General features: G+C 42.1%; 2 protein-coding genes, 2 long non-coding RNA genes and 1 pseudogene across 21 annotated transcripts; 2 read left to right on the top strand and 3 right to left on the bottom strand.

Moving 5' to 3' along the window:
- Window positions 1–27,300: 27,300 nt before the first annotated feature.
- Window positions 27,301–88,357, bottom strand: LOC103243248 (leucine-rich repeat-containing protein 37A3-like). Of its 18 annotated transcripts, none has more exons than XM_073005192.1 (18): window positions 87,595–88,192; window positions 86,903–87,333; window positions 86,702–86,800; window positions 85,868–85,985; window positions 63,878–63,987; window positions 61,690–61,994; window positions 61,087–61,252; window positions 57,379–60,584; window positions 55,267–55,338; window positions 52,398–52,469; window positions 49,841–49,912; window positions 49,127–49,207; window positions 45,566–45,637; window positions 44,899–44,973; window positions 36,012–36,148; window positions 32,291–34,089; window positions 31,600–31,704; window positions 27,301–28,443 (listed from the first exon to the last, which is right to left on the bottom strand). In XM_073005192.1, the coding sequence occupies exons 6-18, from the start codon at window positions 61,740–61,742 to the stop codon at window positions 28,330–28,332; spliced, it is 6,024 nt and encodes a 2,007-aa protein (XP_072861293.1). In that variant the 5' UTR covers window positions 61,743–61,994; window positions 63,878–63,987; window positions 85,868–85,985; window positions 86,702–86,800; window positions 86,903–87,333; window positions 87,595–88,192; the 3' UTR covers window positions 27,301–28,329. The 18 variants fall into 18 exon arrangements, with proteins under 18 accessions (XP_072861293.1, XP_072861296.1, XP_072861295.1 ...); XM_073005195.1 differs by having other exon boundaries at window positions 85,868–85,965; XM_073005194.1 differs by adding an exon at window positions 88,249–88,357 and having other exon boundaries at window positions 85,868–87,333; window positions 87,595–88,056.
- LOC103243247 (endophilin-A2 pseudogene) lies at window positions 38,996–42,999 on the bottom strand (annotated as a pseudogene).
- Window positions 72,054–72,702, top strand: LOC140708685 (uncharacterized). Its single transcript, XR_012088888.1, has 2 exons — window positions 72,054–72,162; window positions 72,556–72,702. It is a non-coding gene; the product is annotated as an uncharacterized lncRNA (long non-coding RNA).
- Window positions 88,358–94,612: 6,255 nt separating the features above from the next.
- On the top strand, window positions 94,613–98,000 carry LOC140708684 (uncharacterized). The gene is made up of 2 exons (XR_012088887.1): window positions 94,613–95,087; window positions 97,759–98,000. It is a non-coding gene; the product is annotated as an uncharacterized lncRNA (long non-coding RNA).
- Window positions 98,001–117,192: 19,192 nt separating this feature from the next.
- Window positions 117,193–129,858, bottom strand: LOC119622070 (nucleosome-remodeling factor subunit BPTF). Its single transcript, XM_073005187.1, has 4 exons — window positions 129,691–129,858; window positions 128,215–128,260; window positions 124,762–124,979; window positions 117,193–119,482 (listed from the first exon to the last, which is right to left on the bottom strand). Coding segments are annotated over exons 1-4 (486 nt in total). The 5' UTR covers window positions 129,692–129,858; the 3' UTR covers window positions 117,193–119,261.
- Window positions 129,859–144,179: the final 14,321 nt, after the last annotated feature.

The raw sequence follows: 144,179 nt of genomic DNA, 5'->3' as shown, positions 1-144,179 counted from the left end.
GGCTGGAGTGTAGTGGCACAATCTTGGCTCCCAGGTTCAAGCAATTCTCATGCCTCAGTCTCCCCAGCAGCTGAGACTACAAGTGTGCTCCACCACGCCTGGCTAATTTTTGTATTTTTTAGTAGAGATGGGTTTTCGCCATGTGAACCAGGTTGGTCTCAAACTCTCAGCCTCAAGCGATCCGCCCACCACAGCCTCCCAAAGTGCTGGAATTACAAGTGTGAGCCACTGCGCTCAGCTGACAGTTAGACATCTTTGAAAGAAAGACTCTATAGCAGTTGATGATAACGCAGAAGTTCTTAGTTTTAGTTTACTGAAGTGACCCTTCTCCTGACTATGTAACCACTTATCTTCCTCTTCCCATTCATCTAAAATGGGGTGATATAATATGTGATTTTACCAATATAATTCTAATATATGCTTTTTGTGGAAAATTCAGAAAATATCGAAGCTAAACATGAAAATTTGCCGGGCAAGGTGGCAGCACTCTGGGTGGCCAAGGCAGGCAGATCACTTGAGACCAGGAGTTTCAGACAAGCCTGGCCAACATGGTGAAATCCTGTCTCTACTAAAAATACAAAACTTAGCCTGGCAGGGTGGTGCAAACCTGTAGTCCAAGCTACTTGGGAGGCGGAGGCAGGAGAATCACTTGAACCCAAGAGGCAGAGGTTGCAGTGAGCTGAGATTGTGCCATTGCACTCCTAAAGCCTGGGTGACAGAATGAGACTGTCTCAAAAGAAAAAAAAGTTGAAAATGAAAATTTCATATGATGCCATCATCTAGTGGCAACCACTGTTGATATTGGGTATATTTCTTTTATTTCTTTTCTATTTGCATATTTTATCTTGCTAAAACTCAATATCTTACCTGTTTTAACAATAGATGTTCTTTATAGAAAAAAGTAGAAAATACAAATATGCCAAAGAAGAAATAGAAATCCCCATGGTCCCATTACCTAGAAACAACCTCTAGTTACATTTTGATGTGTTTCCTTGAAGATGTTTAAATCAGACAGGCACGGTGGCTCACTCCTGTAATCCCAGCATTTTGGGAGGCCAAGGCAGTTGGATCACCTGAGGTCAGGAGTTCAAGACCAGCCTGACCAATATGGTGAAACCCCATCTCTACTAAAAATACAAAAATTAGCTGGGCATGGTGGTGGGTGCCTGTAATCCCAGGTACTTGGAAGAAGCTGAGGCAGGAGAATCGCTTTAACTCAAGAGGCAGAGGTTGCAGTGAGCCGAGATTGTGCCACTACACTCCAGCCTGGGTGACAGAGTAAGACTGTCTCAACAACAACAACAAAAAATAATAATAATAATTAACACCACTTCTACCCAAACTCTTTCAGAAAATAGAAGAGAACATTGCTTCATCATTTTAAGAAGTTAGTATTCACTCTGACACCAAAACCAAAGGAAGCACACACAAAAAAGGAGAAAACTGCCAACCAATACCCATTGTAAGTAAAGATGCAAAATCCTTAACAAAATATTAGCAAATAGAATTAATCAATATATGAGAATTACACAACATGACAAAGTGGGGTTTACTACAAGGATACATAGCTGATTTTGTATTTGAAAATTAATCAATGTAGTCTACTGTACTAAAAGGCTAATAGAAAAAAAAATCATGTCAATTAATTTCAGAAAAAAAGTATTTGACAAAAATTCAACACCAACTCATAATAAAATTCAGATAAAATAGGTATATGGGGGCCAGGCGCGGTGGCTCACACCTGTAATCCTAGCAGTTTAGTGTAATTTCTAATATTTTAGATTCTTAGGTAGGAGAAGTAGAGTAAGAGTACTCCTCCAGAACATTTATTTCAGACCTTTTTATAAATTTAATGTTTTTGTATGCTGCTTCTCATATTATTAATTTCAAAGCCCTTGGCAATAAAGAGGTTAACCTTGTCTATAATGTAAGGAAATTTAACTTTAAAAATTTCCCTTTAGATATGCTAGCGTCTTAATCTTGTTTCATTACATATTTTATTAATTCAAGGCCTTAAAAATTACAGCTTTATTCTGTTACACAGGTTTTTAAGTATGCCTGTACACCATAATGACGTTATTTATTTATTTATATATTTATTTATTTATTTATTTATTTATTTGAGATGGAGTTTCGCTCTTGGCTGAAGTGCAATGGCACGATCTCAGCTCACTGCAACCTGTGCCTTTCGGGTTCAAGCGATTCTCCTGCCTCAGCCTCCCGAGTCGCTGGGACTACCGGCGCATGGCGGCACGCCCGACTAATTTTTAGTATTTTTGGTAGAGATGGGTTTTCACCGTGTTAGCCAGGATAGTCTCTATCTCCTGACCTCGTGATTCGCCCGCCCCTGCCTCCCAAAATGCTGGGATTACAGGCGTGAGCCACCTTGCCCAGCCGAGAAAATTTTTTAAATGCGGAAAGTTATCTAGCCACTTTGTATTTACCACTAGATGTCTCACTAACTTCAGAAAACCTGATAGCTTTTGACCACATGAGAGTAACTTGGCTCTCAAGTTAAATTTTTGTAGAATAATATAATCAGGTTAAGTTGAAACCTATTTTTAAAATTAAGATATTGAACTTGTATTTTTCTTTATTGTGTTATTTAACAGAAAGGAAACATAAAAGGCTGTGACTTTCCTACTTAATTAAGGATCTGGAAGCCACATTTTGTATGGAAAAAGTTATTTTTCTTTTCTTTTAATTTTTGATTTCAGTAGGTTTTGAGGGAACACATGGCATTTGATTACATGAATAAGTACTTTAGTGGGGATTTCTAAAGTCACCCAAGCAGTGTCCACTGTACCCAGTGTGTATTCTTTCATCCCTCATTACTCTCTCACCCTTTCCCCCAGTCCCTATAGTCCAGTGTATCATTCTTATGCCTTTGCATCCTCATAGCTTAGCTCCCACATGTGACTGAGAACATACGATGTTAGGTTTTTCATTCTTGAGTTACTTCACTTAGAATAATAGTCTCCGATTTCATCCAGGTTGCTGTGAATGCCATTATTTCTTTTTAAGGCTGAGTAGTATTCCATGGCGTATATATATGTATGTGTGTGTGTGTGTGTGTGTGTGTGTGTCTGTATACACATACCACATTTTCTTTATCCACTCATTGACTGATAGGTATTTGGACTGGTTCTATATTTTTGCAATTGCAAATTGTGCTGCTATAAACATGCATGTGCAAGTATCTTTTTTGTATAATGACTTCTTTTCCTCTGGGTAGATATCCAGTAGTAGGACTGCTGGATAAAATGGTAGATCTACTTTTAGTTCTTTTTTCTTTTTTTTTTTTTTTTTGAGACAGAGTCTCGCTCTGTCACCCAGGCCCCAGGCTGGAGTGCAGTGATGCAATCTCGGCTCACTGCAAGCTCCGCCTCCCGGGTTCGCGCCATTCTCCTGCCTCAGCCTCCTGACTAGGTTGGACTAGAGGCGCCCACCATCATGCCCAGCTAATTTTTTTGTATTTTTAGTAGAGACAGGGTTTCACCGTGTTAGCCAGGATGATCTCGATCTCCTGACCTCGTGATCTGCCCGCCTGGGCCTCCCAAAGTGCTACTTTTAGTTCTTTAAGGAATCTCCACTCTGTTTTCCGTAGTGGTTGTACTAGTTTACATTACCACCAGCAGTGTGAAAGTGTTCCCTTTTCACTGCATCCATGCCAACACCTGTTTTTTTTAAATTTTTTGATTATGGTCATTCTTGCAGGAGTGAGGTGGCATTGCATTGTAGTTCTGATTTGCATTTCCCTGATACTTGGTGATGTTGAGCATTTTTCCATATGCTTGTTGGCCTATCTTGGTTGGTACATCTTCTTCTGAGAATTGTCTATTCATGTCCTTAACCCACTTTTTGATGGAATTTTTTTTTTTTCTTGCTGATTTGTTTGCATACTTTGTAGATTCTGGATATTAGTCCTTTGTCAGATGTTTTTCTTAATCCGTAATTTTTTTTTCCCCTGAGATAGGGTCTTGCCTTGTCAACCAGGGTGGAGTGCAGTGGCATGATCATGGCTCACTGCAGCCTCAGCCTCCCAGGCTCAAGTGATCCTCCCACCTCAGCCTCCTGAGTAGCTGAGACTACAGACGTATGCCACCACCCTTGGCTAACTTTTAACTTTTCTTGTAGAGGTGGTTACTATGTTGCCCAGGCTGGTCTCAAACTCCTGGGCTCAAGTGATCCTTTTGCCTCAGCCTCCCAAAGTACTGGGATGACAGGCGTGAGCCACTGTGCCTGGCCAATTTTTAATTCTTTTTATTTTAATTTTTTTAAAAAAGCCAGAAGCCAGCAGAGAGACTTAATTCTTCAACTAGTTTAATAACACCCAAAGAGAAAGTGTAGAAATGTGATTTTTTGTTTTTCCTTATAAACATAAATTTATATGTTTAAATAGTAGAGTGAAAATAACAAGATAGAGTGAATTCTTCCCAGGAGGAAATACTTCATGAATTGAGGGTGGAGGTAAAAAATTCTTCTACTGAACACGTTTATAAATGGTTAGGTGTTATTGAAATGCTATGCATAGCATTCGGCTTCAAGAACAATATAGTCAAATAGATTTAATACCCTAACTTACCAAGTTTCTTTGAAACATAGCCCTTAAGTTTTGGTCTTCCTTTATTATTTGAAGGTGATAGATCACAGAATCATAGAATTGGGGAACTGATAGGTGAGTTGTCTGTCCTCGAAACTTGGCAAATTAGTATCTTAAAAAAACTAGCATTGATACCAACATGCAAAATTTCTCCAGTCACAAACATTTAATGCTGTTTTGTTCTAGTATTTTTAGCTGTCCACAGGAAATCTACTCTATCCCCATATGTCTTACATGTGAAGTGTCATTTTTGTCTAACATTTTTAGTTCCACCTTTTACATTTTTGTCAAAACAATCATTTTCATTATTGCTTTGGGCCGAAAACTGTATTGTCATCTTTGACACAAGTGTCTTACTGATTTGTATTAGATCTTTCAGAATAGCTCTCTTAATTTTCATTTCCTTTCCCTTTCCATATGACTTCCCTCATTCAGGGTCTTTTCATCCTACTGTTGGATGATTACAACAGCTTCATATATGGTCTGCCTCTAATCTTTCTTTCTCCTAGTGGGCCCTGAATACCACTGATAGAAAAAATGACTGTAGTTCCAGCCATGCTCAAGAACCTGAAATGGCTCCCTGTTAATCTACCTCAATCAGTCCAAGCCCTATCGTCTGACTTTTAAACTTCTCTTACTGAATCATTCATATTTCCAACAGTGTTTACTTTTACAGCTTAGCACAAACTCTTTGGTTAGACTCTTCAAAGTCTTTTAAATACTGTATTGTCATACCCTCCTTGGCACTCTTCCTGTTGCTAGGAAAGTCCTCCTTCTCCTGTATGTCCTTTAAAGCAACAGTCCCCAACCTTTTTGGCACAGGGACCAGTTTTGTGCAAGACAGTTTTTCCAAGGACATGGGGAGCAGGGGATGTGTTGGGATGAAGCTGTTGCGGCTCAGTACATCAGGCATTAGATTCTTGTAAGGAACGCACAACCTAGATTCCTTGCATGTGCAGTTCACAATAGGGTTCCAGCTCTTATGAGCCTCTAATGCTGCCGCTGATCTGACAGAAGGCGGAGCTCAGGCCATAATGCTTGCTCTCCTGCTGCTCACCTCCTGCTGTGTGGCCCGGTTGTAACAGGCCACAAACCTGTACCCGCCCATGGTCTAGGGGTTGAAGACCCCTGCTTTAAAGCCCAGATGAGTTCCCCTCTCCCCCAAAGCCCTTTCTATACTGTCCAGATTCACACTGTTCTCCTGTTTATCTGAGCTCTTGTACTCACTGTTGAACTACATAGTAAATGAGAGGTGAAGTACAGCATAGTGGTTAAGAGCATGAAGTCGAGAGTCAGACGGGTTTAGCATCTATACTTCAGACCCTGGCTCTGCCACTTACTCCTGTGTGACCTTGGGCTACTTAATTGACCCCCTTGTGCCTTAGTTTCCTCGTCAGTAAAATAGGGAAAATAATAGTATCTACCTCATAGGGTTATTGTAAGGATTAAGGATGAATGTAAAGTATTTAGAATAGTACCTAACATAGTGATACAAGTGTTTGCATTATAATCAATATCACTAAGCACTTGTTTATTCTCAGGTTTGGTTTTTTTTTTTTTCCCCGTGTATAGTATTTTTTATCTTTCCACTTAGATAGTAAACTCTTTCAAGGCAGAGTGTTACGTCTTTTGTTTTGGTCTCATTTTTCCTGGTAGTTATTCAGCAAAACCCATTTGCTAATTTGATTTCTCTGTAGCCTGCGTTCCTGTATAAAAACCTTTAATAATCTCTCCTTTAAATGAGCTACTGAGGGAGACATTTGGAAAGAAAAAGCCATGCATGGTTCCAAGAATTCACCTTCCTGGGGCCACAGGGCTGGTAACAACCTACAAAAACTTCCACATTATGAAGTAATCTCTAGATTTTGGTAGTTTAAACTGGGACTATTTTGAGACAGAAACAAGAAAAAATGTAGTTTTGGTATTTTATTTAGAAGTAACTTTTAGTCTTTTTTAAAAAAATGAACTATTCATTTATAGCTGTTAAACTTTTTAAAAATAATGGAATAATCTTTTGTAGCAAATGGAACGTTTGTATAATTAATCTTCTATCTCACATGTCAAATTATTAATTTTAAAAAATCTTTTTTCCACAGGACTTCCTGATCCATTTGCTAAGGTGGTGGTTGATGGATCTGGGCAATGCCATTCTACAGATACTGTGGAGAATACACTCAATCCAAAGTGGCATCAGCATTATGACCTGTAGGTTTAAACGATTAGTTTGAAATGAAACACATAATTATTACTTGATATGGTCTTTGAAAAGAATCATGGGAAATGATCTGAGCTTCAACTATGGTATAATTTGGTCTTCACAAAAGGGGTAAAGAAAAGCCCAGTGGGAATGTGCTTTGGTTTATAGACAGGTTCCGAAAGATGAGGTATCCCTAAAATTCTGTAAAGAACACAATGAAACTGGCCCACAGTAGAGCAGTCCCCCCAACTTTTTCCAAACAAATAAAGGCATTAATTCACCACTTTAGACCAATTATAAAACCAGAAATCAGAATTTGGTTTGCACTGAATAGGCATTCTTTTTGCCTTTGTATGGATGGTTTCTTTCTTTTAAATTTTATTTTAATCATAGGAGTTTATGCACCTTTTTAAAAAGGCAAATGATACTATAAAGTTTTTACTGGAAAACAGCAAGTTCCCTGCTCCGTTCTTATTCCTGATTCCCATCCTCAAGGCAACTGCTTTAATAACTTTGGCTGTTTATTCTGGTATTTTCATGCTTCTAGATATGTTCCTTATTTTATACCATCAGTTTTCTTTTTTTAGTTTCAGGTAGTTTTGTTTTGTTTTGTTTTTGAGACAGAATCTTGCTCTGTCACCCAGGCTGGAGTGTAGTGACACCATCTTGGCTCACTGCAATCTCTGCCTCCTGGGTTCAAGCAGTTCTTCTGCCTCAGCCTCCCAAGTAGCTTGGAATGCAGGTGCCCACCATCATGCCCAGCTAATTTTTGTATTTTTAGTAGAGAAGGAGTTTCACCATGTTGGCCAGGCTCGTCTCCAACTCCTGACCTCAGGTGATCTGCCTGCCTCAGCCTCCGAAAGTGCTGGGATTACAGACGTGAGCCACCGCGCCCAGCCTAGTTTTAGGTATTTTCGAATTTCCTACCTAGAAGATGATTCAGCTTTATTTTTTATTAAAAATTCTTTTAAAATTAGAGACAGTCTCACTCTGTTGCTCAGGCTGGAGTGCAGTGGCGTAATCGTAGCTCACCACAGCCTCAAACTCCTGGACTCAACTGATCCTCCCACCTCACCCTCCTGAGTAGCTGGAACTGTAGGTGCGTGCCACCATGCCCAGCTGATTTTCTTTCTTTTTTTTTTTTTTTTGGTAATTTTCTGTAGAGATGGGGTCTTGCTCTGTTGCCCAGTCTGGTCTTGAATTCCTGGGCTCAAGCGATTCTCCCTCCTTCGCCTCCCAAAATATTTGGATTACAGTCATGGACTGCGATACCCAGCCCAGTGATTTGGCTTTTAAAATTGGTATTCATCATCCCCATTCCCATGACACAAGCCCCTCCTTTCTTTAGTCTTCCAGTATATTATATGAACCTTTTTGGTTAAACCATTGTTCCATGATTACATTATAATGATTATGTAAATATCCATAGTTGGGTCACATGGTTACAAGAATTATATTTTCTTTCTTGACAGCTTTTGTTTTTTTCTGAAGTTAGCAGCTACTTTCCCCTTTTGTTTAGTTTTCTATTTATCTCATAGCTAGAAATGAGAAATTATATGTCATAATCCCCAAACTCCCCTACAGAACTAAAGATCTTTTCTCCATATATTCAGTTCTGTCAGTATTCCGTTGGCTTTGTTTCTTCTTGGAGATACCCCTCCTGGGAGTCTCTGTTCTCTTTCTTCAGTCTGGTGTGATGGTTCTGTAAGACCAGCTGTGCAGTTGTCCTGGGACTTGCCTTTATTGTTATGTTGGCAATTTCCTTTGTCTCCTCTAGGTTTAATGACTTCCTATTTTTTTGTTTACTCTCTTGATTTGGTGAACTATATCTTCTGTTGTCATTTTGAGAAATAATATAAGGGTGGGAAGAAAGTTGAGATCCTATCAGAAAATATATTTTGACTTCTTATCTGTTGGTATGATTTAAGTATAAGCTTCTAGGTGAAATATCATTTTATCTCCAAATGTTGAATACATTGCTCCATTATCTTCTAGGTTTAGATCTGTACCGTTGAGTAGAAATATAATGTAAGCCACGAACAGAAGCTCCTCTGTAATTTTACATTTCCTAGTATCCACATTAAGATAAGTAAAAAGAAACAGATGACATTAAGCACAATAAACTGGACATGGTGGCTTGCACCTGTAATCCAGCTACTCTGGAGGCTGAGGTGGAAGGATAGCTTGAGGCCAGGAGTTTGAGATCACACTGGGCAGCACAGCAAGACCCATAATATAATATAGTTATGTTATGCATAATAAGCATAATTTATGATGCTTAAAATTAAGCATAATGTATTTTATTTAATTCAATATATCAAATATATTTTCAACACAGCAGTATAAAAATATTGAGCTACTTACATATTTATGTATATATACATATTTACTATGTCTTTGAAAAATCAGCGGTTTTCTCATTTTATGTTAAGAAAAACTCAGTGGTTTCTTTGGCAGCTTGCCTCAATGTGGACTGGCCACATTTGAAGTACTCAAGGGTCCCATGTGGTTGGTGGGTACCATTTTGGACAGTGTCGGTTCAGAGTATTGCTGATGGCATCCTGATTTTGATCTGTCATGACTATCGTTTCCCACTGGAAGTTTCTTTATTCCTCTGTCACTTATTTTCCTTTAAAAAAAAATTGTAGCCCCTCAGTGGGTATGAAGTTGTACCTCGTCATGGTTTTGAAGCGCATTTCCCTCATGACTAATGATGTTGAACATCTTTCCATGTGCTTATTAGGTTTTATGTTACAGTTAATATTAATTGGCTATCAGAGGCTTCTCTCTTGCTTGTGTCTGAGGTCATTTTGCAAAATCCTTGCCTTTAATTGGCTAAGTGTACAAAGAAAAGTCTAATAATTAAATTTTAGCCCAAAATCCTGAGTATATATATTATGCTTTGGTCTATATGGTAACATTATATTCACCTACAGAGGTTGCCATCTATGTGTCTCAACAAAACATCCTGAAACTTGTTTATAAATCATATATTTGTTAGTGAAGTCAAAGTTTTAATAGAAGCTAATAGAGCCCTCTATTTAACTTTCAATTATAAAAGGCTTTACTTTTTCTTTTATGTGGCCATGTATGTTACATTACATGAGGATTCATTAAAGTGAGAGCATATACTTCTCTGTGTATAAGAAAAGGTAACATTTCTGATTAATTTCTGGCCCAGGAATATTTAGACAGAATGTTTGTGACATATACACTTAAGTAATACAGTATATGTCATAATTTTGAGTAATTCAGAGTTAGGCTGTCTTCCAGAAGGTCCATAATTAGCAATTTCTTATTATGGTTTAATGTAGAGCTTCCCAACCTTTTCATATCATGGTACACATAAAAAATATTATGGCTTACTGGACTAAACAGGTGAAGTTGCTTAAGCCAGTGGTGCGTTGCCCTGAGGACTGAGGTAATCAATATATGTATTTCAGTATACCTGTAAACCAGGCTTACTAGTTGGACAACTGGTTTAATGTGACTTTTAAAAAAAAAATGTGGCCGGGCGCGGTGGCTCACGCCTGTAATCCCAGCACTTTGGGAGGCCGAGACGGGCGGATCATGAGGTCAGGAGATCAAGACCATCCTGGCTAACACAGTGAAACCCCGTCTCTATTAAAAATTACAAAAAAAAATTAGCTGGGCGTGGTGGCGGGCGCCTGTAGTCCCAGCTACTCGGGAGGCTGAGGCAGGAGAATGGCGTAAAAACCCGGGAGGCGGAGCTTGCAGTGAGCTGAGATCCGGCCACTGCACTCCAGCCTGGGTGACAGAGCAAGACTCCGTCTCAAAAAAAAAAAAAAAAATGTTTGGTTTGGGTAATTCAGCTACTTAATACTGGATTCTGGCTCTGGAATTACATGCCAGTAGATACATGCCAAGACAGATCGGGTAGGTGTACTTGAAAATTGGTACATGCATACTGAACAATATTTTAGTTCAGATCTTTTCATTTGCAAGCAACAGAGACCAAGTTCAAATCGGCTTTATTTTTTTAAAAGGGAATGTACTGATTTGCATAATGAAAAGCCCAGGGGTGGGCATTTTTTAGGCACAGCTGGATCCCGGGGCTCAAGTGTACCTTCCATGTTCCTTATTTGAAAATTTTAGTCCTTACTTAAGTGGTTTAGGCTTTTCTCTATAGTGGGTGAATTTTTCTGATATTGCTAATTTATTGAGTTAGCAATACTTTAGACAAAAACTTTTACCTCTTAATGTCATTGAAATAGAGCTAGGATTCTACTGACATAATTATGTTATTATCTTTTTGCACAGATTGATGCCATGTTAACAATTGGCTGTGGTAGAGCTTTTACATACTTGCAGGTATATGCACAGACAAGTACAGTAACGCTTTTCCCTGCTCTGCTTTTCTGCAGACAGTGAAGTGAAATCTGCAAGAGTCCTGCTCGCTCAAGGCCTGCATATAGGAAAGAAGCAGGGGAAAAGCGTTACAAACAGCTTTTGTTCTACAGCATTTTAAAATATAACAGGTAGGTCAGATTTTTGGTCTGTCAGCCTTGACACTATCCCTTGAAAAGTAGGTCATGTCATTGAAATGTATTTAAAATGTGACCGTGATAAAAGTTTTTAAGATTCTTTTTCTTGGAAAGAAGTTATTTAATAAACTTCCTTAGTGTTATTAGACACTAGCTACTAAAATAGCCTTTTTAATAACCAGAATTATAGCCCAGCTTGAGAGTGGCAGATGTGATAAAAATATACTAAAATTGTTTTTAAAAATTTTACTTTCAAGATTTTTAAAAATTTAAATTCAATCCTGTGGATTAACTCACGTATTTTGCATAATCTAGCCAGGCTCTGAAGCATATTTGTAACTTTAGGGTATAAAAAGAACAAGAGAAAAATTTTACGATAACTGCCTATAACTACCAACATACTCATGCAGCTGTTTTGATTTTTCGGTATATTGAAAAGTCTGATTCAGTTATGATCAGTGTATGGAATCACAAGAAGATCCATAAGAAACAAGGTGCTGGATTTCTCGGTTGTGTTTGTCTTCTTTCCAATGCCATCAGCCACCTCAAAGACACCGATTGTTAGTAGATACTAGTGCTTTTCAAATTTATATATATATGTGTGTGTGTGTGCGCGTGCATATATGTGTATATGTATGTGTGCATATACATATACACATGTACTATATATGTATTCTCGTATATATAAAAATATATATATTTGAGTATGTTGGTAAGCGTTCAAACATAACTTCTTGTGTATGTCTGAAACATTGGTAAAAATTCCTATTCTAAATTTATTTTGTAGACTTAAAAAAAAATGAAAATTTTTTTTTTTTTTTTTTTTTTTGAGACAGAGTCTCGCTTTGTCTCCCAGGCTGGAGTGCAGTGGCGCGATCTCGGCTCACTGCAAGCTCCGCCTCCCGGGTTCACGCCATTCTCCTGCCTCAGCCTCCGAGTAGCTGGGACTACAGGCGCCCGCCACCTCGCCCGGCTAATTTTTTGTATTTTTAGTAGAGACGGGGTTTCACCGTGTTAGCCAGGATGGTCTCGATCTTCTGACCTCGTGATCCGCCCGTCTCGGCCTCCCAAAGTGCTGGGATTACAGGCTTGAGCCACCGCGCCCAGCCAGAAATGTTTTAAACATGTGAAATTTACAGCTAAGTGAGAGCTGATGCTTCATTTCAGGTTAATTTAAAAGTATTAAGAAATGATTGATATCCAGAACGGGAAAAAAAAAAAAAAAAAAAAGGTATCAGGATGTATATACCTTTTAACATTTCTTAGTACCCTTTTCTGGTTTTGGTGGATTTGTGGACGAAATGTTTTTATTGAGGTGATTGGAGTGTTTAAGGTGGCAGTTAAAGGGCAATTACGAAGGGTAAGAATGGTATGATATATAAAACAGCTGAGACAAAATTAAAAGTTAAAGAAAGATTAAACATTATTTTGAGAGTATGACAGCTCCATTAACTACTTAACTGTAGCTCAGTTTATCACCAACCTGGGCATTTAGAAGATTAGACCAAGATCAAGACATTAGAAGTGGTTTTCATAATGGATTTATAAGGTGACTTAGCATAATCAGGTGACAGTCTTTTGGGTGGGTCTTTCCATTGGAGCATAAATGGGAATTCCTTTTTCAACAGGTTCTTATTGTGTGTTTGTTTCTATAGAATTCTTTTTTATATAATGTAAAAAATACCATTAGTCATTTTAATGGGATTTTAGCCCAGATGCATATGCTAAACAAACTCACATAAGAGCTAAAGAAATTAATAAACAAAAAAAGAGTAAATTTAGCATTGAATGTTAAATATATTAAGAGATTGTCTCTTTTAATGTAGTGTGATACCACAGCATAGGTATGTATTGACCTTGTAAAAAAGAAAAAGGTAGAAAACTGAGCTAGAAGTTCTTAGTCCAAGGTATTTAAAGGCATCTGAGAAGTTCTTGTAATTCTGGACTGACAGGGTAACCAACAGGATAGAAAGGACAATGGAATTGGAAAAAACGAGTTGCATATAAAAATGCACTGTTTTCTTACTCAACAAATTGAAAAATTATAGGTCAAATGTCTGACATTATCCCAAGTTCAATTTACCCAACATTTATTGAAGACTTAATGTGCCACTGTTCTAAACCCTGGCTGTATAAAGGAGAAAAAGGCATGAATCCTGTCCTCTGAGAAGGAAGGGCAAAGGCCTGCTGGAGCATGCTGCATTGGAAGGACTGAATAGGAGAGGAGGAGGTGCTCTGCAGAATCCACTGTATAGCCAACTTAGTAGCACCCATTTATTTTACAAAGAGAAAAGTGTCTAAATTTTTGGTTGGATAACTAGGGACTGTAGTTTAAGGGCATGGATTTTTCTTTGTGTTTCTTGTGACTGTTTCATTGTATTAATTTATTTGACCTTTTTGACGTGCAGTGATATTGAATTTATCAAATATTTATTGAGCACCTACCTGATGCAATGTTCTACCAGGTTGGAGTGGAAAATGCAAAGACTAAGATATGGTCTCCTCCTTTTATCAATTCACAAATAAGTAGACAGTGGCATACAGTTGTAAAAGCATTCAGCTATAAGTGCTATAATCAAGGTAAAACCAGCGTGCTTCGGATGACATTGTTCCTTACTGTAACTCTCAGGGTCAGACCAGTGTTACATCTCTTACAGATGTGGCATCTGAGAGAACAAGTGAGTTGCTCCTGAATGAATTAGTGGCAGAACTGATGGAAACTCAGATTCTACAGTTTATTCTTGGGTTCTTATTAATACTTTTTTGTGTGCATGTCATTTGAAATGGTTAGTTAAAAAATAATAATGACAACAAACATTTGTTGACCATTTATGTGCCAGGCACTATGCTAAGAGTTTTGCATAATTATCTGATTTAATCCTTTAAAAATATGAGGATTCACGTATTGCCATATGTGAGAAAACCAAGGCTCACGGATAAATTCCGTAAGAACAACAACTATTAAGACTCAGACTAAAGTGGTCTAAAAGTTTTGGAGAGAAAGTGACTGCATATTGGCAATGTAATACACCAGTGTTTCATGGTTTTTGAAATCTGAATTCTTTAAATGATAGGTTTGATTTCTAACAGATTGTGGAAAATTATTGTCACTCTATAGATGTTAGAATCCCTGATGTCAGGTAATGTTTTCATTGCTTTCTTTGTTGATTTCAAATAGATCAGAGGTTGGATTTATGCAAACTTGGGCCAAATGACAGTGATACAGTTAGAAGACAGTAGGTAAGTGTGGAATTTAAAGTTACATGAATTTTGGTTTCATTGAAACTGACCTAAAGTCTAAATACCTTTTAAATCAAAGTATAATAACTGTGACTTCATAGTGTTGGCCTGAATTAAATGAATTAGGTAAAATGTTACAGTGAATCCAGGATCCAGGTTAACTTAATTTTAAAAACTTTAATGTAAAAAAAAAGTGTTGTGAAGAACTGTTGATCCTTTAGGAAGTAATCCTTTCAAAGTATCCTAACATAGTAGAGCACTGAGTTCAGACTTTATAGATGTTATTAAAGTTTACTGAAAATAATTCTCAAACTAGTTTTATTAGTAAGAAGAGAACATTCTATTGAACTTGTTTTAATGTTTAATGCTTTACAGCTTTCAAATCTATGCTAATAAAAACACAGAATGAGCAATGGTAGTGTAACACTGGAAAAAGAGAGAAATTATTGCTACTCATGAGGTACTTAATAGCCTTACGTGGTATTTAGGTGTCTTGAATTGACCTGGAGAGAAAGGCTTCATATAAGATTTGCTGAGACCTTTCTTAAGAATTGATAGAGATTTGATCAAGACGCATAGTATGGAAGGACAGTGTTCATCTTGGAGGTTTCTTAAATTAAAGAAGAAAAATGTGGCCAGGCGCAGTGGCTCACGCCTGTAATCCCAGCACTTTGGGAGGCTAAGGTGGGTGGATCACCTGAGGTTAGGAGTTCGAGACCAGCCTGGCAAACATGGTGAAACCCCTACTAAAAATACAAAAAATTTGCCAGGCATAGTGATGAGTACCTGTAACCCCAGCTACTCTGGAGGCTGAGGCAGGAGAATTGCTTGAACCAGGGAGGCGGAGGTTGCAGTGAGCTGAGATTACACCATTGCACTCCAGCCGGGTGACAAGAGCAAGTCCCTGTCTAAAAAAAAAAAAAAAAAAGAAAAGAAAAAGAAAGAAGAAGAAGAAAAATCCAATAGGACTCTCACACTTCATGATAAAGCAGAACTTAGAATAAGATTATTTTGTTATGAACCCATCAGAGGTTTTAGTTACTGAAGGTACTTGAAGGACTTCATTTCACAAGGCAGTGAATTGGGTTCATAGAGAGCTACCAGAGTAGCCACAGAGCAAAGCCCTACTCTGGTTATCTTAGGGAAGTCTCTACACCAGCACTCCCCGACCATTTTGGCACAGGGACCGGTTGCATGGAAGACAGTTTTTCCATAGACCAGGCTGGGTTGGGGGTGATTTCAGGATGATTCAAATGCATTACATTTATTGTGCACTTTATTATTACATTGTAATATATAATGAACTAATTATACAACTCACCATAATGTAGAATCAGTGGGAGCCCTGAGCTTGTTTTTCATCTGTGGGTGATGGAGACAGTGACAGATCATCAGGCATTAGATTCTCATAAGGATCAGGCAACCTAGATCCCTTGTGTGTGCGGTTCACAATAGAGTTTGTGCTCCTATGAGAATCTAATGTCGCCACTGATCTGACAGGAGGTGGAGCCCAGGTGGTAATGCTCACTCACCCGCTACTCACTCCTGCTGTGCGGCCTGGTTCCTAACAGACCCTGGACCAATACCCCATCCATCCATGGCCTGGGGGTTGGGGATCCCTGATCTACACTACAACATTACTGATAATTCCTGTCATTCTTAGATTGAGAAGGGAGCAAAAAAAAAAATATATCAAAAATAAGTTCAGTCACGACAGTACTTTCACATATAAGTATTCCTTCTGTTTTTGATTTGTTATGTTATATAATGCTTGCCAACTACTGTCTAGTAGTAACAAAATAGTTTTACTAGATGTGAATTTACATTTATATAAATAGCAGCCTTTGTTAGACATTAGAAATATACATACTGGAGGCCAGGTACGGTGGCTCACACCTGTAATACCAGCACTTCGGGAGGCCAAGGCGGGTGGGTCACCTGAGGTCGGGAGTTTGAGACCAGCTTGACCAACATGGAGAAACCCATCTCTACTGAATATACAAAATTAGTCAGGTGTGGTGGCACATGCCTGTAATCCCAGTTACTCAGGAGGCTGAGGCAGGAGAACCACTTGAACCTGGGAGGCGGAGGTTGCAGTGAGCTGAGTTCATGCCATTGCACTGCAGCCTGGGCAACAAGAGTGAAACTCCGTCTCAAAAAAAGAAAAAGAAAAAGAAAAGAAATAAAAGAAATATACCTACTGGAGTACACTACATAGATAAGAAATGTTTTACTCTTAAATATGTATATATATATGTATTTATTTAAAGATCTTCTGCGAATCTGCTGTTCATAATGGGACCATTAATAAGAGAGAGAAAGGCTGGACTCAAACATTATGATTCTTTAGTTCTGTGTCATTCAAAAACAGAATGAGTTCCAGTTCTTTCAGAATTAGCCCTCTAACAAATAATTGTAAGTAGGTATATATACTTTTTGGAAAATGGAGAAAAGAACACTAGAGGACTAACTTTAAAAACTATTCCCCTCTAGTATTTTTATATACATAAATATGTATATAAAATGTATATATTTATGTCTTTAATTCCAGTGAACATTAAATTTCTACTTTCTTTCACTTATCATAATCATTTTTAGTATTTATAGTCTTTGCAATTAATGTTTTTTTTTTTTTTTTTTGAGACGGAGTTTCACTCTTATTGCCCAGGCTGGAGTACAATGGCACGATCTTGGCTCACTGCAACCTCCACCTCCCAGGTTCAAGTGATTCTCCTGCCTCAGCCTCCTGAGTAGCTGGGATTAGAGGCATGCACCACCACGCCCGGCTGATTTTTTTTTTTTTTTTTGTATTTTTAGTAGAGGCAAGGTTTCTCCATGTTGGTCAGGCTGGTCTTGAACTCCCGACCTCAGGTGACGGCCTCCCAAAGTGCTGGGATTACAGGCGTGAGCCACCGTGCCCCGCCATAAATAATGATTTTTAAAGAATGAAGTATATAGATATATCACAACTGAACAATTAAAATATATGTTTGCTATTATAACATTGAAACTTGCAAACATTTTTGTACACTTTGCTTTATTCTTTTTTAGAAGCTTACTGTATGAAAAAAAATCTCCCAAATTGAGATAACTGATTCAAGGAGTACAAACTTTTTCCTTGTTTAAAACTGTTATGTCCCAGCTACATTGGGAGGCTGAGGTGGGAGGATCGTTTGAGCATGGGAAGTCTAATGTATCATTATTGTTATCACTTGGATGTATACCTTTTCTATGTATTTTTTTAAAAAATGAGATTATACAGAATTTTTAAAAACTGATTAAAATTTGTCATAAATATCTTTTTTTTTTTTTTTTTTGGCCCATAAATACATTTCTATAGCATTGTTACTGTTTTTTTTTTCTTCTACTTTGCATTAAGGCTTGCAAAATCTATAGCATTTTTAATGTAGGAAGATAGTCCATGGTCGGTATGTAATTCATTTAACCAGTTAATAGCTGTGCTATTAACATAGCATTCTGGAGATGTAAATTTAAGCCCATGAAACCCTTTAGCTTTGAATCTTACTATTATTCTAAACAAAGCTAACAAGAAAATACATTGTTTCTACTTTGAATGTATTTTGGTAAGCATTTCACTTATTTTATCTATTTAAAAACTGATTGATATAGTTGTCTAGTACAGTTTTCATAATGATGTTTTGTTTACATTTGCCGAGTAGGTGTTCATAGTGTTCTGTCCTCTGAATGGGACTTTTAGAGCTCTGAAGGAGCTCTGTGTTGAACTGATCTTTCAAAATGTTCACAGAACTGGAAGATTTCAGAATTTTGATACCCTTCTTTGAATGAAGGATCTTTAGATATAATAATACTTTTTGTGCTAACCTATTATTTAAGAAGTTGGATTATAGTCAAGTTTGTACCTTTTTCTGTCTTTTGGGAGAGTTACCAGAATTAGAATTAAACAATATTGGAGCAGCAAAGAAGGACTTCAGCGATATCAATTAAGCTAACTTTCTCATTATTCAGATGGGGATTATCTAAACCTTGTTTATTAAGTGTTTTGTTCCAGGTTACAGTGCTAAACTGGTTACTAGAGCCTGCTCTAGAATTCACATCTCTTGTTTCTTCATTTTTTGTGGTGGTTTTATACTACACTGGATAATGGTGTCCTGTTAAAACTCATAGAATCCAAGGATTGCTTTCTTGCTGGAATAGCAGGATGGCCCTCTTGCTAGAATACAGGGGGTTTTTTTGTTTTGTTTTTTTCTTTTTTTGAGATGGAGTCTCGCTGTTTCGCCAGGCTGGAGTGTAGTGGTGCAATTGCAGCTCACTGCAAACTCTGCCTCCCAGGTTTAAGTGATTCCCCTGCCTCAGCCTCCCCAATAGCTGGGAATACAGGCACACGCCTTCACGCCCGGCTACTGTTTTGTATTTTAGTAGAGATGGGGTTTCACCACGTTGGCCAGGAGGGTCTCGATCTCCTGACCTTGTTATCCACCTGCCTCGGCCTCCCAAAGTGCTGGGATTACAGGCGTGAGCACCACGCCCAGCCGAGTGTATTTTTTAGATGGTCAGATTATCAAGTATTAAACTTAATGTGGACTTTTCAAACTCCTTTGTATATGAATATACTCTTAATATGTTATGCCTCTTCTTAAGTACAGTAGTGACTCTTCTATGCACCATTACTATGGTAAAAAAGGAATTAGGCTTCTTCAATGAACATGGTAAAGGGTACAAAACTTTAGAATTCTAATATTACTCCTAAAGGGAAAAATCTATGGGAAAAGAAATTATAAATTTTAGTAGAAACCGAAGAGGTCATTCTAAAGTATTAAAATAAGCTAAGCCAGATGTCTTCTAAAGATAGAAATTTTTGATTATAATAATTCTTTCTAGTTGTATGAATCTTAGTAATATTTCTATCATTTAATAGTAAATCTTCAGAGACCGAATTGGCACATGAGGACAAGTTGTGGACTGCAGTCATTTATTCAGTAATGATTTACCAGACGAGTAAGCTAACATCACTGAAATTGTTAGAGAAATATATAGATAATATCCTTAAAAGAATAGAAATAAGTTGGTGTTTATTGTATATTGAATGTAGATTTTCCTTGTAATGGTAAAATTAATGGAGGATCTTGTCACAACAAATTTATAAAGTAAGTCACAAATTAGATGTGTTAAATTTGGTTATTAAGAGTTTCGACTAAGAGACAAATGAAATTACCTGACAAATATAACTCTCTTGTAAATATTATCTAGTTAAAAAAAAGTTGCTGGATTAAGTTATTCAAAACAGGCCATGTAAATTAGAAACATTGCTGTATTTAAGAGGGATGGGATAAGTTGTGTAATAGTAAGTAAAATAACATAGTAACATTAAATTGAGCATTTATATGTCAAACTGTTACAAACACTTTATGTACAAATCATTTAATTCTCATAGCATCTTGGAAGGCTGTATATAGCCATGCTTCTGAAATCAGACCAGCTGAATTCTAATCCTTAGTCTTCTGTGTACTGGCTTTATGATCTTAATTTAACTTCCATGGGCTTTGGTTTATATTTATTTACAAAACAGTATGAGTGATAATAGTACATACTCCATAAACGGTTGAGAGGATAAATGAAATAATTCAGGTAAAGCACTTTAGCACAGTGTCTTTCATAAAATAAGTGCTTCATAAATAATTAGCTACTATTATTTCTATTGCTACTACAGTTAGCCTCAAAAACTAAAAGTTAGAGAAGTAATTTGCCTAAGGCCACAACAGTAAGTGGCAGAGCTAAAACACACAAACCTGTCTTAATTCTAAAGTCATGATTTTTATCATTGGTCTCTTTGATACTAGTTCTGACTCTTTTCCAATTTTATTTTAAACATTCAAAGTATTTTTAATTAACGTCAATGAGATATAACTTACACGTAATAAATTGCATCCATTTAAGTGTATAAATGGTTAAATTTTAACTCCAATTATTTTTTATACAAAATTTTATACCCAGGTTATGGTATTTACTCATTTTGTTTAAACTGTTAAAAATCACTACAATTGTTATAGATCACTTTAGCTTCCAGATATGTCTGTTAGCTCTTTTACAGATGTGAGGTAGATTATGGTATTTTTGAAAAGGATATTTAGGGCCGGGTACAGTGGCTCATGTCTGTAATTCCAGCACTTTGGGAGCCCAAGGTGGGCGGATCACAAGGTCAGGAGTTTGAGACCAGCCTGCCTGGTGAAACTCCATCTCTACTAAACAAAATACAAAAAGTTAGCCGGGCATCGTGGCACACACTTGCAGTCCCAGCTACTCCGGAGGCTGAGGCAGGAGAATTGTTTGAACCCGGCAGGCTGAGGTTGCAGTGAGCCGAGATTGCGCCACTGCACCCCAGCCTGGGCGACAGAGCAAACCTCTGTCTCAGGGGGGAGAAAAAAAAAAAAAAAAAAAAGGAAATTTAGGATGAAATAACTAATCAATATTGAGAGTACCAGCAGTAATAAGGCTTATTCTAAACTTGCCTTACATTACTGTACTGTAATTGTAATCATGGGGAAAAAACCCTAGCATCTCTTCATTTTCTGTTTTTTAGAGCCCTTCAACATCTGCCAGTATCTCTGTAAAAATATTAACATTCTGTAAAAATATAGTCATTTGTCTCTTTTTCATTAAATGAATTATGATAAAGAGTTGATAGAAAGTAGTGGCCTTGGCTAGGCGTGGTGGCTCACGCCTGTAATCCCAACACTTTGGGAGGCTGAGGCGGGAGGATCATGAGGTCAAGAGATCAAGACCATCCTGGCCAACATGGTGAAACCCAGTCTCTACTTAAAATACAAAAAGTAGCTGGGTGTGGTGGCACGCGCCTGTAGTCCCAGCTACACAGGAGGCTGAGGTAGGAGAATCACTTGAACCTGGGAGGCAGAAGTTGCAGTCAGCTGAGATGGTGCCACTGCACTCCAGCCTGGCAAAAGTGGGAGACTTCATCTCAAAAAACAAAAAGAAAAAAGAAAAAAAGAAAGTAGCCATCTTGATTTTTTGTTTGTTTGTTTTGTTTTTTTGTTGTTTTTTTTGTTTTTTTTTTTTTGTTTTTTTTTTTTTTTGAGACGGAGTCTCGCTCTGCCGCCCAGGCTGGAGAGCAGTGGCGCGATCTCGGCTCACTGCAAGCTCCGCCTCCCGGGTTCACGCCATTCTCCTGCCTCAGCCTCCCGTGTAGCTGGGACTACAGGCGCCCGCCACCACGCCCGGCTAATTTTTTTGTATTTTTAGTAGAGACGGGGTTTCACCGTGTTAAGTCAGGATGGTCTCGATCTCCTGACCTTGTGATCCGCCCGCCTCAGCCTCCCAAAGTGCTGGGATTACAGGCGTGAGCCACCGCGCCCGGCCTATTTGTTTGTTTTGAGACGGAGTTTCGCTCTTGTTGCCCAGGCTGGAGTGCAGTGGCGTGATCTCGTCTCACTGCAACCTCCACCTCCCTGGTTTAAGCGATTCTCCAGCCTCAGCCTCCTGAGTAGCTGGGATTACAGGTGGGTGCCTCCACGCCCAGATAATTTTTGTATTTTTAGTAGAGATGGGGTTTCATCATGTTGGCCAGGCCAGTCTCGAACGCCTGACCTCAGGGGATCCGCCTACAGTAGCACTGCAGGTACCCACCCAGCCCAATTGCTGCAGATTCCTTCCCTACCTCCCCTGCCCTCCCCCCTTCCCCTTGCTCACTCCTGTGCTGTGCATCCTGCTCTGATCGCCCAACCCCACTGACCACCGAAATGGGGGAAATGCAAGGACACATCAAGTGGCAAAAATACTAGATTTACAAGAGGAAAGAGGTGCACTGTTCAAAATGGAGATTGCATTGTTGCAGTTTGCAGGCCACACTCGCTCGATCTCTTCCCCCCACCAACCAACCCCTTCTTCTTCCTCTTCAAAACCTGTGTGCAATACAGTGTCTCCACTGGACAGGATAGAAACTTTGGCAAACACATATCCATTGCATTCATTTTTCTCTCCTTGTTTTGCTGTGATTTTCTGGAATGAAAGAAGCCTCTTGTTTTGCAAACCTCTTTGCATTTCTAATGAGGTTTCTTTCAGATTTTTATTGTATATCTATTCCTTAAAAGGGAATTAAGGATTTGGACAGATTGTGGCGCTCACACACACACAAAAACATGCCTTTTTTCCCTAGCTGTGGTTTTTAAATTGTGTTAAGGAAACGGATCATTAGGGTTAGTAGGGGAACCTTATCTGGTCTTGTGTGTTCGTTTTTATTCTTCGAGTGCTAATGGGCCCGTGCAACAGCTGCTGGTAAATGGCTGATTAAAAAGCAAAGCAAAAAGCCAAACAAGACCCAACCAAATTTGGTAATTTATCCGATTCAAAATTGTTTTGGTTAAATCAAAAATAAAAGTATAAGACCGCAGGAACAGGCGTCTTAACTCATTTGATCGCTTTGCCTTGCTTGGGAAATGCGGTTTCGTGTCACCTGTTGCAGAAGATGTGTAGTTGATCATCTAGACATAATTGCCGAAGATGAACTTTTGGACCAACTTCTGTCACACAGCGTCAGTATCAGATTTCTTACACAGCGACTTTTACTTTTCACTCTATTTCTGAGGAAAAAGCCTTCCCAAAATCCGTAACGAATTTCTCCATGGTAACCCCTCTTCTGTTTTCACACAGAAGTTTCTCTAGGCTGGTGCTGAGATGCATTTTGTTAAACAACCCCCGCCCCGCACCAAGGCTGCTTTGTATTAAATACGTAGTTGCGATGTACTAAATTGTGAAATTAGCATAACCGAAGCAACAACTGGCAAGATTTTTTCTTTATAATTTTGCAAATCTAGATTAGTTAAATTAGAATCTGGTTTTAAAAGCATTTAAAAAATAAAGTTTATGAGGAAACGTTTGTGAGGAAAAAGGACCCCTTTTTCCTTGAAGTAAGGCATGTCTTTCTCAGAGAGACTAGGGTAGTACAAGTGGTTAAATTGAATTTTTTTTTTTTTTTTTTTTTTTTTTTTTTTTTGAGGCGGAGTCTCGCTCTGTCGCCCAGGCTGGAGTGCAGTGGCCGGATCTCAGCTCACTGCAAGCTCCGCCTCCCGGGTTTACGCCATTCTCCTGCCTCAGCCTCCCGAGCAGCTGGGACTCCAGGCGCCCACCACCTCGCCAGGCTAGTTTTTTGTATTTTTTAGTAGAGGCGGGGTTTCACTGTGTTAGCCAGGGTGGTCTCGATCTCCTGACTTTGTGATCCACCCGCCTCAGACTCCCAAAGTGCTGGGATTACAGGCTTGAGCCACCGCGCCCAGAAAATTTGTTTTTTTAAATAAATGCTTAAATACTTATTGGAGAAGTAGGGTAGTATTATATTAAGCCAAATGTAAACCCATGTAGATTGTCCTAACATAAACTGAAAAAGGTAATTACTTTTGCCCGATGGTCAGCATCGTTGCCAGACTTGTCCTGGGAGGCTGGCTGAAGAATGAAGGGAATTAATCAAGTGTCAGGTATTTATGTCTTATATGTAGAAAGGACTACATGTAAATTCTTGGCAACTTAATTTTAGTACTTTTTTTTTTTTTTGAGACGGAGCCTTGCTGTCGCCTAGGTTGGAGTGCAATGGCGGGATCTTGCCTCACTGCAACCTCTATCTCCTGGGCTCAAGCGATTCTCCTGCCTTAGCCTCTTGAGCAGCTTGGATTACAGGTACCACCAGCACGCCTCGCTAATTTTTGTATTTTTAGTAGAGATGGGGTTTTACTATGTTGGCCACACTGGTCTGGAACTCCTGACCTCAAGTGATCTGCCCACCTTGGCCTCCCAAAGTGCTGGGATTACAGGCGTGAGCCACCACACCCGGTCCTTAGATGTGTCTTGTGCTTTGCATGCAAGTGTGTGTTAGTAATGGACTTCTTTTGTAAAATAATTTTATTATACTAGAAAAGTGTGTGTGTATATATATATACACACACTTTTATGTGTGTGTGTGTGTATATATATATATATTTTTGGACAGCATCTCTCAGGCTGGAGTGTATATATATATACACACTTTTATGTGTGTGTGTGTGTGTGTGTATATATATATATATATATTTTTGGACAGCATCTCTCAGGCTGGAGTGCAGTGGCGCGATTCCAACTCATGGCAACCTCCACCTCCTGGGTCAAGTGATTCTCCTGCTTCAGCCTCCTGAGTAGCTGGGATTACAGGCAGCTGCCACCACACCCAGCTAATTTTTGTATTTTTAGTAGAGGCGGGGTTTCACCATGTTGGCCAGGCTGGTCTTAAACTCCTTAACACAGGTGATCCACCCACCTTGGCCCCCTAAAATGCTGGGATTACAGGTGTGAGCCACCACCTAAGGCCAAGTATATTTTTTTGATTTAAAAAATTAAAATAAAATCCAAACCACAATGAGATGCCACTTCACATTCACTAGCATGGGTGTAATTGTTTAAAAAAAATAAAAATAAAAAGTGTTGGAGAAGATTTGGGAAACTGGAGAAAGTAAAACCATGTAGCACTATGGAAAATACTTTGGCGGTTAGTCAAAAAGTTAAACTTAGAGCTACTATATGACCTAGTAATTTTATTCATACATACATAGTCAAAAGAATTGCAAACATATAATCATGCAGAAACGTATACACATATGTATGCAGCAGCATTATTCTCAATGACCAAAAGGTGGAAACAACCTCCATGTGCATTAACTGATGAATGGATAACACAAATGTGATTGATCCATATAACGGATGTATTCTTCAGCCTTGAAAGGAAGAAAATTCTGACATGGAGAATGCTTGAGGGCGTTATGCTAAGTGAAATAAGCCAGTTACCGAAGGAGAAATATTGTGTGATTCCACTCACATGAGGTACTTAAGAGTGGTCAGATTCATAGAAACAAAGTAGAAAGGTGGTTACCGTGGGCTGGGAGGAGAGAATAGGGAGTTAGTGTTTAATAGGTACAGAGTTTCAATTTGGGAGGATGAAAAAGTTCTGGAGATTTGTTGTACAACAATGTGAATGTACTTAACACTACTGAATTATACACTTAAAAATAGTTAAAGATAACCAGGTGTGGTAGCTGATGCCTGCAATCCCAGTACTTTGGGAGGCCGAGGTAGGAGGATCACTTGAGTCCATGAGTTTAAGATCAGCCTGGGCAACATAGCAAAATCCTATCTCTACAAACAATGCAAAAATTAGCTAGGTGTGGTGGTGTGTGCCTGTGGTCCCAGTTACTTCTGAGACTGAGGTAGGAGGATCACCTGAGCCTGGGGAGGTTAAGGCTGCAGTGAGCTGTGATCAGACCACTGCACTCTAGCTAGGAAGACAGAGTGAGACCCTGTCTCAAAAAAAAGGTAGGGGGAGGGGGCAGTGATTAGCGTTTAAATGTTATGTTATGCCTACTTAACTGTTTGAAGTCAGGCCGGGCGCGGTGGCTCAAGCCTGTAATCCCAGCACTTTGGGAGGCCGAGACGGGCGGATCACGAGGTCAGGAGATCGAGACCATCCTGGCTAACACGGTGAAACCCCGTCTCTACTAAAAATACAAAAAACTAGCCGGGCGAGGTGGCGGGCGCCTGTAGTCCCAGCTACTCCGGAGGCTGAGGCAGGAGAATGGCGTAAACCCGGGAGGCGGAGCTTGCAGTGAGCGGAGATCCGGCCACTGCACTCCAGTCCGGGCTACAGAGCAAGACTCCGTCTCAAAAAAAAAAAAAAAAAAAAACTGTTTGAAGTCACACACAAAAGTCTTATTTAGTGAAATCATGTATTTTATGATTTCATTTATATGAAATGTCCCAAATGGGAAAATTCATAGGAAGTAAATACTTGCCAGGAAATGGGAGAGGAAATGGGGAGTAGGGTCAGTGATTCTGAGGCTTCTTTCTGGGATGATGAAAATGTTCTGGAATTAAATAGTGGTGATGGCTGTACAGCCTTGTGAATACTATACTAAAACCCACTAAATTCTGCATTTATCTAAATAGGTGAATTTATGGTGTATAAATTACATCTCAATAAAAATTAATAAAAAGGAGTGGTGTGAGGAATTGGGAAAACATAAACACACACATATATATACATATATATACACACACACATATATACACATACATATATGCGCCTTAACCCTAATCAGTTCCCTTTGTCCTTTCTGCAACAAAGTTATACCTTATACTATAAGGTATATAGTCCAAATCTATCTGTCTCTCTCTCTACATGTATACATATATACACACACACACACACACACACATATATATCTCTCTGTATCTTTCCAGAAAAATATGCAAAATGGCTTGGTGAGTTTTCTTTTTAACACTTCAACTTTTTTTTGGCCAGTCATGGTGACTCACACCTGTAATCCCAGCACTTTGGGAGGCCGAGGTGGGTGGATCACTGTAACCCAGGAATTCAAGACCAGCTTGGGCAACATATTGAGACCCCTTCTTTACAAAAAACACAGGTTTGGTGGCACGTGCCTGTAGTTCCAGCTACTTGAGAAGCTGAGGCAGGAGGATGGCTTGAGCCTGGGAGGCAGAGGTTGCAGTGAGCTGAGATTGCACCACTGCACTCCAGTCTGGGTGAGAGTCAAACCTTGTTTCAAAAAAAATATATATATATACACATTTTTTTCTTTGCTTTCTTCCTTTTTTTTTTTTTTAAGACAGGGTCTCACTCTTTCACTCTGTCACCCCCCAGGTTGGGGAGTAATGGCTTGTAGGAACCTAGTTTTTAGATTCCTTCCTGGGCAGGGGTCGTCGCGAGAGACCACTCGACACGGAAGTCACAGTGGAGAGATTTATTGCTAGCGCGCTAGGGTCCTATGTCCGAAGTTGGCCACAGGACCCCGAATGCTTGTTACAGACAGTTTATAAAGGCAAAAAACCACAAAATTTTACAAAGCTTGAGGCGCAAGATGATTGGATCAGGTTATGGCCTGAGCGAGATGTCTTACTTTAATTGGTTGGTTTGAACCTGGTTTGAACCCGCGCGGGGTATTTCCCGGACTTGTTCTTCTGTTTGAGTTCCAGGAATATGGGTGGGTGTTTTAGATAGCCACACGGACATCAGGCGGGTGCTTTAGATGGCCACCTGGTCGTTGGGTGGGTGCTTTTAGATAGCCACCTGGTGTGGCTTTTCTAAACTTCTAAGTTTCTAAGTCTCTAAGTCTCTGAGCTTCTAAGTCTATAAATTTCTAAGTCTCTAAGTTTCTAAGCTTCTAAGTTTCTAAGTCTATAGGTTTAAAGGTTTCTAAGTTTCTAAACCTATTTTCAGGCTCAACCTCAGCTCACTGCAACCTCCCAGGTTCAAGTGATACTCCCAACTCAGCCTACCAAGTAGATAGGACTACAGGTGCACACCACCACGCCTGGCTAATTTTTGTATATTTTTTGTAGAGATGGGGGTTTTGTCAGGTTGCCTGAACTCCTGGGCTCAAGCGATCCACCCAGCTCAGCCTCCCAAAGTGCTGGGATTATAGGTGTGAGTCACTGCACCTGCCCAGTTTTTTCCTTTTACTGTGTCTGTGGTTCAACAATTTCCTTTTTTCCTCGTTCTCTATGGACTTTCTACTTCATTTGGACTCTGCTTAGATTGGCCTAGTTTTCTCTTTAGTCAAATCTTTAGGAACCAATTTATTAAAATTAAAAATGATCTAACAAGCTTTATTTTTATTATTGTTAAAAATCCTCATTTTGAGGAACACAACCACAAAGTAAAGAATGTTATCATTGATTTAACCAGTAAAAAAACAATACTTAATAATAAAATTTAAAAAACATGGCTCCAGGCCATCTGGATGCCTTAACTTGGCTCAGGGGCCTGACACTGATGAGTCTTCTTTATCTTCCTCTGATGCCCTTTTGTAGGAATGAATCCGTGATGAGTCTCCTTTATCCTCCTGTGATGCCCTTTTGTGGGAATGAATCTGTTTTGGAAGAAAACACAATTAAGATTATCCATCACAACAACCACTATCTCCAAATCTGTATTCATTCCTTTTATTCATTTTAAGTCTCATCTACCTGATAAGATTTTTGAAGACAGGAATTGTATGCTGTTCAACAGAGCTTTGATTCTTCCACAGTTTAGTCATCCTTGCTATCTTGCGGGGGACTGGTTCTAGGATACCACCCCCACACCATACCAGAATCTGTGGATGCTCAATCCCTTACATATAATGGTGTAGTATTTGCATATAACCAACACACATCCCCCCATATACTTTATTTACTTACTTGGAGACAGGATCGTCCTCTGTCACTTAGGCTGGAGTGCAGTGTCACAATCACAGCTCACTGCAGCCTCAACCTCCTGGGCTCCAGTGATCCGCCCACCTCAGTCTCTTGGGTAGCTGGCACTACGGGTGCATACCACCACGCCTGGCTATTTTTTTTATTTTTATTAAAGACAAGGTCTCACTATGCTGCCCAGGTTGGCCTCCCAAAGTGTTGGGACTACAAGTGTCAGTCAACATGCCTGGTCCCACGTACTTTAGGTCATCACTAATAAAATGTATAGCTATTGTACAATGGCAACAGTTGTTATACTGTACTTTCTATTTGTATTTTTATTGTTTCTTTTTTCAAATATTCACCTTATCCAGTTGAATCTGAAGATGTGGACCTGCTGATGAAGAGGGCTGACTGTATCTAACTTAGGGTCTTGCATGCAGCTGACACTTAATGCATTTTATTGACTGTTTTAGCTAACATTCAATGGACAATTCCTAATAAAAAACTCTTAAAAGTATGAAAAAAAGGAAACCTGCTCTAAAGTGGCAGGAAAACCAGCCTGGGCAACATAGCGAGACCTTGTGTCTACAAAAAAAGTTTTAAAATTTCACTGCCTGCCTGTAGTCCCAGCCACTCTGGAAGCTGAGGCAGGAGGATCCCCTAAGCCCAGGAGTTTGAGGTTACAGTAAGCTAGATCACACCATTGCCCTCCAGCCTGGGTGACAACAAGGCCCTGAGAAAGAAAAAAAGAGAAAGGAAAGGAAGGAAAGAGTGTAAGTATTTAAAAGGAAGAGGCAAAACTATCATTATTTGCATATAAAACAATAAATGTTAGCCAAAGAAGCCTAAGAGAATCAACTAAGATTTTACTGGAAGTAATATGAGAATTCAGTACAGTGACTGGAAACAAATTCAAGAGAGCAGCACACAAAAGTCAAATACTTGTCAGATGTACCACCAATAACTAATTAGAAAATGGAAATAAGTCCCATTTACAATGGCAATACAAATGTATGAAGTATTTAGGAAGAAAAATACAAAGATCTGTTATGTAACAAAAGACGTGTAAGATCTGTATGATGGAAACCCTAAAACTCTTCTGAAAGACATTAACAAGAAATGAATAAATGACATGAAATACCATGTTCCCAGAATGTTGTACAGATGTCATTCTCAAATTAATCTACAAATTTAAGGTAATCCTATTCAAATTCCAAGATAGTTTTTGGTGGTAGCTGTTTTTAAGACAGGGTCTTGCTCTGTTGTCCAGGCTAGAGTGCAGTGGTATGACCACAGCACACTTCATCCTCAACCTCCCAGGCTCAAGCAGTCCTCCCACTTCGCCCTCTGAAGTCTCTCATATGGTGTCCAAGAAGTGGGGACAAATCTCACAAAGGGACTAGGCTCAGGAGGGCTGGAATATTCAGGGAAGGTGGTTTTTTTGTTTTGTTTTGTTTTTGTTTTTTGAGGCAGAGTCTCGCTTTGTCACCAAAGCTTGAGTGCGGTGGCCCAATCTTGGCTCGCTGCATGCTCTGCCTCCCAGGTTCATGCCATTCTCCTGCCTCAGCCTCACGAGTAGCTGGGACTACATGCGCCTGCCACCACGCACAGCTAATTTTTTATATTTTTAGTAGAGACAGGGTTTCACTGTGTTAGCCAGGATGGTCTCGATCTCCTGACCTCATGATCTGCCGCCTCAGCCTCATGAAAGTGCTGGGATTACAAGCGTGAGCCACCGCGCCAGGCCTATTCAGGGAAGGTTTCAAGCAGAAAGATGAACTTGAGTTGGCTTTGGAGAGATTCATGGGACTCCCACAGGCAGAGTGAAATAAGGGCATTTTAGATGGACAAACACACAGACAAGAGCAGAAATGTGGATAGTGTGACTGGGGTATGGTTAAGTTGAAGCTCTGGCTGGAATGGAGGGCTGCCACAATAATAGAAATGGTAAATGAGGCAAATAAGTTTGGATTGGGAGCATGGCGTCAAGGTTACCAGCTTATTAAATCACTCTTCCAATATGCTAGCACTGGCCTGTTGGGAAAAGTAATACATGATTGTAATCGAACAAAAGGCCAACAGAGGCAAGCTCCAGGAATGGGCACTGTGAACAAGACTCGCCCCAGAGTAGCCAGATGTAGGCTTTAGATATGTTGATGCAGGTTGAGCATCTCTGATCCGAGGGGGAATGTCTCACATGGTGTCCAAGAAATGGTGACACATCTCACAGAGGGCCTAGGCTCAGGAGGGCTGGAGTATGAGACATTCCCCCTCCCCTGTGAACTTAAACATGTGGCCAACAATTTTTTTTAAAAAATGGCTACCCTGTAGTGCTTTAACTGGACCTATTTAGACAATGCCTTACACACTGGAGAAGGATGATACTGTGTGAACCTAGTAAGTCTACAAGACAATACTTCTCTCTATTGGCTGTCTCCTTCCTTTCCAGGGTGATGACAACTCCGTGAGGATGGAGATTATACGTCTCTCATCATTTCAGCAACAAGGAAATAAATGAGTGGCAGAGTAAGGGGTGACTTGGTGAGTACATCTAATTGTTGACATTGTTTTACGTGGGAGAAATTTTGCTGTTATATCAACTTCTTAAAATAGTCTAGTGGGATTAACTTGGTTTCATTTCACAGAGATCTCCTGAAAGTGAGGATCCTTTAAAATCCTGGAATATACACTGCAGTAAAAGAACAAAGTATACCTCAGCCTTAAAGGACTGAAAAAGAATGTCAAGTAGCAGCAGGTGGGAAAGCGGCTTTGGTTTTGAGTTTGTGGGCTCTGAATCCACAGAAAGACAGGACTGCATTCTGAAAACCTGAATTAATTATTATTCTTACCTCAATGAGACAAAAAATTATGATCAAAATTGTTAGTATTACAGTCACAGATATTGCCAAGATGAGTTTGTTGTTATAGCCATATCCTGGAACGTCTTTAATGAGCTAAAAAAAAAAAAAAAAAAAAAAGGAAAGAACAATTAAAAAAAAAGAGAGAGAATGGAAGCTAACTTCTCAAAACCCCAGTATTCCAGGTAAGTAGCTTACAGGTTCTTTTTTATTTTTTTTTGAGACTCTGTCACCCAGGCTGGAGTGCAGTGGTGTGATCACAGTTCACTACAGACTCGACCTCCCTGGGCTCAGGTGATCCTCCCACCTCAGCCTCTCGAGTAGCTGGGACTGCAGGCATGTGTCATCACCCCTGCTAATTTTTTTTATTTTTGTGGAGACAGGGTTTCACTGTGTTGGCCAAGCTGGTCTCAAACTCCTGACCTCAAGTGATCCACCCACCTTCGCCTCCCAAAGTGCTGGGATTACAGGCGTGAGCCACCCCACCTCACCTACAGTTCACCTTGTGCACTGATCTATTTCACCCTCTACATGAGCAAAGTGGGAGATCACCATCATGGCCAAAGTTACATGACCAGGACAAGCTATGGCCTGGGAGTCCCGGGTTCTCCTGTGTGGGCACTTTCCTGGCATACACTAAATGCTGGGAAATCTGGGTCTCATGTTTCTGTGTGGTCCTCACCTCACTCAACCTCTGCTCTTTCTGTTCACTCTGGGCTTCCGTGCTCTCATTAATATAGTTCTCAGTTTTCCACTGTTCCGTATCCCATTCTGCCTTGGACGCCTTTACTTCCTTCTGCTCACTGAGAAGCTTCATCAGGAGGCCTGTCCTGGAGATGAGCTTGGCACAGGTCAGTTGCACACGAGTTTCAGAGCAGTCCATCTTTAAGGTCCGGATAACATGAGAAATAAACTTTCTCACATCCTCGCTGGGGATGAGGGACCGTAGCTGCTCGGTTAGCTGAATTTCAAACTGATCACCTGGGGATGAGAGCAACGGGTAATTGAAGCTTTTGGGCTCGGGGGACAGGTCAGTGCCCACGTTGTTGTATTCCCATTGTGTCTGATTAGTTCGTTTAACTAAGTTGAATGCAGTCCCAGGGGAATCTGCCTCAGGAGGAGGATTGTAGGTTGTGTTTTCAGAGATGGTGCCTTCCGGCATAGTAGTGTTTTCCATAAAAATATTTTCTTTGAAGGCATTTCTTGCAGTTGTGTTCTTTACATTAGTGTTCTCTATAACATGTTCTGAAGTATCAAATAGTTTAGGAAAAGGATTTTCCTTAGGACTCAGGTCTACTAAAGGCAAAAAAGCCCCTTGTGAAGGGGAATTTATGAGGCTGTTCACTGCAGAGAACGGCGGCCTGTTTGCAAGCATCAGTCTATCGAGATAACTTTTCTTTCTCAACTTTTGACTCTTTTTGGCCTTGGGTGTGCTGTGGGCCACACAGGAGTGAATTTTATGAAAGCGGTAGTTTTTTCTGGAATGTACGATTGGTTTAGCAGCCTTCATATTCTTAACTCTAGCCTTTGCATTTTCTAAAATGAAAACAGCGTGGGTTAAGTCTTTTGATCTGTCTCTGACCTCAGGTAGGGCTTTTGCAGGGGTGGAGGCAGAAGGCTCGCCCATGGAGAAGGGTTTCAGCACAGAGGAGACTGCCACCTTACGCTCTTGGGTGAATGAAGGCTTCGCATAGATGGCATTTCCCGGTAACTTCTCGGGCCCCTGCTCTATGTGAGGCTGTCCCAGCTCCCTTGAGACCGGGCTCCCAAGCCTTTTTTCTTGGGCAGCGCTCTCCACAAATGCCTGCGCACCCTCTTCCCTCCTGGTACTCTGCTTTCCCACCTCTTTGAAGTGCCTTTTCTGGATGCTCCTTGGGCCCGTGAGGACTCTGTTCACTCTCTGCAGGTTTTTGCCTACACTTTGAATCTTTACCAGGCTGTTTTCCTGTGGTTGGACAGTTTCTAATTTCTTTTCAAATATTTGGTGTTTAAATTTGTTACCTAGAAGGCTGGTCTGCATAAGCATGGCAGTTTTTTCTTCCCTTTTAACTTTATCGATTTTTTCTTGTATTTCTGTATCTAACATATTTTCCAGGAAGTACAGCTTTCTCAATTTACTTTCATAAGTTGAGTTGTTGGATGCAGGTTGAAGAGAGGGGCCCTTTGTATTGTTTTGCAAAATACTCAGGGGCCTGTCTCCATCTTGTGCATTAGAAAAGAGCAGTTTCATGAACGGTAACAACATTGATTCCGCATCTAGATTTCCTGCTGAGAAATACGGCAAGATGTAACTCAGTGCACTGATAACCTCACTCTCGTCATTGGTGTCTAGCTGCTCACTCCCAAAGCCTGACAAGTTGATGCCACTGCTGTCTGAGGGCGCCTCCGGCTCAATAGTCAGCTCAGTGCTCGTGTGCTTCTTCCGGGCCTGTAACACCTTCATGAACGCTCCTTCTGGATTCCCTACAGATGCTTCTTCAGCTGTGAAAAAAGAAGAGACTGCTTTGATCCTGAAAGATGACGGGACGGCATGCATCAGTCCATAGCTGTACACCCCAGTCACACAGAGTAGGAGTCAGCAAACATTCGAGTGCCATTCAGAGAGGAGAAACACACACCCAATCCTAAACCTACGAAATGGCAACAACAAAAGGAGAAAAGACATCTTTTGAAAACATGGCCACCTACTTGGAACATTCCATAGTGTGACACAGAGTAAGTCTGCTTAGGATTATTCTATTGATCCCCAGGGACCAGTTGCCCAGTGCTCAAAGCTCAAGGTGGAAGACAAGTGCTACCATGATGACCTGATGAGCTGGCCTCTCTGCAGACTGCTCCGTACCCTGTGCTGTCCTGCCTCAGATGCAAAGAGAGAGCACAAGGCTCCCTCTCTCCTTGTCCTCAGTGTACCCGTGTTCTTGCTACCATCACAGCTGAATGCAATGGAAGGCGGTCCTCTGAGAGGAGCAGGGTGGAGATGCTAATGTGGAGAGCCCCTCCCATTGCTGATAGGTCCTCATCTGGCACACGCTCCACCCACCCACCCCATTCTCTGTTCCCACATACTGTAGCTCCATCACAGAAGACGCGACATGGAAAAAACACCGTGTCCACCCTAATTCTTTTCTTAAATTTGGGCAGGGATTCAGGGTGTAGGTTAAGAGGTTTTTAATTTGCCAGTCTGTATGCCTATGTTGTTAAATATACAATGAATCTATGGTATGACAGCAGTTTCTGGATAAACATTACTTGAGGTCCTAAAATGCAGAAGGGAAAAAGCAACTTTTGTCAGATGCCTACTTTGCTTTCATTTCATCTCTAATATTTTGGATGCAGAATCATCCAAAGCTTCTGAATGCATGAAGGTCAAGTGTGCCAGTGTGCAGCTGATTTTATTTTCCAGAATTAAAAGTATTTTGGGTGGTGCTGAGGGTCAGAGGAAGAAGTAAAGATTGTGAGAAAGGAGAAACATGGGCTTGGGGAGAACCCAGAATTGGGACAGAAGACCTGGCACAAGGTACAGCACTTAGCACCTCTGATCTTGTTTTTCTTCATCTGTAAAAGGAGATTACCAGTGCTTTTCTGCCCACCTCTTGGGGAGAAGGGAAGAATATAATTGGTAAAAAGAAGTTTTGAAAAATAAGCAACATTTTCTTTAAATAAGTAGTCAAGCATTATTCATCATCCACCCCATATTACTGGTAGATACCAGTTTTCAAGCTATCTGGACATGAAAGCAGTCACATTTTAGAAGTTATGAAGTTGGTGCTAATAAACCTAATCTACAGAAAAACTTCTGAAAGCACTTGAGCATTTGTTCTGTGAATAGAAAGGTTTGAGATTCAGAGCACGTTCAGAGTTGGATGGTCTAAGCTTGGAAAATCCCTCATTCCATTAGAAGAGCCAGGTAGCAATTTCTGGTTATGGAACCAGAAGCTCTCAGGCTTCAAATAAAATAGCATCACGTGTACTCTTATAAAATTGTAAAAACAAAAACAAAAACAAAACCGGATCTACATCTGTCCTATAAGGCCAAGAGTACTTGAGATCTCATGGATATAAAACCAGCTTACAAACTACATTGCACTGTATGAAGAAATTATCACTGGGGGCAAAGCATCAAGCACAGAGCACAGTACACAGTGTGTGGATGTTAATGTTATTCCCTAGTCTTCCCATTCCTTTGTCTTGGTCCTTTATGAATATGGAACAATTCTATTATTACATTTTCTAATAATAACTGAGAACCTGACTCTCAGCAAGGGAATAGTTCAGAAATTGAGGGAGTTTAACTCTGAATGAGTAAATAAAAATAAAGCAATTATATCATCACTTTACAAATTTATCAATTAAAAATAAAAAATTTAAAAACAAATACTTAAAATAATGTAACAATTGATCACCAGGCAATTTGGACTCACGACAATGTATGGTGTTTGTCAGACATGCACTGTTGCAATGCAGCTTGACTGTCTTGCAGACAGCCTCAATGCTGTTTTTAAATTGGCAGAGGCAGCAGGCCATACGGCTAGGTAAGATCCTATAGATGAAAACAGAGAACAATAAATTAGTGGTAAAGCGGTTGAGAAGGTAAAGGAGGCAGGCCAACACTACCAGAGGGCTGGGCGAAAAGGTGTTATTGAGGCCTGTGGACTGAACAGTTGGGTAGGAACTAGAAGGCCAATAGGAAGGAGGACAAAGGTGCCCAACCGAAGGATAAGCATTGCAGTGAGTATGGTATGCCTAGAATAAAGGTGGTTGGGATTAGAATTGGGTGACACTGATCAGTAGTTTAATTCAGAAGTATCTCTTCCCAACTCAAAAGTCTCACTTTGGGCTGAAAGTACACAGGAAGAAGGTAGACTTCTAAGAAGAGTCTGAATAAGTCCCCAACTTCTGGAGGCCCTTTCTCAATTCCTTTTGGGAGTGGGAAATACTAGAAATTACTCTGGGCATTAAAAATAGTTTAGTTCAACCTGGATTGTGGGGTTAAAAAGTAACAGAGATTGCATTGGTCAAATCTGGACAATTTGAGCATTCAAAAGAATAACAACAATAATAAGCTATAACATAATTAATATATTAAAAAGAATCAATGAAGAATGATATTAAAAAAGAAAGAAGGGGAGTTCTTTAATGAAATAAAGCCAGATAATAAATGTGGAAGGAATGACAGAATTTTAAAAAGTGTCACTTTGCAACCACCAGTAATAAAAATTGATTCAGACAAGGATTATCACTGATGGACAGCTGGGTGAAAAGACATCTGAGAACAGGATCTTCAGTGATCTCAAAGTACCACCTCACAGATTATTTATTAACTATGGGAAAAATTACTTTTCTTAAAAAACGAGACAAGGTCTCACTCTATCACCCAGGCTGAATGAAATACAGTGGCAAAATCATAGCTCACTGCAGCCTTGACCCCTCTGGGCTCAAGTGACCCTCCAAATTCAGTCCCTGGGACTATAGGCTTGCACCACCATGCCCAGCTAATTTTTTTTTTTTTTTGTATATTTAGCAGACACAGGGTTTCACCTTTTGCTCAGGCTGGTCTAAAACTCCTAGACTCCAGCAATCTGCTCGTCTCAGCCTTCCAAAGTGCTGGGATTATAAGCATGAGCCACCACACCCAGCAAAATAACTACAGTGGAGAGACCTGGAAGATCACCTTCAACAAGTGATCAAACCTCATGTTACAGGTCACCTGCGATGCCGAGGCAGGAAGGATACATCGCCTATACAGTATTCTTCCCAAAAATGCTTCACTTGAATCTCATCATGAGGAAACAGAGAAATCCAGATTGTAGGACAATTTACAAGACAACTATCTTTGACTCTTAAAAAATGCCAATGTCATGAAAGATCAAAGAAAGTAGAGGAATGTTTTAGATTAAAGGAAATGAAGACATGACATGCAGTGCCTGATCTTTGATTGGATTCTGTACTATTCTTTCATCTTTCTGGCATGGTTGAATTTTTTTCAAAGTATAAATTTGGGCAAAAGAGATAACCAAGACAATTGATTAATTTATTGTTATGGCTTATTGGGGGCAGTTTCAGAGAGAAAAAAACAATCTCTGTAACTGGAGTAAAAGGTTAATCTTAGGCAGTATAGCATGGACATTAAGAACACAGATTCCACAGCCAGACTAAGCTTAAATCCCAGCTCCACTAATAACGTGAATTTGGGAAAACTGCTTAATCTCTGTTCCTTGGCCTTGTTATAATAGTACCTACCTTTAATGAGTTTTGAGGATTAAATGAATCAATACCTGAAAAATGCCTGGCACACAGTGAGTGCTCAATAAATGTTAACTACTATAATTATTACGTTACAGAGGTTGTGGGCGAGGGGGGAGGGGGCGCGCTTTTCTGAGTCCTCCAAAAGGATGGCTTTATTAGGGCCACATTAAGACTGTGGAGACAGAAGAGTGTTTCATGGATACCTGAAGTCTGTGAGTTGGGGGTACAATGTATAGAGTTTTAGATTAAAACTGAATCCAATAAGTTGGCCTGACACATATTTCACACCTACAGAGGAATAATCACAAGGGACTGGTATTATTCCTTTGGGTCCAGTGGAAGCCTCTGATCTTCATGTGGAATGGACCCAGAACCGTACCCCAGCATTTTATTATACAGCAACCTTAACTCTGACACAAAGGTGTTTCTTTTGTTTGTTTTGAAGCCGGGTCTCGCTCTGTTACACAGGCTGAGTGCAGTGGTACAATCTTGGCTCACTGAAGCCTCTGTCTCCTGAGCTCAAGTGATCCTCCCACCTCAGCCTCCTGAGTAGCTAGAACTACAGGTGTGTGCCACCACGCCTGGCTCATTTTTGTATATTTTGTAGAGATGAGGTTTCATCATGTTGCCCAGGCTGGTCTCAAACTCCCGAGCTCAAGCAACCCTTTCTCCTTGGTCTCCCAAAGTGCTGGGATTATAGGCATGAGCCCAGAGGTTTTGTAACTCTTTTCCTGCCCCCAACTTTTGATTTTAAACATTTTCTTTTTTTTTCTTTAAGCCTTAGGATGGCTGGGAAGCATTTTCAAATGGTCTAATGAACACCTGTATAACTTTCATCTGGAATCCACAGTAGCTAATACTTTGTCACATTTGCTTTCCATGTGTGTTTGTCTATACATTTTCTGGACAAACCATCTGAGTCAGCTGCAGACATAATGACCCTTCACCATTAAATACTTCAGTGTGCAGCCCCCAAGAACCAAGGCATTCTCCTACATAACCAGAATACTATCATCACCCAATGGAACTTAATATTATTATTGTCTACTATGTAGTCCATATACACATTTTCACAATTGTCCTAATCATATCATGGCTTAAAAAATTGAGAATCCAATCAAACATCACCAAACATCAGACATTACATTTAGTGTTCATGATTTTTTTTTCTTTTTGTAGAAAGACATTTAATACTTCTGTTTACAAAATTCAGGCACACATTTCACTTTGCCCTGGACCGTGTTCAAGGCTGTGTGCTCATCTCTGCCAGGGTGTCTGTGCCCTTCATGTACTGCTGACAAGGTGGGTGCAGAGCAGAGCCTGGGGTCCAGAGGCTTCAGGCTGGGCCACAGTGGGAGAGGAATGTGAATGTGGCCCAGTCCAGAGGACCCCCCATTTCATCGATTTTGGATCGGGTGACAGAGGAAGCAGATGTTGGGGCTGCGGACCTGCTGGTCTGGGCAGGGGCCTGGAGACCCCGGGGCTGCCTGCTGTGGCCTAGAGGAGATGGTCAGGGCCACTTCCCACAGGGTGGGGTGGTAGCGGCTGGGAAAGTGGAGGCCTGGCCACCAGGAGCTTTAACATTTGCTCACTGGAGCCTTTGTGCTTGGCCCTCAACAGCATGGCTGGGGCTGTGGTCCCGTGCGAAGTGTGCTGGGGTGTATGTGGGTGGTTGGTGGTGGCAGCTTGTGCTAGAGTGACACAGGCCTCCATGGTCCTGGCTGGGGGCAGTTGAAAAGCTGAAAAGGTACTTGGCTTTGTGAGGGAGGGGCTTTGGAGGCGGGGCCCTGAAGGAGGCTATGTTCTCTGTCCTGGGGCAGATCCCAGCTGGCCTCTGTCCCCGGGCTGCAAGCTGACAGCAGGCAGGGGAAGCAGTGAGGCCCCCTGCCCTGACCTTGGGGAGAAGGAGTGCATGTGTGAGGTAGGGGTGCAGTGGCCCTGGAGTGGGGCCAGGGCCCATCTCCAGCACCAGGCTGGGACAGGATTTAAAACCAAGGTCCTGTCTCTGAGTCACCCCAGGGGGACGCTCGATCTCATCCTATTAAGGCCACAGGACTCGAGGGCAGGCAGTGGGCCGGGTCCCTGTGGGGTCAGGACGGAGGTGGGTGCTGCTGCGGTGGAACATTAGTGTTTGTGAGAGCACCTTAGGGTTAGCCCCGCCTCGGCCAGCTGGGCAAGGAGTTGGGCAGCAGGGAGGAGGCTGGCGCAATGGAGTAGAGAAGGGAGCTGTCACCGTTGGGGGTCAGTGCCAGAGTAAACAGGCGTCCCCACCCACCCAGATAAGCCCCCCACCCAAGTGTGGCTCCCTGCTCAGGGAGTACCTCGAGGACCTGGGACTGGGTGGCACCGGCAGGCTCGGACACCATCCTAGCAGTAGGAGCCCGGTGGAAGGCAGAAGACCTGGCAGGGGGTGCCGCCCAGTGTGGACAGAGGGGCGGGGCACTGGCGAGTCACTGCGGCAGGGGCACGAGCGTGTCCACGTAGCTGAGCAGGAAGAAGCCCGACTGGCCATCCAGCATGCCCTATACCAGTTGTAGTTGATCTGGTTGGTCAAGGTGATGACGTCATCCTCATGGAAGCCCAGCTCCCCATGGTTCTAGGGTTCGAAGTTGTACAGCACCTTGCAGCTCCGCTCTTCTAGGGGCGGCATGCTCCTGCTAGGAGTCCAGATGGGCTTGTCGGAAGATCGGAAAGACGAAGCTGCGATCTTGGGGACTGTGGTGCTGGGGAAGCCCCCGTTGGACTGCTCAGGCTCTCCGAGGTCAAAGGGCTCCCGGGACTTGGGCTTATACTCCTGCTTGCAGCCTGAGGAAGCTTCCTGCATTCTGCGCTTGGGCTTCTCTGCCAGCTTGTCCGGGATCTGCACGGCCTGCTGGTAGCAGTCCAGCTGCGCCTCCACCAGGGTTGAGAGCTGACTCACCTGCTTGATGTTGGTCTCCAGGAGGTTGTGCATGCTGGTTTCTGCCACCTCCTTGGACTCCTCAAACTTCTCCAGCACCTGGCGCAGCTCCTCACTGGGGATCTTGCCCTGCCACTTCTTCCTTTAGTCAATGTCCAGGCGGCAGCCCTCCAACTGGTGGTGCTGGATCTCCTTCAGGTTGTTCTCGCACAGGTTCTGGAGGGGGTCAATGAAGTTCTGTTTGACCTCTACGTCCAGGGAGTCCTTCACCTCCACCAGGTGCTTCATGGACTCCCCGACATCCAGCAGTGTGTCACCGAAGTTGGACTCACCGCCCAGCTCCTTCAGGTGGCAGATCAGGCACTCGCTCAGGAGCCCCTCCAACTGCAGGTAGCTGGGGTTCTTCACCTGGTCCCGGATCTCGGACACCATGTTGAGCATGGTCAGCTTACCTGCGAGGTTTGGGTTGGGCTGCAGGTACTTGATGGTCCTGGCCAGCACTTCCGTCACTGCCTTGCTGGTGACATCCACTTTCTTCTCCATCTCTTTGAAGTCATCATCCAGCTTGGTCCCCTCAGCCCCTCCCACCTTCTCACTGACCAGCTGGCTTGCCTTGTAGAAATGGTTCTTCAGCCCCACGAGCGACATGCCCGCTGCCGAGCACCCCACTGGGACCGTGCCAGTGACAGGCTTCCAGGCACCACCAACCCTCTGCCCGCCTCAGCAGCCCGCGTCGGCACCGCCTCCGCCACGTGCTTGCCAGCCCCAGCGCCGCCTAGCGTTCATGATTCTTCAGTCTCCTTCAATATAGAACTGTTCCCAGGATTGTTTTAAAGTATACTGACAAATCTTTGAGACTATAAATGACCTGACGTATACATTATCCTTACTTGAGAATGGTAATTTTTCAATACGCCATTAAAGATCATTACACATGAGCCAAGACTCAAATGCACTGGCCTACTTACTTTGTATATCAATGTGTAAACTCCTGAAGACTTCCAGTAATGAACTCCCATAAGGCAGTTAGTTCAATGTCTTTATGGCCTCAGTGACAAATGGTTACAGAGAATGAGAGCTTTTTTCCTATCCACTAATGGTCAAGAAAAAAGCAGACAGATCCTCACTGTCTTAGAGAACCAAGTGAGAAAGCTGGTTGATGAAGAGGACTTCATCCAGAGAGGAAGGGATCTAGCTGACAGGGAAGATGCTGCAGGAGGCTGAGGGAAGTGAGGCTAGAGCAGTAAAACAGATCTGACAATGTGGTCAAGATAAGAAAGTGACCTGACAAAAATTAACAGAGTGTGAAATGAAGGGCCCTTTCCATGCTAATCTTGCATACTGCCCTCAACCAGCCTTAGCAAAACAGAGTTTCTATTTAGTTTGCCATATTGTGGGGTGGTGGCACTATTTAAGTTGCAGTCAGTTGTGTAACAAACTCACAGTAGGGCCCTGCAGAAATATATACATATATATACACACACACATATATATACACACATATACACACATATATACACATATATATATAATTTTTTTTTAAGACAACGTCTTGCTCTGTCACCCAGGCTGGAGTGCAGTGGTGCCATCTTGGCTCACTGCAACCTCCACCTCCTGAGTTCAAGTGACCCTCCCACCTCAGCCTCCCTAGTAGCTGGGACTACAGGCATGTGCCACCACACCTGGCTGAGATATATATATACACACACACATATATACACATACACACATACACATATATACACACACATATATATATATACACACACATATATATATACACACACACACCGTACACACATATCTGTATATATATATAACTGCAAAGAAGGCCAGGCACGGTGCCTCATGCCTGTAATCCCAGTACTCTGGGAGGGTGAGGCAGGAGGATCACTGAGGCCAGGAGTTTGAAACCAGCCTGGGCAACATAGTGAGACCTCGTTTCTCCAAAAAATAAATATACAATTGCCAAAAAAAAAAAAAAAATACATACCTCACACCATATATTCAAATTAACTAAAAACGGATCATAGACCTAAATTATAGTATTTCTGGGAGAAGACATAGGAGTAAATCTTTTCCACTTTGGATTAGACAACAGGTTCTTAAAGATTTCTTAGGTAAAAAACAAAAAAGCACAAACCATATAAGAAAAAATTGCTAACTTAAAGCTGATCAAAATTAAAAACTTCTGTTTTTCAGAAAACACTTTTAGTTTAATTATTATTATTAATTTTTTTTTTTTTTTTTTTGAGACAGAGTCTCACTCTGTTGCTCAGGCTGGAGTACAGTGGTGCAATCTTGGCTCATTGCAACCTCCACCTCCCAGGTTCAAGCACTTCTTGTGCCTCAGCCTCCTGAGTAGCTGGGATTACAGGCGTGTGCCACCACACCTGGCTGTAGAGATGGGGGTAGAGATGGGGGTTTTGCCACGTTGGCCAGGATGGTCTCGAACTCCTGACCTCAAGTGATCCACCTGCCTTGTCCTCCCAAAGTGCTGGGATTACAGGTGTGAGTCACTGTGCCCAGCTAGAAAATATTTAGAATGAAAAGACAAACCACAACCTGAGAGAAGATATTTACCAAACACATATCTAAAAGGCCTTGTTTTTTGTTTTATTTACTTGTTTAACTTTTGAGATAGTATCTCATTCTGTGACCCAGGCTGGAGTGCAGTGGTGATCACAGCTCACTGCAGCCTTGACCTCCTGGCTCAAGCAATCCTCCCACCTCAGCTTCCTGAGTAGCTGGGACCACAGGTGAGCACCACCACACCTGACTGATTTTTATATTTTTGGTAGAGACGAGGTTTCACCATATTGCCCAGGTGGTCTCAAACTCCTGACCTCAAGCAGTCCTCCTGCCTCAGCCTCCCAATGTGCAGGGACCACTGTACCTGGTCCCTGAAAGGACCTGTTATCTAGACTCTATAAAGCACTCTTAAAATTCAATAATAATGAATCTCTCATGGGGTTACAGGAAAAAAAACCTCAATAAAAAGACTAATATCCAATTAAAATATGGGAACAGATTTGAACAATTTAGTAAAGAAGATATTTGCACATGAATATTCAACATCACTAGCTATTAAATAAATGCAAATTAAAACCACAATGAGATTCCACTACACATCAAGCAGTAGAAAGGCAAACATTTCTTTAAAAACTGAAATATAAGAATCTGCTGGACCGGGCCAGGCGTGGTGGCTTACGCCTGTAATCCCAGCTCTTTGGGAGACCAAGGCAGGTGGATCAAGTGAGGCCAGGAGTTTGAGACCAGCCTGGCCAACAAGAAGAAACCCCATCTCTACTAAAAATACAAAAATTAGCTGGGTGTGGTGGTGCGAGGCTATAATCCCAGTTACTCAGGAGGCTGATCGTTTGAACCTGGGAGGCAGAGGTTGCGGTGAGCTGAGATCTTGCTGCTGCACTCCAGCAACGAGGCTCTGTCTCAAAAAAAAAAAAAAAAAAAAAAAAAGAATCTGCTGGGCCGAGTGTGGTGGCTCACACCTGTAACCCAAGCACTTTGGGAGGCCGAGGTGGGTGGATCAATTGAGGTCAGGAGTTCGAAACCAGCCTGGCCAACATAGTGAAACCCTGTCTCTACTAAAAATACAAAAATTTGCTGGGCGTGGTGGCATGCACCTGTAACCTAAGCTACTCGGGAGGCTGAGGCAGGAGAATCGCTTGAACCTGGGAGGCGGAGGTTGCAGTGAGCCTAGGTCATGCCGCTGCTCTGTAGCCTGGGTGACAGCGAGACTCCATCTCAAAAAAAAAAAAAAAAAAAGCAAAGTGAAAGAAGCCAAACACAAGAGGCGACACGCTATATGATTTCATTTATAAGACATTCTGGAAAAGGCAAAAGTATAGGAACAGAAATCAGATTGGTAGCTAACAGGGGCTGATGGTGGGGGGAGGGGATCGACTACAAAGGGATACAAGGGGCCTTTTTGAGGCAACAGAAATGCTTTATATTGGGAATGTGGTGGAGGTTATGTAACTATACATTTGTCAAAACTCATCAAACTGTACCCTTAAAAAGGGTGAATTAAATGAAAATTATATATCAATAAACCTGACTTTAAAAAATAATAAAACAAACCTAAAGAACCAATTAAGTAAAAATATAAGAAAAAAATAACTTACAGTTTTTCCAGTTCAACAGTCATCGTGAGAATGTTCTTAAGTGTTGCAAGTGGGACTTGAGTTGTTCCCATGTCTCTGAAGAAGAAAGCCGAAACATTCATGATATGAACCCCAATAAAAAATTCTGTACTTAAAAAGATAATTCAAAGACATGTGATTACTTCAATATTGGCTTCTCTATAAACAAGCCAGCTCAACAGTTTATTTGCCGCAGAATTCCAGAGACCTCTTATTAAAGAAATTTGATTTGCATCATCAAATTAATGATATTCAAGAATAGAACTCACACTTTTTTTTTTTTTTTTTTACCATTTATCTTACTTCTCATTTCATATTGCATTCACCCATCTTGATTATTTACGCTTTTCTTCCTTTTTAGACTAATGAACACCTATTCTTCTTTGCTTTCTTGGTTAAGTAATATTCCTCCATGTGTCTACATGTTCTAAATCTATACAGGTTCTTCAACACTGTTCTCTTCCCCTACTGGCTGTCTTGACCATTACACATCCTTTCTTAATCCTTTTCTTTGCCAATAACTTTTTTCAATAACTCAGTTAAAATTTAAATTATGACTTTTTAGCCTAAATGCAAAATATTTAATCTTTGATGAAAAATTTAAAAAGAGCATAAATCATCTCATGACTCATGAAAGTACTATACTTACAAATATTTTAATGCCGGCAATTTAAAGAGATACGGATCTTCAACAGTTGTCAGAGGATTGCGATTGAGAATTCTGAAAAATGCAATAGAATTAAAATTATCTGCATTTTCAAAGTGTGAAATTGCATAAAAAGTTTATATTCATTTTTTGGTATGGAACTTGTAGGTAAAAAAAAAATCATTTTCTGTTTTTACCTAATAAATCACCATTAAACTTCATAAAGCACTATTCCTTTGGGAACTACCTAGATCTCTAGAAGATAAAGTAGAGGAGAGAAACAGGGAAAGAAACAGAAAAAATTAAAAAAAGTGGATAGCAAAGAAAAAATATGCCACAGAATTTTTCAGGTCAAAAACCCTAGAAGTGACTATGTTGGTAGGAAGCCCCGACTCTGTAGGAAACACTATTTCTAGTGTCCGCCATAATTCAGGTTGCTTGTCCATAATTCAAGTTGTTCATTTTTTTTGTTGTTGTTGTTGTTTTGTTTTGTTTTTTTGAGATGGAGTCTTGCTCTGTCACCCAGGCTGGACAGCAATGGCTCTATCTTGGCTCATTGCAACCTCCACCTCCTGGGTTCAAGCGATTCTCCTGTCTCAGCCTCCTGAGTAGCTGGGATTACAGGTGCCCGCCACCACTCCCAGCTAATTTTTGTATTTTTAGTAGAGACTGGGTTTCATCATGTTGGCCAGGCTGGTCTTGAACTCCTGACCTCAGGTGATCCACTCCCTTCAGCCTAGCAAAGTGTTAGGATTACAGGTGTGAACCACTGTGCCTGACCTTGCCTTTTATCTTTGCAAAGTTTTTTAAATTCATGGTTTAATCTGCACAGTTAAGGAAAAAAATAGGACCAATTCTTTTGCTTTATAGCCAAAGACAAAGGGATAAATCTAAGAGAAGGAACGGGTCAAAACCATACTCCCATCATATACTCCCACTTGTCTTCTTGTATGACATCACAGCCTTTGTTACATTGCATGTAATCACCTGTCTTACTTGTCAGTCTCCTGGACTATCAGCTCCTTGAGGGCAGAGACCACATCTGATTCTCATTGTCATCCCTGTGCCTGGCATGATGTCTGAAATTTACTAGGCATTTAATAAATGTTTATTGGGCCGGGCATGGTGGCTTATGCCTGTAATCCCAGCACTTTGGGAGGCTGAGGTGGGCAGATCACCTGAGGTCGGGAGTTTGAGACCAGCCTGACCCACATGGAGAAACCCCACCTCTACTAAAAATATAAAATTAGCTGGGTTTGGTGGTGCATGCCTGTAATCCTAGCTACTTGGGAAGGCTGAGGCAGGAGAATCGCTTGAACCTGGGAGGTGGAGGTTGTCGTGATCCAAGATCGCACCACTGCACTCCAGCCTGGGCAACAAGAGCAAAACTGTCTCAAAAAAAAAAAAAAAAAAAAAAGTTTATTGAATAAACAAATGACATTTTGTTTATATGTCAATAAAATGAATACATTCATTTCGATGGGATTTTTTATTCCAAAATGCTGCAATCTGTTTTCTTTTTTTTTTCTTTTTTTTTTTTTGAGACGGAGTCTCGCTCTGTCGCCCAGGCTGGAGTGCAGTGGCCGGATCTCAGCTCACTGCAAGCTCCGCCTCCTGGGTTCACGCCATTCTCCGGCCTCAGCCTCCCGAGTAGCTGGGACTACAGGCGCCCGCCACCTCGCCTGGCTAGTTTTTTTTGTATTTCTTAATAGAGACGGGGTTTCACCGTGTTAGCCAGGATAGTCTCGATCTCCTGACCTCGTGATCCGCCCGTCTCGGCCTCCCAAAGTGCTGGGATTACAGGCTTGAGCCACCGCGCCCGGCCCTATTTTCTTTTTAATTCTTTTAAGTGAACAAGAAAAAGAAAAGAAACAGGAAGAAACAAAAGAAAATCAGCCTTTACATTAACCCAAGAATCATCACTATTGCAGAAATTATAAAAATAATAATTATTACAGTGAGTATCTATTGGGCTGCTAGGTGTTTGTGATCGGTATTTCACATTTAATCCTCACAACAACCTTATGTGCTAGATATTATTGCCCTATTTTATAAATGAGGAAACTGAGGTTACACAACTTGTCCTAGGTCACCAAGCTATTAAGAAGCTAAACTGCCGGGTGCGGTGGCTCACGCCTGTAATCCTAGCACTGTAGGAGGCTGAGGCAGGCAGATCACTTGAGGTCGGGAGTTCAAGACCAGCCTGACCAACATAGAGAAACCCCATCTCTACTAAAAATACAAAATTAGCCGGGTGTGGTGGCACATGCCTGTAATCCCAGCTACTAGGAGGCTGAGGCAGGGGAATCGCTTGAACCTGGGAGGAGGAGGTTGCGGTGAGCCAAGATCGTGCCACTGCACTCCAGCCTGGGCAATAAGAACAAAACTCGATCCCCCACCACCAAATAAAAGAAAAGAAAGAAAGAAAGAAAGAAAAAAGAAGCAAAGCTGTAATCTGAACTCATGTGCTTAATCTGTAGGAAGAAAAAGGGTTTACTTTACAGGTTTTTACATTTTTCTTTTCTTTCTTTATCTTTCTTTCTTCATTTCCCTCCCTCCCTTCCTTCTTTTGAGTCAACATTTCCATTTATTGGCCAGGCATGGTGGCTCATGCCTGTAATCCCAGCACTTTGGGAGGCCAAGGCGGGTGGATCATCTGAGGCCAGGAGTTCCAGACCAGCCTGACCAACGTGGTAAAACTCCATCTCTGTCAGAGTCTCGCTCTATCACCAGGCTTGAGTGCAATGGCATGACCTCAGCTCACTGCAACCTCCGTCTCCCGGGTTCAAGCGATTCTCCTGCCTCAGCCCCCTGAGCAGCTGGGATTACAGGCACCTGCCACCATGCCCGGCTAATTTTTGTATTTTTAGTAGAGACGGGGTTTCACCACGTTGGTCAGGCTGGTCTCGAACTCCTGACCTCTGGTGATCCACCAACCTTGGTCTCCCAAAGTGCTGGAATTACAGGCATGAGCCACTACCATGCCCAGCCTTCATTTATTTTTTATAACTTTTATTTTAGGTTTAGGGGTACATGTGCAGGTTTCTAATACAGGTAAATTGTATGTCACAGGGGTCTGGTGTACAGATTATTTTGTCACCCAGGTAATAAGCATAGTACACAATAGGTAGCTTTTTGATTCTCACCCTCCTCCCACCTGCCACGGGAACAACAGCTCCCCGGTACTTGTTGTTCTTTTCTTTGTCCATATGTACTCAATGTATAGCTCCCACTTATAAGTGAGAACATGTGGCTCCCAAAGTGCTGGGATTACAGGCCTGAGCCACCCTACCCAGCAACAAGGCTAATTTGAGGGTCACTTGTTTGATGCCTTTTCTTGCCCATGCCAAAGGTCAGAACTAGCACAAGCAGAGCAAGTCATATATAAGCTATGTAAGTCTCTTGGCCTCTTTGTACCTTTGTTTCCCCATTTGAGAAAAATGAATGGATCTTAAGACGTCCTTTTCAGAGTTCATAATGGAATTGTACCCAGCTAACCAATAATTGTATGTATTTTTATACATAAATAGTTGTTTACATGTATTCATCTTCTATTTCACTTACAACTTGTATAAAAACTGCATTCCGTGCCAGGCCTGAAATGTTCCAAAGCTCAGTTCTGTGAGTAAATTGCAACCAAGATTTCTACAAAAAAAGACACAAGCCAAAAGAAAAAAAAAATTTCAGAACATTTATCATTTGCTGTGATTCTAATTTATATAGGATGGAACATAACCCTAATCTTTTCTCTATGCACTAAGGAAATCTCACTGTGGAAGATACTGGCTTATGATTTATACTTTAGCATTGCACATGTGGTGCATTAGCTACAAAACAGTGAATGCTCAGTAAATACCTGTGATAAGTGATCTTTATTTCTCTAGAACAGGATTTCACAACTTCATTACCATCGACATTTTGGACTCTGTAACTGTTTGCTGTGGGCATTTGTCTTGTACCTTGGAGGATGTTTAGCAGCATCCCTGGCCTCTACCCACTAGATGCCAGGAGCACACCCACAGTTTTGTCAACCAAAACTGTATCCAGACATTACCAAATGTCACCTGAGTACAAAATCACACCAGTTGAGAACCACTGCTTTCTCATGATTCACTATGATCTTTGTAATTTTCACACTAATCTTTGCTAGAGACAAAAAGGATTTGCTATATAATTTTAGTAGCTTCCTACTGGTAAAATTTTAATCGTATTTCAAAGAGGTTTATAATTAAGTTCTATAAAAATTCCAAATGTAATCAAGTTATATTTGTAACTTACATATATTGCAAAAATGGTAGTGGTTCAAATGTATGTCTTTCAATAGACTGTATTTTATTGCAGGATAAATCTCTAGGAAAAAGTAAAAGAAAAATATTGCCTTGATTAGTTATTAGAGGTTGATTAGTATGAGTAATAGTAAGAGTTTAGAATAATATTGAATACACATTTTTCATCTCAACTCTAAATGTCTCGACTTGTGTTTGAACTTTCCAGAGCCCCTAACCCTGCCCATATCTCTCCTAGAGTCTCACCTTCATGGTTTTCATAAATAGAATATACATCTTAATAGACTTTGGAATGAATTTTTCCTGAGAGCAGCAGACTTGATTAGATGCCCTTTTGTAGTCTCATCAAATCCTAGATTATGAGCTCAAAGTTTTTACATATAGTTTCTAATACTAAAAAAAATAGTCTCACATTTATACACCTTCCTAGTTTAGGTCTGTTTTCCTAAGCCAGTTCAGTATCAGAAGAAATAAAAGACATCTTTCACATCATTTGAAAGGAAGTTACCCCTTTAACTAACACATAACTTTGAACTAATTCAAATCATATTCATAGATCAATTTCTATCATATTAATAGAAACTCATTTTTGGTTTTATATTGCTTTAATATTTCATGAAAGCAATTTCTTCAGTTATACAGTGATGGGACTGGTCCCTCCCTCTTTACCTGGATGGTGTAACACTGTCTGGTTGATGTCTCCATCTCTAGTCTCTCCCTTCCTAAACTATCCTGCACACAATCATCAGATAAACTCTCCACAAGTGGTTTGCAAAGACCAGCATTTCCTGGGAAATTATTGTAGATGCAAATTCTTGGTCCCACTCTAGACCAACTGAATCAGTAACCACGAGGGTGGAGTCCGGAACTGAGTTCTAACGCGCCCTCTCAGTGATTGTGATGCAGATCTATCTACAGCACTGCTGCGGTAACACAGTTCCCCATGATGGTTCCTCAGCTGGGCATTCAAAGCCCTAGAAGATCTGGTTCCAATTTCCTACTCTCCCTCCTTGTACTCTACAGGTACTCATGGCATTCCTCGAACACTTTCCTATGATTTGCCCTTCTCCCATTTTCCTTTTGCAAGTTTAGAATACTTTCCCTAAGATGTCTGTCCGATGTTACACAATGGCCCTTCAAAGTCCTATTCAAATGGCATTGTTCTAGTAACATCTTCCTGGGTCCAGACTGAAGGCATTTTCCCCTTTTCTATGCTCCAGAAACAATGTATCCCTCCTCATGCCCACATCCATTTCTTCTTTTTAATGTAGTTATTTTTTATACCATTTCTTCTGAGCATAAACTCCTTGCAAGCATGGACTAGGTTTTGCTCATCTGCATCACCCACCATGTTTAAAACTGACACATGGAAATAAAGCAAATTCAAATATTTGTTAAATAAATGAATAACTGGGGGAGTAGAAGGAAAATGACTATTTTAAAGGAAATGTAGTTTTATTACTTCATGGCCACTGTAGCACTTTGGCATCCACTTGAGGGTCTTTATATCCACTTGCCTTAATTCCTCTACATTTGAAAGAATCTGTTTGCAAAACAGCATCACTAATGAGCTTAATAAGGATTAATGACATACACACCTCTATGGACAAAGGATAAGAATCAAGCTTCCATAGCAATGAACATAGTATCTTCTTGTCTCTAAACAGACAGAAATACTATGCAGGTATCCCTTTCTTGGTAACAGGGCTGGGGAGACAGTTATTTTGTAATTGGTGAAGAGTTAGGGGCATTTCTGGTATGCTTCTTAGTGTAAACATTTCTAGCTCTACCACTTAACCATCATTTTAAACATCTGTTTTCATATAACAATTCCTGAAATGAAACCCTTAATACCAGTCTATTCTATTGGTAGCTTAATATTCTTGATCTATTATTTATACAATTCAGCTGATTTTTAATATTTACTGTTATTTTAATTCATATTAAATTACCAAAAATTTCTGGATTAATGATGTTCAAATGAATGTAGGTGGTCTATATTTTCTTCTCCTTTAGGTAACAATCTGAAGTTAACTTTAATTCCTTTCATCCTACTAAACCAACTTTTTCAAATCTTTTTTTGTGAAAGACAGTAAATATTTTAGGCTTTGTGGGCCACATGTGATCTCTCTTGCATATTTCTCTTTCTTTTCTTTTACTTTCATAGTCCTTTAAAAATGCAGAAACCATTCTTAACTTAATGGGCTATTTAAAAATAGACCATAGATTAGATTTGATCTATTGGTTGTAGACTGAATAGAAGATGGTGTGTGAACCCTTATAAAACAAGGTTCATACGGGTGTCAGTCACTGCTCAGATCTTATTACCATGTGAAACTTTTTTCTGTCTGCATTTTGTCTATATAATTTAAAAACTGAAAATGCACAGGACATAGCTAATGCTAGAGATGGGCTGAGACCCTATAGAAACCTACAGAATTGCAGAATTTTATTGCTGGAAGAAATCTTAGAGATTATCTAATTTGAACCCCTTATTCATTTTACAGATAATACGACTAAAAACTGATAAATGTGATTAACTAACTTACAAATACTGGAGGGATAGCAGGCCTTCAAATGAATCCTTATGTAATTCAGTCAAATAATTTTCATTGAGAATTCTGGAAAATGAACAAGTTATTTCTAGATTAAAATGCAAAGTACAACTATTTGCCGCACAGGACTATGTCCTGCATGTGGGGGAAAGCTGGGTCATGGTCATCTCAAGACGGTGGTATCTGCTCTGCTTTCATTCAAATCTTTCCTTACATTTTTCTTGTTGTGTCCATCTCTGTCCACCACTACACACACACACACACACAAACACAGGCACACACAGGAAAGCGCACACACACACAAGCACACCCCTACCCACTCTTCCCACCAAACTGCCTCCTCTCTAGATCCCAAAGTCCCTCTTAGAATCCACCTCTGGGTGGCACCAAGATCAGCAGCACTTCCATTTTCTCCTCTTTTCCCAAACCTAATGAAAGCCCCACATGGAACCATGTCAGGGCTGCAAGTGAAGCCATTCAACCTTTTACCCCCATCAAAAAAAAATGTGAGAACTACAATGTGCATACCGTGTACAGGACATCAATGTTCTTTGTATTTTATTTAATTTAATTTCTGAGACAGGGTCTCACTCTGTACCCAGACTGGTGTCAAACTCCTGGCTCAAGTGATCCTCCTGTCTCTGCCTCCCAAAGTGTTGCGATTGCAGACATGACCCACCTCACCTGGCCAAATATTCAGTTTAATAATTAAAAAGGAGATACCCATATTGTTACAAAAGAACATTGCTAGCATCCCAGAAGCCCCAGTGTGCCCCTTTCCAATCAAATCCCTCTCTCTAACCCAAATTAGGTAACAACTATCCTGACTTTTGTAATAATTGCCTTGCTTTTAAAATGTAGCTCTGGCCTGGCGTGGTGGCTCATACCTGTAATCCCAGCACTTTGGGGAGCCAAGGCAGGTGAATCACCTGAGGTCATGAGTTCAAGACCAGCCTGGTCAACATGGTGAAACGCTGTCTCTACTAAAAATATAAAAATTAGCTGGGCATGGTGGCGGGCACCTGTAATTCCAGCTACCCGGGAGGCTGAGGCAGGAGAATCGCTTGAACCCAGGAGGTGGAGGTGGTGGAGGCTGCAGTGAGCCAAGATCGTACCATTGCACTCCAGCCTGGGCGACAAGAACAAAATTAGGTCTCAAAAAATAAATAAAGCAATTCTCCTGCCTCAGCTTCCCAAGTAGCTGGGATTACAGGCACCCACCACCACACCTGCCTAATTTTTGCATTTTTAGTAGAGATGGGGTTTCACCATATTGGCCAGGCTGGTCTCAAACTCCTGACCTCAGGTGATCCACCTGCCTAGACCTCCCAAGGTGCTGGGATTACAGGCATGAGCCACCACACCTAGCATGTGTTTTATTTTTAATTTAGAACTCATGTATGGCTTGTCTATATAAGTTGAACTGGTAATGTGACACACAAACTGTTGTGAAAAATGCCAGTTACTTCGAATGTAAGCATTTTTTCCAAAATCATTTGTGTCTAAATCAATTCCTTCTACAAATCAGTAAGAAAAGGATAAAACAATTCAACAGGAAAAAGAACAAAGGATAGAAAACTCAGAGAAGAAACAGAAATGTTCCATAAACATATAATGATATTTAATTAAATTCATGAGTAATCAGAAAAATTCAAATTTAGGTGGAATCCCTTTTATTCATCCATAACAGCAACAAAAAGTTGGAGAATACCCAGTGGTGAAAAGGTGTGGGGAAATGAATGATGTCATCTCCCCACACCTTTTCACCGCTGGGTATTCTCCAGCTTAGAGTAAGTTGGCACAACATTTTTGAGGGCAATTAAAATTTTATATCTACATAGTCTTCACTTCAACAATTCCATTTCTAGATATCTATGCTACAGGAATACTTGCCCATGTTCACAAAGAAGCATGTACAGGGATTTCACTGCAGCAATGCATGTAACAAGAAAACTAAGCATAATCTAAACATTCATCAATGGGGGAATTATTAAATAAACTATGATGCATCCAGACTATGGATGATTCAGGAGTTTAAATGAATGGGGTGACCATCTGAGTACTGGGAAGGAAACAAATCTAAGGCATATCATGAAGTGAAAGAATCAAATTACAAGATGTTACCATTTATGTAAAGGAAAAAGATTTTTAAAATCACACAGCAAATCTATTTTGCTTTATGTAAATATGTATGTAGGCAAATGGGAAAAAGTCTGGAAGGATATACACTAAATACAGAGTAGCACTACCTCAGGGATGAGGGAGTAGGGCACAAGGAGGGTTTTTGTTATACCTGTTATTGCATTTTTATACATTAAAAATAGAATCAGGCTGGGGGTAGTGGCTCATGCCTGTAATATGAGGATGTTAGGAGGCCAAGGTGAGAGGAGGACTTGAGCTCAGGAGTTCAAGACCAGCCTAAGCAGCATGGGAAGACCCTGTCTCTACAAAAAATACAAAATTGGGTGGGCGTGGTGGCATGCACCTGTGGTCCCAGCTACTTGGGAGGCTGAGGTGGGAGGATCGCTTGAGGCTGGGAGGCGAAGGCTGCAATGAGATGTAATTGTGCCACTGCACTCCAGCCTGGGGGACAAAGTAATATCCTGACTCTGAAAAAAAAAAGAGGAAAAAAGAGAATATAACCATGTATTATTTGTATGATACATAAATTTAAGTTGCCTCTTAAAGAGAGCCTACCAAATTTAATTTTAAAATAACCATAGGATTGCAATCAACAGAGGCTGATTTGGGGAATGGAGGGGAAATATCTTTTTTCAGAGGTATTGACCTCAAAATTCTGGACCAAGAAGGATCTTACAATGCAGTTAGTTTTTTGTCATATTCAGAGAGAATATATACTCACAGTTTCTCGGTCCAACTGTATGCTTTCCATACATTTCCATCAATGTGAGGAATATAGTTTCCTTGGAAATTTCTGTGAAGAAACACAGTTTATATCCTTGAATAGGTAGGAAAAGAATGAACAGGATAAGTAAAAGAATCCTGGCAACCTTGTCAGGGATATTCAGTTACAGAAAATAACACCTGCTTTCTCATTTCCAGAGCTATCAGCTTCCCAGTTTGCACAATTCATCAAGAAACAATGCGGGGCCACTGGCACAAATGATGAGGCATCTCCCGGAAGCTTAACTTCATATCCGTCCCATCTCTTGGACAGACGATGCCAGTTAATTACTTTGAATGTAAGTATTTTATCAAAAAGCACTTACGTGTCTAAACAAACTCCTACAAATCAACACAAAAATAGTAAATAATTCAACAGAAAAATGGGCAAAAGTTTATCACTATCAATAAATAAGCAGAAAGAAACTCTGTGCCAGGTAGCACCAAAGCTTTGCCCTCTGCTGAAACATCCTAGGCTTTTTCTTTCCACTCTTATTACAACCGATCTGATTTGGCCCCTTCACACTTTACTCCTACGTTTTGCGAGACCTTTCTATGTTGTCTCCCTGAAATAAGCTATTCCTTTTGGGCGCTCTACATATGGATTCTAAAATAATCCTTTGCATGTCTACACTTGAACATAAAGCAAAAAACAAAATAAAATAATTCTCCTGTTTTAGTAATTTAATCTCTCTTGCTTGGAAACTTTCAATGGCTTTCCATACCTCACTGTGTAACTTTCAAACTCCTATAGCTGATAGTCAAGGTTTTACATAATCATATCTGCATTGCTCCCTCACCTAATTCTTTGCAGCCAGATCGGTCTACTAAATTCCAACCATACCTGTAGGCATGCCTTTGCCTAGACTGTACTCCCATTTTTTTTCTATTTAACAAATTACAGCTAGTCTTTAAGACCCAAGTAAAGTTTTAGCTTATCCATATAGCTTTCCTTGATCTCCGCACCTCAAGGATCACAGATTCTGGTAAATTCTAGTACCGACAGTATGCATTTTCTTTTAGTGATTAATTATATATACCTCCCTTTTTATGCCTATTCTATTTCTTCCCTCCTATCATTTTCATGTTCTGGAGACAGTAGCATACTTGGCCCTGGGTTTGACACAAAACGAGTGCCATATATAGAAAGCCAGGGACAACGATGAGTTGTGGACATAACTAAAGGACTGAGTAATCATGTTAACAGCCAACACTCCTACATGTGCTAGGCACTGATGAAGTGTTTCATATATTCACTCACCTACATTTCACAACAATCCTATGAAATGGGAACTAGCATAATCCCCAGTTGAAAGGTGAGGAAATTGAGTCACAGAGTGGAATAACTTGCTCTGGGTCACCAACCTAATAAACAGACCTGGGTTCAACCCCAGGCAGCCTGGCTCCGGAATCAACTCTTTTTTTTTTTTTTGAGAGGGAGTCTTGCTCTGTCACCCAGGCTGGAGTGCAGTGGCCGGATCTCAGCTCACTGCAAGCTCCACCTTCTGGGTTTACGCCATTCTCCTGCCTCAGCCTCCCGAGTAGCTGGGACTACAGGCGCCCGCCACCTCGCCCAGCTAGTTTTTTGTATTTTTTAGTAGAGATGGGGTTTCACCGTGTTAGCCACGATGGTCTCGATCTCCTGACCTCGTGATCCACCGATCTCGGCCTCCCAAAGTGCTGGGATTACAGGCTTGAGCCACCGCGCCCGGCCCGGAATCAACTCTTAACCACTTAGAGCCTCATCACTGAGATCGGGAGAGGGACAGGTTGCTGTAAAGAGGGTGAAGCAAAAATGGGAGGAGAGCAGCGGTTAAGCAATGATGTGATGGGGCTAAATAAAAATGGATGAGAAAACAAGTAAGAGTAAAAGCTGGAGTAAAAGTAAAAGACTGGAGAATGGGCCTAACATTAAAGGAGAATGAGAAGGGAGAATTGACAAGCAAAGGTGAAAGCAGAAAGTCAGTTGTCAGTATGGCATGGGGAGATAAAGAAAGCCAGGAAGGCCTCCAGGAAAAGGCTGCCACATCAGGCAGGACACAGAGGACAATTGGGGAAAGGTGATCCTTACAAGATGGTGAAGGTGCCATTGTAGGTGTTGGGCTCTGGCACAGGCACTTGGCGGAACCTCTGCTTTGGGCTGAGATTAACACATGACAGTGTCTCATCTCCGCAGGTACAGAGTTCACATATGTTGGTGCTTATGGAGGCCTTCTGTTCCTCTGATGCAGTTAAAGTCTTATTTTGGGCGTGACTTTCAGACTGTACCAATGAATCCCGAGTGGGTTCTAGTTCAGTATGTGGACCTGTGACTTCAGTCAGGCTTTGATGCAGAGTCTGAACCTGGTCTGGACGAGGAGCTGTAGTCGTCTCCAGGGCTGTAGAATGTCCAGTCTCTGTAGTGGGCTCTGGAGTTAAGGCAAGTCCCGGGTCTGGAGGCTGAGTTGAGGTCTCCTCTGTGGTTGGAGATGGTTTAACCTCTGTAGTAGGTTCTGTAGTTATGGTAAGCTCCAGGGCCAGAGGTTGAACTGTGCCTTGAGTCAGGTGTGAATGCTGAGCCTGACCCTTGTCTGAAGGTGGAAGTGTCACCTCAGGGTGTTCTGGAGGAGGAGCTGTAGTCGTCAGGGCTGTAGAAAGTTCAACCTCCATAGTGGGTTCTGGAGTGCTGGTAAGTCCCAGGTCCAAAGGTTGAACTGTGACGCTGGGTGACATTGGATGCTGAGCTTCATCCTGACTTGGTGTTGGAATTGTTACCTCTTGATGTACTAGAAGTTGGGGTACAACTTTCTTAGGAGGCTGAGTTGGGGTCTCCTGCATGGTTGGAGAAAGTTCAACCTCTGTCGTGGATTCTGGAGTGATGGTAAACCCTAGGTCCAAAGGTTGAACTGTGGCTTGAGTCAGGTGTGAATGCTGAGTCTGAACCTGGTCTGAAGGTGGAAGTGTCACCTCAGGGTGTTCTGGAGGAGGAGCTGTAGTCATCAGGACAGTAGAAAGTTCAACCTCTGTTGTGGATTCTGGAGTGATGATAAACCCCAGATCCAAAGGTTGAACTGTGGCTTGAGTCAGGTGTAAATACTGAGTCTGAACCTGGTCTGGATGTGGAAGTGTCACCTTAGGATGTTTTGGAGGAGCTATAGTCTTCTTCACGGGTGTAGAATGTTCAGCCTCCGTAGTGGGTTCTGGAGCGATGGTAAGTCCCAGGTCCAAAGGTTGAACTGTAATGCTGGGTGACATTGGATGCTGAGCTTCATCCTGACCTGGTGTTGGAATTGTTATCTCTTGATGTACTGGAAGTTGGGATACAACTTTCTTGGGAGGCTGAGTTGGGGTCTCCTGCATGGTTGGAGAAAGTTCAACCTCTGTCACGGATTCTGGAGTGATGGTAAGTCCCAGGTCCAAAGGTTGAACTGTGGCTTGAGTCAGGTGTAAATACTGAGTCTGAACCTGGTCTGGATGTGGAAGTGTCACCTTAGGATGTTTTGGTGGAGCTATAGTCTTCTTCAGGGGTGTAGAATGTTCAGCCTCCGTAGTGGGTTCTGGAGCGATGGTAAGTCCCAGGTCCAAAGGTTGAACTGTAATGCTGGGTGACATTGGATGCTGAGCTTCATCCTGACCTGGTGTTGGAATTGTTATCTCTTGATGTACTGGAAGTTGGGATACAACTTTCTTGGGAGGCTGAGTTGGGGTCTCCTGCATGGTTGGAGAAAGTTCAACCTCTGTCACGGATTCTGGAGTGATGGTAAGTCCCAGGTCCAAAGGTTGAACTGTGGCTTGAGTCAGGTTTGAATGCTCTGGAGGTTGAGCTACAACTACATTAGGGAGCTCTGGAGTCTGAGCTGGGGCCTCCTGCTGGGTTAGAGAAGACTCACCCTCCTCAGCGGTCTGTGGATGCTCAGCTGCAGCCTCCTGCTGGGTTGGAGAGGGGTTCTCATTATTAATAGATTCCGGAGATTGAACTGAAGTCTCCTGTTGAATTGCTAAAGGTCCAGCCTCTTCCAGTGACTCTGGAGGCAGAGGTGGGCCCCCGTGCTGGATGGTGGGAGGTTCTACATCATTACCTGGCCCTGAAAGCTGAGCTGTAGCCTCCTGGAGGACTGGAGAAGTTCCCACCTCTGCACTAGGCTCTGTTGCTATGGTGAGCTGCACATCTGGAGGCTTAACAGAGACACTGGGCATATCTGAATGCTGAGTCTGATGGTGACCAGGAGGTGAAACTGTGACTTCATGATGTTCTGGAGGCTGAGCTGGGGTCTCCTGCAGGGCTGGAGAAGATTCAACCTCCCCAGAAGACTCAGAAGGCTGAGCTGGCTGCTCCTGCTCACTGGGGGAAAGTTCAGGCTCCACAGGAGGACCTGGAGGCTCAGTTGGGGGCTCCTGTTGGGTTGCAGAAGGTTCCACCTCCTCTGGAGGCTGACCTGGGGACTCCTGCTGGACTTCAGAAGATTCTGTCTCGTTTTCAGCCTCTGGAGTCATGGGAACCTCCACATCTGCAGGTTTAATTGTAATGCTAGGCAAGTTATAATGAGCTTGATCCTCACCTGGAGGCTGAACTGTCACCTCACGATTCGGTAGAGTTAGACTTTCCATAGAGGATGCTGGAGGCAGAGCTGGGGCCACCTGCTGGGTGGAAGAAGGTTCTTCCTCCTCAGGGAGCTGTGGAAGCTGCCCTGGGGCTTCTTGCTGGAGTAAAGAGGATTGGATGTGTTCAAGGGTCTCTGGATTTTGAGTTTCCGGCTCTAGATGGAATTGAGAAAGTCCAACTCGCTCAGGGGGCCCTGGAGGCTCATCTGAGTTCACCCGGAGTTCTGGAGGCAGGCCGCCGGGATACAGTGTGTCCATACTCGAATATTCATCCTGCAAAGTCTGTTTCTCACGCTGAGGTTTGGATAATCGGTGTGGAATTCCAACAATCTCAGCAAGGCTCCAACGCTCAGCTAGATCTTTCTTCAGGTTCTTGGGCGAAACAATAAATGTGGTTGGTTTTGAAATCTTACTGTCTAGCGGAACAAGTATTTCATCTGCCTGATGACCTGCAGCCCGATCTAGATCTACAGTTGGAACCTTACTTTTGAGGCGAGGAAGCTGAACTAGGGTCTGATTCTGATCCCCGTCCAGCAGTGGGACCACCTCTGGGAGCCTTTCTTCCGGAGTCAGCTTGTCATTTAAATCCTGGTGTGCAGCGGAGAACTGCTCTGGCCCCAGGGGCAGCTCTTCAGCTGAATCCGTGTCCAGGAATGGAACCAAATTTTCAGTCGATTCCTGGGGCAGGGCTGACATCTGCGAGGAAGCAGAGGGCCCCAGGTAATCAAAGTCCCCCGGGTCTGCCGGGGGAGTGGGCGCATGGGGAGATTCCCATGGGAGATGGGAGGAGCGGGAAGACCGGGGCTTAGGCGGTCCCAGGGGGTTAGAGGTCAGCTGGAGTGGGTCCTTGACCCACTCCAGAGGCTGAGTCTCCTTGACTAGTAGACACAATAGTTGCCATGTGAGGAGGGGCCATGGGCCCCAGAAACGCAGCCAGAACATGACACACATGAGTGCTGCGCACTGAGCGGGAGTCATTCTGGCAACCCTAAGATGCTCGTGCCTCTTATAAGCATGTGCCCCGCCCTGTCTTTATGACACCTTTATTTATGCCACCTTTATTAGGCTTGGGTCCAGATCTGCTCCATGTCACCAGGGCAATCTTATGTCACAATCCCGCCCTAACACCCCTTCCCACCCCGCCCGGCTGGAACACCCCTTTCCCTCCCCTTAGGGAGGAAGGATTTGGGCCACAGACCCAGGTGGTCCCAGGACTCCAGCAGCCTGCTGTGGTGTGGTGGGGTGGGGTCATGGGACCTCGCCTTGGGATCTTCAGAAGTGCTAGTCCAGTTGTGGCAGCCTGAACTCTTCCTCCTCCAAGGTGAAATCCAAGCATACTCTTCCTTTCAGGGACAGCAACTGAGCTGCAAAATGGGCGCCAGTTAGGGTGGCAGGCACGACGCACATTACAGTCATTTATTCCAAAATGTTGCCGTTTTCGCTAAACTGTTGCATGTTTGATAATGAATTCACCACCCTACTAGGTAGGGGCTGCCAGGGAATAAGCGAGGACTCCACATTTTCTGTAGGAGGGGTGTGGGGGGTGGACAATTCAGTCTGGGAAAGAAGGCTTTAATCCGAGTGAAGAGCCCTTTGCACTAGCAGGGAGGAGGCTGAACTGTCATCCTGCCTTGACTCAACACAGCCATTACCCTAGAAGTTACAGCACCACCCTTCAGAGATCTACCCTGTGTGCACACATGGAGAAGAGGCTTAGGCTGTTAAAGTCAACATGTTAAATAATTTCCTGAAATGCGACTGTAATTAGAACACAGCTGACTTCCCCCACAGCCATTCTTACCTATTACTGTCTGGCACAATTATCAGCATGTAAACTCCAAGAAGGTGCTTCATCTTATTCCAGTACCTAGCAGAGGCACAGGGTGCACAGTGATGGTTTTAAACTTGAAGGGGGGCTGTGCACAGTGGCTCACATCCATAATGCCAGAACTTTGGGAGGCCGAGGTGGGCAGATCACTGAGGTCAGAAGTTCCAGACCAGCCTGATCAACATGCTGAAATCCCGTCTCTACTAATAGCTGGGCGTGGTGGTGCATGCCTGTAATCCCAGCTACTCGGGAGGTTGAAGCAGGAGAATCACTTGAACCTGGGAGGCAGAGGTTGCAGTGAGCCTAGATTGCAACATTGCACTTCAGCCTGGGCAATGAGAAACCTCCGTCTCAATAAAATAAAATAAAATAAAACTGAAGGGATTCCAAGATTCACCTCATTTAGGAATGGATCTATTGTTATAATCAGATTTCTGAAATCAGTGCTGACTTCCTCTCACAATTCACAGGAACCTAGACTTCTTAAAGCTTGAAGTTTACTGGATGCGTTTTATTTAAATTGAGTTAAAATAATTATTTTACAGGGAAGAACTTCAAAACACGTTGCAACTTTGGGGTGAAAGTTAAATAAAATACTCTAGCCCCAAAATAAGTTCCCACTGAAATGAAACTTTTGCTCCTTTTTTAAAAAAAATTCCATAAATAGTAAATAATGACTGTTTTCTTTTGAGATTAATTTAGAAACTTAATCCCTATTTAAGAGCTTTCATATGCAGTCATGCGTTGCTTGCCATGTGAGGAGCTTGAGAAAGGTGTCATTAGGTGATTTCACCATTGTGCTAACATCATGGCGTATACTTCTACAAACCTAGGTGGTGTAACCCACAGCACACCTAGGCTATGTGGTACGGCCTACGACTCCTAGGCTACAAACCTGTACTGTATGTTACTGTACTGAATATTAAAGGCAACTGTCACAGAATGGCAGGTATTTGTGTATGTAAACATGGAAAAGGTATAGTTAAAATACTGTATAAAAGATAAAAATGGGGCCCAGGCACAGTGGCTCATGCCTGTAATCCCAGCACTTTGGGATGCGGAGGTGGGTGGATCACCTGAGGTCAGGAGTTCGAGACCAGCCTGGCCAACATGGCAAAAACCAGTCTCTACTAAAAATATAAAAATTAGCTGAGTATGGTGGCGCATGCCTATAATGCATCCCGCTACTCGGGAGGCTGAGGTAGGAGAATCACTTGAACCCAGGAGGTAGAAGTTACAGTGAGCTGAGATCACACCATCGCACTCCAGCCTGGGCAACAGAGTGAGACTCCATCTCAACAACAACAACAACAAAAAGATAAAAATGGTATGCCTGTATAGGGATAGCTCCATTATACTCCTATGCAACCACCATCATATATGTGGTCTACTGTTGACCAAAACTTCATTTTGCAGCACATGATTGTAAATGATTGACAGAAAGATCTTCAGCAAAATAGTCTACCCAAGGTATATGGAAGATATTGAGATCCAAGTAATAAGTCATATTTGAAAGGCATTACAGTTTTCGAAAGCTGTAGCACAATCAGTCTTAAGGCCACTTACATTCTCCCCACATCTCTGGGATCCTGTTTGAAGGGAGTTCTAAAAAGGCCTGTGTTCAAGCAGCCCAGCTTCCCTTACTCCTGGGGCCGGGGGAGACTAACCCCTCTCCTGTGTCCACAGCTGTAGTAACACAGTCCTCAGTTCTGTCTCCAAACTCCAAATAAGGGGAAAGAGCCAAAGGTCAAGACTTTAGGAAAAGCCCCAGAAATACCCTGCACTCAAAAAGCAGTTTCGGAGTTTCACATTTTCCTGAGAATGAAGCAAATTATCCTCCAAATTCTGCTGCTTATTTTGAATTATGGTTATACTGCATATGTTATCTGACCCTTGAGGTTTTTTTTGTTTTTCTGAGATGGGAGTTTCGCTCTTGTTTCCCAGGCTGGAGTGCAATGGAGCGATCTTGGCTCACCACAACCTCCACCTCCCAGGTTCAACCGATTCTCCTGCCTCAGCCTCCCAAGTAGCGGGATGCATGCACCACCGTTTCCCCATGTTGGTCAGGCTGGTCTTGAGCTCCCAACCTCAGGTGATCCGCCCGCCTTGGCCTCCCAAAGCACTGGCATTACGTTTGAGCCGCTGCGCCCGGCCCTGTTACCTTTGAGTTTTTATCTCCACATACTTGAATTAAACCGTGTAGTTCTTCTTCCCATCCGACATCTACAATCTCTTCACTGGGTCTATACTCCACAGCTATTTTACCACTTTCTGAAATAAAGTTAGCAAGGATCAATTCAGAATGTTTTTCATTCTAAAACTTCCTGCATATAATGGTAGCAGCCCACAATGAAACATTATTTTGGTTTCTAAAAGCAGAAAATAAGAGCACTTTCCTGGAAGTTCCCTCATTATACCCTTGGATTTTTTCTTTTTTTCTTTTTTTTTTTTTTTTTTGGAGACAGGGTCTCACTCTGCACCCAGGCTGGAATGCAGTGACACTATCAGAGCTCACTGCAGCCTGGAATTCCCGCGCTCAAGTGATCTTCCTGCCTCAGCCTCCAGAGTAACAGGGACTACTCCCCTGTGCCCAGCTAATTCTCTTTTTTAGAGACATGGTCCCACTTTGTTGCCCAGGCTGATCTCAAACTCCTGGCTTGAACTGATCCTTCTGTCTTGGTCTCCCAAAGTGCTGAGATTTCAGGTGTCAGTCACCACGTCTGGTCTCACAGCTCAGTTTTTAACATATGTATGAAATATCAACTGTGTTTGGGTCAAAGGACTTTATGATCTTACAGATGGGAACTAAGGAATAATAACATAGGAAATAAAAAATGTGGAAACAAAAATGTTGAATCACAATATGACTAAATGGAAAGGCATCAGGTGTGGGGTCGAAGTAAGTTCAAATCCAAAATAGAGACCATGGGGCTAGTAGACACTTCACATTAGAAGCACAGCTAGGTGTCTACTCACTGAGAACCGGAATTCCACCAGATACAATGAACAAAGCTTCAGAGTGAAGACATTTGAATATTTTTTTTGGCAGAAAATGACCCACATGCTCTATAGACAATAAACTTCCTTTAAGGCAAACTAGAGCTATAATGCTTTTGGTCTAAGAAGTTTTGAGTGTGTGCAAGGGATACCTCTGCACACCAGGGAGAGGGAGACAACCTACACATTTGGCTTCGTTATTAAAGGTCCTCCCTCCCTATAACTGGATGGGTTATGTCCCCTAAGATCCAGATGAGTAAAAATTCATACACATTCGATGAAATTCCAGAAGTTACCTTCAAACTCTGCTACTCATTGAATGCCATGAAGATATTGGGGGGGGAAAAAAAAAACAAAAAAACCTTTCTGCTCAACAAGGGATTGATATTATCACGTTTGAGAGAACTTCAGAATCTCAGGCCTGAACCCAGGGCTGCTAAATTAGGATCTGCAGTTTCTCACAATCTTCAGGTGATTTATACAGTCATTAAAGTTTGAAAAGCTGCCTTGAAACAGTCCTTCCTAAAACTGAAGTGGAGGAGAAGCAAAAATCATCGGTAAATTGTTCAAAGTAATCTCAAATGCAACCCAAATTTACAGAATCCCAGGTGAAGCTCAGTAATCTGTATTTTTATCCTTCTCCCCAAATAATTCTGATATGCAGGCAAGTTTGAAAACCACTCCTTTAAAGAAAATGGATACTCTCCTTACAAAGTAGAAAGTAGGGTTTTGGAAACTCATGCAAGGGAAGCAAAAAGATGCCTCAGGAGGCAATAATTACAACAGGATTGATGCAAATGGAAGCCGAAGCTTAACCAAAGACATTAATATATGCCTACAAAAGAAAATGCTAACGAAGTCAAGTGGTCTGCATGAATTCTGAAGACAAATGGAGAAGCAAAGAACAAAATTTGTCAATGAATTTCCAGCACAGTCTAGGTTAAGGGAGTGACTTTCTTGACTGAATGACACAGACTCTGGACCACCTGATCGGTTATTACCTTAATGGAGGAATTATATTACAATGTACAGGTACTTTAATTAGAATGACCTGGCAGTTACTGAGGCAAAATTCTCTGCTCCTTTGTATTCTGCAACACAAGAAGGATCTATATGGATGTTCTCTTCTCTGCTGTTTGGATGAACTGGTCAACGGCACTCATTATGCCTTGGGTTTTAAATCTGCATCGTGGTCATACTCTGTTAATTAATTTCTCATATTTTTAATAAAAAGTTTGCCTGTATATTTTAGACAGAAATTACCTTACTTTGCTGAAATTCTAAGAAATCCTAGACAGTTTTCAAGGCCGGGCTCAAATGTCACCTCTACTACCCTTTGCTGTGCCTCCTGGCACTGTGCTTCTGATACTCTGTATGGTCCTCCACGACAGCGCGAGCACGATTATATTACCGGCAATTACTGATGCCCCCCTGGCTCATTTGTTGACTCCTTTAGAGCACAGATCATGTTTTATTTATTGTAGCAACTAAAACAATATTTGTTCAACCAATGACACCCATAAACAAAACTACCTGCCGAGGACAGAGATGCAGAGGTAAAGTCATGCCAAGATTAAATCTCAGAAACCACCGTAGATTTTTCAGAGTTGACCAATACATTTATTGTATTAATTATAAAAAAAAAAAAATCATAGTGTTTTCAGACTTCTAGACTTCAAAAGACAACTCTCTATACAATGTGTGTTTCTAGAAGGAAAAAGTGTAACATTGTCCCCTTATTTCTAATTGGTATCTGAGAAAAAGAGGCCTCACTCAGTATTGGTATAGGGAAGGGGGAAGTTCATTTCCAGCAGAATTTAATACTCCAGAACTAATAAAATCTAATTATTTAATCTGCTATTACATATCTATAAACCATGAATGGCATATCAAGAATAAATAATCTGTGATGCATTTAAAGCTTTTAAAAATGATGAAACTTATTTGTCAAATGTAACAAGGATTCACCTTCTGATGTAGAATAGTGTCCCAGTCTAGTATTAACGTTATTAATGAACAAGGCTATGTTCTTTGAGTACATTCCCTTTGCCCCCAATCCCTATCTTCTGTGTCAGTAATAATATAAAAATCACCAGCTGGCTTTTATAGGTGCTTTCTTTTTTTTGAGACCAAGTCTCACTCTGTCGCCCAGGCTGGAGTGCAGTGGCGCAATCTTGGCTCACTGCAACCTCCACCTCCCAGGTTCAAGCCACTCGCCTGCCTCACTCCCAAGTAGCTGGGATTACAGGAGCCCACCACCACCACAGCTGGCTAATTTTTATATTTTTAGTAGAGATGTAGTCTCACCATGTTAGCCAGGCTGGTCTCAAATTCCTGACCTCAAGTGATCCATCCGCCTAGGCCTCCCAAAGTGCTGGGATTACAGGCGTGAGCCACCATGCCTGGCCTATACAGTGCTTTCTATTTGCCAGACATTGTGCTAAGCACTTTAAAGCGCATTATCTCATTTTATCCTCAGATCGGCTCCATAAAATAACTACCATTATTACCTCTACATGTATATAGATATACGTGTGTGTGTGTATATATATACACATATATATATCTACATACATTGAAAGTCTCACCAGTGTTTTCACTTTTGCTTTCAACCACTATACATATTTTAAAGAGTAAGAAGAGAAACAACCATTTGTGTTTTAAAATTTTCCCAGATACCATTTCTGCTGCTCTTTCTTTATCTCTGAAGTTCTAGTATTACCACTGGTATAATTTTCCTTTGGCCTAAAGACCTTCTTATACATTTATTTTAGAGTAGAACTTCTGACAACACATTCTCTTAGATTTTCTTCATCTGAAATGTCTTTTTTCTTTTTCTTTTTGCCTTAATTGTTGAAGGGTATTTTTGCTGGATATAGAATTCTGGATGGACATTTCTCTTAGTACTTTAAAGATGTTCTGCAATTACTTGAATCGCTGAAAGGCTTAAAGTTGGGGACCGGTTCTATCACATACATGTTTTACAGAAAGGTTCATTACTTTTATATCTTCATTGTGGTCCATAGCCTTTATCATCACTAAATCTTTGTCTCATTTATGAGTTTTTAAATTTTGCTTTGAACCTAAACTTTTGTAACTCCTTTTTATTTCCTACAATGTGGAGTTTATCGGGGACAACAAAGGCAGTTGGAAATACATAACTGGAGTTTCGAAGAGAGGTCTAGGTAGGAAAATGGATCTAGAAGTCATTGATATTTTGGTGGTAACTGAGTCAACTGATAATTAGGGGAAAGTTGGGGAAACTAAATGCTGAGGACTATCACATGTAAGAGGGATGTTTGAAGGAGGAATAACTGGTCAAGGAAATTGGGTCATGAGTGGCAACAGGAAATTTAAGAAGGATGTAGTGGCCAGAGGTATCATACATGCATTGTATATGTATGTAGATATATCTTTCAATGTATGTAGATATATGTCTACATACATATACAATGTATGCATGTAGATATACATTGAAAGTATAGATACATATCTATATGTCATTGAAAGTGTATATGGATATATACACACACACATATATATACAATTATAAGGGAGGGGGTTACAATAAACAAACCTAAATGGTTGTAATACTTTTACGTTGTATTTAGAGGTAAAATGCTAACTCTAAGTAGGTAGGTTAGGTATATATTTTGTAATTCCTACAGCAAAAACATAGCACGGATATGACCAAAAGCCATTTAATAAAACATAACACTAAAAAATATTCATTTAATCCAAAAGTAGGCAGAAAAAAGAAACAGAAGAAACCCCCCAAAAAAGAGATAATCAGAAAACAAATAATAAAATAGGAAACCTAAATCCAGTCATTATCAATCATATTAAATGTAAATGGTCCAAAACACATTAATTAAAAGACGCTGTCAGATTACATTTAAAAGAAAAATTAAAAAAACAAGAAACCATTTGAAAATATAATGATATGGCCAGGTATGGTGGCTCATGCTTATAATCCCAGCATTTTGGGAGGCTGAGGTAGACAGGTGGCTTGAGCCCAGGAACTGAAGACCAACCTGGGCAACATGGCAAATCCCCATCTCTATTTTTACAAATTAAAAAGTAAATGAATATCATGATATATAGATTAAAAGCAAAAGGGTAGAGAAAAATATGTCATTCTAACACTAGTCAAAAACAGTATTATATTACTAATATAAAACGCTAATTTTATATTAGTATTAAATGATGGTTTTTTGTTTGTTTGTTTTTTGTTTTTCTAAGATGGAGTCTTGCTCTGTTACCCAGGCTAGAGTGCAGTGGCACAAACTCGGCTCACTGCAACCTCTGCCTCCCGGCTTCAAGCAATTCTCCTGCCTCAGCCTCCCAAGTAGTTGGCATTACAGGTGCTCACCACCATGCCTGGCTAATTTTTGTATTTTTAGTAGGGACAGTGTTTCACCATCTTAGCCAGGATAGTCTCGAACTCCTGACCTCAGGTGATTCACCCGCCTCGGCCTCCCAAAGTGCTGGGATTACAGGCGTGAGGCACAGCACCCGGCCTGTATTTATGTATGTATGTATGTATTTAGAGATGGAGTCTTGCTCTGCTTCCCAGGCTGGGGTACAGTGGTATGATCTCGGCTCACTGCAATATCCACCTCCTGGATTCAAGTGATTCTCTTGCCTCAACCTTCTGAGTAGCTGGGACTACAGACATATGCCACCGTGCCAGGCTGTTTTTCTATTTTTAGAAGAGATAGGGTTTCACCATGTTGGCCAGTCTGGTCTCAAACTCCTGACCTCAGGTGATCCACCCGCCTTGGCCTCCCAAAGTGCTGGGATTACAGGCGTGAGTCACCATGCCTGGCCAAATAATGGTTTTTAATATAATGATTACTGCCAGAAATAAAGGTTATTTCAGAGTGATAAAGGTGTCAAATAATCAAGAGGACAAACCTGTAAATGTTTCTGCATCTAGTAACAGGGCCTCAAAATACAGGATATGTAAACAGACAGAATTTCAAGGAGAAAGAGAACAAACCCATAACAATCGTTGTAGACTTCAACATTCCTTTATCAGTCATCACTAGAACACGCAGACAGGAAATCAGCAAGGATACAGAAGACTTTAACACAATCAACCAACTTGACCTAATTATTATTTATGAAACACTTTACCTAACAGCAGCGTCTTTCCTATTACAAACTGAACATTTACCTAAACAAACCATGTTTCAGGCCATATACAAACCTCTAATTTTTTTTTTAAATTCATCATACCAAGTATGTTCTCTAACCATAATGGAATTAAATTAGAAACCAACAACGAAGACGTCTGGGAAATCCCTAAATGTTTGAAAATTAAACAGTATGTTTTAAAACAAATCATGGATCAAAGAGTAAGTCATAATAGAAATTTTATAATATTGTGACCCAAATGAAAATGAAAATAAAACACATATCACAAATTCTAAGATATGTTTTTAAAAGTGCACAAAGGGGCTGGGAGCTGTGGCTCATGCCTGTAATCCCAGCACTTTGGGAGGCCAAGGCAGGTGAATCATCTGAGGTCAGGAGTTCCAGACCAGCCTGGACAACATGGTGAAACCCCACCTCTACTAAAAACCCAAAATTAGCTAGGTGTGGTGGTGGGCACCTGTAATCCCAGCTACTCGGGAGGCTGAGGCAGAAGAATCATTTCAACCCAGTAGGTGGAGGTTGCAGTGAGCCAAGATCGTGCCACCGCACTCCAGCCTGGGCAACAGAGCAAGATTTTGTCTCAAAAAAAAAAAAAAAAAAGCATAAAGGAGCACAACGGTTTAGCCTGGAATCCCAGCAGTTTGGGAGGCCACGGCAGGAGGATTGCTTGAGCCCAAAAGTTCAAGCCCACCCTGGGCAATACAGTGAGACCTCGTCTCTATTTAAAAATAAAGAAAGAAAAATCAAAGAAAATGAGGTATATATGCACAATAGGATATTATTCAGCCATTAAAAAAGGGAATCCAGGCCGGGCGTGGTGGCTCACATCTGTAATCCCAGCACTTTGGGAGGCTAGGCAGGTGGATCACGAGGTCAGGGGTTCAAGAACTGACTGGCTAACACGATGAAACCCCGTCTCTACTAAAAATACAAAAACTAGCCAGGCATGATGGTAGGCGCCTGTAGTCCCAGCTACTTGGGAGGCTGAGGCAGGAGAATCGCTTGAACCCGGGAGGCGGAGGCTGCACCGAGCCGAGATTGTGCCACTGCACTACAGCCTAGGTGACAGAGCAAGACTTCGTCTCAAAAAAAAAAAAAAAAAAAAAAAAAGTGAAAACCTTCATCTATAAAGCTTGAGGTTTGGAAAATAAAACCTGGAGGACATTATGTTAAGTGAAGTAGGCCAAGGACAGATAGACAAGTATCACATATTCTCATTCATGTATGAGAGATTAAGAAGTTGATGTCATGGAGATAGGCAGTAGAATGATGGTTACCAGGGGCTGGGAAGCAGTTAGGGATGAAGACAAGTTGATTCATGGGCATAAAAACTCAGTCAGATGGAATAAGTTTTAGCTTTTGTTTGCACAGTAGGGTGACTACAGTCAACAATAACTTAGTGCATATTTTAAAATAGCTAGAACACTTGTTATGCTTCCAATACAAAAAAAAGGATAAACATCTGAGATGATGGATAGCCTAATTAACCTGATTTGATCATTACACATTGTATGAATCTATCAAAATATTACATGTACCCTTATAAATATGTACACTCTACCTTAAGGAAACAGTGAAAAAAGAAGGTGTGGAACAACAGCGACCACAACAAAATCAAAGAGGAAAATCTTTGTGAACTTGGGTTAGTTAGGCCTGGAATCAGCAAACCATGGCCAATCCACTACCTGTTTTTGTAATAATCAAAAGAATAACAATATAACTGATAATTTGAAAATTATGTGAAATTCAAACTGCAGTGTTCAAAAAGTTTTATTGGAACAGCTGACTGCTTTCATTGCTACAATGGCAGAGTTGCAACAGGGACAGCAAGCCTGAAATATTTACTATCTGACCTTTTACAGAAAAAGTCTGGCAAGGTCTGGGTCAGGCAGAGTTGTCAGATGAACACGAAATGTGTAAGAAAAAAATGTGGTAAATCAGACTTCACTAAAATTTAAAACTTATGCTCTGGGAAAAAGACACTGCTAAGACAATGAAACACAAGGCACAGATGGGGAGAAAATATATGAACATCACACAGCCTAACAAAACACTTATATCCAAAATATATAAAGAACTCTTACTAGCCAATAATAAGAAAATGGCCAGGCATGGTGGTTAATGCCTGTGATCCCAGCACTTTGGGAGGCCAAGGCAGGCAGATTGCTTGAGCTCAGGAGTTCAAGACCAGCCTGGGCAACATAGCAAAACCCCATCTCCGTTAAAAATACAAAAATTAACCAGACATGGTGGCATGCACCTGTGGTCCCGACTACTTGGGAGGCTGAGGTGGGAGGATTACCTTGAGCCCAGGGGTCGGGGGGAATGATAGGCTGCAGCAAGCCAAGATCATGCCACTGCACTCCAGCGTGGGTGAAAGAGCGAGACTCTGTCTAAAAATATATATACACATATATATATATAAAAGTAGAATAACAATAAAGAAAGCAACCCAATTAAACATCTTAAAGATTCTGGTATCTTGGCCAGGCAGGGCAGCTCATGCCTGTAATCTCAGCACTTTTGGAGGCCGAGGCAGGCGGCTCGCTTAAGCCCAGGAGTTCGAAATCAGTCTGGGCAACATATCAAAACCCCATCTCTATTAAAAAAAAAACAAAAAAAACAAAAACTAGCCAGGTGTGGATGTGCGCACTTGCAATCCCGGCTACTTGGGAGGCTGAGAGGTGGGAGGATGGCTTGAGCCCAGAAGGTGGAGGCTGCAGTGAGTGGTGACTGTGCCACTGTTCTCCAGCCTGGGCAACAGAGCAAGACTCTATCTCAGAAAAAGAAAAAAAAAAAAAGATTTCAGTATTTTTCCATAAACAATAATATACAGAAGGCAAATAAAAAGATGCACATAAAAAGAGACTCAGAACCATCAGTCATTAGGGACAAGCAAATTAAAAGCAGAAGGAGCTACCACCATATACTTATTAAGGTGGCTAAAAATAAAACAACAAAAACTGACGATGTCAAGTGCCAGGGAGGACACAGGGCAACTAGAACTCTTCACACATTTGCAGGTAAGAATGCAAAATGGTACAGCTACTTTGGAAGACAGTTTTGGCAGTTTCTTATAAACATACGACCCAGAAATCATACTCCTAGGTATTTACTCAAAAGAAACGAGTATTGTGTTCATACAAAAAACATTATGGAAATGTTTAGGGCAGCTTTATTCATAGCTCCCAAAAACTAGAAATAACTGAAATATTCAACTATGGAGCAGATAAATGCACTGTGATACACTCATGTAAGGGACTGCTACTCAGCAATAAAGAAACTACTGACACAACAACACAGATGAATCACAAATACATTATGCACTGTACATGCATAAACTATTTTATTAAAAAATTAAGATACCTTTTTAATAGTCAAACAGGCCGGGCGTGGTGGCTCACGCCTGTAATCCCAGCACTTTGGGAGGCCGAGGCCGGCGGATTACCTGAGGTCAGGAGTTCAAGATCAGCCTGGCCAACATGGTGAAACCCTGTCTCTACCAAAAACATTAAAAGTGAGCCAGGCGCAGTGGCAGGCGCCTGTAATCCCAGCCACTCAGGAGACTGAGACAGAAGAATCACTTGAACCCGGGAGGCAGAGGTTGTGGTGAGCTGAGATCGCGCCATTGCGCTCCACCATGGGCAACAAGAGCGAAACTCCATCTCAAAAATAAATAAATGAATAAATAAATAAAAGTCCAACAGTACATGAAAAAATAATGTGATCAAGAGAGGTTCGCTGCAAGAATGTAAGGGTGAATCAATATAAGATCTACTAATATGATTCTATGAATATCCACTACTGTAATTAATATGTAGCAAGCAGGAGAAAAACTATATGATCATCTTAAAAGATGCTAAGGTGGCATTTGACAAAATATAATAGCCATATCTGATTAAAAAAAAAAAAAACTTACAAAAGCAATTGAAACAGGCGAATACACTCAAATATTAAAGGCCTCAAACCAACAGCTAACCATTACATATCTGCATCAGCTCCGCTGAACCGGGATGGCACTAGATGCCTATCATTATAACTAACACGTGATACTGTGGTGGAGGTGGTGGTAGGGAAAGCAATGTTTTTCCCTCTTTTTTTTTTTTTATTACCCAGGTTCCCATCAACGGTAGAGGCAATGTAATTTGAAGAGAAGAAGGAGATATAATAAGAATATCAGATGTGTATATGATTCATGTTTGCAGATGATACAACTTTATTCCTAGATAAAGTTATTCCAATCAAAGCAAAAGCTACAAGAAACAAATAGAAAAAAAATAGGTGGCTGAATTCAAAATTAAGTTTAAATTAATGAGTTTTCAACTAGAAGCCCCCTAGGAGAACAGGTATTTTTATAGACAAATTAAAGATAAAATGAGATTTCATGGCACAGGTGAAAATATTTAGCAAATAAATCATACTTCGCCCAATTTTGTAAAAAGTATGTACATACACATGTGCCGGGTGCAGTGGCTCACGCCTGTAATCCCAACACTTTGGGAGGCTGAGGCTGGCGGACTGCCTGAGCTCAGGAGTTTGACATCGCCTGAGCAACATGGTGAAACCCCATCTCTTCTAAAAAATACAAAAAATTAGCTGGGCGTGGCAGCGAGCACCTGTAGTCCCAGCTACTCGGGAGGCTGAGGCAGGAGAATCGCTTGAACCTGCGAGGTGGAGGTTGCAGTGAGCCGAGATCACGCCACTGGGTGGCCTGGGTAACAGAGTGAGACTCCTGCTCAAAAGAAAGAAAGAAAAAAAAAAGGATGCATGTACACATGTTCACCTAAAGATGGTTACCTAATGAGAGGAACCAAAATATTAATGTTCTGGGTTTTCTGAATTTTCTACATTACTTTCCTGATAAAGAGAAAAAGCAAAAATAAAATTTAAAGATTTTACTAGATTTCCAGAAGCATTATTTATGAAAGTCAAAGCTTTTTTCCTAAACTAATTATCAAAATCACAGACTAATGAATAAATGAATGTCAAGAGCTCAAAAATGGGGTGAAAAATCTAAGGCCAGCCACAGCCTGTTTTTGTAAATAAAGTTTTATTAGAACACAGCCACACTCATTTGTCTACTTATTGTCTATGGCTGCTTTCATCCTACAAGGGCAGAGCTGAGCAGCTGTGACAGAGCCAGGTGGCCTGCAAAACCTAAAACATTTACTAATTGGTACCCTAAGAACAAGTCTGCCAATCCCCTGACCATTAGATAATCTAGTCCATCCTACACTGTACAGGTGAGTAAACTGAGGTCCACAGAAGAATGGCTTCTCTATGGTCCAAACTCAAGTTAAGTAAGAAGCAATGAAGACTCCATTTCCATGGTACTTTCTACCACTTGGCCAGGAAATTCTCAGAACAGACATCCTGCTGTTTGGGAGGTAAACCTCAGAGTCTCCTATCACATCGCATGTGAGTGTATTTGCCAATAAATTCATGAGAAGAGGACTTTGGGCCTAGTAACTATCCAACACCTGCTAAAGGTCTGAGTAAACCTTAGTAGATTCTAGAAAAAGTAACTTTAAAAACCACATAGGCCAGGCGCAGTGGCTCACGCCTGTAATCCCAGCACTTTGGGAGGCCCAGGCGGGCGGACTGCCTGAGGTTAGGAGTTTGAGACCAGTCTGGCCAACATGATGAAACCCTGTCTCTACCAAAAATACAAAAAAATAAGCCGGGCATGGTGGCATGCGCCTGTAATCTAAGCTACTCGGGAGGCTGAGGCAGGAGAACTGCTTGAACCAGGGAGGTGGAGGTTGCAGGAGCCCAGATCACACCACTGTATTCCAGCCTGGGTGACAGAGTGAGATTCCATCTCAAAAAAACAAAAACAAAAACAAAAAAACACGTAAGCACAGACTAGGGAAGGTTTAAAAACAAACAGATGCTGAGAGTATAATCTGGTTCAGTCTTCTAAATGGCACAGACTGTAACCCAACAATCCAGTCCCACTCCTAGGAACCTACCCTACAGAAACACCAGCTTAAGTGACTAAAGATACTTCTCTAGCACATTTAGGACAGCGCTGTCTGTAAAAGCAAAAAGGGCCTGAATTCTAGGCAAATAAATATTATCAGCAAATGCAGTTATGTGTTAATAAAGAAGGGGGCACTTCATGTCTTTACCTTACAGAGGGTCCTAACCTTCTGAGCATGTAAATTTGTGACCCTTGCCATAAACAATCTCCACTGTTAGGTTTCTTCTGAGACAGAGAAGATTCACAACTCATGCCATTAAGGCAGTTAAGGACAACCAGCATACCTGGAAGAAGGTAATCTTCCCAGTTTACAGAGGATCAGAGATCCAATGCATTTCACCTGGATAATTCAGACTCAAAAGTTCAAATATGTATCTGAAATTACAGTAAAGTCACTTTAAAACTTTTTATTCTTTGCACAGCACTTTGAAAGCACAGTACAGTCAAAAGGTGGAGACATGAGTAATTTACTGAATGAGACTTTCAGAAGTGTGTGAAATAATTTTGATGTCTACAGAAACAGGGAAAAGTGCACTTTCTTTCTATCTACTTGTTCTCTTGATTACTGTAAGAAGAGTGTTGAAGTCTACAATATTGTTAAGGATGTGTCTGGTTCTCCTTGGAGTTCTACGAGTCCTCATGTATTTTGAGGCTTTGTTATTAAGTTCATAAACCTTTAGGAAGGATTGTTTTAGGATGGGCTAAGGTGTTATTCACTGTTTTAAGTGTTGGACCACTTCTTGGTCCAAGGACAAGAGAAATTCCACACAGATTAATATATGCATTTCTGAAATACTTTTTAACTTCCATAAATAAAATATACACACAGACCTCAAAAGAGGCACTATGAACATTCTGAAATCGAGCAAGAAGCCGTATTTCTAGTAAAGCATATAAACTGCACCTACTGAATGTTGCCATTTGGTATGAATCACATGGCCATGCCGTTTCCCAAGTGTGTGAATTACAGAACATATCCATGAGTAGAGAGGAGTCCAAGCATAACTTTCTTAGCAAATCTCAGGGGGTTCCATAGATAAATAATTTGACCAGTGACTCCTGAGAAAGAGATTTTATATAGGAGAATCCAGACACACTAGGACATACTAACATCTCACAATTCAGTTTGCATATCAACATTTACATTTTTATAACACTGAAATTCTCTGAGTTATCAAATTTAATTTCTCAACCAAAAGTCTCTGAATCCTAATCCTTCCTTCCCTTCTGGCCTATATATATGACTCTTAGCTTAATTTTACCAGGACTGTGGCAGATTTTCTAATCATGTGTTAACTGACTGCCTCTTCACCCTACCACAAAGAACAACAAATAATGGAAAGTCATCTCACACATGACCCCAAATCTTATTGCAGAAATGCGATACCATCACATACACAAATAACGCGGGGCCCAGAGTCTCCACAAAGGAGGACCTCACTCAGCCAGATCGCTGGGGCTACCCAAGCTGTGCAGGATTTAGGGCAAATACAAGGCTAGGAAAAAAAGAGATGTTAGGTAAATTCTCACTGGTCTAACAGAGGCAGACTGCCTACAATGAGTCCAGGGGAACTTTCTGCAATGATAGGAAATGCCCCAAATGCTCTACATTTGTGTGGTGCAATACACGTGAATACAGAGCACTTGAAATGAACATATAATAGCTGGTGCCACTGGAGAAACTGAAGTTTTCATTTTACTTAATTTTTTTTTTTTAAGAGATGGGTTCTCATTCTGTCACCCAGGTTAGTGTGTGGTGGCATAGTCCATAGATGACTACAGCCTCAAACTCCTGGCCTCAAGCAATCCTCCCACCTCAGCCTCCCAAATAGGTAGGACTACAGGCACGCCATCCTATGCCCAACTATTTTAATTCTTTTGTGAAGACAGGGTTTTTACAAAACCCTGTTGCTCAGGCTGGTCTTGAACTGCTGCCTCAAGTGACTTCCCACCTCAGCCTCCCAAAGTATTGAGACTTACAGGTGTGAGCCACCACGCCTGGCCTACTTAGTTTCAATTAATTTAACTCTCCACATTTGTCTAGTAGCTACCATACTGGACAGTACAGAGGGTGAAAACAATCCACAGGCTTTGACTCAACATTCAGTTCCACAATTACCTGTGCTGCCTACTGCATTCAAGAGATTTAACCAGGCACTACAGAGACTGACTGGGACATTCCCTGCCCAAAGTAGGGTGTAATGAAGGAAGGGCCAGATCATTAACAGGCCATTTCAGTTCCACGTCTTAACAGACAAAGATATAGATAAAGGGGTTAAGTAATCAAGAGGATAAAACAATCCTTCCTAAAGGTGTATGGACTTTAGGAAGAAGCCTCAAAATACATGAATACAGAGCCTCAAAATACATGAAGATTGCGAGAACTTCAAGGAGAAACAGACAAATCCTTCACAATAGCTGTCGACTTCAACACTTCTCTCAGTGATCAACAGAACAAGTAGAAAGACAGATCTTAATAACACTATCAACAAACTTGACCTAATTGATATTCATGCAATACTCCACCTAACAAAAGCAGAATACAAAATTCTTTTCAAGTACATATGGAACATTCACTTAGAGTGACAAAATTTTGGGGTGCAAAACAAACTTCTAAAAATGTTTTACAAAATTAAAGTCATACAAAGTATGCTCTCTGAACAAAATGAAATGAAATTAGAAATCAGTAACAGGAAGATACCTAAAAAATCCCCAAATATTTGGAAACTAAAATAATTAATGCACATGGTCCTGGAGGTTAAGGGGGTGGGAACCAAAGGAACTCAGCCCCACCTAGGGGTACAGGGAATGGTGATCAGAGATGGCACGCTGGAGAAAGTGATGGATGGGTGACTAGGAGTTAGGTGTGTGGGAACTACAAAGAAATCAATATTACTACATCAAGTTGAGATGAAAAGAAGAAATAAGGAGTGAATAAGGAAAAAAGAAATAAGGGAGATGTAAAAAGTAAAGTAGAGGTTCCTCTTCAAAGATTTTCCTCCCTGTCTAATTAGGAATAAATAGTAACTTCTCTTACAAGCAAAATTTATTCGAAGACCTGTGCTAACATTCTTAAATATCTGCTAGCCGTAATAAAAAAATCAATGTGCTTTATGTTCTTAGCTCCCACAATGTAGCCTAAGTATTTGCCCTGGCATGCTTATAGTGGTCCAAGCAAGCATTAGGTCATAGCCTGTTCCATTTTATTTTATTTATCTTATCTTATTTTATTTATTTTTTTGAGATGGAATTTCGCTCTTGTTGCTCAGGCTGGAGTGCAATGGCATGATCTTGGCTCACCACAACCTCCGCCGCCCAGGTTCAAGTGATTCTCCTGCCTCAGTCCCCTGAGGAGCTGGGATTACAGGCACGTACCACTATGCCCAGCTAATTTTGTATTTTTAGTAGAGATGAGGTTTCTCCATGCTAGTCAGGCTGGTCTCAAACTCCCAACCTCAGGTGATCTGCTCAACTCGGCCTCCCAAAGTGGGGGGATTACAAGCATGAGCTACCACACCTCGCCTCCTCTTCCTTATTTAAAAGTGTTTTTACCTTTCTCAACATTCCATAAGTTACTTCTTCCTTTGTTCCCCTCTACCTTTGCCTCTTTTAAAAGTTCTAAGTTACTAGCCAATAGGGACAAATACAGAATGTGAGGTCCCGTTCCAGTCAAAGGAAACCAGACAGAGCAGTAGGGTAGACGCTTCAGTTTATAAATGACCCTGTCTTCTTTGTTCGGTGTACTCTCATGGCAAAACTGCTGGCGAGTGTACCCTTTCTGCAGGAAGTAATAATGGCCTTACTAAATAAATTACATTTATGTTCAAGTGCTATTTCTTTACAGCACTGGGGAGCAAGCATTTCTAACAGGAGATTTAGAAGTCAGTTCATCCATGACTCCTTTTCTCCACTCACCACATCCCAGCCTAACCAATCTATCATTAAGGATTCATTCTAACTCCTGAATTATTTTCTGCCAGGCGCGGTAGCTCACACCTGTAATCCCAGCACTTTGGGAGGCCAAAGTGGGTGGATCACTTGAGGTCAGAAGTTCAAGACCAGCCTGGCCAACACGGTGAAATCCCCTTCTACTAAAATTACAAAAATTAGCCAGGCGTGGTGGCACACACCTGTAGTCCCAGCTACTCAGGAGGCTGAGGCAGGAGAATCGCTTGAACCCAGGAGGCAGAGGTTGCAGTGAGCCATGGTCATGCCACTGTACTCCAGTCTGGGTGACAGAGTGAGACTTTGTGTCAAAAAAAAAAAAAAAAGAAATTAAAATTTAATTTGCAATAATTCAGCAAATAATCGTAGTTATCTACCTAAGAGAAATGAAAACATACGTATAGATAAATGTACACGAATGTGCTCAGCAGCATTATTCATAATAGCCAAAAAGTGGAAACAGTTAAAGTGTCCATGAACTTACGAAATGGATAAGCAAACCATGGTCTCTGGGCACAGAGGTGTGTGCCTGTAACCCTAGCTACTCTGGAGGCTGGAAGGCTGAGGCAGGAAGCCTGGGCCCAGGAGTTTCAGGTTAGCCTGGGCAACATTGCAAGACCCTGCCTCCATTTAAAAAAAAAAGAGTGGTATAGCCATACAATGAAGTGTTATTCAAATATAGTACTGATACATGCTAAGATATGCATAAACCTTGAATACATTAGGCTAAATGACAGAAGCCATACATTGTATTATTCCACTTAATAAGTAATGTCCGTAAGAGACAAATCAACAGAGAATGAAAGTAGATTAGTGGTTGCCAGGGGGTGAGCAGGAGGGAGGTGAAGAACAGGGAGTGACTGCTATAGGTATGGACTTCTTTTGCAGGGGCATAAAAACATGCTGGATTAGGTAGTGTTAATGGTTGCACAACTCTGTCAATATACTAAAAAAAACCTAAATTATATACTTTACAAGGGTTACATTTTACAGTATGTAAATTATATCTCCATAAAGCTGTTACCTTTTAAAAACTGAATTTTCATAAATATTGCTTGAAAATCATTCTGCAATTTAAAAGATGTTCAGTAAATGTTAACTATTATTCTCACTGTTTTTAAAATGTGACAATCACAAAATAATATTTGAAAATAACTATCTAGAAAAACATAAAAATTTTAGATATATGCCAGCAGACAAAACAATTAAAACATTATATTTAATTACATGCATTTTAATTCTTTCCATATGGTCACTTTCGATCTTTTAAAGTGCATTTCAATGTATAAATTTTTTTTTTTAAGTTAAGAAACATGCTGCCTCCTGATGCTTACGTTAAAGAACCAAAAGCAGAAAAAAATTAGAGGCCGGGCGCGGTGGCTCCTGCCTATAATCCCAGCACTTCGGGAAGCCGAGGCAGGTGGATCACGAGGTCAGGAGTTCAAGACCAGCCTGGCCAATACGGTAAAACCCTGTCTCTATTAAAAAGTACAAAAATTAGCTGGGTTTAGTGGTAGACACTTGTAGTTCCAGCCACTCAGAGGGCTGAGGCAGGGGAATCGCTTGAACCTGGGAGGCGGAGGTTGCAGTGAGCCGAGATTGTGTCACTGCACTCCAGCCTGGGTGACAGAGTGAGACTCCGTCTCAAAAGAAAAAAAAAAATTAGAATAATTAGTGTCAGTGTTAAGCTAGTGCTGAGATCATAGCCACTGTCAACAGGCACTCAAAGAGAAGGAAGAACAAGGTGCGCAACAGGACTCAGGGAAGATCTCCCAGGAAGCGGGATTCGAGCCTGGCTAAGGAGCAGGAAGGGAAAAGGGCATCAGCTAGGATTTGCTCCTGCCTTACCCAGATTACCACCTGCCCACCATGACTACCACTCTCTCACCCCCATGTCTCCACCATTACGGGTCTTTAGTCAAAGGGAAGACACGGGGTCTTGAGGACTGAGGAAAGGAGGACCTAACAGAAGAGACCAGAGCTCCTGGTCTTAACATGCCCAGTCCTTTTATATGCATGTTTCAATACAAACTTCCAAACACGCCCATGCGTGAGCAGAATAGAAAAGCGTGAACCGTATGCAAGACTATTTATTACTGCATAACTAGGACACGCCTCTCTACTACTCACAAATCATGTTGCCTAACTTTTTCAAAACGCTTTTGGCTCTCATTTTAATTCCCATGTTTAACCTCTTGAGGTACTGATACCTGAAAACAGATGTCATTAATTTCCCTTATAATCTTGACCTCCCTATTGTTCCTGAAAGTACTATCATTCTTAGGGAGGCATAGGTGATGCATTCCTCTCTCTACACTCTATGTGTCAAGGCCTGAAGAACTCTAAAGTACCTCCTGGACTGATCTTCCATTCAGGACTACAAAACCCACCAGCTATCTCGTCCTTGTCAATCCATCCTGCAGAACAGAAGCTATGCTAAACTTCGTGGCATCCCTCTGAAACCACACCTCACTCTTTCAAGATCTTCCGATCATCCCATACCCAAAGTTAAAGATTTGAAATAGATTTGAAAGACAGAGAGAGTTTCAGGCCACTTCCCTAGTAATTCTCTCAGTTTGGGAGAAAGGCCACACCAGTGGTTCAACAGCATCTCTGTGATTTGATGTGGTTCCGTTTCATGTTTGTGCATGGTGCTGCTGGGAATACAGCATATCTCCTCGGGGGGTTCAGGAGGGAAAAGGTCTGAGGATCACAATCTAGCCCAATCCTTATTCTACAGATGAGAGGGAAAGCACAGTTGCTATAGCCTGATCCTCTAGGTACTGCCCAACACAGCATACAAGGGAGCTTTGGTTTATTTCCTATTCACACTCTCAGGCTCTTGTTAAACCGAGTTACTTGAGACTGCCCACACTTTACAACAAGTGCCTGCTACTCCTCCTGCTCCCTCCCCCTCCCTCCTTCAATCTGCCTGTCCTTACCCTCCACATGCCCATCCAGGAAGCCTATGCCCACACCAATCCCCTTAAACAGGGTACATAATCTCTCCCTCCTTTAAATGCCCACTGCACTTTGTACCACACCTGTAGCAATCAGAAATTATACTGAAAAGATATTAAGTTGACACTGGTGGGAATAATATTGTCAAACCAGTGATAAATTCTGTTTGAGGTAAATCTATGGTTCCCTCATGGCATCTCTGCCACTGATCTCCACTGTCACAATCCTTAGAGGACATAAATCACTAACTCTCTCAGGATAACACCAGGACTTTTGTTTTATGAAGTCATCAGAGGTTCCAAGTTTTAAAATTCCAGGTAAGTATTCTCAGAAGTCTCACACAAGACTTGAGACTGAAACACAACATTCTGTTTTAAATACAATTTCTTAAAATTAGCAAATGCTTAATTTCAAAGTGCTGTCAGAACTTCACCAAATGCCTATTGAAAACACTTCCTACACAATCCTTCTCATTATATTGGCAATGTCATAAAACCTATAGGCTGAAATAATTCTAAATTTAAAAAGTCAAAACAAATTAATCAAAGCATTATTCAGCCACATGCCTTCAGCTTAAGCAACCCTAGGTGATTTCAATTTTACACTAAACAGTTGTCATCCTTACATTCTTCCCATAAAAGGAAAACAATCTTCAATAAATAAACTTTGTATGACTTTAGTAATATCAACTAAAGTCACTGCATTAAGTTATATTAGCCACAAAATACTGAGTTATTTCTTATACTAGGAGTGGGTGATTTCTTAGGAATGTCAAATGTCAGTAACTAAGCCAACGCTGTAAACTATAAAAATTAATCAAATTACTCTAAATTACCAATAAAGTAAATTCCTCTTTCAGCCTTTGCAGTACAACAGGATTCAAATTCATCATACTTCTTTATGTGTTATTCATATATCTTAAACCATTCTTCCATCTACACATTTACCTGACAGCCCTCCACCCAGGAAGTACAGACTATAAAACCATTGAAACTAGTACTGAGCCTAAACAACTCACTGTCACGCGTTGTTACTCATTCGAGGCAAGTGGGCATGTTCTAAAAGTTTAGAACTCAAAACATCACTCACATCTGGTGGGGTAGGGGGCAAGAGAAGGGAACTTAGAGGGCAGGTCAATAGGTGTATCAGTCCACCATGGCACACGTATACCTATGCAACAAACCTGAACGCTCTGCACATGTACCCCATTTTGTTTTTAGAAGAAATAAGGAAAAAAAAGTCACATCCATTTTACCATAATCTTAAGAAACAATGTGCTGCAAAAGGTAAAACATCCAAATTAACATCACAGAAAATAAAGGAAAATGCCTGGCAAGCAATATGAAACAGCAACTCAAAAACAAAGTAACTCTTGCAATGAAAAACATTCACTGGGCTGGGCGAGGTGGCTCACGCCTGTAATCCTAGCACGAGGAGGGCGGATTGCCTGAGTTCAGGAGTTCGAGAACAGCCTGGGCAACACGGTGAAACCCCATCCCTACTAAAACACAAAAAATTAGCTGGGCGTGGCCACGGTGTGCGCCTGTAGTCCCAGCAACTCGGGAGGCTGAGGCAGGAGAATTGCTTGAACTTGGGAGGCGAAGATTGCAGACAGCCAAGATCGTGCGTGCCACTGTACTCCAACCTGGACAACAGAGCGAGACTCCGTCTCAAATAAATAAATAAATAAATAATAAAAATAAAAACATTCACTGATCAAATTGTCCATTAAAACCCAATTAGAAAAGAACAACAACAAAAAAAAACAAAAACCAATTAGAACAATTTTTAGTTTCCTAAATCCAAAATATTTAGGGGTTATGACACCCGCTGTAGAATTATCAAAACTTCATCTATTACAAGTTCTCATCTACTAACAATAATTTATCCAACCAACCTTTGATGAGCAGCGGCTATGCGCGAAACACTGTTACAGGAGCTGCAGGGGAATAGGCTCAATGCTGTCTCTACAGAGTTAATCATTTCATATACGGATAGGACAAGTAGACACACAGTAGGCTACAAGTGTCATTGAAAAAAACAAAATAGGGCCGGGCGCGGTGGCTCAAGCCTGTAATCCCAGCACTTTGGGAGGCCGAGACGGGCGGATCACGAGGTCAGGAGATCGAGACCATCCTGGCTAACACGGTGAAACCCCGTCTCTACTACAAAATACAAAAAACTAGCCGGGTGAGGTGGCGGGCGCCTGTAGTCCCAGCTGCTCGGGAGGCTGAGGCAGGAGAATGGCATAAACCCGGGAGGCGGAGCTTGCAGTGAGCTGAGATCTGGCCACTGCACTCCAGCCTGGGCGACAGAGCGAGACTCGTCTCAAAAAAAAAAAAAAAAAAAAAAAAAAAAAAAAAAAAAAGTCAGGCCGGGCATGGTGGCTGACGCCTGCAATCCCAGCACTTTGCGAGGCTGAGGCGGACGGATCACCTGATGCCAGGAGTTCGAGACCTCGCAGCGTGACTAACATGCAGAAACCCCGTCTCTACTAAAAATACAAAATTAGGTGTGATGGTGCATGCCTGTAATCCCAGCTACTTGGGAGGCTGAGGCAGGAGAACTGCTTGAATTTGGGAGGCGGAGGCTGCAGTGAGCCGAGATTGTACCATTGCACTCCAGCCAGGGCACTAAGAGCAAAACTCCTTCTCCAAAAAAGAAAAACAAAATGTCACAAAAGTATCAAAAGTAAACACATTTTTTTAAAGGACACCTAGCTACAAATTGTAATTTAAGTCAGCTTATGCACAATCATCAATCCTAAATATTATTTGCTAGGCCTTCAAATAGGACTTACTGCCCTGCCAAAATGTCTCAGCTCTAACCAGAAAAAACTTCTCCAACGGGTGTATGCAATCCAGTCTCCATGTTTCAATTACCGGCTCTGGGTACAAAGACCAACATGTGATTTCTTAAGGTAAAAGTTATTACTATAAAAGATGTACTAGGCCGGGCGCGGTGGCTCACGCCTGTAGTCCCAGCACTTTGGGAGGCCAAGGTGGGTGGATCACGAGGTCAGGAGTTCAAGACCAGCCTGGCCAACATGGTGAAACACCATCTCTACTAAAAATACAAACATTAGCCAGGCGCGCTGGTGGGTACCTGTAATCCCAGCTGCTATGGAGGCTGAGGCAGGAGAATCTCTTGAGCCCGGGAGGTGGAGCTTGCAGTCAGCCAAGATTGCGCCATTGCACTCCAGCCTAGGCGACAGAGCAAGACTCTGTCTCAAACAAACAAACAAAAAAAAGATGCATTAAAAATTAGGTTGGGAAGAATTTACATGTATTCCCTTCTACATATAAGACATAAATATCGGACACTTGATTCATTCCCTTCATTCTCTAGCCAGCCTCCCAGGGCAAGTCTGGCAATGATTCTGACTATTGGGCAAAAGAAATTACTTTTTCAGTTTATGTTAGGACAATCTACATGGGTTTACATTTGGCTTAATATAATACTACCCTACTTCTCCAATAAGTATTTAAGCATTTATTTAAAAAAACAGAAACTTTGCAATTTAACCACTTCTACTACCCTAGTTTCTCTGAGAAAGACATGACACAACTCACTTCAAGGAAAAAAGCGTACTTTTTCATCACAAGTATTTCCTCATAAACTTTATTTTTTAAATGTTTTTAAAAACAGATTCTAATTAATCTAGATTTGCAAAATTATAAAGGAAAGTCTTGCCGGTTGTTGTTTCGGTTAATTTCACAATTTAGTAAACTGCAACCACGTATTTAATACAAAGTAGACTTTGCGGTGGGGGCAGGGGGCGGGGGTGTTTAACAAAATGCACCAGCCTAGAGAAATGTTTCTGTGTGAAAACATAAGAGGGGTTACCATGGAGAAATTCACTACGGATTTCAGGAGGGCTTTTTCCTCAGAAATAAGAGTGAAAAGAAAAAGTCGCTGTGTAAGAAATCTGATACTGACGCTGTGTGACAGAAGTTGGTCCAAAAGTTCATCTTCGGCAATTATGTCTAGATGATCAACTACACATCATCTGCAACAGGTGACACGAAACTGCACTCCCTAAGCAAGGCAAAGCGATCAAATGAGTTAAGACGCGCGTTCCTGCGGTCTTATACTTTTATTTTTGATTTAACCAAAACAATTTTGAATCGGATGAATTACCAAATTTGGTTGGGTCTTGTTTGGCTTTCTGCTTTGCTTTTTAATCAGCCATTTACCAGCAGCTGTTGCACGGGCCCATTAGCACTCGAATAATAAAAACACACAGTACCAGATAAGGTTCCCCTACTAACCCAAATGATCCGTTTCCTTAACACAATTTAAAAACCACAGCTAGGGGTGTGAAAACAGGCGTGTTTTTGTGTGTTTGTATGCCACAATCTGTCCAAATCCTTAACTCCCTTTTAAGGAACAGATATATAATAAAAATCCGAAAGGAACCACATTAGAAATGCAAAGAGGTTTGCAAAACCAGAGGCTTCTTTCATTCCGGAAAACCACACCAAAACAAGGGGAGAAAAATGAATGCAAAGGATATGTGTTTGCCAAAGTTTCAATCCTGCCCGGTGGAGACACTGCACACGGCACAAATTCTGAGGAGGAAAAAGAGGGGGTTGGCAGGGGGGCGGGGGGGGGGGGGCAGCGAGAGAGTGCGGCCTGCAAACTGCAACAATGCAATCTCCGCTTTGAACAATGCGCCTCTTTCCCCTCGCATTTCCCCCTCTGCTTAGGGGTCGGCGGGGTTGGCGGGAGATCGGAGCAGGATGCACACCACATAAGTGAGCAAGCGGGGAGGGCGGAGAAGGGCAGAGGAGGTGAGGAAGGAGTCTGCAGCAACTGAGCTGCGTGGGTACCTGGAGTGCTGCTGTAGGTACTACAGCTCCTGAAGCTGCTTTCCGTGTAGTATCTGGCGTCCTCACCGTCGTCTTCCAGCTCCTCCCGATAATCGGAGTCATCGTCGTGCACCACTTTGTTGACCACGCTCCGGGCCGCGGTGGTCCGGGCTAGGTGGCTGCCCCTGCCTCCTCGCCCCCGCCCCTCGCCCGCCCGGGTCGCTGGTGCTAGCGCCGGGGCCCGGCGGCGGCGACTTCCGCCGGCTACTGCTGCCCAGCCTGGGCGAGCTCAGCCGCGTCTTGGGCACCACCTCAGCTTGGCGGCTGCCCACCTGCCCCGGCTGCTACCGTGTAGCGGCGAGCGGAGCCTCCGGATGGGTCCGGACGTGGGCGGCGGCGGCGGCGGGGCCGGGGCGCAGCGCTGCGCAGCGGGAGCCGCGGGATGCTTGGTCGGCCTGCCCCACCGGCCCCTCTTGTTGGAGCCTGAGGCGGGGGAAGAAGGGAAAGTGGACGGGGAGTGCCTGGCGCAGTGGGGACGGTGGGGAGCGCCGGGGCCGGGTGGGGAGGCCCTAGGGGCCGGGCGGGAGGGGCCCGGCCGGCGGAAGCGGGTGGAGGGAGAAGGCTCAACCGAATTGCTGGGGCCCCACTCCGGATCGCCTTCAACCGCCATCTTACTTCTTCCCGCTACTGGAGGGCCGTCACGCGAGCTGCGCCGCCGACGAGCCTGCGAAGGGGCGAGGTGGCGCGGCGGCCGCTAGGGAGAGCGCGGGAACATTGAGTCGAGAGCGGAGAGCCCGGGGCGCCGGCGCGGCTGGACTCCGAGCGCGGGTGGCGCGGCTGAGAGAGACCCGCAGCTCGCTACACGCCCCGCGTCTAAGGCTTTCGGAGGCCACAGTCTCCGCGGACCCCTGGCTGGAGCCCAAAGCTAGCCGGACTTCCTTCCCGCGGCTCCGCTTCCGCGGCTCCGACAGGAAGGCAGGAGAGCCCCCAAATATCATTCCGCCCCGCCCAGCCCTCTAGGGAAACAGCTAGAGAAAGAAAAAGAAAGTCGCGGATGGGGGCGGCCCGAGCGACCTAAGGGACGGGGCAGCGCCAGCGACCGAGGGAAATTAGTCGGGGTCGGGGGACAGGGAGACAAGCCCCCAGAATTTAGGAAACTGCGAGGCTTGGAGCTGGAGTCCTGAAATTGACTCCGATGACAACTGTTCCGGATCTGTGCCGGGAGCCACGCTCCCGGATGCCCCGCCCGGAGGGAGGGGGGCCCTAAAACCTGTTGCGCGGAATCCCCACTCCGAAAGCCTCAGTAAACTCCAGAAGGCAGCTGCTGCATGTTCCAATCTCCCGCCACCTTCCCAGTGTCCCAGCTAGGACCCCGACCACCTAAGCAAGAACTTATCTCTCTTTTGCAGTGGAAAAGAGGGAATCCTGCCCGAAACCTACTTCACGGTGTTATAGGTTTGTATTATCGGGAAATAACCTTTATTTATTTACTTGAGAAGTCACTAGGTTTGAGTTTAGCCCAGGGTACATATCATGACGACATTTCAGGCACCCTCAAACCTTATCACAGGGACTCAACTCTGAGTGGTTGAAGTCAGCTGTTCAGATAAGAGAAAGATTTTATAAACTTTAATATTTATTGAGATAAGTGACAACCAAAAAGTAATTAAAAAATAGTTGGCCGGACGCAATAGCTCACGTCTGCAATGCTAGCCCTTTGAGAGGCCAAGGCTGGACGATAGCTTGAGGTCAGGAGTTCGAGACCAGCCTGGGCAAGACAACAGGACCTCGTCTCTAGAAAAAAAATTGAAAAATTAGCCGGGCATGGTGGTGCGCACCTGTGGTCCCAGCTACGCGAGAGGGTGAGGGGGGAGGATCACTTGAGCCTGGGAGGTGGATGTTGCACTGAGCCGTGATTGCACCGCTGCACTCCAGTCTGAGTGACAGAGCACTCACAAATTTTAAAAAAAGAAAGAAAAATACCTAACAGGATTCTGTACGTCAAATGGCTTATTTCAATCTTATTAGGAAAATGGAACACATACATGAAATGAAAATTAAAATACAAGTACTAATTGCCAAATAAATGCATTCAATACAATTTGGTTGAGCTCTAAGGGTGACAAATGTGTATATGGCTGCAGGGACTAGGTAGGTAATGTAAGTCAATGAAGTAGACAAGGTGAAGACCTAGGCCAATGGAAATGCCATGTTTTGTTTGAAGAGGATGGCCAGGTGCGGTGGCTCAGGCCTGAAATCCCCACACTTTAGGAAGCCAGATGGGCGGATCGCTTGAGCCCAGAATTTCGAGATAAGCCTGGCCAACATAGTGAAAACCCGTCTCTACTAAAAACACAAAAATTAGCCGGGCGCTAATTTTTATTAGCATGCGCCCATAGTCCTAGCTACTCAGGAGGCTGAGGCAGGAGAATCGCTTGAACCTGGGAGGCAGAGCGTGTGGTGAACCAAGCGAGACTCCGTCACCCAGCAAAGAGAAAAGTTAAACAAAACAAAACAGACCAAAAAAGCCCCAACTTTTCTTTGAATGGATTAGCAGGTATTTGATGTTTTGCTACTTTATGCTTTAATGAATTTATCTTTCTGTGGCTTCAAGAAGAAAAATGTTAAGTCAGTGAATACTGTATAGGTTGAGCATCCCTTATCTAAAATGCTTTGGATCAGAAGTGTTTTGGGCTTTGGAATATTTGCATTATACTTACCAGTTGATCATTCCTAATCTGAAAATCTGAAATGCTGTAATGAGCATTTCCTTTGAACAGCATGTTGGCACTCAAAAACTTTTGAATCTTGGAGCATTTTGGATTTCAGGTTTTCAGAATAAGGGTACTCCACCAGTATCCTTTTATTTATCTATGATTTAATATAGCCCTTCTTTCTCAGAATTACTGAGTGACTCATTCCTGTAATGCTACTAAATTTTTATTCATTTTTTATCTTAATAATAATATTTAGGCCGGGCGCGGTGGCTCAAGCCTGTAATCCCAGCACTTTGGGAGGCCGAGACAGGTGGATCACGAGGTCAGGAGATCAAGACCATCCTGGCAAACACGGTGAAACCCCGTCTCTACTAAAAAAATACAAAAAACTAACCGGGGCGAGGTGGCGGGCGCCTGTAGTCCCAGCTACTCGGGAGGCTGAGGCAGGAGAATGGCGTGAACCCAGGAGGCGGAGCTTGCAGTGAGCTGGGATCATGCCACTGCACTCCAGCCTGGGCGACAGAGCGAGACTCCGTCCCAAAAATAAATAATAATAATAATAATATTTAACATTTATTGATCACTAATGTGCCCAGGCACTATGGTAGATGCCTTATCATTATACCTTTAAGTCCTATAGTGGCCTGCAGGCAGGTTTTTGTTATATCCTCATTTTACAAGTGAGGTAAATAAAATGTCTTAGAGGCTCAGAGAGCTTGTGTTTTGTCCATGTCCACATATCTTATAAGCAAATGAGCCTATTTAAAGCCAGATCTCCCCTAAAGCCCAGTTCTTTCAGTTCCCTCAGTTTGCCATTGAGGAAACAAGAAAATCAGACTCACTCTCATCAATTGCCTCACACATACTCTTGAATTCCTTTTGAGTGGGAACAGACATACCATTATATGTGTTCCTCTACATCTAGTCCTAGACATTAATTTACCTGCTTCTTTTAAGTTAGTGACCATCTCTGTTGAAGTCTTTAACTCCATTAAAAGTGAATGGAACCTTAGGAGGGTTTTAGGCAGGAGAGAAAGCTCCTCTCCAGTTTGAGCTTCAGTTGTCCAGAAGTAAAGAAGAGGGATGAGGTATTATTTGAGACAACTCCTTCAAGAACCAGAATTTAGCAAAGCATTTACACCATTTTGATGAAAATATTTCTAAACTATATTATAAAATTAGCCAGGAATGGCGGCACATGTCTGTAGTCCTAGTTACTTGGGAGGCTGAGGCGGGAGAATTGCTTGAGCCTAGGAGTCTGAGTATGCTGTGAGCCATGATAGTGCCACTGCACTCTAACCTGGGTGACAAAGTGAGACCCTGTCTCTAAAATAAATTTATTCTAAAATAATTCTAGGCCGAGTGCGGTGGCTCATGCCTGTAATCCCAGCACTTTAGGAGGCCGAGGTGGGTGGATCACAAGGTCAAGAGATCAAGAACATGTTGGCCAACATGGTGAAAGTCCATCTGAACTAAAAATACAAAAATTAGCTAGGCATGGTGGCACATGCCTGTAGTCCCAGCTACTCTGGAGGCTGAGGCAGGAGAATCACTTGAACCTGGGAGGCGGAGGTTGCAGTGAGCCGGGATTGCGCCTCTGCTCTCCAGCCTGGGCGACAAGAGTGAAACTCTGTCTCAATAAATAAATAAAATAAAATAATTCTAAATACATTCTGCTCACCATATTGTTACACTGATGATCTTAAAGTTGATTGAGAAGTAGCTGAAACTGGCTTCCACAGAGTACTCTCACGTGGTTCTGAATTTTGAGGTCATCTTTCTTTGTGTCATGTTTTTTAGATGTCCTTTCTCAGAGTCAGTCTAGTTTGAGTAAGACCTGCAGGGATCTCTTGTGAGCACATATATTGAGTTTTAGTGCATAAGCTTTGTTTTAACTTTTCACTGGGTAGATGAAACTCAGGTAAGTGGCATTATGTCTAATATATAAAATATTTCCCCCCATTTTTAAACAGAGAAGAAGATACAGAAAATGAAAAGAAAATGTGGTACTACAGCACAAAGGTCCAGCTTGCAGAATTAATTGACTGTCTAGAGAAAGATTATTGGGAAGCAGAACTCTGCAGAATTCTGGAAGAAATGCGTGAAGAAATCCACCGACACATGGACATAACCGAAGCCCTGACCGATAAGGCTCGGGGCAGTAACAAATCCTTTCTGGCGGCAGCTAATGGTGAGAGGGGCATTTTCTCATTTTATTTTTGTTAAGTCTGAGCTAAACTGTTGGTATGAAATCAGTTGGTTTGAAATCAGTTGGTATGAAATGCAAACTTTGAAAACAGATTAAAATTTTCTTTCTTTCCTTTTTTTTTTTTTTTTTGACAGAGTCCCGCTCTGTCACCCAGGCTAGAGTGCAGTGGCGCAATCTCGGCTCACTGCAACCTCCGCCTCCCGGGTTCATGCCATTCTCCTGCCTCAGCTTCCCATGTAGCTGGGACTACAGGCGCCCGCCACCATGTCCGGCTAAATTTTTGTATTTTTAGTAGAGACGGGGTTTCACTGTGTTAGCCAGGATGGTCTCGACCTCCTGACCTCGTGATCCGCCCGCCTTGGCCTCCCTTTTTTGGTTAAGGTACAACGTCAACCTGGTACTAGAGGAGGAAGGATTCACAAGAGTTGAAAACTGATGGGGAAGAGAAGGGAAAACTAACATTTTTGAGTGCCTACTGTGGCCAGGTGCTCAACTAGGTGTTTTACAATTCTTTAACCCTCTCAACAACTTTTTAAGGAGTATATTGGCAATGAATTCAACACTCAGAAGAATTCCCCATTAAAACACCAGTCCACCACCGTTACCTTTATTTGCTCTCTCTGGTAACCAAAATCTTGGCTTTGATAGTCAGTTTGGGACCACCCAGTCCAGGTAAATACCCAAAATAATGTCTAATGGTGTTCTTTGACTTGGAGTTATATGAGATGAAAACAATGGAAACTACTGAGGTTCTGATAATAGCCAAGAATAATTTGTAACATAACAGGAATTTCAGAATCGTAGTCTGTCCTCATGACTTTGACTTGATGTTAACCTCTCAAACAAAATACTTCATTTCTAATGTATAGCTCTCTGGTTTTTATACACATGCATGTCTACTTTAGGTGAGTTTAATTCTATTTCTGAGAGTTAAATTTTTCTTCTGCATTTTTCCTCAATATTTTATGAAAAAAATTAAATGTACAGAAAGGTTTAAAGAATTATACAGTTACCAGCCTGACCAACATGGCAAAACCCCATCTGTACTAAAAATACAAAAATTAGCCAGGCCTGGTGGCACACACCTGTAATCCCAGTTACTCAGGAAGCTGAGGCAGGAGAATTGCTTTAACCTGGGAGGTGGAGGTTGCAGTGAGCTGAGATTGCGCCCCTGCACTCCAGCCTGGGCAACAGAGGCAGAGTTTGTCTCAAAATAATAATAATAATAATAATTATACAGTAAATACTCATATATTCATTATCTAGATCTGTACTTTACTATATATTTATAGCTAAATATACAGCTTACTATATTTGCTTTATCCTATGCCTGTATGGTAATTAAGTTTTATAATGCTTTATTTTGCTTGTTTGAGGGAAGTTTATTTTTAGAAGAAATTTTTCTAAGTAGAGATGGTTTCTAAAACCTGTTAGGTTCATTCTTTGTTTAGTTTTGAAATATTCATGCAAAGTGTAGAATATACATGTTTATAGAATATGCATATTTAGTATAGATCAGATACAACATAATTTTCTTTCATCCTTTAATGTTTTTCCCTCTGCTGAACACTGGGTCTATTTTTGTTGTTTTGTTGTTGTTGCTGTTGGTTGTTTTGTTGTTGTTTTTTGAGACAGAGTCTCACTGTATCACCCAGGCTGGAGTGCAAGTGGCATGATCTCAGCTCCCTGCAACCTCAGTCTCCTGGGTTTAAGCAATTCTCATGTCTCAGCCTCCCAAGTAGCTGGGATTACAGGTGTGCACTACCACGCCCGGCTAATTTTTGTATTTTTGGTAGAGATGGGGTTTCACCATGTTGGCCAGGCTGGTCTCAAACTTCTAGCCTCAAGTGATTCACCTGCCTCGGCCTTGTGAAGTGCTGGGATTCCAGGCCTGAGCCATTGTGCCTGGCCCTATTTTTGGTCTGTTTTCCTTATGGCTATGACTGTCATAGGCTTTTGGACCTAAAACCAGTATGAATGTGTGTATGTATACACACATTTACATACACACATATATACAAGAGTGTTTAGCAAGATAGACTATTTGAAATTAGAATCTTTATAGAAAATCAGAGAACTATGGTCATCCAACCTGTGCTTTTCAACCAATTTAAATGGTCTAAACTTAGTAGGCAATTAAACATTTTTTTTTTGTTTGGTTTTCATTAAATGGCCTGGGAAAGTTGGGAGGATGTACAATGATTTGGTTAAGAAAAGCTATAGGATGTAGCTATGTTTGAAAGACAGCGGGCATGGTGGCTCACACCTGTAATGCTAGCACTTTGGGATGGGTGGATCACTTGAGGTCAGGAGTTTGAGACCAGCCTGGCCAACATAGTGAAACCCTATCTCTACAGAAAATATAAAAATTAGCCAGGTGTCATCAGTGGTGTGCACCTATAGCCCCAGCTACTTGGGAGGCTGAGGTGGGAGAATCTCTTGAACCCGGGAGGTGGAGGTTGCAGTGAGTTGAGATTGTGCCATTGCATTCCAGCCTGGGCAACAGAGCAAGACTCAAAAAAAAAGAAAGAAAAGAAAAGAAAGAAAGAAAAGAGGAAAGCTGTGCCTCTAAGAAAAGCAGATAATCGGTAACTACATTTCTTTTTCCAAATAAAATGTTCTTTAAAATATAGTAATTAAGGGCTGGGCAGCGCTTCACGACTGTAATCCCAGTGCTTTGATAGGCCAAGGCAGGGGGGTCGCGTGAGGCTGGAAGTTCAAGACCAGCCTGGGCAACATAGTGAGACTCCATCTCTATTTTTAAAAAGATTAAAAAATTAGCCAGGCGGCTGGGCACAGTAGCTCATGCCTGTAATCCCAGCATTTTGGGAGGCCAACGCGGGCAGATCACGAGGTTGGGGGATCGAGACCATCCTGGCTAACATGGTGAAACCCTATCTCTACTAAAAATACAAAAATTTAGCGGGACGTGGTGGCACGCACCTGTAGTCCCAGCTGCTGGGGAAGCTGAGGCAGGAGAATCGCTTGAACCCAGGAAGCGGAGGTTTTGCAGTGAACCAAGATCACACCACTGCACTCCATCCTGGAGCAAGACTCCGTCTCAAAAAAAAAAAAAAAAGAAAAATTAGCCATGCATGGTGACACACACCTATAGTTCCATCTGCTTGGGAGGCTGAGGTGGGAAGATCACTTGAGTCTAGGAATTCAAGGTTACAGTGAGCTATGATCACTTCAGTGTACTCCTGGGCAAGAATGAGACCCTGTCTCTAAAAAAGTAAAAAATAAAATTTTAAAAAAGGAAACACAGGCTGGGAGCAGTGGCTCATGCCTGTAATCCCAGCACTTTGAGAGGCCGAGGCGGGTGGATCACAAGGTCAGGAGATCAAGACTATCATCGCTAACATGGTGAAACCCCGTCTCTACTAAAATACAAAAAATTACCCGGGCGTCATGGCTGGTGCCTGTAGTCCCAGCTACTTGGGAAGCTGAGGCAGGAGAATGACGTGAACCCAGGAGGCGGAGCTTGTAGTAAGCCAAGATTGCGCCACTGCACTCCAGCCTGGGCAACAGAGCGAGACTCTATCTCAGAAAAAAAAAAAAAAAAAAGGAAACACAAACCCAAAAATCCAAAGAGGAGTACTGTGGATATACATGGTATTAAAAGTGTTTGTTTCTTCTGGCTTGGTGCGGTGGCTCATGCCTGTAATCCCAACACTTTGGGAGACTGAGGCAGGTGGATCACCTGAGGTCAGGAGTTCGAGACCAGCCTGGCCAACGTGGTGAAACCCCGTCTCTACTAAAAATACAAAAATTAGCCACGTGTGGTGGTGGGCGCCTATAATCCCAGCTACTTGGGAGGTCGAAAACAGGAGAATTGCTTGAACCTGGGAAGTGGAGGTTGCAGTGAGCCAGGATCGCACCATTGCTCTCCAGCCTGGACGACAAGAACAAAACTCCGTCTCAAAAAAAAAAAAATGGTGTTTCTTCTTATTCACAAATATTGTACTCAAGTTGGTAAATTTATTTTTATGAGGAAACAGTTTAGCAATTCTGAAACTATTTTACTATGTGCTAGGAATGGAATGAACAAATAACTAGATATATTACAGATAATGTGAGCCAGATTTCTCACTGTCAGAGAAGTTACAAATAAGCAAGTGGGCAATGGTAAATGAACCTACACAGACACATAGGCTTTCACTCATACACATATGTGCCTGCAGAGATAAATGCAGAAATAATAATAGATGTGTATATTTATCACTACATTTCTTAGCTCTGTTGGCCAAGAGACCCTAGAAAGCAACACTCCAGTTGTAACAAGCACACCAAGCACCTAGATTGTGACTTCTAACATCATTTTCCAATTTGTTCTTCAAAAAAGAACAAAGGCACCTTGGAGAGATGGTGGATTCTAGGACTAGGGCAGGGAAAATACAAGGTGAACCTGGAGCATCTTGTAATACTGGAAAGTTAAGAAAACGCTGAGTGAATGAATGAATGGATGGATGAATGAATGAGTGAATATGTATCAAAAGGACACTAGACTTGGAAAGAGTACCAAGTGACCAAAGCTGAAACAATTTATGCAACAAAATTAAAAGTGACAGTATTGCATGATAACCCAAAGAATATAATTGATATCCATGAGTCCATACTGATACACCCTGGTTTCCGTGCACTGTGGTCCTTCTATATCCCGTGGTCTGTAACATGCCATGGCATCACTCTGTCTAAGTTGAAAGAAGGTGAGTGTGCTTAGAGACTTAATGACTTTCAGAACAGTTAAGGGATTTCAGAGAGAAAGTTCTTACAAAAGGGCCTCTGTTTTCTCATTTTACAATTGAGGAAATGATGGCCTGGAGAGGTTAGGTAGCTTGCCCAGAGTCACACAGCTAATCCAAGTCAGATTTGCAGTGGGTTTTGGGTTTCTAGGTTTTGATCACTACAGTGTGCTGCCCAGACTGTGGGTCTATGTCAGCTTGCAGTTTTTGTCATCTGTCACAGATATGTGTATCTAGCCTATATTTTTAAAAGATAGACTAACTTTACTTAAAAAAAAAGTAGAACGCATAATTAGCATGTATTTTCTAGACGTGAAGATACACCACATTGATTGAACTCTCTAAACAAAATTTTGTTTGTAATATTGATTGTTATTTCATAGGTCTAATGCTTTAAAAATACTTAATTTTTCCTCTTTAATAACTTGTACTGAAACTCTTAAGTGGCATTTGTTGTACTTACTGTTCTATTTGGTTATATATAGAAATAATTTTTTATTTGTTTTCATTATAGAAGAAATTTTGGAATCTATAAGAGCAAAAAAGGCAGACACTGATAATGTTAAAAGCCCAGAAGAAATAGAAAAAGACAAGAACGAGACTGAGAATGACTCTAAAGATGCTCAGAAAAGCAGAGAATTCGAAGACCAGTCCCTTGAAAAAGACAGTGAATACAAAACACCAGACGATGACCCTGAGCAAGGAAAATCTGAGGGTAAAAAATTACTTGATTAAAAAGAAATATTTCATCAGTGTTATTTATGAAACCTCCAGTTTTACTTGCAAAATGAAAGTGAAACATTGTAAGCAACTACTTAATTTAATATTTCTAAAGATATCAGGATACCCTCCCCTCTTGTAACACGTGTGACAATTGTAATGAGTTTTACGTAATAGTGGATTTGCTATAATATTATACTCATGTCTCTATACTTGCCATTAAGTTGCCATTTCTGGGCCGGGCGCGGTGGCTCAAGCCTGTAATCCCAGCACTTTGGGAGGCCGAGACGGGCGGATCACGAGGTCAGGAGATCGAGTCCATCCTGGCTAACACAGTGAAACCCCGTCTCTACTAAAAAATACAAAAAACTAGCCGGGCGAGGTGGCGGGCGCCTGTAGTCCCAGCTACTCGGGAGGCTGAGGCAGGAGAATGGCGTAAACCTGGGAGGCGGAGCTTGCAGTGAGCTGAGATCCGGCCACTGCAGCCCGGGCGACAGAGCGGGACTCCGTCTCAAAAAAAAAAAAAAAAGAAAAAAAGTTGCCATTTCCCTATGAAAAAGTACTATTTTTATATTATACCAGAATATATACTTTTGTATGTATACTTATATACGCATACTTTTGTATGTATACTTTTGTATGTATGAACATATATATAAATATGTTCATTTTTGTGTTAATTACTTAAACATTCTTAATATGCTATTAAATATTCTTAAATACTCTTTGGATTACCTGTTGCAGCAATATCCCCGAATCTAATTGCTTTACAATGGCCATCCAACGGAAGCAGGTTTCTTTGGTGACAGATCATTTTTAGTAGTTGACCGAATGTGGTCATTTGTCCTGAAGCAATTTTAAAGAATATCTTTAAAGTTTTGTTGTGCATTTTGCTGTAGAGCCAACATAAGTTAGGGATAAAGGTAACTCTGTGTCAGCAAATCTTGGCGACAACACAACAAATGCATCTTCAGAAGAGACTAGTGCCCCTGAAGGGAGGAGCCCCGTGGGGTGTCTCTCAGAAACCCCTGATAGCAGCAACATGGCAGAGAAGAAGGTGGCATCTGAGCTCCCCCAGGATGTGCCAGGTACAGAGGGCAGCATATCAATGCCTCTGTAATGGGGGAAATCCTTCCCTTTTGTAGTAAAAGCCGAATGTCACCTAAAACTTTATGTGTTCATTTATGCTGCTTGCTTACAGTGCCATCCCTTTTTGCTGAATTATCACCTAACATTTGGAGTTTGATTAATATCCTCGCAGTTAGTGCTTGAAACTCATTGTGATTTTCGTGCTTCTTAAACTTCATTTAGCTGTTTTTGTTTGATGGATTTTTATATTTTATCACCAGACCGCACTGGCAGATATTTTAGTTTTAATTACTTACGTGCTAATGGCTCAATGTTGAATGATCTGACCTTTCTAGTTCTGTAGATACTAACAAATTAATTTTATGTTTGCATGTGCTCATGTAATATTTATAGCATTTTAAACCATAGTGTTATGGTAGAAAATCATGATCACAAAACATTGTTGTCAGATATATTTTGACATAAAAATGTAGGTTGACCAGTAATTCATATTTTCAGTTTTTAAAGTTAAAGTTATACTCCAAGTAAGTTATATCACACCAAGAATGCCCTGTTGCATACCATGAAGGATTTTGACAACCTACCATTCTCATGAGGATGACTTCCATTTGAGTACTGGTCAACAGTGAACTGTGTTGCTGAAAACACCAGTTTCATAGGGCGCTACAGATAGGGATGTAAGTGTAAGGTCCAGAAGAACTGCAGCAAACAGCAGTAAGTCTGCCATATTTTATATTGTTGAGAGATTGGTCATTAAGATCAAGAAATGGGCCAGGTGCGGTGGCTCATGCCTGTAATCCCAGCACTTAGGGAGGCCAAGGCGGGCAGATCACCTGAGGTCAGGAGCTCAAGACCAGCCTGGCCAACATGGTGAAGCCTCATTTCTACTAAAAATACAAAAATTAACTGGGCATGGTGGCAGTCGCCTGTAATCCCAGCTACTCGGGAGGCTGAGGCAGGAGAATCGCTTGAACCCCGGAGGCGGAGGTTGCAGTGAGCCGAGATTGTGCCACTGCACTCCAGCCTGGGTGACAAGAGTGAGACTCCATGTCAAAAAAAAAAAAAAAAAAAAAATCAAGAAAACTCTGGAAACCATGCCACCTGGTGAAATGAATAAAGAAACAAATGTTATTTGGACTCAGTGGCTCATACCTCTAATCTCAGCACTTTGGAGGCCGAGGTGGGCAGATCACTTGAGGCCAGGAGTTCAAGACCAGTAGGGCAACACAGTGAAACCCTGTTTTTTCTAAAATTAGTCAGGCCTGGTGGTTCATGCCTGTAATCCCAGCTACTCGGGAAGCTGAGGCACAAGAATCCCTTGAACCCAGGAGGGTTGCAGTGAGAGGAGATCGCACCACTGCACTCCAGCCTGGCCAACAGAGTGAGTCTCCGTCTCCAAAAAAAAAAAAAGAAAGTTTTTATTCTAGAAAAGAATAGGGGCTTGACGTCGAGGGGTGAGCTGAAAATAACGTAATTGTCCTCAGATATTTGAAGGGCTGATGTGTGGGCATATGAGACTTCTTTGAAATGTAAGGTGCTAAGTCATAAATAGAAATTATAATGAAGAATATTTTGATTAAATATTAACAACTTAAAATTAGAGCTTTTTAGAAAATAGAAATAATAAATTCCCTTTCACTAGAGGCATTTGATAAGTACCTATAAGAGATTATTTCAGTGAGAGTCCTTTATTGAATAGATTGGAGAAACTCAGAGATCTGTAATTTAATTTTATAATGTTATGGTTAAAGTTCTGGGTCCTATCTAGTTCTTAAAAATTATGTTATCCTGACTCACATATTCAGGGTTAAAAGTTTGAAAGTTGATTATTGCCCCCAAAATAATGTGGAAAATATTTAATTCTTATTGGAATCATGATTACAATCTTAGTAGATACTTTTTAAAATATTCTTTGTACTTTTACATCGATCAGTACATTACATTACATTGAGGTTTACGTTGTAAACCTCAGTCTTACTAGTGGGTTTATGTATGATCTAGTTCTGTTTCTAAACCAAACTCAGCTGAGTAACAGCTATACTTAGATTTTAGCAGACATTTGCTTTGTAAGGTATTATATTACCAGTATATTTCTCTGAGATATATGTTCTTTTGTTATTAGAATGATTTAAGGGAGAAACTATTATCCTAGTATCTTACATGTTTTTAAAGAATGTTAAATGAATAATATATATATATAAAGCACTTAGGATTGTGCCCGACACATATTAACTGCTCAGTAAACGTTGAGTATTACTGTTACTGATATTTATAGTTAACTCCTTTGAAGAGTGAGAAAACCTAGCAAAAAGAGAATAACGAAGTGAGTGAATTGAATTACACTTTTCCTGATTCAGTAGTTGTTAATCAACATAAAAAATGCTGATTTGATGATTTGTTGAACATAACGAATGTTGATCTCTTGTAAATGAGAGCCTTTGTAGTTACACGTCACAGTTCAAATATAGTTGTATTTTCATGTATTTAAAAATATATTTATGGCCAGGTGCGGTGGCTCACACCTGTAATCCCAGCACTTTGGGAGGCCGAGGCGAGTGGTTCACCTGAGGTCGGGAGCTTGAGACCAGCCTGATGAACATGAGAAACCCGATCTCTACTAAAAATACAAAAATTAGCCGGGCATGGTGGCACACGCCTGTCGTCCCAGCTACTTGGGAGGCTGAAGCAGGAGAATCACTTGAATCTGGGAGGCGGTGGTTGCAGTGACCTGAGATCATGCCACTGTACTCCAGCCTGGGTGACAGAGCAAAGCTGCATCTCAAAAAAAGAAAAAGGAAATATATTTATATGAAAACATAAGCAAGCAGTTTCAAGAAAACTAGAATGGGAGCAAATATAGCAATTGTCAGTAGCTGGCATCAGAGGGGATTTTGGGTCTTTAGCAGGGTGAGAGTGCTGGACAGCTGAAAATGCTGTCTCTACAATAAATTCAAAACCTTCCCATTTAATAACACCTAGTTCTCTTCATGACTAGAGTAAAAAACAAAACAGAATTATCATACTTGTTTCCAAAACATGAAAAACGTTTTAAAAGACTTTATTAAATATATCATTCCAGATTTTAAAGAGGAGTTTGGTACTTTTATAAAGTAGAGAAGCATTTTAATAGGTCCCTGACTTCAGAATATACTAATGGGGATATATCAGTGACCAAAATAGATAAGATCTGGGACCTTGGTGACTTACATTCCGATGGGCAGTAGACAGACTTTTTTAAAAGAGTTGTGACCTTCAGAGAGAATTACCTGCTTCCCTCTGTTTCTGTGGCTCTCTATGCAGTTATTTATTCAGCAGATATTTATTGAGTGCCTACAATGTGCCTGGCAATGTGCTAAACACTTTATGATATCCCTGGACCAAACTCTTACCGCTGTTTACTACCTATGGTCAGCGGATGAGATGCCTTGTTAGAAGAATTGGGGTGGGCCGGGCACAGTGGCCCACACCTGTAATCCCAGCACTTTGGGAGGCTGAGGCAGGTGGATCACCTGAGGTCAGGAGTTTGAGACCAGCCTGGCCAACATGGCAAAACCCCGTCTCTACTAAAAATACAAAAATTAGCTGGGTGTGATGGCAAGCACCTGTAATCCCAGGTACTTGGGAGGCTGAGGCGGGAAAATCACTTGAACCTGGAAGGTGGTGGTTGCAGTGAGCCGAGATCGTGCTGCTGCACTCCAGCCTGGGCGACAGAGCGAGACTCTGCCTCAAAAAAAAAAAAAAAAAAAAATTGGGGTGGAAGAATTATTCAAGGCAGATTAAGAACAATAGCCATGACAGAAGATATCTTACTTGGTTTTTCTAAACTTTCAGAATGTATTTAGACATCCAACTTAATGATTAAAACTTATCAATAAAAGAGACTGTTAGATTGGATAGCATTTCAGATGGAAAGATATTTTTGGTAAAGTTTTTTTTTTTGAGAGAGAATCTCACTCTTTCACCCAGGCTGGAGTGCCGGGGCACGATCATGGCTCACTGCAGCCTTGACCTCCCAGGCTCAAGCTATCGTCCCACCTCAGCCTCCCAAGTAGCTGACACTACAGGTGTGCACCACCATGCCCAGCTTACTTATTTATTTATTAGAGACAAGGTCTCACTTCAGATAAGGTTTCTGATTGTATTGTTCTAATCTGTATTCTTGGTATGTTTTTGGGTGTGTTTTTTTTTCCTGTCAGATATTTTAAAATTATTTATGTTTATTGTAGATATGCCTTTTTCTCTTTTTGTTTTTTTTCAGTTTTTGCATTATACAGTTTGAAACCGTGTTATTAGGAGCACCTAATATTTATATTTTTGTTGGTTTTTTTAGCATTGTGAAATGTCCATTATTTTTAATAATGTTTTCAAGCTACACCAGCTTTCTTTTGGTTAATGTTTGTATTGTATATATTTTCTGCAATAGAAGGACTTTTTTAAAAATCTGAGAATTTAGAATTTTTGTAGAAATACAAACATTTACTTTAGTATTTCCTTATATATACAGAATTGCTTCTGTATATATTTTATTTCAGGGCTTTACTTTGAAATGAGATCTTGTCAGAGAACACTGTCATTTTCATATAATTTGGTGAAGTTATTATGTGAAGGAAAAATGTAGTATAAAAATGATAGGAGTGAGAGCATAAGAAAATTGGTCAGGTTTCATGATACCCATTATATCGAGTATGATCAATGATCAGAAACATTTTGTGTGGCTCAGATTAAAGATTAAACTGAAAAAGTTGGACAATATTTGGGGAAAGATTGGTACATATCACTTATAAAGTTAAACAGTTAATCTCCTAGTACCTATTCAGTTTCATCTGTCTTTGGGAAGAATACTTTATAAACAGTGTGCTGGTTAATTGATATTGTGTCACACCAAGAGGCTCATGGTATATGGTTTTTCTACCTTTAGAGATTCCTAGATTGATCAGAGTTTTGCAAGATTCTCTGTTAACCTCTCACTCATTTTAATGATCTTTCCAGAATCCGTTATTTATTTGGAGACTGTAATATGGAGTTTTGGGGATTTTCCTTTTTTTTTTTCTTCTTTTTTTGAGACATGTCTTGCTGTGTCACCCAGGCTGGAGTGCAGGGGGCACAATCTCGGCTCACTGCAACCTCCGCATCCTGAATAGCTGGGATTACAGGCATCCACCACCACACCCAACTAATTTTTGTATTTTTGGTAGAGATGGAATTTCACCATGTTGGCCAGGCTGGCCTCGAACTCCTGACCTCAGGTGATCCGCCCACATCAGCCTCCCAAAGTGCTAGGATTACAGGCGTGAGCCACCATGCTAGCTGGACTTCTTGCTCTTCAGCAGAATAAAATGTTTGAGGCTTATGTGACACAGTACCTATCCCGACTTGGAATTGGTTTTTTTCCTCAAGAAGTCCAAGTTCCTTTTAATGGGAAATGACATTTAGAGACCACAATCTAGACTCCGGGATACTTTTTGCTACTGGGCTGTCACAGCCCCTAGGCTTTTTGGGTGGGTAGTGTTATGAAAGACATGTTTTTGAAAAGAAAAAGATCATCAGTTTATTCTGATGCTTCAGATTCAGGTTGCGGATAGCGTACTTAGTTTCTTTGTTTTTACATTTGTATCTCTGTTCCCTACACTGAAAGCCTCAGTTCCTAGCAACAGTGATTCAGCTATATATTTGCTTTATCCCAATACAGGATATTCCTATCCTAATGTGCATTAATCATAAGAGGAAGTGATTTTTCAATATGGCGGTATTCTCATAATACCAGTATTACTGCTGACACTAAGACTGCTGAATGGCATTTATGACTTTTTGCTGCTCTTTATTTCTCATTATACTACATTTCTAGTAAGGATGTACAGACAAAATATCATATTCTAAAGTCACTTAAAATAATCCTCTGGACCGGGCGTGGCGGTTCTCGCCTGTAATCCCAGCACTTTGGGAGGCCGAGGTGGGCAGGTTGTTTGAACTCAGGAGTTCAAGACCAGCCTGCCCAACGTGGCAAAATCCCTTTTCTGTAAAAGTTAGCCGAGCGTGGTGGTGCTTCCCTGTAGTCCTAGCTACTCAGGAGGCTGAGGTGGGAGGATGGCTTGAGCTCAGGAGGTGGAAGTTGCAGTGAAATGAGATTGCACCACTGCACTCCAGCCTGGGTGATAGAACCAGACCTTGTCTAAAACAAAACAAAAAAAGATAATAATAATAATCCTTTGTGTGGTTATGCACAACTTGATACACAGTTCGTTTCTGTTTTAATTTTTAGGGATGCATTTCTACAATAACTTTATTTTTTTGAAAATGTAGAAGAACATTTACATTATTATAAATTCAAAACTATGTAACTGGAGATATTCAGAGAATTTTCACTTTCATTCCTTCTCTCTCTAGGTAACCATGTCTTTCTTTTCCCTTATAAGTAGCCATTTTTATTGTTTTTTGGTTATTCTTCAATGTTTCTTGTTTTTGTTTTGTTTTGTTTTTTGAGATGGAGTCTCACACTGCTGCCCAGGCTAGAGTGCAGTGGTGCGGTCTTGGCTCACTGCAGTCTCCGCCTCCTGTGTTCAAGCAATTCTCCTGCCTCAGCCTCCCGAGTAGCTGGGATTACAGGCGCCTGCCACCACGCACAGCTAATTTTTGTATTTTTAGTAAAGATGGGATTTCACCGTCTTGGCCAGGCTGGTCTTGAACCCCTAATCTCATGATCCGCCTGCCTCGGCCTCCCAAAGTGCTGGGATTACAGGCGTGAGCCACTGTGCCTGGCTGGTTTTGTTTTTTATAAGTAAAAGCAATAACTGTTTATAAATTTGTATTTCCTCCCATTCTCACACAAAAGTAAGCATATTATAAGTATTGTTCTACACCTTGCTTTTAACATTTAATCTTGGAGATCATGTTATATGTGAACATAGTGATTATCTCAGTTCTTGCTACGATGCATGGTATTTAATTGTATATACCATCTTTTGTTCAACTAGTGCCCTATTGATGGGCATTTTCTTTTCTTTCTTTTTTTTTTTGAAACACAGTCTCACTCTGTTACACAGGCTGGAGTGCAGTGACGTGATCTTGGCTCACTGCCAAGATTCACCATATTGGCCATGCTGGTCTCAAACGCCTGACTTCAGGTGATCCATCCACTTTAGCTTCCCAAAGTACTGGAATTACAGGCATGAGCCACTGCACCCGCCCAAGCTTGTGATTTTACATGCTCAGGATCAAAAATCTGGTCTCAAAGTTGCTGTACCCAGTGTCAAAGAAGGGCATGTTCACTTTGTGAAAGATGTGCGAGAGGAATTCCAGGGGTTTTTCTCTCCTGCTTCGCAGATAGCGGTGTTGGCACAGCTCGGATGGCCACACCGGGGTTGAGATTCTGAAAGCCGAGGGAAACCTTCCCGGGGCCCATACAATTATAGGACAGGTCTGGAGTGAGCGAGGACTAGCACATAATATGTGAATTCCTGCCAGTGCCGGGGCAGAACATGGGGTTAGAGCTTCGCCCACCTCTCCCGCGCTGCCTGGGACTGGACAAAGCATGGACCTTCGCCGGCCTTCTCAGGCAGGCTCCGACCTCCCCGGTGCTTCCAGGTGAAACCCGCGGTGGTCTGAACAGTTGAGGCAGGCGACGATCCATGAGGGCTGTTGGACCAGTGTGGACACGTCCTGGAGTTCGGGTCGAATCCTGAGTGGAGGCTGCAGCGTGGACGCGGCTTCCGGTAGATGGCGGAGGGGAGTGGGGCGCTTCAGCAACACGGGGTGGACAGCACCCTGGAAGTAGCCGCAGGAAGCCTGCAGCAGAGGTCCCTGCCCGGCTCACCAGACCCCGGCCTGGTTCTGCTGTTTTTACCCTGGAAATAGAGGCGGAGGGACAGTCCCAGCGGGGCCGAGCTTCAGGACCTGGACCTCATGGCCCACGGGCTGTGCGGAGCCTGGGCCTGCGCTTGGGGGATCTTGCCGAGCTTAAGGTCAGGGATGTGGAGGAGGGAGCCGCGGGGGAAGGCTGGCGATCCATCCAGCAGCGCGCAACCGGAGGCAGAAGACCGAACCTTGGTCGCGCCCCTGGAGCCCTCTTTCGATTGGCTTGGAATTCTAGTGTAGACACCGTCGCGAGTGTTGGTTGCAACCGTACCTCAGGCCCCCGCCGGCCCAGACTTACAACCTCATCTGCAACCTCCCGCCCCAGGTTAAAAGGCAAAATAACGGCACCTCGAGAGGCAATGGAGTGCGGACGGGCTGTTCGAGGGCAATAGGGCAGAGCGGTCCCGCTGCGCAGCGCTATGACGGGGACGGAAGCCATAGACCGTTCCTAGGAAGGTGGTAAATGGAATTAAGTAGAATTAAGAATCCAAGGCATTTTACACGCGGTCCCTTCTGAGCCTCTCAGCAGCCGAGGAAGGTAGGCCCAAGCATCAGCTGTCGTCCACGAAGGCTCTCAGAGGGCGGCCGACGCCTCCACATCACACAGCGGAGGGGCTCTGAGGCGGGGACTCTAATCCAAGGTTCTGCACACCAGATCTGCGGCTAGTCCTCGGCACCTGCTGCCTCGCGAGAGCCCAGTCGCCTGCAGGACAGGGCGTCCCTGCAGCTGCGCCGTTTGCTGGGCCTCCAGGATCAGTCGTGGGCGCCCCAGTCCAAGCGCGGCCTCGGAACTGAACGGACAAAGACTGGCGCTGGAGACGCGTGGGGATGGCGGCGGCAATTACGGCCCTGGGAGGGGGAGCGCACCTGGCGCGGGACGTGGACAGGCGGGGTCCCCTGATCCGGTTGGAATGAGGCGTGGGGCTCCTGGTTAGCGACTTGTCTGTGCACAACGCCCCGTCTCCTGAGCTTGCCTTCAAGGCCCATCCACTGTTCCACTCATTCAGGACCGGTCCATTCCACAGGCAGTCCCCTGGAGCCGGCCGGGTTCCACCTTCTGGCTGTTTCAGCTTCCTGAATTTCTGATCCCACCTACCCACAACAGCCTTCTGGACGACCCTGGCGGAACACAAGGCAAGACCCTGGTACTTAGGAATATTCACTAGTCAGGGTCTGCACAGTTGCTGCAGCCAGCCAAACACCTTGTTGGGTAGGAAGGAGAGGGATCTCTGGTGACTGGGGAGAGCCCAGGTCCAGCTTTCTGGGGCTAGGGAACTACACTGTGGAGAGAGCCACACCCTGTCCTCTGGGTGACCAGTGAGGACCATACTCACTGTGCACCAACAGTGACAGATATTTCTTTCCTGGACTCCCAGGAAGTTCTCCTTAGACCAGAACTTAGTCCCCACCTCCCAGCAGCTGCTCAAAATATATAGTCTCTTGGCCAGGTGCGGTAGCTCATGTCTGTAATACTAGCATTTTGGGAGGCCAAGGCAGGAGGTTGACTTGAGCCCAGGAGTTCCAGAATAGTCTGAGCAAGATGGTGAGACCTTCCGTATCTCTACCAAAAAAAAAAAAAGCCAGGCCTGGTGGTGCATGCCTCTAGTCCCTCCTGCTCGAGGAGCTGAGGCAGGAAGATCACTTGAGCCCAGGAGTTTGCAGCTGCAGTGAGCTATGATCATGCCACTGTACTCCAGCCTGGGTGACAGAGGAAGACTCTGTCTCTATTTAAAAAATTATATCTAATACTATATATTACATATAGTCTCAGCAGGAGGGGTGGCTGAAAGCAGGCCTGGGTAGGTTTTGTAAAGAATGAGTTAACTGTTTTCCCCTGCAAAACTCTACCTGTGGAACCCAGAGCCAAGGCCTTGCCACTTCCTCCCCACTGGGTAAGGCACAAGTGGCAAGTGAGCCAAGGATAAGTGCTAGGGGGACACAAGCATGTCCAGTCTGTTAAAATTGTCACTGCAGATGTCACGTTGGCCTGGGAGCAGCAGGGCTTGGAAAACATCTGCTGCTGCCTGCCTGCCCTGAGGGTCCCAGGGATAGGGTGAGGAGTAAATGATTCAGGGCAGGACCCCACAGCTGATGGCTTGGTTGGGCACAGCAGATTCAATTTTTTTCTTTCTTTCTTTCTTTTTTATTTTATACAGAGTCTTGCTCTGTTGTCCAGGATGGACCTACAGTGGTGAGATCTCGGCTCATGCAGCCTCCACCTCCTGGATCCAAACAATTCTCTGCCTCAGCCTCCCGAGTAGCTGGGACTATAGGCTCGCACCACCATGCCTGGCTAATTTTTTGTATTTTTAGTAGAGACGGGGTTTCGCCATGTTGGTCAGGCTGCTCTCGAACTCCTGGCTTCAAGTGATATGCCTGCCCCAGCCTCCCAAAGTGCTGGGATTACAGGTGTGAGCCACCGTGCCCGGCCTAGCAGATTCAATTTTTGACAATCTTCCTTCTCTGTCCCACCTTGGAGCCCTCCTGATTTTGTCTGTTTATTTGGCAGGGCCTGCTGTGCTCCTCACGGATGTGACCAAATCTCTGAAGCACAGGGTCCCCCAACTGATCTTCCCTTGCCCCTCAAGTGTGGCACCCTCCTTCAGCTTGTAATCCCAGTGCTTTGGAAGGCCGAGGCAGGAGGATCACAAGGTCAGGAGATCGAGACCATCCTGGCTAACATGGTGAAACCCCCTCTCCACTAAAAATACAAAAAAGTTAGCCAGGTGTGGTGGCGGGCGCCTGTAGTCCCAGCTACTCTGGTGGCTGAGGCAGGATAATGGCGTGAACCCGGGAGGTGGAGCTTGCAGTGAGCCAAGATTGTGCCACTGCACTCCAGCCTGGGCAACAGAGCGAGACTCCATCTCAAAAAAAAAAAAGAAAGAAAGAAAGAAAGAAAAAAGATTTTTCATGGTAAAAAATTTATTCTAGCAACCATGTTTAACAATGCATTTAAAAATTGTAAACTCTTGGAATACTGTATTTATCTGCTATTGCAATATAAAGTCCTTTGACTTAGTCCTGGTGACTGTACAGTAATTTGGTTTATCAACGAAAATTTTGAATACAACTGTGAAACTAGAAGGGAGACTTCCTGGACTTTAATAGAAAAATGTGATTTAAGATTGCTTTTTCTTTTGTTTTAGCATTATTTTTCCCTTTATATTCCCCTCATCAGTGTAAATAAACACACACATGCACACACACACACCTTTCACTACAATGGTAATCTTCTCTAAATGTATTTATTTGTCCAGTTGGCTGAAAATGTTGTAATCTTTATTAGACAAAAATATATATATTTTTTCATATTGGTTTTTTCCAGTGAGCTATTATGTTTAGTGTACAGTGAAAAGTTTTAATATTATAGATTAAAAATTTATTAATCATTCTTTTTTATTCACTTGCCAAGGGTGAATGAAAGAACAAGGCTGCTTCTCCCAGACTGACTGACCTTGGCATCTGCATAAAGCATCATTGTTTTCAAAAATGAAGGGTGCTTAATTGTTCCCTTTTTTCTATATTCTGTAGGTCTCACAACAACAAACTGCAGTCTACAGCTTCTTAAAGTTTAACATAAAATGCAGCAAGAATCTGGTTGTCTGAACTATTTTAAATTAAGGAGCCAGATGTTTTCAGTCGAGATTTGACCTAAACTTTGTTTTTATTGGTCGTAATAATCCAATTATATTGTTGGCCAATTTTGTCCAATGGACAAGAAAAAAGCAAAGTCAACGGCAGCATTATCTTGTCAGGATCAAATGGTTTTACTATTGTGGCAGAAGCTAGAAAACTTTGCTTATTGAAAAAAAAGAAAAAGAAAGCAAGAAAAAAGGATACTATGGGGTCAAGTGCAACTCCATGGAAATGCCACATCTGCTCTTCCGTGAAGAAGCTGGTTTAGGGTCTCAAAGACAGCTTTTGACTGTATATATTTATTGTCGCAAAAAAGACACGTTTTTATTGCCGCCTTCATTTGTCAGCTAATTATTTTCTCTTATAAAATCCAGCCCTGGCCGGGTGCGGTGGCTCACGCCTGTAATCCCAGCACTTTGGGAGGCCGAGGCGGGCGGATCACAAGGTCAGGAGATCGAGACCATCCTGGCTAACACGGTGAAACCCCGTCTCTACTAAAAATACAAAAAAACTAACCGGGCGAGGTGGCGGGCGCCTGTAGTCCCAGCTATTCGGGAGGCTGAGGCAGGAGAATGGCGTAAACCCGGGAGGCGGAGCTTGCAGTGAGCCGAGATCGCGCCACTGCACTCCAGCCTGGGGGACAGAGCAAGACTCCGTCTCAAAAAAAAAAAAAAAAAAAAAAAAAAAAAAAAAAAAAAAAAAATCCAGCCCTGGTTACGTATAATCCTTCTGTATCTTATCATGATTCCTGTACGTAAAAGTACAAGACAACCTCTAGATGTCTTTTCTTTCTATGAAAGGAGCTGCTATGTACACATGTGCACACACACACAACTGGGAATCAACAATGAGTTTATTGTTCCTGGTAGATTAAAATTAAGCTTACATAAAGATTGGGCTGAGTGGTCCTGGACTACAGACTCTGTTGCCTTGAATATAACAGTACAATTTGTCAATTACAACACACCAGGTTAAAATGAGTAAAATCTGTTTGAAGGTATCTTGTTTGTAAACATTTGTCAGATTACATTTTTTTCTGTTGTATTAAAATTCAACTATGGATGTATATGAAGCAAAATAAATAGAGATAATTTTTCTCCCACAGACAGAAGTGTCTTTGAATGTGCGCTAATTATTATCTGTAAGCCTCTGTGGGGAGGGACAGCTGCAAAATTATGAAGGCAGAATAATCTAATTGTGCCTGGATTTCTCCAGGACAGCAGTGGCTCCTTGTTTTATCATCCCAGTCAATTGTCATCACATCAGAGAAAAATCTTCAGGGGGGCTAATCCTGTTGCATCAGTTGATCATACTAACAAAAAGGGTGATGTGACAAGATACACATTGCCTTTATCTCTACATTCTGTGATACCGGGCAAATTACCAAGAATTCTACATTTTAATAAATAATAAAATTATTCTGTATCTCAGCCAGGCGCTGTGGCTCGTGCCTGTAATCCCAGCACTTTGGGAGGCCGAGGCAGGTGATTCACGAGGTCAGGAGATCCTGGCCATCCTGGCTAACAAGGTGAAACCCCGTGTCTACTAAAAATACAAAAAAAATTAGCCGGCAGTGATGGCGGGCGCCTGTAGTCCCAGCTACTTGGGAGACTGAGGCAGGAGAATGGCGTGAACCCGGGAGGCGGAGCTTGCAGTGAGCCCAGATGGTGCCACTACACTGCACTCCAACCTGGGTGACAGAGCAAGACTCCGTCTCAAAAAAAAAAAAAAAAAAAAAAAAAAAAAAAAAAAAATTACTCTGCATCTCATCATGTCATAGTATTTCTGTACTATTTATTTATTTATTTAGCGACAGAGTCTCGCTCTGTCGACCAGGCTGAAGTGCAGTGACGCGATCTCGGCTCACTGCAATCCATCATGTGTATTCACTAATTTAATCTTCACAGCAAATCTAAGGGGTGGGAACTATGTTTTTGCCCCATTTTACAGATATGAAATGAGGAGCTGTGTTGAAGGTGTTTTCTGCGGTTGATTTAAATAGAATTAATAAACTCCGAGAAAAAAATTTTTTTTTTTTGAGACAAAGTTTCACTCTTGTTGCCCAGGCTGGCGTGCAATGGCGCTTTCTCTGCTCACTACAAACTCTGCCTCCCGGGTTCAAGTGATTCTCCTGCCTCAGCCTCCTGAGTTGCAGGGATTACAAGCATGGGCCACCACGCCCAGCTAATTTTTTTGGATTTTTAGTAGAGACGGGGTTTTTCCATGTTGGTTAGGTTGGTCTTGAACTCCCAACCTCAGGTGATCCGCCCGCCTTGGACTCCCAAAGTGTTGGGACTACAGGTGTGAGCCACCGAGACCGGCCAGAGAAAAGATTATTAATTGATGTAGGTTTTCTGGCCTAGCGTGGTGGCTCACGCCTGTAATCCCAGCACTTTGGGAGGCCGAGGCGGGCCCTCCCATCCAAGGGCCTAGACAGACACAGACAACGATAAACACAGAGACAGAGACGCCATAGCATCGGCATCCCTCACCCCATTCTGTCCCGCCCCAACTTCTGACGGACACCATCCCTCAGCCAATGGTGCTCACAATGTGCCCTGGAAGGGCCAATGAGCGCCAGAGGAGGGTGGAAGATTTCCCGCCCCCACTTCTAGGCTTGGTTAAGCCATGCTGGAAGGTCCGGGGCTTCGGGAGCCGCCTTTGGCTCTAGTGCCCATGGGGTGGGGGCATGAATGGGCAGGAGTGATGGTGAGGCAGAGGAGGTGGCCCCCGACCTGGGGAGCCTGAGGGAGCCGCCCGGCTGGGAGGCTGGGGGCCTAGGGTCCCAGGGAGCGGGCACCGCCCAGGGCCCTGGAAGCGGCGGGGCTGGGGAAGAGGGGACGCTAGTGTGGGGCACGGGGACCCCCGCCCGGCGCCCACTCGTAGGCCTGGGCCACAGGCTGCCGGCCGAGTTGCTGGGGGCCTGGCTGCCCCGGGGGCGGGCCGGGGCCAGGGCCGCAGCTGGGGGCGCGGTGCTGAGCTCGGGGCGCCAGGCCGAGCCGAAGTGGGACTGACTGACGCGGAGAGGAAGGGAAGTCGCATCCCGCGTGCTGTCCCTTCTGAAGTGAGCCGGGCAACGGCCGCGGGCGCCCCTGCCCTGAGCGCACCCCGCGCTCTCCCCTCCCTAACAATGGGAATGGGGCAGAAGGAGGCTCCCCACTGCGGAGGGGTGAGGGGTAGGTTTGGGACTGGGGTCCGTGGTGGGGGGAGGTGCGACCTCAGACTCTCGCCTCTCTGCTCCCGCTGGCTCTGGAGTTGGGGGCCCCGGTGGGGCTCTGAAGCCTGCCTCAGACTTGGGTCAAAAGTCAAACTGCTGCCCCCCCAGCCCGCCCCTACCCAAAATCCGGTGAGCGGTAAGGAAAGTGATGCCAAGTCTTCGAAGCCTCAGTGACAAACGCATAGCAAGAACACATCCACTCCAGAGGTGTTTATTTTTTATTTTTATTTAAATAAGGGTACTTTTCGACATTTATTTTTTAATGAGGTGGGTACTGTTATTTTTGTCCCTACGCGGGCAAGCCTCCATTTTAAGCGAAGCAGTCACTGGTTAAGCTGGAATTGTATTTAGGTCCGGGGCTTAAACGAGGATCCTACCAGAGGGCGTTTAGTCCATCCTCCAGCCTCCAGGCAAATTTACCTTCCTCCCACCCTCAGAATTAAGTTGCTCGGTCTGCTATTAACGATCTCTGGAGAAGAAGGATCTTTTATTTGTTTCTAGTACTTCAGTCAAGAGTAGGTTTTACTTTTCATGTGGAATTGACTCTGAAACTTAAGCATAATCTTGAGACAGTCGGGATGATTAGAGAGGTTTTACTTTGCTAAATACGATTAAATGTGGCAAGGGTCTTCTTTTAGATCATTAACAAATCACGTTAAATGTTTATGAAGTACCCTGGAAAATTATTCTTTCTGGGATTTTGGCTAATTATTTGATAAGCAATTTTACATTATCTAAAATATGTTACATATTTATTTCTCTTTTTATGTAAAGTGTGTTTCTGCACATATTTACGGAGACACACACACATTTGCCCTTTTCTAAAGGGGACTGTCTTTTCTATACGTCTTAAAATGTGGTGAGACAAGTAGTACTTCAAGATCCCTGCCCAGGTAGTTTAAACTATTTGCATTTTCTCGATTATTTTTTAGTCTAAATGCAAGTCCTCTCTTTCAGATACCTTTTTGAAACAAAAGATTTTCCTACCTGCTTATACTTGGTGACTGAGGGAATTACTAAGACTTCTTGCTCATTTCTGAGTATTGTCTTTATATCCTGACACTATGAATGCTATTTGGATGCCTCTTAAGGTAAGACGTGTTATTTTTTCATTACCAGCCTCATTCATTTTTCTTTAGAATTGGGAATATTGTAATTTTTGAATTTGCTATTCTTCAGTTCCTTTACATGCGATTTCTCTTGCTTGTGTTTACTTCCTAGGATTGATTGGCTGTACCTTACTTTGTATTGCTGCTGTTCTTTGATTATTGGTGTGAACGTTTTAATGAAGTTCTCAAATTAACTTCCATAATAATGAAAGTGTTTTTTTTTTGTTTTTGTTTTTTTTTTTTGGAGACGGAGTCTCACTCTGTCGCCCAGGCTGGAGCAGTGGCGCATTCTCGGCTCATTGCAACCTCCGCTGCCCGTGTTCAAGCAGTTCTCTGCCTCAGCCTCCTGAGTAGCTGGGATTACAGGCGCCCGCCACCATGCCTGGCTAGTTTTTGTATTTTTAGTAGAGACAGGGTTTCACTGTGTTGCTCAGGCCGGTCTTGAAAAGAAGTTATTTAATAAACTCCCTTAGTGTTATTAGACACTAGCTACTAAAATAGCCTTTTTACCAACCAGAACTATAGCCCAGCTTGAGATTGGCAGATGTGATAAAAATATACTAAAATTGTTTTTAAAAATTTTACTTTCAAGATTTTTTAAAATTTAAATTCAATCCTGTGGATTAACTCGAGACATATTTTGCATAATATAGCCAGCTTCTGAAGCATATTTGTAACTTTAGGGTATAAAAAGAAGAAAAGAAAAATTTTACACCAACTGCCTGTAACTACCAACTTACTCTTGCAGCCGTTTTGATTTTTTGGTATATTGAAAAGTCTGATTCAGTTACGATCAGTGTATGGAATCACAAGAAGATCCATAAGAAACAAGGTGCTGGATTTCTCGGTTGTGTTCGTCTTCTTTCCAATGCCATCAGCCACCTCAAAGACACTGGTTGTGAGTAGATACTAGCGCTTTTTAAAATAAAAAAGATATATACGTGTGTGTGTGTGTATGTGTATATGTACATGTGCATATACATATATGCATACACTATATATGTATTCTCAAATATATGTACATAAATAAGATATATATTTGAGTATGTCGGTAGGGGTTCAAACACAACTTCTTGTGTATGTCTGAAACATTGGTAAAAATTCCTGGTCTAAATTTATTTTGTAGACTTAAAAATGAAACGTTTTAAATACGTGAAACTTACAGCTAAGTGAGAGCTGGTGCTTCATTTCCAGTTAATTTAAAAGTATTAAGAAATGATTGATATCCAGAACGGCAAAAAGAAAGGTGTCAGGAAGTATATGCCTTTTTAAATGTCTTAGTACCCTTTTCTGGTTTTGGTTGATTTGTGGACAAAATGTTTTTATTGAGGTGATTGGAGTATTTAAGGTGGCAGTTAAAGGGCAATTATGAAGGGATAAGAATGGTATAATATATAAAACAGCTGTGACAAAATTAAAAGTTAAAGAAAGATTAAACATTATTTTGAGAGTACGACAGCTCCATTAACTACTTAACTGTAGCTCAGTTTATCACCAACCTGGGCATTTAGAAGATTAGACCAAGATCAAGACATTAGAAGTGGTTTTCATAATGGATTTATAAGGTGACTTAACAATCAGGTGACAGTCTTTTGGGTGGGTCTTTCCATTGGAGCATAAATGGGAATTCCTTTTTCAACAGGTTCTTATTGTGTGTTTGTTTCTATAGAATTCTTTTTTATATAATGTAAAAAATACCGTAGTCATTGTAATGGGATTTTAGCCCAGATTCTTATGCTCAACAAACTCGCATAGTATCTAAAGAAATTAATAAAAAACAGTAAATTTAGTATTGAGTGTTAAATATATTAAGAGATTGTCTCTTTTAATGTAGTGTGATACCACAGCATAGATATGTATTGACCTTGTAAAAAGGAAAAAGGCAGAAAACTGAGCTAGAAGTTCTTAGTCCAAGGTATTTAAAGGCATCTGAGAAGTTCTTGTATTTCTGGGCTGACAGGGTAACCAACAGGAGAGAAAGGACAGTGGGATTGGAAAAAAACGAGTTGCATATAAAAATGCACTGTTTTCTTACTCAGCAAACTGAAAAATTATAGGTCAAATGTCTGACATTATTCCTAGTTCAATTTACCCAAGATTTATTGAAGACTTAATGTGCTACTGTTCTAAACCCTGGCTGTATAAAGGAGAAAAAGGCATGAATCCTGTCCTCTGAGAAGGAAGGGCAAAGGCCTGCTGGAGCATGCCACAGTGGAAGGACTGAATAGGAGAGAAGGAGTTGCTCTGCAGAATCCACTGTATAGTCAACTTAGTAGCACCCATTTATTTTACAAAGAGAAAAGTGTCTAAATTTTTGGTTGGATAACTATGGACTATAGTTTTAAGGGCATGGATTTTTCTTTGTGTTTCTTGTGACTGTTTCATTGTATTATTTGACCTTTTTGACATGCAGTAATACTGAATTTATCAAATATTCATTGAGCTCCTACCTGATGCAATGTTCTACCAGGTTGGAGTGGAAAATACAAAGACTAAGATATGGTCTCCTCCTTTTATCAATTCACAAATAAGTAGACAGATGGCATACAGTTGTAAAAGCATTCAGCTATAAGTGCTGTAATCAAAGTAAAACCAGCGTGCTTTGGGTGACATTGTTCCTTACTGTAACTTTCAGGGTCAGACCAGTGTTATATCTCTTTTACAGATGAGGCATCTGAGAGAATAAGTGAGTTGCTCCTGAATGAGTTAGTGGCAGAACTGATGCAAACCCAGATTCTACAGTTTATTCTTGGCTTCTTATTAATACTTTTTTGTGTACATGTCATTTGAAATGGTTAGTTACAAAATAATAATGACAACTAACATTTGTTGACCACGTACGTCCCAGGCACTATGCTGAGGGTTTTGCATAATTATCTGATTTAATCCTTAAAAAAATATAAGGATTCACATATTGTCATATGTGAGAAAACCAAGGCTCAGGGATAAATTCCTTAAGAACAACAACTATTAAGACTCAGACTAAAGTGGTCTAAAAGTTTTGGAGAGAAAGTGACTGCATATTGGCAATGTAATACACCAGTACTTCATAGTTTTTGAAATCTGAATTCTTTAAATGATAGGTTTGATTTCTAATAGATTGTGGAAAATTATTGTCACTCTATAGATGTTAGAATCCCTGATATCAGGTAATGTTTTCATTGCTTTCTTTGTTGATTTCAAATAGATCAGAGGTTGGATTTATGCAAACTTGGGCCAAATGACAGTGATACAGTTAGAAGACAGTAGGTAAGTGTGGAATTTAAAGTTACATGAATTTTGGTTTCATTGAAACTGACCTAAAGTCTAAATACCTTCTAAATCAAAGTATAATAACTGTGACTTCATAGTGTTGGCCTGAATTAAATGAATTAGGTAAAATGTTACAGTGAATCCAGGATCCAGGTTAACTTAATTTTAAAAACTTTAATGTAAAAAAAAATGTGTCGTGAAGAACTGTTGATCCTTTAGGAAGTAATCCTTTCAAAGTATCCTAACATAGTAGAGCACTGAGTTCAGACTTTATAGATGTTATTAAAGTTTACTGAAAATAATTCTCAAAACTGGTTTTTTTAGTAAGAGGAGAGCATGCTATTGAACTTGTTTTTAATGTTTAATGCCTTACAGCTTTAAAATCTATGCTAATTGAAAATAAAACAGAATGATCAATGGTAGTGTAACACTGGAAAAAGGGAGAAATTGTTACTACTCATGAGGCACTTAATAGCCTTACATGGTATTCGGGTGTCTTGAATTGACCTGGAGGGAAGGGCTTGATATAAAATGTGCTGAGACCTTTCTTAAGAATTGATAGAGATTTGATCAGGATGCATAGTATGGAAGGGCACTGTTCATCTTGGAGACTTCCTTTTTTTTTTTTTTTTTTTTTTTTGAGACGGAGTCTCGCTCTGTAGCCCAGGCTGGAGTGCAGTGGCCGGATCTCAGCTCACTGCAAGCTCCGCCTCCCGGGTTCACGCCATTCTCCTGCCTCAGCCTCCCGAGTAGCTGGGACTACAGGCGCCCGCCACCTCGCCCGGCTAGTTTTTTTGTATTTCTTAGTAGAGACGGGGTTTCACCGTGTTAGCCAGGATGGACTCGATCTCTGACCTCGTGATCCACCCGTCTCGGCCTCCCAAAGTGCTGGGATTACAGGCTTGAGCCACCGCGCCCGGCCCGGAAATGGCAACTTAATGGCAAGTATAGAGACATGAGTATAATATTATAGCAAATCCACTATTACGTAAAACTCATTACAATTGTCACACGTGTTACAAGAGGGGAGGGTATCCTGATATCTTTAGAAATATTAAATTAAGTAGTTGCTTACAATGTTTCACTTTCATTTTGCAAGTAAAACTGGAGGTTTCATAAATAACACTGATGAAATATTTCTTTTTAATCAAGTAATTTTTTACCCTCAGATTTTCCTTGCTCAGGGTCATCGTCTGGTGTTTTGTATTCACTGTCTTTTTCAAGGGACTGGTCTTCGAATTCTCTGCTTTTCTGAGCATCTTTAGAGTCATTCTCAGTCTCGTTCTTGTCTTTTTCTATTTCTTCTGGGCTTTTAACATTATCAGTGTCTGCCTTTTTTGCTCTTATAGATTCCAAAATTTCTTCTATAATGAAAACAAATAAAAAATTATTTCTATATATAACCAAATAGAACAGTAAGTACAACAAATGCCACTTAAGAGTTTCAGTACAAGTTATTAAAGAGGAAAAATTAAGTATTTTTAAAGCATTAGACCTATGAAATAACAATCAATATTACAAACAAAATTTTGTTTAGAGAGTTCAATCAATGTGGTGTATCTTCACGTCTAGAAAATACATGCTAATTATGCGTTCTACTTTTTTTTTAAGTAAAGTTAGTCTATCTTTTAAAAATATAGGCTAGATACACATATCTGTGACAGATGACAAAAACTGCAAGCTGACATAGACCCACAGTCTGGGCAGCACACTGTAGTGATCAAAACCTAGAAACCCAAAACCCACTGCAAATCTGACTTGGATTAGCTGTGTGACTCTGGGCAAGCTACCTAACCTCTCCAGGCCATCATTTCCTCAATTGTAAAATGAGAAAACAGAGGCCCTTTTGTAAGAACTTTCTCTCTGAAATCCCTTAACTGTTCTGAAAGTCATTAAGTCTCTAAGCACACTCACCTTCTTTCAACTTAGACAGAGTGATGCCATGGCATGTTACAGACCACGGGATATAGAAGGACCACAGTGCACGGAAACCAGGGTGTATCAGTATGGACTCATGGATATCAATTATATTCTTTGGGTTATCATGCAATACTGTCACTTTTAATTTTGTTGCATAAATTGTTTCAGCTTTGGTCACTTGGTACTCTTTCCAAGTCTAGTGTCCTTTTGATACATATTCACTCATTCATTCATCCATCCATTCATTCATTCACTCAGCGTTTTCTTAACTTTCCAGTATTACAAGATGCTCCAGGTTCACCTTGTATTTTCCCTGCCCTAGTCCTAGAATCCACCATCTCTCCAAGGTGCCTTTGTTCTTTTTTGAAGAACAAATTGGAAAATGATGTTAGAAGTCACAATCTAGGTGCTTGGTGTGCTTGTTACAACTGGAGTGTTGCTTTCTAGGGTCTCTTGGCCAACAGAGCTAAGAAATGTAGTGATAAATATACACATCTATTATTATTTCTGCATTTATCTCTGCAGGCACATATGTGTATGAGTGAAAGCCTATGTGTCTGTGTAGGTTCATTTACCATTGCCCACTTGCTTATTTGTAACTTCTCTGACAGTGAGAAATCTGGCTCACATTATCTGTAATATATCTAGTTATTTGTTCATTCCATTCCTAGCACATAGTAAAATAGTTTCAGAATTGCTAAACTGTTTCCTCATAAAAATAAATTTACCAACTTGAGTACAATATTTGTGAATAAGAAGAAACACCATTTTTTTTTTTTTTGAGACGGAGTTTTGTTCTTGTCGTCCAGGCTGGAGAGCAATGGTGCGATCCTGGCTCACTGCAACCTCCACTTCCCAGGTTCAAGCAATTCTCCTGTTTTCGACCTCCCAAGTAGCTGGGATTATAGGCGCCCACCACCACACGTGGCTAATTTTTGTATTTTTAGTAGAGACGGGGTTTCACCACGTTGGCCAGGCTGGTCTCGAACTCCTGACCTCAGGTGATCCACCTGCCTCAGTCTCCCAAAGTGTTGGGATTACAGGCATGAGCCACCGCACCAAGCCAGAAGAAACAAACACTTTTAATACCATGTATATCCACAGTACTCCTCTTTGGATTTTTGGGTTTGTGTTTCCTTTTTTTTTTTTTTTTTTCTGAGATAGAGTCTCGCTCTGTTGCCCAGGCTGGAGTGCAGTGGCGCAATCTTGGCTTACTACAAGCTCCGCCTCCTGGGTTCACGTCATTCTCCTGCCTCAGCTTCCCAAGTAGCTGGGACTACAGGCACCAGCCATGACGCCCGGGTAATTTTTTGTATTTTAGTAGAGACGGGGTTTCACCATGTTAGCGATGATAGTCTTGATCTCCTGACCTTGTGATCCACCCGCCTCGGCCTCTCAAAGTGCTGGGATTACAGGCATGAGCCACTGCTCCCAGCCTGTGTTTCCTTTTTTAAAATTTTATTTTTTACTTTTTTAGAGACAGGGTCTCATTCTTGCCCAGGAGTACACTGAAGTGATCATAGCTCACTGTAACCTTGAATTCCTAGACTCAAGTGATCTTCCCACCTCAGCCTCCCAAGCAGATGGAACTATAGGTGTGTGTCACCATGCATGGCTAATTTTTCTTTTTTTTTTTTTTTTGAGACGGAGTCTTGCTCCAGGATGGAGTGCAGTGGTGTGATCTTGGTTCACTGCAAAACCTCCGCTTCCTGGGTTCAAGCGATTCTCCTGCCTCAGCTTCCCCAGCAGCTGGGACTACAGGTGCGTGCCACCACGTCCCGCTAAATTTTTGTATTTTTAGTAGAGATAGGGTTTCACCATGTTAGCCAGGATGGTCTCGATCCCCCAACCTCGTGATCTGCCCGCGTTGGCCTCCCAAAATGCTGGGATTACAGGCATGAGCTACTGTGCCCAGCCGCCTGGCTAATTTTTTAATCTTTTTAAAAATAGAGATGGAGTCTCACTATGTTGCCCAGGCTGGTCTTGAACTTCCAGCCTCACGCGACCCCCCTGCCTTGGCCTATCAAAGCACTGGGATTACAGTCGTGAAGCGCTGCCCAGCCCTTAATTACTATATTTTAAAGAACATTTTATTTGGAAAAAGAAATGTAGTTACCGATTATCTGCTTTTCTTAGAGGCACAGCTTTCCTCTTTTCTTTCTTTCTTTTCTTTTCTTTCTTTTTTTTTGAGTCTTGCTCTGTTGCCCAGGCTGGAATGCAATGGCACAATCTCAACTCACTGCAACCTCCACCTCCCGGGTTCAAGAGATTCTCCCACCTCAGCCTCCCAAGTAGCTGGGGCTATAGGTGCACACCACTGATGACACCTGGCTAATTTTTATATTTTCTGTAGAGATAGGGTTTCACTATGTTGGCCAGGCTGGTCTCAAACTCCTGACCTCAAGTGATCCACCCATCCCAAAGTGCTAGCATTACAGGTGTGAGCCACCATGCCCGCTGTCTTTCAAACATAGCTACATCCTATAGCTTTTCTTAACCAAATCATTGTACATCCTCCCAACTTTCCCAGGCCATTTAATGAAAACCAAACAAAAAAAAAATGTTTAATTGCCTACTAAGTTTAGACCATTTAAATTGGTTGAAAAGCACAGGTTGGATGACCATAGTTCTCTGATTTTCTATAAAGATTCTAATTTCAAATAGTCTATCTTGCTAAACACTCTTGTATATATGTGTGTATGTAAATGTGTGTATACATACACACATTCATACTGGTTTTAGGTCCAAAAGCCTATGACAGTCATAGCCATAAGGAAAACAGACCAAAAATAGGGCCAGGCACAATGGCTCAGGCCTGGAATCCCAGCACTTCACAAGGCCGAGGCAGGTGAATCACTTGAGGCTAGAAGTTTGAGACCAGCCTGGCCAACATGGTGAAACCCCATCTCTACCAAAAATACAAAAATTAGCCGGGCGTGGTAGTGCACACCTGTAATCCCAGCTACTTGGGAGGCTGAGACATGAGAATTGCTTAAACCCAGGAGACTGAGGTTGCAGGGAGCTGAGATCATGCCACTTGCACTCCAGCCTGGGTGATACAGTGAGACTCTGTCTCAAAAAACAACAACAAAACAACCAACAGCAACAACAACAAAACAACAAAAATAGACCCAGTGTTCAGCAGAGGGAAAAACATTAAAGGATGAAAGAAAATTATGTTGTATCTGATCTATACTAAATATGCATATTCTATAAACATGTATATTCTACACTTTGCATGAATATTTCAAAACTAAACAAAGAATGAACCTAACAGGTTTTAGAAACCATCTCTACTTAGAAAAATTTCTTCTAAAAATAAACTTCCTTCAAACAAGCAAAATAAAGCATTATAAAACTTAATTACCATACAGGCATAGGATAAAGCAAATATAGTAAGCTGTATATTTAGCTATAAATATATAGTAAAGTACAGATCTAGATAATGAATATATGAGTATTTACTGTATAATTATTATTATTATTATTATTTTGAGACAAACTCTGCCTCTGTTGCCCAGGCTGGAGTGCAGGGGCGCAATCTCAGCTCACTGCAACCTCCACCTCCCAGGTTAAAGCAATTCTCCTGCCTCAGCTTCCTGAGTAACTGGGATTACAGGTGTGTGCCACCAGGCCTGGCTAATTTTTGTATTTTTAGTACAGATGGGGTTTTGCCATGTTGGTCAGGCTGGTAACTGTATAATTCTTTAAACCTTTCTGTACATTTAATTTTTTTCATAAAATATTGAGGAAAAATGCAGAAGAAAAATTTAACTCTCAGAAATAGAATTAAACTCACCTAAAGTAGACATGCATGTGTATAAAAACCAGAGAGCTATACGTTAGAAATGAAGTATTTTGTTTGAGAGGTTAACATCAAGTCAAAGTCATGAGGACAGACTACGATTCTGAAATTCCTGTTATGTTACAAATTATTCTTGGCTATTATCAGAACCTCAGTAGTTTCCATTGTTTTCATCTCATATAACTCCAAGTCAAAGAACACCATTAGACATTATTTTGGGTATTTACCTGGACTGGGTGGTCCCAAACTGACTATCAAAGCCAAGATTTTGGTTACCAGAGAGAGCAAATAAAGGTAACGGTGGTGGACTGGTGTTTTAATGGGGAATTCTTCTGAGTGTTGAATTCATTGCCAATATACTCCTTAAAAAGTTGTTGAGAGGGTTAAAGAATTGTAAAACACCTAGTTGAGCACCTGGCCACAGTAGGCACTCAAAAATGTTAGTTTTCCCTTCTCTTCCCCATCAGTTTTCAACTCTTGTGAATCCTTCCTCCTCTAGTACCAGGTTGACGTTGTACCTTAACCAAAAAAGGGAGGCCAAGGCGGGCGGATCACGAGGTCAGGAGGTCGAGACCATCCTGGCTAACACAGTGAAACCCCGTCTCTACTAAAAATACAAAAATTTAGCCGGACATGGTGGCGGGCGCCTGTAGTCCCAGCTACATGGGAAGCTGAGGCAGGAGAATGGCATGAACCCGGGAGGCGGAGGTTGCAGTGAGCCGAGATTGCGCCACTGCACTCTAGCCTGGGTGACAGAGCGGGACTCTGTCAAAAAAAAAAAAAAAAAAAGAAAGAAAGAAAATTTTAATCTGTTTTCAAAGTTTGCATTTCATACCAACTGATTTCAAACCAACTGATTTCATACCAACAGTTTAGCTCAGACTTAACAAAAATAAAATGAGAAAATGCCCCTCTCACCATTAGCTGCCGCCAGAAAGGATTTGTTACTGCCCCGAGCCTTATCGGTCAGGGCTTCGGTTATGTCCATGTGTCGGTGGATTTCTTCACGCATTTCTTCCAGAATTCTGCAGAGTTCTGCTTCCCAATAATCTTTCTCTAGACAGTCAATTAATTCTGCAAGCTGGACCTTTGTGCTGTAGTACCACATTTTCTTTTCATTTTCTGTATCTTCTTCTCTGTTTAAAAATGGGGGGAAATATTTTATATATTAGACATAATGCCACTTACCTGAGTTTCATCTACCCAGTGAAAAGTTAAAACAAAGCTTATGCACTAAAACTCAATATATGTGCTCACAAGAGATCCCTGCAGGTCTTACTCAAACTAGACTGACTCTGAGAAAGGACATCTAAAAAACATGACACAAAGAAAGATGACCTCAAAATTCAGAACCACGTGAGAGTACTCTGTGGAAGCCAGTTTCAGCTACTTCTCAATCAACTTTAAGATCATCAGTGTAACAATATGGTGAGCAGAATGTATTTAGAATTATTTTATTTTATTTATTTATTGAGACAGAGTTTCACTCTTGTCGCCCAGGCTGGAGAGCAGAGGCGCAATCCCGGCTCACTGCAACCTCCGCCTCCCAGGTTCAAGTGATTCTCCTGCCTCAGCCTCCAGAGTAGCTGGGACTACAGGCATGTGCCACCATGCCTAGCTAATTTTTGTATTTTTAGTTCAGATGGACTTTCACCATGTTGGCCAACATGTTCTTGATCTCTTGACCTTGTGATCCACCCACCTCGGCCTCCTAAAGTGCTGGGATTACAGGCATGAGCCACCGCACTCGGCCTAGAATTATTTTAGAATAAATTTATTTTAGAGACAGGGTCTCACTTTGTCACCCAGGTTAGAGTGCAGTGGCACTATCATGGCTCACAGCATACTCAGACTCCTAGGCTCAAGCAATTCTCCCGCCTCAGCCTCCCAAGTAACTAGGACTACAGACATGTGCCGCCATACCTGGCTAATTTTATAATATAGTTTAGAAATATTTTCATCAAAATGGTGTAAATGCTTTGCTAAATTCTGGTTCTTGAAGGAGTTGTCTCAAATAATACCTCATCCCTCTTCTTTACTTCTGGACAACTGAAGCTCAAACTGGAGAGGAGCTTTCTCTCCTGCCTAAAACCCTCCTAAGGTTCCATTCACTTTTAATGGAGTTAAAGACTTCAACAGAGATGGTCACTAACTTAAAAGAAGCAGGTAAATTAATGTCTAGGACTAGATGTAGAGGAACACATATAATGGTATGTCTGTTCCCACTCAAAAGGAATTCAAGAGTATGTGTGAGGCAATTGATGAGAGTGAGTCTGATTTTCTTGTTTCCTCAATGGCAAACTGAGGGAACTGAAAGAACTGGGCTTTAGGGGAGATCTGGCTTTAAATAGGCTCATTTGCTTATAAGATATGTGGACATGGACAAAACACAAGCTCTCTGAGCCTCTAAGACATTTTATTTACCTCACTTGTAAAATGAGGATATAACAAAAACCTGCCTGCAGGCCACTATAGGACTTAAAGGTATAATGATAAGGCATCTACCATAGTGCCTGGGCACATTAGTGATCAATAAATGTTAAATATTATTATTATTATTATTTATTTTTGGGACGGAGTCTCGCTCTGTCGCCCAGGCTGGAGTGCAGTGGCATGATCCCAGCTCACTGCAAGCTCTGCCTCCTGGGTTCACGCCATTCTCCTGCCTCAGCCTCCCGAGTAGCTGGGACTACAGGCGCCCGCCACCTCGCCCCGGTTAGTTTTTTGTATTTTTTTAGTAGAGACGGGGTTTCACCGTGTTTGCCAGGATGGTCTTGATCTCCTGACCTCGTGATCCACCTGTCTCGGCCTCCCAAAGTGCTGGGATTACAGGCTTGAGCCACCGCGCCCGGCCTAAATATTATTATTAAGATAAAAAATGAATAAAAATTTAGTAGCATTACAGGAATGAGTCACTCAGTAATTCTGAGAAAGAAGGGCTATATTAAATCATAGATAAACAAAAGGATACTGGTGGAGTACCCTTATTCTGAAAACCTGAAATCCAAAATGCTCCAAGATTCAAAAGTTTTTGAGTGCCAACATGCTGTTCAAAGGAAATGCTCATTACAGCATTTCAGATTTTCAGATTAGGAATGATCAACTGGTAAGTATAATGCAAATATTCCAAAGCCCAAAACACTTCTGATCCAAAGCATTTTAGATAAGGGATGCTCAACCTATACAGTATTCACTGACTTAACATTTTTCTTCTTGAAGCCACAGAAAGATAAATTCATTAAAGCATAAAGTAGCAAAACATCAAATACCTGCTAATCCATTCAAAGAAAAGTTGGGGCTTTTTTGGTCTGTTTTGTTTTGTTTAACTTTTCTCTTTGCTGGGTGACGGAGTCTCGCTTGGTTCACCACAAGCTCTGCCTCCCAGGTTCAAGCGATTCTCCTGCCTCAGCCTCCTGAGTAGCTAGGACTATGGGCGCATGCTAATAAAAATTAGCGCCCGGCTAATTTTTGTGTTTTTAGTAGAGACGGGTTTTCACTATGTTGGCCAGGCTTATCTCGAAATTCTGGGCTCAAGCGATCCGCCCATCTGGCTTCCTAAAGTGTGGGGATTTCAGGCCTGAGCCACCGCACCTGGCCATCCTCTTCAAACAAAACATGGCATTTCCATTGGCCTAGGTCTTCACCTTGTCTACTTCATTGACTTACATTACCTACCTAGTCCCTGCAGCCATATACACATTTGTCACCCTTAGAGCTCAACCAAATTGTATTGAATGCATTTATTTGGCAATTAGTACTTGTATTTTAATTTTCATTTCATGTATGTGTTCCATTTTCCTAATAAGATTGAAATAAGCCATTTGACGTACAGAATCCTGTTAGGTATTTTTCTTTCTTTTTTTAAAATTTGTGAGTGCTCTGTCACTCAGACTGGAGTGCAGCGGTGCAATCACGGCTCAGTGCAACATCCACCTCCCAGGCTCAAGTGATCCTCCCCCCTCACCCTCTCGCGTAGCTGGGACCACAGGTGCGCACCACCATGCCCGGCTAATTTTTCAATTTTTTTTCTAGAGACGAGGTCCTGTTGTCTTGCCCAGGCTGGTCTCGAACTCCTGACCTCAAGCTATCGTCCAGCCTTGGCCTCTCAAAGGGCTAGCATTGCAGACGTGAGCTATTGCGTCCGGCCAACTATTTTTTAATTACTTTTTGGTTGTCACTTATCTCAATAAATATTAAAGTTTATAAAATCTTTCTCTTATCTGAACAGCTGACTTCAACCACTCAGAGTTGAGTCCCTGTGATAAGGTTTGAGGGTGCCTGAAATGTCATCATGATATGTACCCTGGGCTAAACTCAAACCTAGTGACTTCTCAAGTAAATAAATAAAGGTTATTTCCCGATAATACAAACCTATAACACCGTGAAGTAGGTTTCGGGCAGGATTCCCTCTTTTCCACTGCAAAAGAGAGATAAGTTCTTGCTTAGGTGGTCGGGGTCCTAGCTGGGACACTGGGAAGGTGGCGGGAGATTGGAACATGCAGCAGCTGCCTTCTGGAGTTTACTGAGGCTTTCGGAGTGGGGATTCCGCGCAACAGGTTTTAGGGCCCCCCTCCCTCCGGGCGGGGCATCCGGGAGCGTGGCTCCCGGCACAGATCCGGAACAGTTGTCATCGGAGTCAATTTCAGGACTCCAGCTCCAAGCCTCGCAGTTTCCTAAATTCTGGGGGCTTGTCTCCCTGTCCCCCGACCCCGACTAATTTCCCTCGGTCGCTGGCGCTGCCCCGTCCCTTAGGTCGCTCGGGCCGCCCCCATCCGCGACTTTTTTTTTCTTTCTCTAGCTGTTTCCCTAGGGGGCTGGGCGGGGCGGAATGATATTTGGGGGCTCTCCTGCCTTCCTGTCGGAGCCGCGGAAGCGGAGCCGCGGGAAGGAAGTCCGGCTAGCTTTGGGCTCCAGCCAGGGGTCCGCGGAGACTGTGGTCTCCGAAAGCCTTAGACGCCGGGCGTATAGCGAGCTGCGGGTCTCTCTCAGCCGCGCCACCCGCGCTCGGAGTCCAGCCGCGCCGGCGCCCCGGGCTCTCCGCTCTCGACTCAATGTTCCCGCGCTCTCCCTAGCGGCCGCCGCGCCACCTCGCCCCTTCGCAGGCTCGTCGGCGGCGCAGCTCGCGTGACGGCCCTCCAGTAGCGGGAAGAAGTAAGATGGCGGTTGAAGGCGATCCGGAGTGGGGCCCCAGCAATTCGGTTGAGCCTTCTCCCTCCACCCGCTTCCGCCGGCCGGGCCCCTCCCGCCCGGCCCCTAGGGCCTCCCCACCCGGCCCCGGCGCTCCCCACCGTCCCCACTGCGCCAGGCACTCCCCGTCCACTTTCCCTTCTTCCCCCGCCTCAGGCTCCAACAAGAGGGGCCGGTGGGGCAGGCCGACCAAGCATCCCGCGGCTCCCGCTGCGCAGCGCTGCGCCCCGGCCCCGCCGCCGCCGCCGCCCACGTCCGGACCCATCCGGAGGCTCCGCTCGCCGCTACACGGTAGCAGCCGGGGCAGGTGGGCAGCCGCCAAGCTGAGGTGGTGCCCAAGACGCGGCTGAGCTCGCCCAGGCTGGGCAGCAGTAGCCGGCGGAAGTCGCCGCCGCCGGGCCCCGGCGCTAGCACCAGCGACCCGGGCGGGCGAGGGGCGGGGGCGAGGAGGCAGGGGCAGCACGTGCAAAGTGGTGCACGACGATGACTCCGATTATCGGGAGGAGCTGGAAGACGACGGTGAGGACGCCAGATACTACACGGAAAGCAGCTTCAGGAGCTGTAGTACCTACAGCAGCACTCCAGGTACCCACGCAGCTCAGTTGCTGCAGACTCCTTCCTCACCTCCTCTGCCCTTCTCCGCCCTCCCCGCTTGCTCACTTATGTGGTGTGCATCCTGCTCCGATCTCCCGCCAACCCCGCCGACCCCTAAGCAGAGGGGGAAATGCGAGGGGAAAGAAGCGCATTGTTCAAAGTGGAGATTGCATTGTTGCAGTTTGCAGGCCGCACTCTCTCGCTGCCCCCCCCCGCCCCCCTGCCAACCCCCTCTTTTTTCCTCCTCAGAATTTGTGCCGTGTGCAGTGTCTCCACCGGGCAGGATTGAAACTTTGGCAAACACATATCCTTTGCATTCATTTTTCTCCCCTTGTTTTGGTGTGGTTTTCCGGAATGAAAGAAGCCTCTGGTTTTGCAAACCTCTTTGCATTTCTAATGTGGTTCCTTTCGGATTTTTATTATATATCTGTTCCTTAAAAGGGAGTTAAGGATTTGGACAGATTGTGGCATACAAACACACAAAAACACGCCTGTTTTCACACCCCTAGCTGTGGTTTTTAAATTGTGTTAAGGAAACGGATCATTTGGGTTAGTAGGGGAACCTTATCTGGTACTGTGTGTTTTTATTATTCGAGTGCTAATGGGCCCGTGCAACAGCTGCTGGTAAATGGCTGATTAAAAAGCAAAGCAGAAAGCCAAACAAGACCCAACCAAATTTGGTAATTCATCCGATTCAAAATTGTTTTGGTTAAATCAAAAATAAAAGTATAAGACCGCAGGAACGCGCGTCTTAACTCATTTGATCGCTTTGCCTTGCTTAGGGAGTGCAGTTTCGTGTCACCTGTTGCAGATGATGTGTAGTTGATCATCTAGACATAATTGCCGAAGATGAACTTTTGGACCAACTTCTGTCACACAGCGTCAGTATCAGATTTCTTACACAGCGACTTTTTCTTTTCACTCTTATTTCTGAGGAAAAAGCCCTCCTGAAATCCGTAGTGAATTTCTCCATGGTAACCCCTCTTATGTTTTCACACAGAAACATTTCTCTAGGCTGGTGCATTTTGTTAAACACCCCCGCCCCCTGCCCCCACCGCAAAGTCTACTTTGTATTAAATACGTGGTTGCAGTTTACTAAATTGTGAAATTAACCGAAACAACAACCGGCAAGACTTTCCTTTATAATTTTGCAAATCTAGATTAATTAGAATCTGTTTTTAAAAACATTTAAAAAATAAAGTTTATGAGGAAATACTTGTGATGAAAAAGTACGCTTTTTTCCTTGAAGTGAGTTGTGTCATGTCTTTCTCAGAGAAACTAGGGTAGTAGAAGTGGTTAAATTGCAAAGTTTCTGTTTTTTTAAATAAATGCTTAAATACTTATTGGAGAAGTAGGGTAGTATTATATTAAGCCAAATGTAAACCCATGTAGATTGTCCTAACATAAACTGAAAAAGTAATTTCTTTTGCCCAATAGTCAGAATCATTGCCAGACTTGCCCTGGGAGGCTGGCTAGAGAATGAAGGGAATGAATCAAGTGTCCGATATTTATGTCTTATATGTAGAAGGGAATACATGTAAATTCTTCCCAACCTAATTTTTAATGCATCTTTTTTTTGTTTGTTTGTTTGAGACAGAGTCTTGCTCTGTCGCCTAGGCTGGAGTGCAATGGCGCAATCTTGGCTGACTGCAAGCTCCACCTCCCGGGCTCAAGAGATTCTCCTGCCTCAGCCTCCATAGCAGCTGGGATTACAGGTACCCACCAGCGCGCCTGGCTAATGTTTGTATTTTTAGTAGAGATGGTGTTTCACCATGTTGGCCAGGCTGGTCTTGAACTCCTGACCTCGTGATCCACCCACCTTGGCCTCCCAAAGTGCTGGGACTACAGGCGTGAGCCACCGCGCCCGGCCTAGTACATCTTTTATAGTAATAACTTTTACCTTAAGAAATCACATGTTGGTCTTTGTACCCAGAGCCGGTAATTGAAACATGGAGACTGGATTGCATACACCCGTTGGAGAAGTTTTTTCTGGTTAGAGCTGAGACATTTTGGCAGGGCAGTAAGTCCTATTTGAAGGCCTAGCAAATAATATTTAGGATTGATGATTGTGCATAAGCTGACTTAAATTACAATTTGTAGCTAGGTGTCCTTTAAAAAAATGTGTTTACTTTTGATACTTTTGTGACATTTTGTTTTTCTTTTTTGGAGAAGGAGTTTTGCTCTTAGTGCCCTGGCTGGAGTGCAATGGTACAATCTCGGCTCACTGCAGCCTCCGCCTCCCAAATTCAAGCAGTTCTCCTGCCTCAGCCTCCCAAGTAGCTGGGATTACAGGCATGCACCATCACACCTAATTTTGTATTTTTAGTAGAGACGGGGTTTCTGCATGTTAGTCACGCTGCGAGGTCTCGAACTCCTGGCATCAGGTGATCCGTCCGCCTCAGCCTCGCAAAGTGCTGGGATTGCAGGCGTCAGCCACCATGCCCGGCCTGACTTTTTTTTTTTTTTTTTTTTTTTTTTTTTTTTTTTTTTGAGACGAGTCTCGCTCTGTCGCCCAGGCTGGAGTGCAGTGGCCAGATCTCAGCTCACTGCAAGCTCCGCCTCCCGGGTTTATGCCATTCTCCTGCCTCAGCCTCCCGAGCAGCTGGGACTACAGGCGCCCGCCACCTCACCCGGCTAGTTTTTTGTATTTTGTAGTAGAGACGGGGTTTCACCGTGTTAGCCAGGATGGTCTCGATCTCCTGACCTCGTGATCCGCCCGTCTCGGCCTCCCAAAGTGCTGGGATTACAGGCTTGAGCCACCGCGCCCGGCCCTATTTTGTTTTTTTCAATGACACTTGTAGCCTACTGTGTGTCTACTTGTCCTATCCGTATATGAAATGATTAACTCTGTAGAGACAGCATTGAGCCTATTCCCCTGCAGCTCCTGTAACAGTGTTTCGCGCATAGCCGCTGCTCATCAAAGGTTGGTTGGATAAATTATTGTTAGTAGATGAGAACTTGTAATAGATGAAGTTTTGATAATTCTACAGCGGGTGTCATAACCCCTAAATATTTTGGATTTAGGAAACTAAAAATTGTTCTAATTGGTTTTTGTTTTTTTTTGTTGTTGTTCTTTTCTAATTGGGTTTTAATGGACAATTTGATCAGTGAATGTTTTTATTTTTATTATTTATTTATTTATTTATTTGAGACGGAGTCTCGCTCTGTTGTCCAGGTTGGAGTACAGTGGCACGCACGATCTTGGCTGTCTGCAATCTTCGCCTCCCAAGTTCAAGCAATTCTCCTGCCTCAGCCTCCCGAGTTGCTGGGACTACAGGCGCACACCGTGGCCACGCCCAGCTAATTTTTTGTGTTTTAGTAGGGATGGGGTTTCACCGTGTTGCCCAGGCTGTTCTCGAACTCCTGAACTCAGGCAATCCGCCCTCCTCGTGCTAGGATTACAGGCGTGAGCCACCTCGCCCAGCCCAGTGAATGTTTTTCATTGCAAGAGTTACTTTGTTTTTGAGTTGCTGTTTCATATTGCTTGCCAGGCATTTTCCTTTATTTTCTGTGATGTTAATTTGGATGTTTTACCTTTTGCAGCACATTGTTTCTTAAGATTATGGTAAAATGGATGTGACTTTTTTTTCCTTATTTCTTCTAAAAACAAAATGGGGTACATGTGCAGAGCGTTCAGGTTTGTTGCATAGGTATACGTGTGCCATGGTGGACTGATACACCTATTGACCTGCCCTCTAAGTTCCCTTCTCTTGCCCCCTACCCCACCAGATGTGAGTGATGTTTTGAGTTCTAAACTTTTAGAACATGCCCACTTGCCTCGAATGAGTAACAACGCGTGACAGTGAGTTGTTTAGGCTCAGTACTAGTTTCAATGGTTTTATAGTCTGTACTTCCTGGGTGGAGGGCTGTCAGGTAAATGTGTAGATGGAAGAATGGTTTAAGATATATGAATAACACATAAAGAAGTATGATGAATTTGAATCCTGTTGTACTGCAAAGGCTGAAAGAGGAATTTACTTTATTGGTAATTTAGAGTAATTTGATTAATTTTTATAGTTTACAGCGTTGGCTTAGTTACTGACATTTGACATTCCTAAGAAATCACCCACTCCTAGTATAAGAAATAACTCAGTATTTTGTGGCTAATATAACTTAATGCAGTGACTTTAGTTGATATTACTAAAGTCATACAAAGTTTATTTATTGAAGATTGTTTTCCTTTTATGGGAAGAATGTAAGGATGACAACTGTTTAGTGTAAAATTGAAATCACCTAGGGTTGCTTAAGCTGAAGGCATGTGGCTGAATAATGCTTTGATTAATTTGTTTTGACTTTTTAAATTTAGAATTATTTCAGCCTATAGGTTTTATGACATTGCCAATATAATGAGAAGGATTGTGTAGGAAGTGTTTTCAATAGGCATTTGGTGAAGTTCTGACAGCACTTTGAAATTAAGCATTTGCTAATTTTAAGAAATTGTATTTAAAACAGAATGTTGTGTTTCAGTCTCAAGTCTTGTGTGAGACTTCTGAGAATACTTACCTGGAATTTTAAAACTTGGAACCTCTGATGACTTCATAAAACAAAAGTCCTGGTGTTATCCTGAGAGAGTTAGTGATTTATGTCCTCTAAGGATTGTGACAGTGGAGATCAGTGGCAGAGATGCCATGAGGGAACCATAGATTTACCTCAAACAGAATTTATCACTGGTTTGACAATATTATTCCCACCAGTGTCAACTTAATATCTTTTCAGTATAATTTCTGATTGCTACAGGTGTGGTACAAAGTGCAGTGGGCATTTAAAGGAGGGAGAGATTATGTACCCTGTTTAAGGGGATTGGTGTGGGCATAGGCTTCCTGGATGGGCATGTGGAGGGTAAGGACAGGCAGATTGAAGGAGGGAGGGGGAGGGAGCAGGAGGAGTAGCAGGCACTTGTTGTAAAGTGTGGGCAGTCTCAAGTAACTCGGTTTAACAAGAGCCTGAGAGTGTGAATAGGAAATAAACCAAAGCTCCCTTGTATGCTGTGTTGGGCAGTACCTAGAGGATCAGGCTATAGCAACTGTGCTTTCCCTCTCATCTGTAGAATAAGGATTGGGCTAGATTGTGATCCTCAGACCTTTTCCCTCCTGAACCCCCCGAGGAGATATGCTGTATTCCCAGCAGCACCATGCACAAACATGAAACGGAACCACATCAAATCACAGAGATGCTGTTGAACCACTGGTGTGGCCTTTCTCCCAAACTGAGAGAATTACTAGGGAAGTGGCCTGAAACTCTCTCTGTCTTTCAAATCTATTTCAAATCTTTAATTTTGGGTATGGGATGATCGGAAGATCTTGAAAGAGTGAGGTGTGGTTTCAGAGGGATGCCACGAAGTTTAGCATAGCTTCTGTTCTGCAGGATGGATTGACAAGGACGAGATAGCTGGTGGGTTTTGTAGTCCTGAATGGAAGATCAGTCCAGGAGGTACTTTAGAGTTCTTCAGGCCTTGACACATAGAGTGTAGAGAGAGGAATGCATCACCTATGCCTCCCTAAGAATGATAGTACTTTCAGGAACAATAGGGAGGTCAAGATTATAAGGGAAATTAATGACATCTGTTTTCAGGTATCAGTACCTCAAGAGGTTAAACATGGGAATTAAAATGAGAGCCAAAAGCGTTTTGAAAAAGTTAGGCAACATGATTTGTGAGTAGTAGAGAGGCGTGTCCTAGTTATGCAGTAATAAATAGTCTTGCATACGGTTCACGCTTTTCTATTCTGCTCACGCATGGGCGTGTTTGGAAGTTTGTATTGAAACATGCATATAAAAGGACTGGGCATGTTAAGACCAGGAGCTCTGGTCTCTTCTGTTAGGTCCTCCTTTCCTCAGTCCTCAAGACCCCGTGTCTTCCCTTTGACTAAAGACCCGTAATGGTGGAGACATGGGGGTGAGAGAGTGGTAGTCATGGTGGGCAGGTGGTAATCTGGGTAAGGCAGGAGCAAATCCTAGCTGATGCCCTTTTCCCTTCCTGCTCCTTAGCCAGGCTCGAATCCCGCTTCCTGGGAGATCTTCCCTGAGTCCTGTTGCGCACCTTGTTCTTCCTTCTCTTTGAGTGCCTGTTGACAGTGGCTATGATCTCAGCACTAGCTTAACACTGACACTAATTATTCTAATTTTTTTTTTTCTTTTGAGACGGAGTCTCACTCTGTCACCCAGGCTGGAGTGCAGTGACACAATCTCGGCTCACTGCAACCTCCGCCTCCCAGGTTCAAGCGATTCCCCTGCCTCAGCCCTCTGAGTGGCTGGAACTACAAGTGTCTACCACTAAACCCAGCTAATTTTTGTACTTTTTAATAGAGACAGGGTTTTACCGTATTGGCCAGGCTGGTCTTGAACTCCTGACCTCGTGATCCACCTGCCTCGGCTTCCCGAAGTGCTGGGATTATAGGCAGGAGCCACCGCGCCCGGCCTCTAATTTTTTTCTGCTTTTGGTTCTTTAACGTAAGCATCAGGAGGCAGCATGTTTCTTAACTTAAAAAAAAAAATTTATACATTGAAATGCACTTTAAAAGATCGAAAGTGACCATATGGAAAGAATTAAAATGCATGTAATTAAATATAATGTTTTAATTGTTTTGTCTGCTGGCATATATCTAAAATTTTTATGTTTTTCTAGATAGTTATTTTCAAATATTATTTTGTGATTGTCACATTTTAAAAACAGTGAGAATAATAGTTAACATTTACTGAACATCTTTTAAATTGCAGAATGATTTTCAAGCAATATTTATGAAAATTCAGTTTTTAAAAGGTAACAGCTTTATGGAGATATAATTTACATACTGTAAAATGTAACCCTTGTAAAGTATATAATTTAGGTTTTTTTTAGTATATTGACAGAGTTGTGCAACCATTAACACTACCTAATCCAGCATGTTTTTATGCCCCTGCAAAAGAAGTCCATACCTATAGCAGTCACTCCCTGTTCTTCACCTCCCTCCTGCTCACCCCCTGGCAACCACTAATCTACTTTCATTCTCTGTTGATTTGTCTCTTACGGACATTACTTATTAAGTGGAATAATACAATGTATGGCTTCTGTCATTTAGCCTAATGTATTCAAGGTTTATGCATATCTTAGCATGTATCAGTACTATATTTGAATAACACTTCATTGTATGGCTATACCACTCTTTTTTTTTTAAATGGAGGCAGGGTCTTGCAATGTTGCCCAGGCTAACCTGAAACTCCTGGGCCCAGGCTTCCTGCCTCAGCCTTCCAGCCTCCAGAGTAGCTAGGGTTACAGGCACACACCTCTGTGCCCAGAGACCATGGTTTGCTTATCCATTTCGTAAGTTCATGGACACTTTAACTGTTTCCACTTTTTGGCTATTATGAATAATGCTGCTGAGCACATTCGTGTACATTTATCTATACGTATGTTTTCATTTCTCTTAGGTAGATAACTACGATTATTTGCTGAATTATTGCAAATTAAATTTTAATTTCTTTTTTTTTTTTTTTTGACACAAAGTCTCACTCTGTCACCCAGACTGGAGTACAGTGGCATGACCATGGCTCACTGCAACCTCTGCCTCCTGGGTTCAAGCGATTCTCCTGCCTCAGCCTCCTGAGTAGCTGGGACTACAGGTGTGTGCCACCACGCCTGGCTAATTTTTGTAATTTTAGTAGAAGGGGATTTCACCGTGTTGGCCAGGCTGGTCTTGAACTTCTGACCTCAAGTGATCCACCCACTTTGGCCTCCCAAAGTGCTGGGATTACAGGTGTGAGCTACCGCGCCTGGCAGAAAATAATTCAGGAGTTAGAATGAATCCTTAATGATAGATTGGTTAGGCTGGGATGTGGTGAGTGGAGAAAAGGAGTCATGGATGAACTGACTTCTAAATCTCCTGTTAGAAATGCTTGCTCCCCAGTGCTGTAAAGAAATAGCACTTGAACATAAATGTAATTTATTTAGTAAGGCCATTATTACTTCCTGCAGAAAGGGTACACTCGCCAGCAGTTTTGCCATGAGAGTACACCGAACAAAGAAGACAGGGTCATTTATAAACTGAAGCGTCTACCCTACTGCTCTGTCTGGTTTCCTTTGACTGGAACGGGACCTCACATTCTGTATTTGTCCCTATTGGCTAGTAACTTAGAACTTTTAAAAGAGGCAAAGGTAGAGGGGAACAAAGGAAGAAGTAACTTATGGAATGTTGAGAAAGGTAAAAACACTTTTAAATAAGGAAGAGGAGGCGAGGTGTGGTAGCTCATGCTTGTAATCCCCCCACTTTGGGAGGCCGAGTTGAGCAGATCACCTGAGGTTGGGAGTTTGAGACCAGCCTGACTAGCATGGAGAAACCTCATCTCTACTAAAAATACAAAATTAGCTGGGCATAGTGGTACGTGCCTGTAATCCCAGCTCCTCAGGGGACTGAGGCAGGAGAATCACTTGAACCTGGGCGGCGGAGGTTGTGGTGAGCCAAGATCATGCCATTGCACTCCAGCCTGAGCAACAAGAGCGAAATTCCATCTCAAAAAAATAAATAAAATAAGATAAGATAAATAAAATAAAATGGAACAGGCTATGACCTAATGCTTGCTTGGACCACTATAAGCATGCCAGGGCAAATACTTAGGCTACATTGTGGGAGCTAAGAACATAAAGCACATTGATTTTTTTATTACGGCTAGCAGATATTTAAGAATGTTAGCACAGGTCTTCGAATAAATTTTGCTTGTAAGAGAAGTTACTATTTATTCCTAATTAGACAGGGAGGAAAATCTTTGAAGAGGAACCTCTACTTTACTTTTTACATCTCCCTTATTTCTTTTTTCCTTATTCACTCCTTATTTCTTCTTTTCATCTCAACTTGATGTAGTAATATTGATTTCTTTGTAGTTCCCACACACCTAACTCCTAGTCACCCATCCATCACTTTCTCCAGCGTGCCATCTCTGATCACCATTCCCTGTACCCCTAGGTGGGGCTGAGTTCCTTTGGTTCCCACCCCCTTAACCTCCAGGACCATGTGCATTAATTATTTTAGTTTCCAAATATTTGGGGATTTTTTAGGTATCTTCCTGTTACTGATTTCTAATTTCATTTCATTTTGTTCAGAGAGCATACTTTGTATGACTTTAATTTTGTAAAACATTTTTAGAAGTTTGTTTTGCACCCCAAAATTTTGTCACTCTAAGTGAATGTTCCATATGTACTTGAAAAGAATTTTGTATTCTGCTTTTGTTAGGTGGAGTATTGCATGAATATCAATTAGGTCAAGTTTGTTGATAGTGTTATTAAGATCTGTCTTTCTACTTGTTCTGTTGATCACTGAGAGAAGTGTTGAAGTCGACAGCTATTGTGAAGGATTTGTCTGTTTCTCCTTGAAGTTCTCGCAATCTTCATGTATTTTGAGGCTCTGTATTCATGTATTTTGAGGCTTCTTCCTAAAGTCCATACACCTTTAGGAAGGATTGTTTTATCCTCTTGATTACTTAACCCCTTTATCTATATCTTTGTCTGTTAAGACGTGGAACTGAAATGGCCTGTTAATGATCTGGCCCTTCCTTCATTACACCCTACTTTGGGCAGGGAATGTCCCAGTCAGTCTCTGTAGTGCCTGGTTAAATCTCTTGAATGCAGTAGGCAGCACAGGTAATTGTGGAACTGAATGTTGAGTCAAAGCCTGTGGATTGTTTTCACCCTCTGTACTGTCCAGTATGGTAGCTACTAGACAAATGTGGAGAGTTAAATTAATTGAAACTAAGTAGGCCAGGCGTGGTGGCTCACACCTGTAAGTCTCAATACTTTGGGAGGCTGAGGTGGGAAGTCACTTGAGGCAGCAGTTCAAGACCAGCCTGAGCAACAGGGTTTTGTAAAAACCCTGTCTTCACAAAAGAATTAAAATAGTTGGGCATAGGATGGCGTGCCTGTAGTCCTACCTATTTGGGAGGCTGAGGTGGGAGGATTGCTTGAGGCCAGGAGTTTGAGGCTGTAGTCATCTATGGACTATGCCACCACACACTAACCTGGGTGACAGAATGAGAACCCATCTCTTAAAAAAAAAAAATTAAGTAAAATGAAAACTTCAGTTTCTCCAGTGGCACCAGCTATTATATGTTCATTTCAAGTGCTCTGTATTCACGTGTATTGCACCACACAAATGTAGAGCATTTGGGGCATTTCCTATCATTGCAGAAAGTTCCCCTGGACTCATTGTAGGCAGTCTGCCTCTGTTAGACCAGTGAGAATTTACCTAACATCTCTTTTTTTCCTAGCCTTGTATTTGCCCTAAATCCTGCACAGCTTGGGTAGCCCCAGCGATCTGGCTGAGTGAGGTCCTCCTTTGTGGAGACTCTGGGCCCCGCGTTATTTGTGTATGTGATGGTATCGCATTTCTGCAATAAGATTTGGGGTCATGTGTGAGATGACTTTCCATTATTTGTTGTTCTTTGTGGTAGGGTGAAGAGGCAGTCAGTTAACACATGATTAGAAAATCTGCCACAGTCCTGGTAAAATTAAGCTAAGAGTCATATATATAGGCCAGAAGGGAAGGAAGGATTAGGATTCAGAGACTTTTGGTTGAGAAATTAAATTTGATAACTCAGAGAATTTCAGTGTTATAAAAATGTAAATGTTGATATGCAAACTGAATTGTGAGATGTTAGTATGTCCTAGTGTGTCTGGATTCTCCTATATAAAATCTCTTTCTCAGGAGTCACTGGTCAAATTATTTATCTATGGAACCCCCTGAGATTTGCTAAGAAAGTTATGCTTGGACTCCTCTCTACTCATGGATATGTTCTGTAATTCACACACTTGGGAAACGGCATGGCCATGTGATTCATACCAAATGGCAACATTCAGTAGGTGCAGTTTATATGCTTTACTAGAAATACGGCTTCTTGCTCGATTTCAGAATGTTCATAGTGCCTCTTTTGAGGTCTGTGTGTATATTTTATTTATGGAAGTTAAAAAGTATTTCAGAAATGCATATATTAATCTGTGTGGAATTTCTCTTGTCCTTGGACCAAGAAGTGGTCCAACACTTAAAACAGTGAATAACACCTTAGCCCATCCTAAAACAATCCTTCCTAAAGGTTTATGAACTTAATAACAAAGCCTCAAAATACATGAGGACTCGTAGAACTCCAAGGAGAACCAGACACATCCTTAACAATATTGTAGACTTCAACACTCTTCTTACAGTAATCAAGAGAACAAGTAGATAGAAAGAAAGTGCACTTTTCCCTGTTTCTGTAGACATCAAAATTATTTCACACACTTCTGAAAGTCTCATTCAGTAAATTACTCATGTCTCCACCTTTTGACTGTACTGTGCTTTCAAAGTGCTGTGCAAAGAATAAAAAGTTTTAAAGTGACTTTACTGTAATTTCAGATACATATTTGAACTTTTGAGTCTGAATTATCCAGGTGAAATGCATTGGATCTCTGATCCTCTGTAAACTGGGAAGATTACCTTCTTCCAGGTATGCTGGTTGTCCTTAACTGCCTTAATGGCATGAGTTGTGAATCTTCTCTGTCTCAGAAGAAACCTAACAGTGGAGATTGTTTATGGCAAGGGTCACAAATTTACATGCTCAGAAGGTTAGGACCCTCTGTAAGGTAAAGACATGAAGTGCCCCCTTCTTTATTAACACATAACTGCATTTGCTGATAATATTTATTTGCCTAGAATTCAGGCCCTTTTTGCTTTTACAGACAGCGCTGTCCTAAATGTGCTAGAGAAGTATCTTTAGTCACTTAAGCTGGTGTTTCTGTAGGGTAGGTTCCTAGGAGTGGGACTGGATTGTTGGGTTACAGTCTGTGCCATTTAGAAGACTGAACCAGATTATACTCTCAGCATCTGTTTGTTTTTAAACCTTCCCTAGTCTGTGCTTACGTGTTTTTTTGTTTTTGTTTTTGTTTTTTTGAGATGGAATCTCACTCTGTCACCCAGGCTGGAATACAGTGGTGTGATCTGGGCTCCTGCAACCTCCACCTCCCTGGTTCAAGCAGTTCTCCTGCCTCAGCCTCCCGAGTAGCTTAGATTACAGGCGCATGCCACCATGCCCGGCTTATTTTTTTGTATTTTTGGTAGAGACAGGGTTTCATCATGTTGGCCAGACTGGTCTCAAACTCCTAACCTCAGGCAGTCCGCCCGCCTGGGCCTCCCAAAGTGCTGGGATTACAGGCGTGAGCCACTGCGCCTGGCCTATGTGGTTTTTAAAGTTACTTTTTCTAGAATCTACTAAGGTTTACTCAGACCTTTAGCAGGTGTTGGATAGTTACTAGGCCCAAAGTCCTCTTCTCATGAATTTATTGGCAAATACACTCACATGCGATGTGATAGGAGACTCTGAGGTTTACCTCCCAAACAGCAGGATGTCTGTTCTGAGAATTTCCTGGCCAAGTGGTAGAAAGTACCATGGAAATGGAGTCTTCATTGCTTCTTACTTAACTTGAGTTTGGACCATAGAGAAGCCATTCTTCTGTGGACCTCAGTTTACTCACCTGTACAGTGTAGGATGGACTAGATTATCTAATGGTCAGGGGATTGGCAGACTTGTTCTTAGGGTACCAATTAGTAAATGTTTTAGGTTTTGCAGGCCACCTGGCTCTGTCACAGCTGCTCAGCTCTGCCCTTGTAGGATGAAAGCAGCCATAGACAATAAGTAGACAAATGAGTGTGGCTGTGTTCTAATAAAACTTTATTTACAAAAACAGGCTGTGGCTGGCCTTAGATTTTTCACCCCATTTTTGAGCTCTTGACATTCATTTATTCATTAGTCTGTGATTTTGATAATTAGTTTAGGAAAAAAGCTTTGACTTTCATAAATAATGCTTCTGGAAATCTAGTAAAATCTTTAAATTTTATTTTTGCTTTTTCTCTTTATCAGGAAAGTAATGTAGAAAATTCAGAAAACCCAGAACATTAATATTTTGGTTCCTCTCATTAGGTAACCATCTTTAGGTGAACATGTGTACATGCATCCTTTTTTTTTTCTTTCTTTCTTTTGAGCAGGAGTCTCACTCTGTTACCCAGGCCACCCAGTGGCGTGATCTCGGCTCACTGCAACCTCCACCTCGCAGGTTCAAGCGATTCTCCTGCCTCAGCCTCCCGAGTAGCTGGGACTACAGGTGCTCGCTGCCACGCCCAGCTAATTTTTTGTATTTTTTAGAAGAGATGGGGTTTCACCATGTTGCTCAGGCGATGTCAAACTCCTGAGCTCAGGCAGTCCGCCAGCCTCAGCCTCCCAAAGTGTTGGGATTACAGGCGTGAGCCACTGCACCCGGCACATGTGTATGTACATACTTTTTACAAAATTGGGCGAAGTATGATTTATTTGCTAAATATTTTCACCTGTGCCATGAAATCTCATTTTATCTTTAATTTGTCTATAAAAATACCTGTTCTCCTAGGGGGCTTCTAGTTGAAAACTCATTAATTTAAACTTAATTTTGAATTCAGCCACCTATTTTTTTTCTATTTGTTTCTTGTAGCTTTTGCTTTGATTGGAATAACTTTATCTAGGAATAAAGTTGTATCATCTGCAAACATGAATCATATACACATCTGATATTCTTATTATATCTCCTTCTTCTCTTCAAATTACATTGCCTCTACCGTTGATGGGAACCTGGGTAATAAAAAAAAAAAAAGAGGGAAAAACATTGCTTTCCCTACCACCACCTCCACCACAGTATCACGTGTTAGTTATAATGATAGGCATCTAGTGCCATCCCGGTTCAGCGGAGCTGATGCAGATATGTAATGGTTAGCTGTTGGTTTGAGGCCTTTAATATTTGAGTGTATTCGCCTGTTTCAATTGCTTTTGTAAGTTTTTTTTTTTTTTAATCAGATATGGCTATTATATTTTGTCAAATGCCACCTTAGCATCTTTTAAGATGATCATATAGTTTTTCTCCTGCTTGCTACATATTAATTACAGTAGTGGATATTCATAGAATCATATTAGTAGATCTTATATTGATTCACCCTTACATTCTTGCAGCGAACCTCTCTTGATCACATTATTTTTTCATGTACTGTTGGACTTTTATTTATTTATTCATTTATTTATTTTTGAGATGGAGTTTCGCTCTTGTTGCCCATGGTGGAGCGCAATGGCGCGATCTCAGCTCACCACAACCTCTGCCTCCCGGGTTCAAGTGATTCTTCTGTCTCAGTCTCCTGAGTGGCTGGGATTACAGGCGCCTGCCACTGCGCCTGGCTCACTTTTAATGTTTTTGGTAGAGACAGGGTTTCACCATGTTGGCCAGGCTGATCTTGAACTCCTGACCTCAGGTAATCCGCCGGCCTCGGCCTCCCAAAGTGCTGGGATTACAGGCGTGAGCCACCACGCCCGGCCTGTTTGACTATTAAAAAGGTATCTTAATTTTTTAATAAAATAGTTTATGCATGTACAGTGCATAATGTATTTGTGATTCATCTGTGTTGTTGTGTCAGTAGTTTCTTTATTGCTGAGTAGCAGTCCCTTACATGAGTGTATCACAGTGCATTTATCTGCTCCATAGTTGAATATTTCAGTTATTTCTAGTTTTTGGGAGCTATGAATAAAGCTGCCCTAAACATTTCCAT

This window comes from Chlorocebus sabaeus, chromosome 16 (assembly GCF_047675955.1).
Source record: "Chlorocebus sabaeus isolate Y175 chromosome 16, mChlSab1.0.hap1, whole genome shotgun sequence".
NCBI lineage: Eukaryota > Metazoa > Chordata > Mammalia > Primates > Cercopithecidae > Chlorocebus > Chlorocebus sabaeus.
This window is presented reverse-complemented; position numbering and strand designations above follow the sequence as displayed.

Bases quoted from the DNA above. Each gene is read 5' to 3' on its own strand.
- LOC119622070 (XM_073005187.1), bottom strand. The intron at 124,980-128,214 runs GTTTGTATTATC...ATTTTTAAACAG, and splicing joins CCTACTTCACGGTGTTATAG to AGAAGAAGATACAGAAAATG. The intron at 119,483-124,761 runs GTGAGAGGGGCA...TTTTCATTATAG, and splicing joins CTTTCTGGCGGCAGCTAATG to AAGAAATTTTGGAATCTATA.
- LOC103243248 (XM_073005191.1), bottom strand. From the start codon at position 60,866: ATGACTCCCGCTCAGTGCGCAGCACTCATGTGTGTCATGTTCTGGCTG. The intron at 45,638-49,126 runs GTAAGTGAAATA...TGCATTTTTCAG, and splicing joins ATGCAGTTTTTATACAAGTT to AATTCTCAATCGCAATCCTC. The intron at 36,149-44,898 runs GTAAGTTATTTT...TTTCATCTATAG, and splicing joins ACTGTTGAACTGGAAAAACT to GATCTTACCTAGCCGTATGG.